Here is a 120,297-nt window from a genome sequence, read left to right on the forward strand (position 1 = left end):
TTGATTGTAAGTTATAAATAACACTATACCAGGAAAAGTATAATTTACTACCTTATTATGTTTATATAAAATTTACAATATTATACAAATAATGATAGCTAACCATTAATTTGTATTATGCTTTGATTTGCTATAGATTTTTGAAACATTTTTTTCTTGTTTTGTATTGAGTGAGTTATTTAAATAGAAAGTTAATAATCATTGGTTACAGAGGTTTTATAAATTACTTATTGAAAAAAATGCTTTAGAAATACATTTTTTATTTTTAAAAAAAATCGAGAATCACTTTTTCTATTGTATAGCAATTGTTACACAAAATTATAGGTATATCTTAATAATACAACTGATATTTTTTATTATAAGCAACAAACATGTGTCTTAATATTTACCTCCTGTTATGTTAACCTATTTCTTCGATTAAGCTCTCTCTCTCTCTCTCTCTCTCTCTCTCTCTCTCTCTCTCTCTCTCTCTCTCTCTCTCTCTCTCTCTCTCTCTCTCTCTCTCATACACTCTCTTTCTCAGCCAAAAAATTTTGCATTAGAAAAGTTTTTAACTATTACTATTAATATAACTTATCTGTACTTTTTAAAATAATTATGAAAAATGAAACTTTTTACTAAAATACTACAATTTATAGTATTATACTATAAATGTATTAATTTCTTTCAAACTTTTTGTTTATTTTTGTTCTCTTTTTTAAAGTTTTTCAAGTAGTCATAATATTAATTGACAGTTTAAAAAATGTTTTAAAAATTAATTTACAAAATAAATTAATACCTGTAATCAGTAAACAATTTAAATAAAATCAGTATATAAAGTGTGTTCGTAGAAATTATAATAATTTAAATACCTTTTTGGCAAATTTAATTAAGTTTAGTCATAATAGCATCACATATAAAGTATTACGATATCATAAAGAGGTCACACATATAGTATCATAATATAAATGATATACCTGTGTATAAATTGTAAGCAACTGTTTTTTTGGTTATCAAAAAAAGTTACTATGATTTTTCATAGCTATAATTTAATATATAATTTAATTTATGAAATTATTAATAACAATATAAATGTCTTGATATATGTAAGAAACATATTATCATATATTACTGTTTTTTAAATAAAAAAAATGTTTTTAAACTTAATTTTTCAATGTTTTCACATATTTAATATCATACAAAGTGACACATTGTATTTGAAAGCATTAATTTATAAAACAATTCATGTTTAACGATGATTATAGTTTTGAATGAAATTTTTTGAGACAAACACATGATATCAATGACAACATGTTTTGCAATTTGTTTTACACAACACTTCTGTGTAATTACTATTGACTGCAAAAGTGAACTCCAATTAAGTAAAAGTCACTGAAAAAGACCTCCAGTTTTCGTGACTTTTCAAACACTTGATTATTCATAGAGTATTGTTCACCACTTTTTATATCTTTCTCATATATACAATATATATATATATATATATATATATAATTGTAACTATAAAGTGATATTACATGATAAGTGACTTATAATTTATTTTTACTTATATATAAAAAAAATTCAAATAAATTATTGGTTACAGAAAATGGATAATAATAGTAAGATACGTCTACTAATAATATCATATAATATTATACCAAAATTACTTAAAAATAAATGTGATTTTCACAATCATTTTTATATATATCAAAGAAAGACAAATAATCCATGTTTTTCTTAAAATAAAAGGTTTCTTGAAAACTTTCTTTGGGGTCATAACCCAGATATCATTCATAGCTGCAATTATTTTAGAGAGAGAGAGAGAGAGAGAGAGAGAGTCTTAAATATACTAATATTTTTTGGTGAGATTTTAAGTGATTTTATCTATATTTTCAATAAGTTCCTCCAAAAGTTGGTTATAATATAAAAGCCTTCAATTGTTTATTGTTTGAAATCCTAACACAATATTATAAATCGTATGCATTTCTTATCTGTAAAAAATATAAGTTATGATAAAATGAAATAAAAAATTGTTTGATGTTTTGGTAAAAGTGTTGAAATTTTTTTTTTGTAATACGAGAGAAATTTGTTATTTATCTTTTTATTGTTTAAAATATAATACTGTTTATGAGCTAAAATGAATAATTTTAAACGAAAATTTTACAAAATAAAATTTAATTTGATTTAAAGTCACTATAAGCATACACACATTTACTAGTAATTTATAAAATATTATATAAGTATAATTTACATCAAATCACTATATGTATGATAAGTTATGATAAATTATATCCACCCATTTTCAGCAATATGTCTATCATTTAAAAAATATATAATACATATAATTTACATTTTAGTTAAATTGAATGAAAACCTGTATTTAAATTGAAAATTATTAATTTTTTGGATTAATTAATAATGTCATCAATCACTAAACATTGAGATCTAATCGATGATATTAATGATATCAATGGTTTATTTGATTTACTAAATCATAAGCTATTGTTATCAAATTATTAGTAAAATCAAGATTTTTTATGTAATTGTATTATATATTTTTAAAACAATAATCTCGACTCAATAGCTATGAATATTTAAATTATTATATTAATAAAATAAATACTGTAATATAATGGATTGTATAATTTTATAATTAAAAAATGATTCATAACCTCATTGCAATGTTATTTATTGTAACTGAGATAAACAATTATATTAATATAATAATAAATTTTGGAGACATAATCTATCAATATTTTTCATTATATTATATATTATATTATATGCTTCAAGAGTTGTATAATTTTCTAAATGAAAATTTGTAATTAATAATACATTTGTCATCAAAATGTTTTTGTGGACGTTATATAACATTTGTTAACAACACATAAATGTAATATTAAACAATTTCAATAGTTTTATGCATAATCAGTCAAATGTCCACAACATATATTAATATGTTAAGTGCCATTCAATAAATCTTATATACAGTACTGTACTAACTCATTAGCTCATAACTTGTAAGTTAAATATATAATTTAATATGACTAATACCGGTATATCATTTGCATATAAATTTTGATGTATAGATTTTATTTATAAGACAAATATTTGTTGTTTTGGTCTATGTTTGGCCTAATTGTCTGATTTATACAATCAAAAGCAATAATAGGAGTAATAATAGAAATAAATGTTGATAAAATTTTGATTAATTTGCATAAATCTTTTGCAAAAAAATTTAAAAAAATATATAATGTATTTACAAATATGGAAAGTGCCAAAAGGGATATCATTTATAACTTAGATTAACTGATAGATAAAACCCATTATTTTGAAAATCATTATAAATTCATAACAATTATAGTGCACACAATGTGTATTATTGAATATAAAAATATCTGAATCAGTGATATGATAAAAAATAATAAATTTAATAGTTATAAAAAATTTTAGAATCAATAAACTATGTATTATTATTTAAATTAAAATAATTTAGATAATTAAAATAAATAAAATTTGCAAACAATGCAAAATAATTTTTTTTTGATATAAAACAATAAATAAAAATACTTAATAAAAAAATATTTTATTTATAATATGATAATTGTCTCTATTAATAGTTCGTAATGATATAAACAATACTTTATATATCACATATAATTAGCTTAAAATAAAGCATTTATATAACTTTTTAAATACTTATAGACCATTGAAATTGCAACAATTGAATTAAATTATATTTTTAACGCATTAGTTTTTTTTATTATAACTTAAAATAATATTTAACTTATATAAAATAAACAAAAGCAAAATAAATATGTATTTTATTAAACAATAATTTTTATAACATCAATAAAAAATATTAGTCATAAGTATTAGTATATACAGTACTTCATCCCTACAGACAATTAATTAAGCATTTTATATAACAAAATGAAATATCATTGAATGTCTTATAGAAAGTAATTCAAATCAGTTGTATATACATTATAATACATAATAATCACTTCCGTATTATTAATAATATTATTACTATTACAAGAGTGGCTGATAACAAAAAAAAAAGTTAAACTAACTGTCCTTTCAATTGGGTGTTAGCAATACAATTGAGAAAAATTGTCTGCTATTCAAAGTTAGCCGTCAAATGGCAATAATGTCGACCAATTGATTTAAATCTCATGAGAAAATCCTTAAGAAAACTGAGTAAAAAGTCAGCAAAAAAAAATCAGTCAAATAAAATCGGTTAAGAAATAGGTTTGACATAACTGTCTCTCCCTTTTTTAAACTCTATTATTTGTGTTGGCATACAATACAAGAGGAAAATTGTTGACTCCTATTGATTGTAATATAATTTATGAGAATTTTAATGTTAGATAAAAAAATTTCAAATTAAAAACACTTGAACTACAATAACCTTTTCTATGTCGAGATTGTTGTGTGAAAAGAAAAAAAAACTTGACTTAATTTTTTATTTTATAGTATAATTATGTTACTAAATATTATTATATGTTTATCAATAATAGTCGAAAATTATTTCAACTATATAAATAAATAAATAAATAATTTGTTATTTACAATTTTGCATTCCAATGTATATATAAATATATTATTTGATATAATGTAAAGCAAATAAATATTTGTTAGCAAATTAAATCAGTAAATAAAAATAAAGTTTATGTTTTGATTTATTTGAAAAACATCATCACTAATACTATAGCCATTGAATTTTTGAGGGCACACACAAAACAAACACAAAACAGACATAATAATAATAGTAATAATAATAATAATAAATTTATATCAATAAAAATAATAATTTTATAACATCTTATAATTATATATCTTTTTATTTTTAAAATTTACATTTATAATAATAATAATTTTGTAGTGTATTTATTTTTAGCATAATAAACACGACGTGCAGTAATCATAAAAATTACAAAATTAATTATAGTTCTAAGATTATAAATTAAAGTTATGTCTTAATTAAAGTATATTAATAATTTTATAAAAATAAATAGAAAAATAAATAAATTTTTAAAATTTTGTGTTAACGGAAGTTTCAATTGATATTCAATTGACATTTATTTGCGATATGTACCGTATATTCAAAATTACAAAAATTTTATAATATATTAAATATTTATTGAATAACTTTTTGGTTAATTAAGTTCTGAATTTCTGTGTCTTTATAATTAAGTATTGATTTAAGCACTTCCCGAGTGTGCTCTCCAAGTAGTGGCGGTGCTATGAATTGTTGTCTCAATATATCACTATTTTCACTGTCATATTGAACAGCTGGTGATAATGATTTAATTTCGGTGCCATCGGTGGTCACTAAATCAATGACACATTTGTTATGAACTACTTGTTCATTACGAAAGACGTCGTCGATGTCATTGATTGGTCCGTAAGAGAAGCCGCTGTTATCAAACACTTTGAGCCATTCCGTCAACTCTTTGGTTTGGATCCTCTCTTGAATCAAACCTATGAGAAGCACTCTATTCTCAACTCTTTTAGCATTAGATGCAAATTTAGGATCAGTTGACACTTCAGGTAAATCAATCAATTGACACAATTTTTGAAACATCGGTTCATTAATAGCACCAATGGTTACATATTTTGAATCTTTACATTTGAATGCCTGATAAGGAACTATGCTTTCATGGGCTGTACCTCTACGTCGAGGTATAAGACCAGCATTCAGATAGTTTGAAGCAACAGTTGACAAAATGCTTACTTGACTGGACAGTAGGTTTGTGTCAATTTTACACCCTTTTCCTGTTTTTTCTCTGTGTATTAGTGCCGATAATATGGCACCTTTAGTGTAGAGACCTGTAGTTAAGTCAGCGATAGCTATTCCCGGACGACATGGATCACCATCTTCAGGACCGGTGATTGCATTTAAACCGCCGATAGAGTTAGCTATAAAATCAATGCCTGCTCTTTGAGCGTATGGACCACTGGAACCAAATCCAGTGATTGAGGCATAAATTATTTTGGGGTTAACTTGTTTGACATTATCATAATCAATGCCCAACTCTGTTAGTTTGCCGGGTATATAGTTTTCAATGAGGATATCACTGTTTTTGGCCAAATCAAGCAATAATTGTCTGCCCCGTGGCTTCTTTAAGTCAATAGCAACGCTCTATATGTTTGATATGTTAACAACAAAATGTTTATATGATATCAACTAATTTTTTAAAATTGTTAAATAATAATTCATTAATAAAACATTTATCTAAATAAAAAATAATTTAGACCACAAAATAGTTAGATAAATAAAGAAATAGAGAAATAAAGTGAGAGAGAGAGAGAGAGAGAGAGAGAGAGAGAGAGAGAGAGAGAGAGAGAACCAATCTATTTCACAAAACTAATAATTTATTTTTCAATTTCTCAAGTAATTTATACTTTCAAACTGTTTTAATAATATGTGTTTCATTTCACACACAATTATATATTAAATACTATCTTTTGATTAAATATATAGAATTATTTTTTAGTCTTTTTTTTGTTGAACCACTTTATTGTGACACTAATTATATGTTTACTAATAATAATATAAAAATGGTATAAAATAGAGTACTTGTAAGTAATACTGTATATATTAATTTTTTAAATCTAATATTTACAAAAAAATATATAAAAACTAAATTTCATGTTTTTCAGCAAAAATTTTAGTGTAAAAGGATATCAAAATTACTTAATAAATGCCATTTAATTATAACTTAAAAGTGCCAAATATTAGTTTAATAATTAATTGACTTGATTCAATTTAAAAAAAATAAAATAATTACATATTAAAATATTTTTGTTGTTGTAATAAAATGTACTAAAATAATAAAAAATATTTATGTATTTATTAAAACCTTTTTATTACGATTTGTTGACACATAATAACACGATAAGTCTTTTGTGATGAAAGGTGGGCCCCACCGACGTGTGTCGTCCCCAACGCCCGGTTTCTCTATTTTGATGACCTCTGCACCCAAATCACCAAGCAACATTGTACAAAATGGCCCTGCTAATATACGGGTTAAATCTAACACTTTAATACCCGATAGGACACCATTTATTTGAGTTGATAAATGTCTTACAAAATTATGTGTAGAAAACATTTTTACTAAAAAAAATAACTAATTATAAACAAATAAAAACACGTATTTATTTATAATAAATATTATTTGAATTGTTGTATATAAATATATGTAAACAAATATTTTTTTTAAAACATGGCATTTAAACAATTTATTAATAGACTAAACATTACAATATGTTGCTATGTTGATTTTAATTATTTTTAACAATACCTAACAAATATTGTTATCAAATAAAAACTTATTAAAACAAAGTGTCTGTTTAAACATTGTATATCAAAAATTACTGTTTGTGTGATAACAATATTATAGTAAAATAATTGTGATTAACACTAGAATTATTTGATTAATGTTACAAATATTATGCTGATTTCAATATATATTGCATTTATAAAGTTCAGTAGTATTAATAATAAATAACAAAAAATATTTGTTAGTAAAATAAAAATTACTACAATATTTCCTTATGTTGTATTTAAATTTAATATTTATTTTACTTATACTTTTTTAAAACACCATTATGAATTAATAATTAATTAAAATTAATAATATAGCGAAATAACTAAATATTGATAATATCTAAGCATAACTATAAAAAAGATATTTCTTATTTATAATAATTTTGTCTAAATATATACAGTATATACGGTAATATATACTGTACTATTGTACAACAAAATATAACATTACTGTACTGTATATACAATTTTTTACATTAATATTTTTTAAAAATGTAGATATTAGTATTAAAAATTCACAAATAGATAAATATTATTATTTAAATTATGACAAAAACTGGGACATAAATTACAGTTATTATTTTGTGTATAATTGTCGTCCAACTCATCGGCAATAATGTCTACAACTTCCCAATATTTACCTCTGATATAAATCAAAACTTTAGTTGAAACATATCTAACAAATATAAAAAATTGTTGATTGAAATGTTAGCAAATTGACATTTGTCATAAAAAAATATTTTGTGTAATATATTAATATAAATATTTAATATTTATTGCTAATCTAAAAAAAGACATCCAATAATAAAATTATAAATATTAGAAAAATTTTAATTTTATATTTACACACAAAACTCTGTTTTCCTTATGCTTTATAATCTATATTGTTATTTAAATAAATAAATAAGAAATAAAAAAAATTTTACATAAAATATATTTAATAATCAAAAATAATGTGAACTTTAATAATGCAAATATTTTGAACATATTGTACAATACTGTACTGTATATCCCAAATACCAATATTCAAGCAATGCATTCACTGTTTATTACATTATCTATGAAAAGACATATTTGGAGAATAGTTTGCGACAAAAAAATTTAATTTGATGTCAACAGTGAATAAAATTCAAAATCAGTTTTATGTGGAAACAGATGTCTTGATTTAAAATTGACTTCAGTTTCTGTCATAAGTCACACAAAAGATTATTTTTGAAAACATATTTTAAGTAACCATTATATTGACAGAACATTATTTTATATTATATTAAATATCGCTTTTGTAAATTAAATATTGTATTATTAAAATTTATTTTTTAGTTATTATGGCAAACAAAAGTTTGTAAAACTATAATAATTGAATTAAAGCTATTTATAGAAAACATACTTTAGATAACTTTTTAGAAGATTTCTAAATTTAAAATATTCACACATGTTCAATTAATTAAATACTTGATTTTTAGAGTAGATTTTATCAAAATAAATATTAATCAATTTATTTATTAAAAAAAACAAATAACACTAAATCTATTAATATTCATGACATCTCAAGATTGAAMAATTGATTGCATTATATAAATATAAAAAGTATACTAAACTCACGCTAATATAATGTTATTATTGCTACAAAATTTAAAACAACTGTTGTTTTTGACGTGATTTAAATTTTTAGTGATTGAGTTTTTTTTTGTTATATTAAATCAAATTATTTTTTAAAAATCCAATCACTTAAATAAGGATAACATGACTTTAGCGATGCTTTACTCGTTTGTAATATCACTGGCGATGATCTCTGCCTTAAGCCTATCGACTCATTTAAATAATATAGACTTTGATCACATCATTAATAGTCAAACAAATGAGTCAAACCATTCATTGTTTGGATCACAGATGAAGAATCAGAACATTGAATCAAACCATACTTCAGACATTCCGCTCCAACAAAATTTGGACAAACTTGAGATCAATGATAACTCTGAGACACATCAAGACATTGATCAAAGCAAATCCGGTCATAAGTTAAAGATATCGATGTTTTGGATTATTATGGCTGTAATCTGTTTGTTGGCACTGATAGCTATAATTGCTGTTCTGGTGATTATTGCCACCAAAAAGAGTGGTAAACCATTGAAAGTCAACAACAAATTGGAAGATCCGACGGATTCACTGATAGCATCCAGAACTACGAGCAGTCAGGAGAGCACTGAAAGTATGCCGACTGATGACGAGTGCTTGAAGTTTGACTATATCTACAATATTAAAGACAATGATTTTATCAGTTATCCTAAAGATCAGTGGATGAGTATCCGAACCAATTGGGAGGACAGAAAACCCAGAGAAGCTTAAATCAATAGATATCATATTATTTTGTTTAAAATGATTTTTTTCAATGTATGCCATAAAAATTGTTTCATTTCTATTGTAAAAAATTAACTATATTTAGATTTTTATTTAATTACTATAAATAATTCGTTATATATATATATATACTCAGTATTTATCTAGATTTTGTAATATATAGACCACAAAAACAATTTATTAAATTTATTTTTTACAATAAATTAACAATTCTCTAAAAACTAATATTTTTATTATTTAATAATTTATTATACTGTACTTAACCGACTAATAAAATTTTTTATTTATTTTTTGTTTAATATAAAATATAATTTTAAGATAAGCTTAAAATATTTGGTAAACTTTTTTTTGAAAAAATAATACAATTATATCATATATGAGATAAAAAAATTGAATAACATATTTATTTTAAAGTCTTTATATATTAAAAAGTATTAAATTTATTGACTGAACAAAACAAGAGTCGTAAGAATTCAATTGRCTGTAAAAATTACAAAATCGATAATATTTGAAATACTATATAAAAAGATTAAACTAATGATAAAATAATCAATATTTCTTTTTGATGTTTATTAGTTTCAAAATTCAAACTAATATATAATTTTTAAATTATTTTTAGAGGATATAAAACTAAAAAATTGAATTTTTATTAATTATAAATTAAATTAATTTGTTTAACACGTTTTGTATCGAAACAACAAGACTTTAAATTAATTATTTTGATTTTATTTAGAAATTGTTAATAAATTAATTAAAATATTTAGCAAATATAATGTTGTTGTGATTTGATTGACTCAAACGTTGATTTTTTATACAAATTAAAATCAAATTAATGTCTCATTTAATGATACGCTCAGACAATATGATTCATTAGTATTGAACTAAACATCGTTTCACACATTTATACAATAAATTGGATTTGTTTTGCATTACAATATGAGTGGTAAAGCTTAAGATGACTTTGTGCTGACTCTTCATCAACTAATCTCATTGATTAAGAAAAGCAAAGTGTTATACAATTAATGACAAAATTGCTAACAAAAAAACTTTCACCAAATACTTTAGTACTACAAAAATGTTACAGAGTTTTACTAGTTTTCACTAAAGTAATAAAATAAATCTAAACAACTATAATAACAATAAAAATTTTAAAATTAATAATAAATTATAATTAATATTATGAATACAATTTTTTAATATTGATTTTTAACAATAATTACTATTATCTTATAATAATAAATTATTACTAATTATCTAACAATATTTATTTAGTAAAATAAAAAAAGTATTATATTTATTTGAATTATTATTTATTTGAATTATTATTTATTTGAATTATTGACACTAAAATTTAAAAAGTATTTCAAAATAATATTTCAAAATTTAATTACTAGTAAAATACAGATTAAAAATGCTTTTATAGACGGTATTCAATGGCAACTAAATTATGAATTTTTTATACACTATATTGAGAACAATAGATTTAATTCAACACCAAAAAAATGATTGACATTTCATTAATGCATTCAAATTGAATATCATTTTTTTTATTGTAATTATTTATTTACTTTATATATATATATATAAATACTAAATAATTGACATAAAATATTTTTCTCATTTCACTAATAAATATTAAAATGTGAAAAAACTTTTACTATTAACTTTAATTGACTTGTATTTACATAACATAAATTTACTTTATAAGGAAATAATGCAATTATTTTTTAATATTTTAATATATCTTATATATTATTAATATTACAATTGTTATTAATTTATATTAAAATTAGTTTTATTATGTAAAACATAATTATTAGTTTTTTTTTGAAGATAATATTTAATTTATGAATCATTTAATAATTACAATTCATTTATATGTTAATTATATGAAATAAAAAACAATAATTAATACATAGATTGTGCATAAATTAGTGTTTGTATCGTATAATTAAAGTCCAAACAAAAAATTACAAATACATCATAATAATAGTAATTATAAGATATAAAAAAATAATTAAATTTAATTTTAGTGTTTATTCAAAATAAATTAAACCATTTTTTCATATGTAAAACAAACAAAAAATTACTAATCATTTAAAAACATTCAATACATTAATCATTGATTGCAGAGATTATGTAAATTTTTATAATGTATTTTATATAATTATTTGTTAATTATATTTAATTTGTTTAATTAAATCAATGGCTAAAAAATATTGATTTAATTAATTAATAATTACTAATTAGTAGTTAATTACAGTTAAAAATCTATAATCAATGCAATAATTATTTAAATCAAATGCTATTCACAAATAACGTGACGCTTAACGTAATCTACGAATTAATCAATGATTATGTCGTTCATTGTCTTCAATCGAACGTTGAATTAGTGAATGAATTGAATTGAAAACAGTTTTCTGATCGCAAAACAAGATATTATCGGACAATAAGTGACCAAAAAATGTCAGATACGGCACATCTCGGCTATGATTTTCCCGATTCTGACGATGAAATCTATGTGGACGACGATGACTATGACGTTGACCATCAATACGACCAACAATTAGACAACAAATGGTCGATGAAAGACGTGGACGAAGACGAGGCTATGATTCGGATGCCGTCCTCTTCACCGATATTTGGCGGACAAAAGCCGAAAATGGGGGACAAATCAACAGACAATCAATGGAATTCATTTATAACTAAATCGACGCAATGTTTGGACACACATGACATCAAAGATTTTGTATCTGAAAAGCATGAATCAGATGAAGAAATCTTTGTGGACGACGACGAAGACATTGATTTCACCAAAAATGAAGTTAAGAGATCACATATTATTAAAATTGATCCCAAAGTGAGTATACGTTTGCCGGTAATGTCTTCAAATCTACCGGTATTTCCCGTTCAACTCAGACGACCGAAGACCAATGATTTGATGGACAAATCACCGAAACCTAAGTCACAAATGGCCACTGTTTTGTCACCACTTGTTTCTCCAAAACAATCGGAAAGTGAATTATTAACAGAATCTGCAGTTAAGACAAAACAAAACGTCACGAAAGACATGGTTTCATCAATTTCTGACCCAAAAGTTAGTCAACACGAGTGTTGTATTATTCAACAAAAGACACGCAAAATGTTTGTCGAGAAGCCATTGCCGGAAGTTTTGGCCAAATTGAATGATTATCTCACGAAAGCTATGGATCGGATGTCCGATGTTTGGACCAATAAGTCGGCCACAAATGATGAATGGTTTACGATTCTTGACTCTAACTTTCAGTCACTAATTTTCGATGACATCAAAAATAACTTCCAATTCAGTAATGTTTTGTCACAATATTCCGGTCTCTTCTCACTCGTCAACTCATTAGATCCATCGGCCGGTTGTTGCGTCAAATCTATTACCGAAGAGTCTATACTTAAGGCGACAAACAATTTTCGTACAACTAGTGAGATGAGCACTCAGACTGACATCTCTGGAAGTGTTCTCATTGAAGATCTTTATCTCACAAATAACTAAAATAGATTTGATTTGTTTGCAAATATACATTATATATATTATAATTTTTTTTACTAAATTTTGGTCTAAATTTGTTTTTTAACAAAAATTTAATTGAAATTTAATTATATTAAAAATTATAAATTTATTGAATTATATAATAATTATATTGCATGTGATAAATAAGACTATTAGACAAACAATAAGATTTTGTACTATATATGCAAAAATAAAACTAATGTGAATTAATTAATTAATATATTGATAGTTTTAATTAATTGTCGATAATTATTAATTGTGCGGTAATTGAAAACTACAGTTATTGTACCAAAATGTCAATGCTTTTTAAAAACCTACACTTTAATTAACGTATCATTTTTTTGCACATTATTGGTTTAGTGACAACATTTCAATAATGTAAGTGAAATGAATTAATTAATAAAAAATTTCTATAATATAATTATGTTGTGATTAGTTGTCCAGATTGTGTCCAATGAAAAGTGACCACATTTTTGAAATTGTTATGAATTGCTGTTAAAGTAAATCAAATATTTGTCTCAATTAAAGCTAATTCTGATTTATATTACATATCATAAGTTTTCAGCTCATTATTGTTACAAATCTTATATCACTTATAGCTTGAAATTATTTTTTAGTTTACTTTAGTCAACTTATTAATACATTTTTTTTATTGTTATTACAAAAATATAAAAAATGTAAATATTACTGACTCTAAGTATTTCTATAGAAGTAATATCATATTTAATATCAATTTAAAAATTAAATACAATATAAAGATTACACAATTACGGTAAAGTTTGTAATTTAATAAATAAATTAATCAAATAAATTATTGAATTAACTAAATTTTTAAATTGTACATTATAATTATTAATTAACTTTTACAAAATATTATAAATTATTAAAGTAGAAGAAATAAACTAAATTATTTATAAATTAAAAATTTATTAGTAGATATATTCATAAAATTTATTTTGAAAAAAAATCATAAATGATTTAAAAATAAATTTCATTTATATTAATTTAATTCAACACAGTATGAGATTTCCTTAAATATTTATCATTTCTCAGTATAATTATTGTACTTATTATTATTATTACTATTATTATCATAAATAAATAAATAAATAATTTAGCAAAATATCATTTTAAAACAATTTATTTATTTTATTCTTACAAATGATATAAATTGTGATTTTATTTTAAACTTTGTGAAAATTTATTTAATAATTATACAGTATTAATGAAATATTAAAAATGAAACAAATAAAAATATGATAATGTTATTTTGTTATTATAAATTACACTGTACAATTTTAATGAAAAATACAACTTGATCATTTAGCTCTAAAACTAACTATTGCAATAGTTTTATATACTTTAAATATTTTAATTACAGTATTGATATTTTGTAGTAAATTAGTAAAATTAACAACTTTTATAATCTAATATCAATRTATATAAAGTAATAAAAATATTTAATGTGTTTAAACACACAAACATTTTATATTTCCCGAAAATAACGGGTTTACTGCAGGTTTTGTATCAAATTTGAGACTTAATAAAACTTAATAAAAATATAAATAACAAAAATCAGTAAAATTATGACTAAAACTAACAAAAATCGAGAAATCCTAAGTTTTAAATTGTATGTTTGAGTCGATAATAAACTATTTTATCAATAATTGCATAAAATATAAGTAACAGTAACAATAATGACATATTAAAATTGAATAACAAAAAAATCACGATTTATTTCCTAATTTTGATCATTTATCTCTTAATTTCCGATAAATTTTAACAGTTTTAGTTCCCGAAATTTGTTAGTTATAGTTATCACTTATTTAATTATCTAATGTCTTATTTGTTGTATTTATAATTTAAAATTTAGAGACATTACAATATTTAATCGGATGATTAAAACAAATTTAAATATATTTTTCTTTTTCCTCTTTTTCATCAGCACTTTCCTCAGCACTGGGTGACGTCCACTCGCCGTTTGTTGTCGACGTAGTCTTCATATCACCCGATGATGGTTCTGGTATCACAATCATTGGTGCGCAATGGTGTGCACTGACCATTGCTGTGGCGCCAATAATGGCCGAACACGTGGGTCGTGCAAACCGTAGGACACCGGACGTGGAGTTACTCTGTTGGGTATTGATTCCCGGCACGTGTCGCACGTTCTTATAGCTTTGAAATAAGCATATATACAGTTTAGGCACAAACAGACAGCCCAGGGCTACTGTTGCGCTGATGGATAGACACATACAGAGACTCGCTATTTGGATCTTAAGTGCAAATGTGATAGAAATGGGAAACAAAAAAAGTGAAAGTTATTGTCAATATTTATTGTTGAGATTGAATTGTTTGTTTTATAGCCATATATTAATCAATAAATCAATTGTTTAATATAGTTTTATGCATTAATGATAATATCATTTCGTTTAAATATTGGCAAATGGGTCAACCTTTGTATTTAATGATAACAATAAATAAAAAATAATAATAACATTTGAAAATAAATTGATGACAATTTATATTTACTTTATTTCCTAAGTTATTAAGAGTTATGTTTACTAATCATACAGTTATTTATTTGCTATTATATTCAACGAAAAGAGAAATCTATTTGAAAATAAAGCAAAGAAAAGTTTTTCCTATAATTTCAATATAAATTTATTGATGTATTATATAAGTAAATGAAAGTAATAGTTATGGAAACTAATGCTATAATTTATTACATAACAGTTAATGTCTTGTGCTATAATATGAATGAAATTAGGATATGATATGATATCATAAATATAGTGTACAACAAATAACAATAATCATTATCATTGATAATAAGGAATTGCATCAAAATATCAAAAACACGTCACGTTTTACATTCAAAAAAGACTTTTCCATTACATCTATTCATTTGTGATCACAATTGACATATAAAATGCAAATTTTTATGATTTCGTATGTTATTTATTATTAAAAATATACTTTTGTTTTGCAAAACTAAAGTTTTCAATATAATTAATGCAAACATAAATTGTAAGTATATTATTGAATTAAGATAATCACTTTAAATTTTTATAGTTAGTTACCATCAAATTCAGTCATCGTAATAATTAATTAATAATTTTCTAGTTTTATATTATTTCATAAACCATTGGTAAACTTAATGATTAAATTAATGTTTTAAACTTTTATAGAAAATAATAATAAAAATTTATTTAAATAAATACCATTTATTATAAAAAACATTATGCAATTGTAAAAATTATTAATTTGTTTAGTAAATGTACAGTGCATTTATGTAATCAAAATTTTCTCATAATTTTATAGTATTATTTTATTATGTTTTGTTCAGTTTATATTTTAAAATAAAATGAACTCAAAAAATAACCTCTAATTTTATTACTACTTTTACTGTAAATCAAATTTATTAAGATAATTAAATTAGTAGAATAAATTATAAATCTAAAATTTTAATTAATTATAGTTAATAATAAACATTAAAATAATGACTACTAATTTCTATAAAAAAATCTTTCAATAATATTTGACATTTAATACAATATACCCTTAAGACATAACATAAAATTTATGATAAATCAATTTTCAAATATATTAAACTTATTTTTTTATAAAATAAAATTTCTTATAAAAAATATTAGCTATTTTATAAATGTGCACAATAAAGTTTAAACAACTTTTCATAAATAAAATGATGTTATAAATTGAAAGTATTAATAGTGTATAAAATTGTAAAGATTTAATATTACTATAATTCAAATAAAATATCATATAATTTTTTTTAGTTTTTAGGGCGTTTTGCATAAATATAGTTATAGTTTTTTAAATAAACAATTTATTTTTTTTCAATAAAAAATGATAAGCTTCTACACCTTTCCCAATAAAAATTATTTTATTCATAAATTACTTTTAAATTATATGTATATTATTATAATTATTTGTAATAAATACCCTGATAAATTATTTGTATAACATTACTACAGTACTATTAAAGTACTATATTTGTATGTAAACTTTAATATGCATTACATTGCTTATGATAATAGATATAGGAATATCAATATTTATAATGCATTATTCAATGGATAATTTATGAAATGTCATATAATTTTACTCATAGTATTACGATCTTAACCATGTTTCTCCCTCTCTCTCTCTCTCTCTCTCTCTCTCTCTCTCTCTCTCTCTCTCTCTCTCTCTCTCTCTCTCATCCAATACAACATTAAATCATCTCATAATATCTGTTTTTGATAGATATGTGTTTTTATTTATTTTTTCTAAAATGTATTTTTGTCAAAAAATATAATATTGGTTGTGTGTTGTCGTTGTTATTGTTATAAAATATTAATTCACAACCTTTTTATATCACTAGTAGTAGAGTACAAACACTTATCAATGAGAGCACCGGTATATTAATACAACATGAGATGAAATGTCTTTATAGATATAATAAATATTATATATATTTATGCCTTATATAACTTAAAGTATTAAATATAATATAACTTATACTTACTTTAAAGTCATTATTAGTGCCAAAATAGATGGGAATGAAAGCGAGCCAAACAATACACGTCGAATACATAGTAAATCCTATATATTTTGCTTCATTAAAATTTTCCGGTATTTTTCGTGTCTTGAATGCATAGGTCGTACACATTATAATTAGTAGTTTATTGTAGACCAGAGATACACCCATCGATGCACTCGATATACCGCACTGGAGGACAGCAAACGGCTTGAATGTCTGATTATATATGACTTCCTTAATGCTGGGCGGGTCGCGGATTATCCACGCAATGATAAACACTAACTGGACAGTCACTAAACACATGCAAATGACAATCTGCGAGCGCGGACTCGTATACGATGGCCTTTTCATACCATTTTTGATGCCACGGTTGAAGATACGCGATATACGATTGGTTTTGGTTAGTATTGCCGAATAGCATATACATAGGCCAAGGCTGAGACCGATTCGGGTGATCGTACAGGTAATGAGTGTCGGTTTCGATAGGATAACAAAACTCATGGCATAACACAACATAATACCAGACAGTAATATATAGCAAAGTTCACGACCCGAGGCCATGATTATTGGCGTATCATTGAAACGCAAAAAGACGGCAATTGTGAAAAGTGTGGCAAATATGCCGAGGGATGCAAACGATGCGGGAACTATAGTCCACGGACTGTCCCATTTCATGTAATCTATTGGCAATTTAACACAACCGGACTTATCTTCATTCGGTACAAAACCTTTGGCACATTTCATACAATAGGTTTCATTATAAACGTATTCATCGATAAAACACGTCGTACAGTGCCAGCAGCACGTGTTGGACTCGTGGTATTGTCTGTACTGTCCCGCAGCACACGCAAGACTACAAGCAGATATGGGAACCGTCACAGTGTCCGACAGATCAGTGACCCACGTGTTGGTTAAGTTTCGGTAGTACCGCATTCGGGTATACCATTTGAAGTGCGATAAATCAAACGTCAATCTATATATATAATATATATAAGTAATAGAAATTTTTTTATCAAATATTACTTTTAACAATAAAAATAGTAATATTAAAAATAAATAAAATATCATTATCTATAGTAAGTCTTTTCTCTAATCTTTAATAATAACACATTTAAACAATTTTGTATTACATTTGATGTCACGCAATGATTTCATTTTGAATTGGATTTTAAGTGCAATTCATTGCAAACATAAATCATTTATTCGGTAAATCATTGAAAAATGTAGTGTTTTTGTGACAAATAAATGAATAAAAAACTTTTGAGTCGAGATCGATATCATTGCTATGATTGACCAGTCAAGAGATGGTAGATATAAAACATGAGATACTGAATGACCATTAAAACAATCTTATCAATGATTTAACAAATATTTATTATTTTTTGATTAAGAGTTTTAAATATATAGTACATATGTTTGTTGCAAATTATATATTATAGTATCATTAAACTATTTTTGATTTGTTTCAATATTATTAGAAAATATTATTTCTAAATTAAAAATATCTGTTATTTTAGATTAAATAATATAATATTGAAATTTCCTTAATTTTTATGTTTAAATCTATTTATTTGTTAAAGTAAATATTAAATAATAATAATATTAAATAATGATAAGTAAAATATTTGTTACAATCAGTCATTAAATGTTATTTATAATACTAATAACAGGATATTAATGAATATTTCGTGACATTAATTATAGTTTCAAATTCAATTGATTAATTACAAGTTGTTTTTAAAAACAATTGAGAAAATTCATTCAATGGATAATGTGAAGTATAATCAAAAACAATTATAAAATGTATTATAATTTATTAAACAATTAAATGTTTTATACAGTAAACTAGTATTTATTTATATTTAAAAAATACTTTATTTAGTAAGGATATTATTAACTAAAATATAATTCACAGTAAACGTTAAATAATAATCAAAAGCATTAATCAAAATACGTGTAAATATATGTAAAGTATGCTATAATTATTAATTAATATTAAACAACTACTATATAAGTCATGCATCAAATTATATCCTATTTTATTAAATTTACTAATTTTAGGGTTCTGTAGGATCTCTCCCAAAAAATATATTCCTTTTTTCCGTAAAACTTACAGATAATTTATTTTAATCAATAGATATTTATTAAGCATTATTATACACATATGACAGTAGTAAGTATTAAAATCATTTGACAATTAAATTTGATTTTATTAGATTTATGAATCATAAATTAATAATTAACAAAAGGTTTATTAAAAGATTTAAAAATTACTCAATTAAACTTTGATTAAAAAAGCAAATATAATTACAAGTATTTCTTTCAAAAATTCAAAGATAAATGAATTCCTTGTTTTCAGTAAAATTGGTGGGAATTTACATAAAAAATATTCTTTGGTTTTAATGCTTGATCTCTAACTACTGTATTACACATATAATATAAAAAATAAAATTATTTACATTTTTGATACTATCGATACATTTATAATATGATAAGTTATCCTTAATTGTTTGATAATTTTATTTCTAATGAATTTCACAAATGGCTTAATACTGAATATACCAGTATTTGAGATATAATGTGATCCACAGATTAGATACATTTGATACACAAAAATTAACTCACGTTTTGACTTAATTTAAACGACTACTGTATTTGCATCACTCATTTATGGTCTGTTTCGTTGCATACCTTTACACATATTAACATATACTGTAAAGGAAGTCAATACTACTGTACTATCAGTTTACTACAAATTATAACTAAAACTAAAATTTTATGATTAAATATATAGAAATTATAGTATTTTTTAAAATACCAACAATAATATACAGTACAGTAGTATTAATATTATTTTAGGTTAATTCACACATTTAATCATCAAATGTTAAACTAAAATTTAAGTGTACACTACTGTAGTAAAACAAATGCATTACATGTACTGTAAAATCGATATATTGTTATATGAATCTAATCAATAGCCATAAATATTACATTAATATTGCTGTTAGTATATAAACTTAATTTAAATATAGCCTAAAGTTTTTTAAAAAATTTAAATCTGTATTAAAATAATTATATAAAATTCATTATACAGTATATTATACACATAATGTTTATTTGATATATTTGGCTAATATTAGTGCCCTTTTAATAAATATTTTGAATATTATATTTCAATCAATTGAATGCTTACGTTGTTTGTGAATAAAAAGTGATGAATACATGCATTGAATGATTAAATAGAAATTGATTTCACTATTGATTGGAAAATACAAAGCATTTGATTGAAAGCAAACACAAAATTATCGCTAATTTGTAACCATTTTTGTTGACTTACTATCGCGTGGACACTGACTCTGAAAGAAAGTCCCGAAGTGACCAATGGATTCACCCAACGATAGCGACCATTATGTCTACAAATGCAGTTCACTGGCCATACCGTCTGCCGACACGTGTTATTCAAGCAATTGGCAATTAAACCAATCTTTAATCAACAAACCTTTGACACACGAGCCGTGGCCTCGCATGTGGTCGCCGAGAGATACTTACTTTAGGTCACAATTTCAACGTAGTTTTAATGGCCATTCGTATTACTGTTGTTTATCGGTGGACAATAAGACCGGTTGCCGCAACTGTGACACGTCGTCGCTGACAGAAAAACAATTGAAACTCTTTAATAAATTGAAGACCAAATACCCGAAACTTTCGGACGATATTTTGATTGAATCGATGCGCAAAACAAGGGAACAGTTAGTCAATTCCGGTCAATCAAAAGGTTTCAATGGACTTAAAATCGTTGAAATAATTAACAAAATTAGCGAATATATTGACGAAGAAGTACTTAATGAAGAAGAAATTGACAACAAAAACGACGGACAATCACATCCATCTAAATGTGGTATTTGTAACAATGGTTTCCAAACAATGAGTGAAAGATTAACATTAAGTTGTAATCATTTGTTTCATTTCAATTGTTTGGAGGTCTGGGCTCAGGACAAGACTCACAACTCGTGTCCCAATTGTAAAGATAGACGACTAACTGTAAGACAATAAATATTTATTAAAAAATTTAAATATTTTTTTTAAATTACTGATTAATTATTATATACTTAATATTTATTTTATTGTTTTCGATACCTAATTATTAAATTGTTCGCAAATTGTTATGAGTTCGTTGAAAAAAAAAACTATTTTAGCCTTTTATTATTGTTTATAGTTATTATGATAATTATTATTATTACCGCACTTTTTAACCTAAAATATATAATTGTATTCATTAATAGATTAAACACATTTGTCTTTTGTTTAAAAATACTTTTTTTTATAACTAAAGTATTTGCATATATTTGTAATATTAAATGTATTTTTTTTGTTGAGTACAGAAAATTTAAATAAAAATAATTTCCGAATAAATTTAGCATTTATTCATGAATTTAATCACAAGTTTTGTTTAAAAAAATATTTTACGAGTCCGTGAAAACCATTAAAATCATTGTAATAATGATTTCTCATAAGAATTCACATCAAGAAATTTGCATAAACTCACAAAAATGTGTGTAAAAAGCATTGTTTAAAACAAACTGTTAGCTCATACCTATCATTAGCCCACTCCCCGATAGCCACATAGTCATAGCCAGAGCTGTCGTGATTTGAGTCGTGAGAGCGTCTACTATGCGACCGGCGGTTAACTCTCTGGTACTGAAATATATCATAATTTCCCGGCGCATCCCCGTCGGCATTGAATTTAACAACCATACCGTTCCCTTGAAGGCCTGTATTATATGAGAGAAACAAATACATTATAGGATAAATTTATTGGTGACAATCAAATAAAATTCAAACTCAATTTGATTTTTCATTTTTTCTAATAATTTTTTTATATACACAATTCGTTTCTTATTTTCTTTTACACAATATATTGATATATAAAATATAAATTCAGTTTTTATTTTTTAAATATTTGTTATAACTTTTATTTTTATTTTGCTTTTAATATAACATTTTGTGTCGATTTTATATTAAATCAAGAATCGTATCGAAGGATAAGCTTTTTGGGATAAAATTAATTGCTTTGAGAATACAATTATAGGAGAATAAGACAGAGTTTTAGCAAAACTTTTATTATTATTTTAGAGCTAAACTTTTTTTTATAATACTTTAATATTATATATAAATTTATTTGTTGTTTGAATTAAAATTCAATTTTCTATTATTTTTTACTTTCTTTTTTACTCTATTACTATTTTTTCTTTCTTTATGACCACAAATGAGTTATATTTTATTCAATAGATATTATTTATCAAAATGCCATTTGTTGTCATTTTGAGTGATCAAAACTGACATATTTTAGTCTATTTTATGTATCGATAGTCTGTTGTTAGGTTTTCCTTAACACAAAAATGCATTATTTGTTTTCATAAAAGACACTCAAATGATGTCTTTAGTAAATCATTAGCTCATCGACAGTGAGTGAGTGTGTGTTTGAGAGAGAGAGAGAGGAGAGAGAGAGAGAGAGATGAGGAAAGGAGTGGGGTTTATAATAACTAATGATATCTTTATTTTCTAATTTGTTTAAATCATTTGGATTTCGAAACATTTATTGTTTACTAATTAGAAGAATAAAAGTAGTGTTTTTTGTTTAAAAAAATTATCTATAAAAACAATATACAGTACATAAATAAATATTTATAGTGTACATTATACTCTGTATACTATACATTATTATACTATTGTATAATGTGTTAAAAATCTATTAAAGTATTTATTAGTATGTATTTACATTAGAAATTATAATAAATGTGTAATTTTAAATCAAATAATGTTTTATAAACATCAAGTTATTAATTGAAAGATTAAGTATACATGTTATTATATATATAATGTATATTATATGTCATTTTAATTGAATAATATCCATATATCAATTATTTTGTTACAATTTATATATATAATTTTTCTTATGTTATTAAGTAAAGTCTAGAAATAAAACAAATCTAAATCTTAAATAAGGTTAAGAAAGTATTAAAATGTGAATATATGTTGAGTTCAGTAAATGACAAATATTTTAAGTAAATAATAACGGATCAGTTGCTAACAAAACAATATGTGCTGACTATTACAGTATATATAGTATTAATAATACGGTATTCAATATTATGTACTCAATATTTTGTTACAATACTTTGAGTGCGGATCTCATTATTTCTTAAGATTTACTGATTATTTTAACAATAAAATATTTTAAAAATAATTAAAACTTACTCTCTATAGTTATAATTCAATTAGACATAAGTATTTTGCATTATAAGTGAGTATTAATATCATTAATATCTTATTAGATTAAAAAAATACTTTACTTGCTATACGTTATATGAATACATTTTTATATACATTTGACAGATGTGTTACTATTTAACCGGAATATACTAATGTTGTATTGTCTCTCCCGGACAATCGCAACATTAATTTTTTATATTAATTAATCTGTGCACCTGGCAACCCTATTTATAATAAAAACAATTTTTATATCAATTCTTTAGAATATATTATAATTATAAAAACCTTTACGAAGTATCACATGATTGCTAATCTTGAAGTTAATTTTATTTGTGAATATATTTAATGTTATCGAATATTTATTTGTTTTTATTTGATAATTTAGTTTTGAAAATTTCAATAATGTAAAACAAATAATATGATTAATTTTATTATTTATTATATGATGAATCATGTGATTGATACAACACTTATAAATAGTTTAAATGTTAAAAATTTTCAAAACATAATAAATTGGCAGTGGTTTCAATGAGTCGTTATATGATATATGGAGTCTTAAGGCCAATATTTTACATGTTTATAGAATATTCTGTAGTATAAATCATTGTATAAAATTAATAGGAATTTGCTGTTGGATTCAAAATATATGATAAATAACATGAAATTTGCTCATATTTTAATGCCCGGGAAATGTTAGGAGAAGTTAAACAAATAGTCATTTTTAATATTAAAAATATTTTCTACTGTATTATAATGAATTAGTTTTGTGCAGCTATTTGATGGTTATAACAAATAAGAATAACATTAAAACGTTTTATATGATAGTTAAGTGAGAGTTAGTGCAAGTGTGTGTGTGAGTGAGTGTGAGTGAGTGAGTGTGTGTATATGTGTGTGTGTGTTTGATGTTGTCCATTAAAATGTGATGTCATTGTTTCAGATAATTATTTGGTACAATAAGAGGCAATGTTTGAGTTGAATGTGAAATTAGGTATTTGAGGGCTAAATGAATGCCTAAACTAAATAAATTGAATTTTGGAGTCAATAAGAATCAGTAAATTGTGTTATCACTGAATTCATTGTCTGTGATAATGAAAGTGTAGATAACATTACAAAACAACGTTAACCGGAATATTCCTTAAGTATTAGGGCTTACGGTTATGTTGTAGTTGTTATATGTTGTTATGAATTCCTATCTACTGTACATACTTTTTGTATTATTTTATTACTTAATTGCAAAACTCAAATCAAATATTATTGTCTTTCCCATACTTTTTTGAAAATGTTATTAACATTTATACCAAATTAGTTTACTTTATAGACAATATAAATTTAAACTATAAATATATAAGACGCTGGAGTAAAATAAGAGAATAATTTTTTAATCTAAAAAATCAATACTTATTTATCATTGAATATTATTTTTTATTGTTTGGCTTATTTCTAATATTTAATATCTCTATTTAAAGTTAAAATTACATTTTATTTTTGTTGTTAAACTCAGAATATTAATTTAATATTTTGAATATACATAATATTCTCATTTTTATTATTATTATTACGAAGTTGTTATATACTGTATATATTTTTGCTTAAAAATTATTGACACAAAAAATAATTATCAAACTTATATAGACTACTATTACTTCTATAATTTAAATCTCAATTTGAGGCTTACTTTTAAACGAAACGTTACGAATATAAGCCAATAAATCGGGACCTTTGATGACATCTTTGAGACAGACTTTGTGAGGTATGTGTCGTCCGCACCGGTCGTTTAATAAGTTGTGTATTGCGTTTGCCACGGCATAGACTGCATCAACAACAAAAGGTACCAACCCTTCCTGTTCATATTTAGACAATTTTTCATCACCTAAAACATAATATAAAATAAAATATGACATTTTTGTTATTATATTATTTCCATTTTACTTAATACAAGAGAATCTTGAATTAAAATTTAAAATGTTTTTATATTACAATTAAAAAAAAAATACTGAAATAAATAATACTATAAATTTTTTAATAGTTTATTGCATCTTAATAAGTTTTGGTTTAAAAAAAATCAATATTGTTTCTAAGATAGTGTATAGACTATGGGCTCATTGATGTAGTTATGCTAATATGACCTACCAGTGCATCTTTTAAGTCGTTTTGTTTCAAACTCATTGTGTCGGGAGTGCAACGCAAACGTGCAATTGAAGTGTTGTTCCCAGAAAGGCATAAACCACGGGTTGCGGGTATTGGTTGAGGGACGCAATCGCTTGAAATACTCGTCAAAACCTATAAAACCATCAAATGATTAATTATATTACATATATTTAATGTGTGATTTGGTTAACAAATAAAACATTGACATAACTTAAATCAATAATTTTAAAAATTTACTGTACTATATTTGAATTATTTTTACTGCATATATAATATTATAAATTTTCAATTTATTATTATTATAAACAATAAAACGCTTGAATTGTTTTGTTGAATAAAATATTTTAACTAGTAGAAATATATTTTTAAATAAATTTACTTTACAATTTTGATAATATAATACATAAATTTATTTTTATAGTAGACAAAAAAACTTTTTATTTTGCAGCAAATTATATGCACTTATTTTGTATTACATGTATGTTTCATCTTTTTTCTCAATCAGAGATTCAATAAACAAAATCAACAAATATTGGGAAATATTTGCTTAGAAAATGATAAATTTTATTTACATTTATGGCAATACAATACAATATATGATGGATACGATTGCTTACTATTGTATTTTACGATACAATTTGTATCACAAATGATTTGCCGCACACAATAAGGTTAGGTCTGTTCACTACAACATGTTTTGGATGTTTTCATAATTTATCGATATTATATTCATAAAATCAAATTTTAATCTAAATGTAATGAAAAATATAGTGAAAATCACTAAATTTCTAATAAATCTAATGTTAATATAATAAAATATTAATAGTTTATCTGGAAATACGTTTGAGTAAATTAATCGTAAAATTTATAAACCAATTACTACTACTTGACAACCACTGGGTTTATCTTTAATAGACATCACAGCAGTTGGTTTTGTCAATAGTTATATAATATATACTTTAGTATTATAGGGCCTTAGCTTATAGTTTATGATATACATTATATCTATATAATATATACAGTATATAATATTATATATTTGATACAAAAGTATAGCTCATATGATACATGAGATTAACAATCAATAAGTAATGCATCAGTGAATGGATTTTCTATGAAAGTAGTGTTTGAGTTGTTTGAAGCAAATAAGCATTTGTCGTGATATCAAATGAGTGACCAGTTTTGAGAAATTCATTGTACACTCAAACATACAAAAACACATACCTTTTAATGGTTTACGTTTCGGTAGTATAGTTATAGCTCCGCCCGCAGACTCCTCTTGACCTTTAAATGTTAGGATCAAACAAAAGAAAGCAATCTCTAATAGATTGAATTAAATAATAGAAATATATTGATACTGACCTTTGACCGGATGTATCTTTTTGCCCCACGAATCACTTCCTAACCACAGAAAGTATCCCTCTCTTCCCATTTCTTGAGAAGCGCTCAAAAGTCGCCGACAATTATCTTCGTCGACAAATAGCACAACAACTCTGGCGTTGCCTTTACTCGACAATTGTTCAATGATTCTCAAGAAGTCCGAGTGTTTGGCATTACGTGATATTTTTGCCGACTCGGCCACACATATGCCCTCCCGATTGGCCAATATTTTGAAGTGTTCGATACCTTTCTCGCCGTAATCACCTTCTGTAGCAATTGTCGACACGTATGACCAGTTGAACAGCTTTACAATGTCGACCATAGCCTGTGCCTGGAAGTTGTCCGGTGGGACAGTTCGGCTAAAATAACCGAACCGACTCTTATCACTCAAGTCAGCACTGGTCGATGCATATGATATTTGCGGGATCTGTTGGCATATATATTAGAAAATATTAAATATATATTCATTCAATATATGTCTGATTGAATTGCAAATTGTTTTCTAGTTTAATATTAAATAAAAATATTGGTGTATAACAAAAATGTATTATTAATATATTTTTTTGAATTTGTTGAATGTTTCACAAATTTTTTGGTTACATTTTATGTATTATTTATAAAAAATTTAAAGATTTTAAAAATCCAATTGAATACAAAATGAATTCACGTTTTGATACAAATAAGTACTAACCAACACATCTAAATATAAGTTTATTAATAATAAAAATATATTTTTTGAAATATTATAAATTTAAATATAAAAGGTATATATATAATATAGTATAAAATAATTTATTTGTGATTATTGTAAACTTAAAGTTGTATTTATATAAAAATATTTTTTGTTTGCTTATTTCGTTTCTTCAGCTCTAAAGATCTAGATATTGACAAACGTTTGAATATAATTTTATTATCTATATATTAAATACTTAAATTATGATTTATATATATATATATATTTATATTATTAAATATATTAATTTAAAACAAGTTTATTATTTAGCATTCACAACATTATATTAATTTTAGACTATTTAAAAATACTAAATGACTGGTTATTGACATTATATCTACATAATAATGTCTGACTTGTATTTTATTTATTTATTTTTACGATCAATGTTGTAAAATACTGGATTTCAAAGTATTTCTATAATTACATTATGTGTGAGTAGTTCACATAAATAAAATATTGTTTAATATTAAAAATAAAATTTTAAAAATAAAATTAATGATAACATATCAAATAATTTATATATGTATTAAAAAATAAATAATTTTCACAACTTATCGTTGAATATATTGCTGAATATATGAATGAAAAAAGAGATAAATAGTAATACTGTAATTGAAATAGCATTGAAATGTATGGCACGGAATGGTATGAAAGTCTGAGATATTATGGAAATATACTGTACTATAGCATTGAAAACCATACAAAAAAACAGAAAAAGTTGTCTTAAGACACAGATTGTAAAAACAAGCAAAAAAATCAATGGATTATCAGATTTAACCATTTCTGGTGAACAATCGATGAAATTAAATAAAAACAATTGTATGACTACTAGATTGTATGATCTTATATGTGACCATTGTTTTCTTTGTGGACAACCTTTACACTACAGACTGTATGCCTTTCCTCTATTTTGGACAACCATTCCGGTGCACAAACCAAACAAATAAGTCTTTAATTTCTAACTTTTTCCGAAGTTCTTGTAATTACTGAAAATCTATTCTTTTTAGTTATTGTTTTAGTTATTGCCAGAAGTGTAGCCAAAAGACAAATCAAAATTAGTTTTAAAAATTGAAAAAATGTGTTTTTAGTGGTTTGTCTAAGATTTGTATGAAAATAATAACTTTTTTATTTGAAATATACACTCAATGATTGCTTAAAGGTTTTTTATTTATAATATTAAAAGAAAAATTTTCATTTTATAACAATTTTTAAAAATGATTTTTATTATACTGTAATATAATAATAATAATAAATTTAATATAAGTTATCGATTATTTTTATTGATTTTACTACATATCGACCAATTTTTTTACATTTATTTAGAGAAATAATTAAAATTATTTTAACGAAGTTATTGTTATAAATCACTCTTTTAGATAACATTTGTTGAATAACATAATGTATTACAATTGTGAGTCAAATAACTAACGCATCACTTATTTGTAGCTCAATATGAAAGGAATTTAATGAATTTCTATTGAAAATGAATTCAATTGAAAACAAATATTTCAATTGTTATCACCAAAAAATAATCCCCAAAATATAGTACATTCAATGTTAATGTTATTAAGAAAATTATCATTAAATATTTTTATTAAGTGAAATTAATTCTAAAAAGGTTAAATAATAAATGTTGCATAAAATTAATTTTTTATATAAAAGAAATATCATTTGTATTACTTAAAATACTGTACAACATATCATATGATTTTTAAATAAATCGATTGTAATTTTATTATTAATTTCTAAATAATATTTTTTTATGTAAATTCTAAAAATTATAATTTTTATAAAGTTTAATTGATAAAATATTAAATATATTTGTAAAACTTTGAATATATATATATATATATATATATTTGTACAGTATTATATTGTAGTTATTTTATTTTACTAATAAAAATTTGTCAAAACACCTGAAAAATGTAATTTCAATTTTTTAAGTCTAAACATTTAGAATATAAGTAATATTTTTTATTTATTATGTACAGTATTTCTATCATTTATTTTGTATTCATATGACAACAAAACAAAGACACTTTTTTGACGAAATAAATTGCTTTCTTTAACATTTTATGCTGAATTTCAATACAATATAATGGCCACAAACTATGCCTTAAAACTTTTTAATCTCTTTCTTTCTTCTCTCTCTCTCTCTCTCTCTTTCTTTCTTTTTTTGCTTACTCACTATACAAACACACATACAGTATATACTGTACATACAGTACTACATACATACAGTACTATACATTTTATATACATTATATTCAAAGTAAGATATTAAGGATTAAAAATAACTTTTGTTTATATATATATTATACAAATGAATATATATTTATTTATATTAAATAATAATATTAAGTAACTCAATGAGAGACAAATAAGTGTAAAAATGTTTTGTTTAATATTAGATATAAGAGCACGACATAAAAGATAAAAGGTTACAAATGGCATAAAATATTTTATTTCAAATTATTTGCTATTACTTATTCAATAGAAGTAATATACATTTATATTAAGATAAAATTGTTATATTTTATATAATAATAAATAATATTAATGTTATTCTAATGTTTATAAATCACGAAATTGCATATATATTGTACATAATGTACAGTATATACAAATGTATACAAGTATTGGTATAATATTGTATAAAAATACAATATATTAATAATACTGTACTTTCATATAATATACTCTGCTTTGTCTTATTTTTATAAATACTTTTTAAATAATAATAATTAATATAAATTTAATTTATTTTAAATTTCATTTATAATTTAGTATTTTTATTATGAATACCTAAAAATGTTTAACATAATGATATACTGTATCTTGTTTATAAAATTTTTATTCAATTATTTTATTTTTTATTATACATGCATCCGATAAACACGTTTTATAACAGTTTATTATGTTATTATAAAGTTTTGTTAATAATAGTTTTATATATATMAGGGTTAAGCAAGATTTTGAATTTTAGGGGTTATAGAGTGGGTGTACTTTTTTATTGCAAATTCCAGAAAATTCTCATGTAAATGGAGGAAATTCCTAAGAAAATAAGAATATATTCCCAATAAATTCCTTAAATTTTATGAATATTTTTTTAAATCTATAAAAATTATAAATAGTAAAAATAAATCTGACTAAAATGCAGGTAAAAATAATTAAATTTAAGAGTAATTTATTATTATTATATTAATTATCTTAAAATATTATTCGCCTTCGAAAACGCCTTCGGCGTAGAAATTTTAGGGATAGGGGTTGTTTGGGGTCATTTCACGTCCATTTAATGGCTATTTTTCCCATTTGGTCAAAAAATTTGGGGTAAAATCCACATCTTAGGGGGTGTAATACCTCCCTTGACTTAACCCTAATGAATATATATTTATTATTTTTAAAATGATTAATTTTATTTTATAAACATTGTCTTAAAACAACACTTGAAATCAATAAACCTTTTATGTATTAATTAATTAGTTATTATTTTTATATGATATAACATTAAAGATAATTTTAATTGTTTCAAAGATAAAAATATTTTTAAAAATATACTATATGATTTGTCTAAAATACACTGTTATTCAAAAACAATTAATAATTAACATAATTAAATTAAACTTAATGTTATAGTTCACTAGAAAAAATCTGTATAAATCTATGGTGTTTGTAAGATGTAACTATGGCAATGTAACATAATATAAGGACTATGTTTGTGAATAGTGTAGCTTTAGCCAATCAGCATCGAGTATAGTTGGCGCTCAAGCCTGGGCTCAGGGAATAAGTACAAAAAAATCTCGAAAACTTTAGTAGATTTTGGAAATAAAGAAATTTAGTGTCTTGATACAGTAGCGACACCTGGAAATTGGCTATAAACTACTGATGCAGTGTAAGAGACGCCAGAGGGACATAGATTCGGACAGGGGATCAGAGAACTATTAGTACTGATAGTAAAAATAAAATTTACAAAAAGTTTGTCAAAAACAGTTTTGTTGAAATAAAGTTTCTAACGATTGGAGTGACATCTATTATAGTGTATAAAACTAAAATTGCACTGTTTATGATGATAGATGCCAGTGATGATGGCGTACAAGCTCAATGGTTGACAAGTATTTTATTATCTAACTGTTAGGTCGAATGAGTGTACGTCAATCTCCTAGATGGCTCTGAGTTGAGAGTAGCAATAAATATAGTATATATACTATGGTTAGCCAATTGGAATGCAGAAAACAAACAATAGTTATAATTTACTGCGCAGTTATAGTTGACTTATAATGTTTTTTTTAAATGTAAGACAATTTACTGTTATTATTGTAATTATAGTTCGATTTAAATTTTAATTAAGTGAATGTTTTTTTTAGTAAAAACATTATCGGAATAGATGGAGTCAACACTGTCTGACAGTGTGACGGACAAGAATTATCCAGAAGTGGATCCAATAGCGTTGATAGTGAACCGAAAATATGATGTTTTGATACCAAAAGGAGCCGCTAAATCTAGTTTGGTAGGACTAAATATGGTCAAAAGGTCGCGCATACTGCGAATCTGGACTGAACAAAAAATCATTGATGAGCCAATGACTAGTTATGAAGAGATGAACGATAGCCAACCGACACCAACAGCAACTAAAAGTTTGACAACGGTCTGAGTTCCTGTCATCGAAAGAAAATCTATCAGCGAAAGAGATCAACAACTCATCAATGTTGGTCACAATGAATACATCGCAAAACTTGATTGACAAGTCAGGTGTTAAAACTACAAAAGTAACAGCCATACAAGGGTCACCACCATCGGCAGGAAAGAGATTGAAGAAACATTTGATCCTTTCGAATGCTTTGCCATTGATAGTCAGCGATCACCAGTCTGAAAACGTTGACAACAAAGTGGTTTCAAGCAATGCCGCGGGTAACTCAGAAGAATTATTGCTATTGGAAAGAATGGACGAGTTAATTAAACATAATAAAAGATCTATCGGTTTCTGCGATTATTTAGATATATATATAGATTTAAATATAAAGCATGGTAAGCAAATTTATCTTCCGTTGGAAACGTTTGACCACAATAACACTTAATTAAATCCATTGAAATATTTTTTTTTGTTGAATTAAGAAAAAAACTTTCTTTTGTTTATTAGTGTTGTTTTTTATGTAAGCACCGTTAAATAACAGTGTTTACTAAAACAAGTTAATTACATCTATTTATAATTATTAGATAACATAGAAATTTGTACTTAACAAAAATGCATTCAATAATTAATAATAGCAAATATTGATGCATAGAAACTGTGTAAAAATTGTTTTTTTGAACTTTAATAAGTATTATTAATGTGATTAAAACTCATAGTTTATGTTTTTTGTCATATAACTCGATTAAATATGACTAATGTCCATAAAAATAACAGTTTTAGTGCTATTGTGTTCAAAGTGTGAGTAATTTTTTTTTGCTTTTGTTATATTGTTAGTCATTAAGCACATTGTGGTACAAACTTGTAGTTACCGAAACGCAAAAAAATGTTCGGCGAGTCGTCCAAAACTCAGAGAAAAACTAAAGAAGAGTTTGTTACCGCATTGACAAACACATCAAAGTATGAAAATACAAGCGAATCAAGTGATTCGTCATCTGAAGTCGTTATCAATGATTCCGATACCTCCGCAAAACATTCAACAGTTAGATCGTAGCTCCGAACACAGTAAATATCATAAAAGTAAAACCAATTGTCGATTTTAATGGATGTGTTGCCAAGAGTTGTAATATCTGATAATCCTCAACTTGTGGACATTACACCAGTTGAGTCGAGGTTGTCTTTGAATCATAAGACAACCTCAAAAGCAATTATTAGCCAAATGTTGGGCGAAAATCAATTATTACCGCAAATTGATGTCACAAACAGTTCGGAATGTAATGTATATGAAAATCTAATGACTACTAGATCTGATGGAGAAACAAAAGTACTAACACCTGAAGAACAAACAGTATTGGTAAAGGTTTTCAACAGACAAATGGATAAGTTGACATTGTTATTAATTAGATCTAATTAATTAATACTAACATATTTAACAAAACTTATGTTTTTTAGAGTAATGGAGAAAATATTTGATCAAAAAACAAACATCCGACTGTTTTCCGAGCGATTTTGGCGTACGTCATCTCAAACAGGTTCCCAAACGCTTGCGGTACAATCGGCGAAACATTTGTAATTTTTTTGTAATAACTAAAATCTCTTTGTATTTTAACTGCTTAGTTTATACAGGCTTTGACACGCTTTGCAAACAACAGACAAAATAGTTTAAAATTGCAAAATGACAAAAATGAGTAAAAAATTAGAATTACTGTGGAACCGATTTCTATCGATGAAAGACGAATTGATTGCCGAAAGACCTGACACTGAAAAACTATTCGATAGCTTAACGAAAGGTATAGGTTTACAGCACTATGATTTTGCGTACTCATCAAACGGTAATGTTTTTTAGTTATAGTTAAATTATATATATTTTATAATAAGTATTTATTATTTACGTGTTTTTTTTTATTTAACTAATTAACTATAGTCAAGTATCCTCAAGTATTCAGTGCTCTGCTTATATTGGAACAGTTAACTATTCCCGACAGCCGTGTATTGTTTGGCAAAAACGAGTCGCAAACTTCGAGACAACTATTGGAAGGACAAAACATCAGAAAGCCTTCGGCCGCAGGTTTTCTGTCATCCGATATTTACCTGATTTGCGATATTCAGTATTTAGCACAACTAACCACTTCAATGATGACCAATATTTTTTCAGCCGAGTTTACCTATCACTATACGAACCAAAGCTTAATATTGCTTCGTGTAGTTGTTTAACAGATGCATTGGCACTGGCTATTAAGTATCATTACTTCAGTGGAACCGACTACAATCCGGCCACTCGACGATTTTGGAGAGCAATCGAAGTTCTTGCGATTGATTGGATTGCGGACGACTTAGAGGCGGATGACTATGCGTTTATCAAACGCTTTATTTACGCCAAAATTTGCTATTTTTTTAAATATTTCATTTAAATATATTGTTTAAATATTCATTTAATATTTTTTATTAACCTATATTTTAGGTTTATTTCAACTATTATTTATAATCATAATTTGAATATGTTTTTTTTAAATATTTAATCTATTAATTAGTTTTTTATATAATATATCATAATATCTAAATAATTTAGTGTTTATCATTGTCAATATCTAATAATTTATAATAAGAAATTAAATTTCTTTTGTTTTTTTTTGCAATCGGTTATAATACCAACAATAAATTACGTGTGTATTTTTGAATACAGATAAAACTCGAGAAACTTTATTTCTAGATTTTTTATTACTATCAATCAATAACGTCTCGAAAAGAGGTTAGACATAATTTATGGAATGTACCGTCGGCTCAGTCACCCGTCGGGTGATTTCTGGTCACAAGTAACAATAGTTCTAGCCAAATTCGACTTTCGAGTTTCCGGTACTTAGAAGTATTTAATCTAGTCGTACTGACGCCTGACAGATTTTTTTCGGTGTCAGCAAATCAAAGTACATATAGTTCTTGATAAATTGACAGATTTGCTGTCTGACAACGACCAATCAGCGACGAGCAAAAAGGGTCACGAATTATGGCTGAGAGCTCTATTTTTTGAATGCGCCCTCAATGAAGTTGTAAATAGGCTCCTCCCATCCAGCAAATTTTATTTCTAGTGTTGACCTTTTAAAAATTATCATTTTGAATAAATAATAAAAATTATTATAAGCAAAGTAAAATAATTTATTAAAGAATATTCTTGTAAAACATGTAATACTGGTGCGAAAGTAGACAACTGGTGGTGAATGGGTCCACAAGTGTAGTATTAAATGATTTTTGATTCAAACACAACTATCAATTCAATGTTTGTGTGTTTACAGTTAGAAATATTTTCGACTTCAATCATATTATAAATCATATGTATTGAGAAAAAATACTTAAACTTATGTATTGACACACACACACACACACACACACACACACACACACACACACACACACACACACACACACACATGAAAGTAAAAATGTGTTTTATATTTAGAAACTAATATTACTACAAATGTATTTGATGTATGAACTCATTTTCGATAACTTTAAAGCCCTATAACTGTTTGTGTGTATGTATTTCCTCTATACGTTATATAGGAATTAATTTTTGTTGGTTTATTTGAAATATATATTTTAACGACAAACACCAAACACAAGCATACGGTGTAATTGCAATTTACTATAATATAAATACAATATACCTATCAATATCTCAATTTATAGACATTAATATTTTCAATTTTGATCCATAATTTCATTTGCTATGTGACTCATAAACCAACAGATCATTTACTTTTACAGATCTTTACTCTCATTCCTTTCCTTTATAAATGTTAAACCCGTTTATATAACTATATATATCTTAAAATGTTATTTCAGTGAAATTCATTTGACGAGTGATAAAGAAATAGATGGTTGTTATTGCCGTCTCTTTATTTAATGTCCGAAACTAAAGAGTTTTATTCATTTGATGCCATGATTTTAGTTGACAATCGATAATAAAAGTTAATAATAAAACAAAAACAAATAAGAGTTATAGATCTTATCTTTTCTATTCATCAAACATTATGTGATTGTCTTCAATATAATCACAACAACAATGTATAAACATTACTGTATATACAATACATATACTATATATATAATATGTCAAAATTTATATTCTTTACTCAATATATATATATATATATATAATAAATCTTTATATGCAATAAAATAATAAGTAAAAAGTTATATTAATACTATTCAACATTCAATACAGCATTAAATAATCGAAATAAAGTATAAATGAGTTTAATTTAGTGTAAATTCCGGAGACATTGTACTCAATGTTCACATTATGTCTAAAGAAGAGAAACATACATAAAAAGAGGGAAAGGAAGAGAGAGAGAGAGAGAGAGAGAGAGAGAGAGAAAGAGAGAGAGAGAGAGAGAGAGAGAGAGAGAGATAGCRCTGTATTTTAATGTGATATAAGAGATAAATCGATTTGATTTCTAAATAACCTTTCATTTTATTTTATATGAATTACTATTACTATTATAATACTATCATATTATTCCGTTTTTGAGAATAACAAAACAAAAATATGTTTACTAAAGCAAAACATTGTTTATAAAAGTAACAAAATTGATGCTTTGCTGGACTCTCTCTCTCTCTCTCTCTCTCTCTCTCTCTCTCTCTCTCTCTCTCTCTCTAATATATGTCTGTATGTGTGTGTAATGACTTTTATTTTATTTTAAAGACACTCAAATATACAACTAATATATTTAATATATAGTTGAAAACTCTATTTTTCAAAGTTTACACTAAATATAAGTGCACTGTATATACAATATATATATATATATGTATAAGTAATTCAAAAGGTTTGAAAATTATACTCCAAACGAAATTTTTCTTAGAGATCCGCAAACTTGTCATATATTTATCATTTATACACTGTTTATTATATATATATATAATTGAGTATATTTTCAAAAACAATCGATTTGTTTATATAATTTGAATATATTTTTTGAGTATTATACTGTAAGTACTGTCTATTGTTATAATAATAATTTGTATTATTGAAAGCATAAATATATTATTTATATAAATCAAATATATAATATATAATATATTTATATGACAGGCCTTTATTTATAAGATTCATAAAGATTTTCTCGCTTATAATAATGTAATCCATATATAAAACAAGTATACTATATATATATAAACTGTATATATTGGAAATATTCGTAAATGTAATGATATTAAATAAATGAGATTCAATGTTATGGCTTTGGATCACATTTTGAGTTCTTTTGGATCCATTAATCGTAACCATTAAAAGACAAAATGAGTGGACAATTATTTGTTATTAAGTGATGGTATAAATATAGAAACAAATATTTTATATAAATAGTTAAGATATGCTTTCCTTTTTTGTTTAATTATATCAAAGTTTCATTCAATTAATATAAGTTATAGAAAGCTTTCTTTATGTTTAACTAAAGTATAAAAGATAAAATAATTTTGCTATTAATTTAAGCATAGGATTACTTTATTTACAATATCAACAATTTTTATTTTCAAATATCATAATTATTCTTTAGATAAATAAAAAATTAATTAATTATAAAAACATGTTACAATATAATGTTATATTACATTTGAATCGATCAATCAATTAAATTGTAAACCATTGTATATCCATTTTTCTTAAGTAAAATTACATACAATATATTGCTGACATTTGTAGATATTAATCATAGAAACTATTGTATACTATATTATACAGTAATTATTACGTATAATAATACAGAATATATTTATATAATAATTACATAAATAKTTCACATTTTCTAAGGTTTCAATTCATATCTTTCGCTCTCTCTCTCTCTCTCTCTCTCTCTCTCTCTCTCTCTTATGTGGTCTCGGTAGCCGAGAGGCTAAGTTGTCAAGAGGTTTCGRGTACGACGACCCGGGATTGACCCCCGTTTGGGCTGATAATAAGGAAACAGATAATATATGTACTTTAACTGTCCACATATATTCCTCCAACCCGTTGCACTTTCGACGGTTATGAGTGCTGTACACAGTATAACCAATATATTGCTAAAGAGATACATAGTTCTCAAAACCCCGTGAATGCATACTATATAAAAAGAGTCATACAAATCATAGATTGGTTCTCTCTCTCTCTCTCTCTCTCTCTCTCTCTCTCTCTCTCTCTCTCTCTATWTATATATATATATATATATTTCTCTCAACTCATTCACTCAGTTAATCATTCACTTTCAAAGTATATCTCAATGTTAAAGTCATTTATAGACTACATTCAAATTGCCATTAATTAAATCATTCATTATATAAAATAATTAGCGGAACTACTAATACTGGGAATTAACAAAAAATGGATATTTTATATCTTTTTGTTTTAATCATTTGTTTGTTTTGTTGTCGTTATCTTATTTATTATTAGTTATTTTTATAGAATTAACGACTAATKTATCAYWAATATAGTGTTTTTAATTTATTTAAAACAATAACAAAWTTTTTTAATAAAAATGTATTATAAATAAATAAATATTCAATTTAATGAAAACATATACTGTTTCTAACATAACTTACATAACTTTCTATCAAAATGTTTTATAGAATTAAAACTATTCTATAAAGTTTGATAATTGATAATTTAAAAAATAGTAAATATTTAATATTAAATTAATAAGTTATGTCATATTATATAAAATATACATGAGATATAACAATAAAATTTATAATTTACTATAAAATATCATTAAAACTTTGTATTTTTATAAAATATAATATAGTTTTTACTATAATTAATTTTGTAAATTAAATTCACATTTTTATTACTTTTATTTAAAATTYAAACTAAAATAATTATTTTTTAGTTTTATACTTAAATATTTTGAGAGATAATGTAAATATAAATAAAATTAGATTTTTAAAAATATAAGTTATATAATACATTATGTTTTAAATAAATTCATTAATAAATTTTTAAAATTATTTTTYTACAAATTCTTGGTTTACAATAAAACACAATTTTTTAGCAAAAGTTCATGAGTTAAACCAATTGTTAAATAAAAATATCATTTTTATTGCATTGTTCTCTACATTAACTTATAATATCATATATTCTCTCAGCATATTATTTGACGAGTACTGCAGTTATAACTTATAACTATATATAAAATTATTGTAAATACTATATGATTGAAATATACTATATTTTAGTCTTAGTAGTAGTAGTAGTGGTAGTATGGCTTCAATTACTTTAATGATGTCTCTAAAGTATGAGTTACTGTCATTTATATTATTATTATATTATTTCATATGATATGACATTTATTTTTAATATTAAAAACTGAATAATAAATCCAATTTATTAGCAAATCATGCATTTAATAACATTTATATTTTAATATAAATGTTTTCTAAACTTACATCGTTATCATTTAGATTATATTAATTACAAATAAAAATGGTTTTGATAAATAATAAGTTTATAAATTATTAATAACCAATATTGATAAAAATAAATAAATGATTTTGCTGTATTGATAAAAATATATTTTTTTAAAATTACATTTTTATAAATCCATTTTAAAAGATTGACTGAATGACCACAGATTTCGCAAAATTTTCTGAATTTAAAACATAAAATAAATATTATATATATAACAATAATTTTGTATTGTACTGTATTTAAAATTGTATTTTTTCAAAGAAAATAAAATCACTTTTATTGTTAAAAATATAAAGAATTTATGATAAGACATATTTTTAGGTCTTTGTTATTGTGATAAAAATTTTTAAACTAAAACTTTAAGACAATAAATCTAAAAATAGACAAATAATAAGGAGTAGTGTAAAAAATGCTTATTTATTATATTATATATTTATTTATAAAAATAACGACATTATTTTCAATAAAATTACATGATATTTTATTTATGATTATAAAAAAACGAAAAATATTTAAAGTATTTTTTTTWAATTTAAAAATTACTGCAATGTCTAATACCAGTTTAATTAATGATTAGTATTAGTCGAAAAAGTGAGTATCACTACAATTTAATGGCATCACTAATGACAATCTTAATTAGGGTTTATCTCTATTTTTGTTAATCAATAAATTGCTAAACTTTTAATTTCCCTATTTTATACTATTTTACAATTATCATGATTACACATATATTATACACTGGATTATAAGTTAGCTATATTTAGAGTTATACCATAACATTAACTTAGAATACATAATGAAAAATTTATAATTAAATAATTAGTTTAATTTATAAAACTATTTTAATACTTTATATTAAACTTTTATATTTTATGCTCTTAATAAAAAATATATATTAAAATAATATATATTTAATATTGAATTAAAATAAAAGTATTTTTTATACATCTTATATCTCATCTGATACTCTTAACTTTTGACTAAAATAGTTTAAAATTATTTTTTTCAGATATCAAAAAAGTTTTATATCTTTTTTTGAAAAAACTAGAGTATTATTATCAATAAACAAAAAATAATTTTATACTAAAGTTGTTAAAARTTGTTGTTTTATTTTATAATTCTAATATATATATAAAGTATAAATACTTTATATCTGAAAGTAACTTAATAATAGTAATAATTTTACTAGAATTTAGCAATAATTTGATTAAAAATTTTACTAAAATTTAATATTTCTGTCATTTATAGAAAATATTAACTTTCTATGTGTTTATTACTTTTAAATAACTGCCGATTATTTTATGTGTCAATCTATTGTCTCAAATCYCTATAGGGATAGCACTGACCATTAGTTTTATGCTCCGATATACCAGTGCTTCACGACTGCAACATTTCATATATAACAAGTATATAACAAATTCATAATAAAATAAAATGATAATTTCAAAAATACAATGAATTTTTTAATCTATTGATGCGCCTAATAAACAATTGCCGTAAAACTAGTGTTTGCAAAAAAGTGAAATTTATAAAATAATAGAGAAATTTCTATCTATTTAGTTAGATAACCCCATGGTTAATTTTGTTCTCTTAATATTTATTATCTTGAACATTTTTTTACAAGTAATAATTAAATAATATTAGTTTTTTACTATAATTTTACTATAATACTATAATTAATGAATTTAATTATTAATTAATAAAAAGGTGAATAAAATTTTACAAAACTGATTATAATTATTTATATAGGTATCCCATTTATATAATAGTTTATTACATTATAATATTATATGTACAGTATTTGTCTCTTTAATATATTTATAGTATTACAGTATCTATAGATATGGGGATCCCATAGTATAACATAAAAGTTAAATTTCTATAGAAATTTATTCCTAAGAAATTTTCTAGAAACTTTCTATTTGCTCATCTCTACGTAAAACTCAACTAATGTTTTACATATATATTGGACAGTTGTTATACATATATATATATATATAATATGGACTCCATATAATTGATTATTGTAATTATAATTAAACAAGTAGTTTAGTTTACAATTTATTACATTTACTCTATTGATTTCACTATAAAATCACATATAATATACATAAAATTATTGACATTAAGTTACGATTCTCAGTATATTTGTTGATAAAATTAATCAATATCATAGTATTTATTATACACTTCCTATTTGAATAATATTACATTAGATTTTTAGTATAACACTCACCTAACCTTAACTTAATTAGACTGTTCACATCAATATACAGTATACAAACCTAATTTACCCTGATCAAATTTTACAGAATATAACAAATTTATAGACAATTTTAATTTTTTTTATAGAAATCAGTATTTTTGAGAAAATACTAAATTCCATGAAATAACTTAATTGTTTTATACTCAATATATACAGGAATATAATAGATCTGTATTTATATTATTTGAAATATCAAAGTTCAGTTCAATTCAATCAATTAATCTTTTATAGATTTTGTTGTATTATTTGTTCTTTATTTTTTCAAAAAATTAATTTATAATAAAAAATTATTACAATTTAACTAACTATACTAAAGACTGTATTAGACAACAATGAAAATTGCATTTTTAAACTCCAATATTATGTAAAAATATATCATTGTCTAATAATCTTATTTAATGTTATTAAAAATTATTTTTACATCTAAAAGTCATTGTTATAAAAGTTGTTATATATATATATATAATTTACTGTACTGTATATATAGAATAATAACACTGTAATAATTTGTAAATTTGTTTTGGGACAATGTGTATAACATATTATATTATTATAACTTTATGTTATTATGTTATACAGTATTATGTTATAATAATATTAAAATTCTAAATAATATTAAAAGTAAAATCAAATGCATTAGTTTTAATGCATTTTATAAGTTTTATTAAAAAGTATATGCACTTCAATGCATTAAAAAAAGAAATAGTAAATAATAATATATTTTTAAAAATTATATTTTTTAAAGCAAACATTCTCTAATGTTATCGTATGAACAAAATGTACTTCAATAACATCTCTTAATATAGTAAATGAATATTATTTTACTAAACTATAGCATAAGATTTTTATTAATATTCATTTAGTTATATAATTTATGTAAAGTTTTAAAAATATTTTCYAACAACAATATTTTTCTAATTTTAAACCTTGAATTTTTATTGCTAAATGATGACCAATGCCGTCATTCAATAAATYAAAAGTTTTAATATTCAGGAAAATTAGTTGTCAATAATGAACTATTTATAGTCACAAAAAAATAATTATCTTAAAATACGATAAAAATTATTTATAAATCAAAATTTAAATCAAACCAATTTACTAAACCCACTATTTTTTTGAACGTTTTATATCCCAAAAGGGAACCATTGGTGGTGAACCTGCATTTTATTTGATTGTTTTGCTATAATAATAAAACATTTACTATATATTGTGTGGCAAAAACCAAACAACAAAACTGTGTTTATATATAAAATTCTATTCACGTATTTATAGTTAATTTAAAGAATTTTGTTTTCTATGATATTAATAGTGTAGTGCTTTCACATAAATAGTAAGCATTTAAATGGTATGTTTGCTTACATTCATATAAAATTAAAATAAGGGTATAATTTACTAGACGTTATTATATACAGTATTCTGCACTAATACAGTATATACAGTACTAGTACTGTATATTATAGTATTATTTATTTTATTTTAGATAGGCTTAAAAAATATTGAATTAATTTTTATTTTACTTATTTTTATTTAAAACTATATTTATTGTATATTTTTAAACACAAAAATGCMTTGCACAAAGATGCACTTAATCCTAACACTTGATACAAATATTAGTATTAAAACAATGTCCAAAAAATCAAATATTTAAAAATAATATATATTATAGTTTAATATATACTGTATAAATTATAAAGTGTATTTTGTAATTTATATATATATATATATGAAGTATAATTGATAATATGAATGATTGTCACACAATATTTTTAGTTAAAAAATACTGTCCATTAATTTAATGATTAGATACCATGTAGATAACTGTAATTTTATTATCAAACTGTTCAAAAATTTTTAAAAAATCTATTCATTGTTTTGCTAAATATATTTATTGATCTAAAAACTTGCAAATTATGTCAATTAAATAGATATAAGAGTTCAACAGTTTTTCAGCATCTGTTTTGTCACTTCTTTAATCAATTAAGGGTTTGCTATCTTTATATGACATATAAGATATACACTATTAATATGATATTAATGTATTGATTGATAAAAATGAAGTTACATTACTTATCTATAATTGTTGCTTAAAGTTAAAAATCTAATATCAAGAAAGTACTACATCGTTGACAAATACAATATAAATTTATAATAATATTCAATGTTTACCTAAAATTAAAAAACCAACCCTTGATTTAATTTGAAAAAATGACAAAATAAATAACAGAWACTAAATTATCTCATTTTCTTTCTAATTATTGACAATTTACTTAACTAATCAATAATTAGGATCAATAACTACAATATAATTAACTATTTCGCATATCTATAGCACTGGTAAATAGCAAATGAGTCTACTTCTCATAACTTTTCATATTGTTTTTATAATAACAGTTAACTCATATMGGAAATAAATATCCAATAGAAATGACGAATCGGATCATACAATCATTTAATAATATGATTTCTCATTACAAGTCAAGAGAGAGAGAGAGAGAGTGAGAGAGAGAGAGAGAGAGAGAGAGAGAGAGAGAGAGAGAGAGAGAGAGAGAGAGAGAGAGAGAGAGAGATGACTGTTAAATCATCATAACATGTATTTGTTGTGTTAAAAGTCAACTAATTGTGTGCCAACCGTTACATTCGTTAGTATGTAATATAATGTAATACTAAAAGTTAAAGAATACGAATGAGTAGTCAATACAACAGTTCATACGATAGCACAACACTATACTCTATATCCGAGACATACAGTACTGCATAACACTTAATGATAAGACATTTTCAAACTCTTGGGCACAAACATACTGTACGGACAATCAGATCGATGCCAAAGACAAGTCTTTTTATCGCAAGACATACTGTTCAGTCATCCGCCGGTTAATTACATGAATTATTCACCATTTTTACTACTATTCCCTCAATACTATGACAACCATTTTTCCTAACATTTTCAATATGACATTTTCATTGACTTAAGAATATAGCAACTTTGCGATGGATTTTACTTAAATATGAATTACAAATATATTACTTATACAGTACACACACACACACACACACACACACACACACACACACACACACACACACACACACACACACACACACACACACACACACACACACACACACACACACTCACACACTTAACTAACAACTAACAAAGTATTATCATTATATTGGATAGAAAAACAAAGTTATAACATATAACAAATGTGAGGAAAATTTGTCCAAAACTAAAGGGAATTTCATAATAAGCCTAATTATGGCTGTTATTAATGGTATAGTATTTTAACGCTAAATTGATTGTCTCCGACACCAATTGGCGACATTTATGGCAAAAAGTTAATCCTTTTCTCTCTATTGTTATCTAAAAAAGTCTTAAAAAGTGCTATTTCTGTGACTGATTTGACGTCTTTTTGGATTAAATATAATTCAATTAAAAATTAATTGACTTTGAAAGAAGGGTTAACCCAAACATACAAAACAAAAAAAACAGTTCAAATAATGTATCGAAATGTAAGTTATTGTTGTTTTGTAACATTATAAGGATTGCAAAACATAATAACATAGTAAAACATTATAAAGTGATAAACATTTTCAAAGTGTTGTCCAAACACTCACATTGAATACTATAAGACATGTTTTATGTATATATATCACAATATAAAGATCGGTGTCCATTAGTGGATATGGTTTAATACAGAAACACATACATCACAGTTAATGTATGAAAAACCATACCATAAAGTCGGAACAATCAATCAATTAATAGAGTTTAACGCTAAATAAAAACTTTTCTCAAGAGATATATCGCACCAAAAATCAAGTGTTTGAACTCAATTGGTTATACTTGTACTATACGTTTCACTCTACAGTAAATTATTTTATTTTATTTTATTATTATATTTTATAAGAATGAGAAACTAAGTAAATACAGTACATATAATATACAGTATATTCTAAAGAGTGATTAAACATTATTAATCCAAACAAATAAAAAAAATAAAAAAATTACAATAAAAAACGTTATTTAATAATATTAGCAAAATGCCCCCCATTTCGAGCAATACATATATGTAAGCGATAAATAAAATTTTCAATAATTTTTACAAAAGTGTTTTGATTAAAAAATTTAAAAGAGTTAATTATCCTTATTTTTAATTCATTTAAATCAATTGGAGGATTTTCAAATGGAAAAACATCCATTTTAGTCTTTCCCCAGAAACAAAAATCCAATGGATTTAAATCTGGGGAATGGCTTGGCCATTCGATTACATCAGTTTTAAGGCTAATTAATCGATTTTGAAAATGTTGTTGTAATAAAGTTAAAGTTGTATGTGCTAATAAATAAAAAATAATAATATTTTTATTAATTTATTTTAATATTAGCATAAAATTATAAAATATTTTAAAATTTCACTTACAATTGATATCACGAGTCACCCGAAACTCAGTTTTTAAGAGAACAGATCTCTTTCAACTCTCTTTTTTATAGTGCAATAAATGCTTTATATCATTGGTTTAGTTTAGGTGATGGTGGGGTGGGGTGGTTGTGAGATTAGGAAGTGATCTGGGTTTTGTTTGTGAGGGATAAGGCAAGGGATGGATGGAATAGTAGATAAACTAAAAAATGATAGACTTGAGTTTCGGTGACAATTCATATCAATTGTAAGTTAAAATTAAAATATTTTATAATTGTTTATAAATTTAAATTGAATTCTAGTCATAATCTATTAAAAAATCAAATAAATACCTGTGTGTGGACTGGCTCCGTCTTGCATGAATATTTGATTTTTGTAATTATCACCAGTTTTTTCTTTAAGATTTGGTATAAAATAATTTTCAATCATTGATTGATATTTTAATGCATTAATGGTATATTTTTGGCCTTTTTCTCGTTTAAAAAAATAAGGGCCAATAAAACCATATTTATAATTCCAAGCAACCCATACTGATAAATATTCAGGGTTGGCTTGAATTTCAATTGATTTATCTGGTTTTTCTGTGCCCCAAATTCGCATATTTTGTTTATTAACAAAACCATTTTTATGATAATTGCATTCATCAGAAAACCTGGAAAATAAATTTTTTAAAACAGTGTGAAAATAAATGTGAAGTTATATACGAAACGAGCAATTAAATTAAAATATTTATTATAAACTTACCAAACATTATCCAAATAATTGGCATTATCGTCCAATTTAATTAAAATCAAATTGCAAAAATCAACACGCATTTCCTTTGATTTTTCAGGTAATTTATGTACAAATTGTACTTTATAAGGAAATAAATTCAATTCCTTAACCAATATATTACGAATTGATCCATAACTTAAAATAACATTTATCGATTTTAAATATTCGCTAACTTTTCTTATAGATTTATAATTATTTATAGCATTTTTTACTAATTCAATATTTTGAGGTGTTAGTTTAGGCTTTTTATGGGGAACTTTGTGCTTTTTTTGGACAGTCTTATCCTGGTCAAATGTCCTATTTATTCTTAAAATTGTGTGTCGTGTTGGCGGCTTTTTGTCAAACATTTCCGCAAACTTATCTTGAACATATTTATGTTGTGATTTATAGCCATTTATATTTTTAAATTCTTTAAACCTATTATAAATACAAAATATTATTGTGTGAATTAAGATATTGTCAGCAATTGATTGAAATGTTTGATAAATACAGACATTTAGTTAAGAGTTTGCAAACAAATTGTGTTTGTATTTAAAACAATTGATTAAATACCAAATTATTAATAAGAAAACTGTGGACACAGTGAATGATAGTTTGATAAATAAACCGATTAAAAGAAGTAGAAGAAGACCGAAGAAATTAACGGAGAAAATGGTTTATAAATGACATTACATGGGTTGTGACAAACAGTTTGGTTACAAGAGTTTACTTCAGACACACATTAGGATCAAACATATGGATGTACAGACAATGATGTCAATACATGTTATGAGGGTAACAGTGTTAATGATAGCGATGGTACGGAAATCATTTCAGAGACCAACTGTAGTGATAGTTGAAGTGAAACAGAAAAGAAGGCTAAGAAAAAACAACAGAAGATGAAGACAACGACAAAATTATAGTTTAAGATAAATAAAACTTTTACTTACCAATGAACTATATAAATACATTCGTGTTCAGTATAATTACCACTTTTAACATTTAGATTGTTACCATTGTTTTCATTCATTTTACTAATTTAATTATTAATTAATAAAATTTAAATATAATAATTTGTAATAAAAGTTTAATATAAAACTGCAACTAATAAGCACATGTCTTTAGCACCCCTTTAAAATAATATAACGTATACTTTATTATAAAACCTGTTTCTTATCATTTGTTTGGATAGATAAAGTTTACTCACTCTTTATATATTTGATAAAAAATGTGAGTGTATTTGTGTATGCCTTTTATGTTTCTTTAGTTAAATTATAAACTATTTGTAAAAATTCAATTATGTTTTTTGTCTACTTATGATTGTCGTTGATTTTTATTATTAGGTATTTATTAAAGTGTAAATAACAAATATTTCATAAAAATAACAATTTTATAAATAAATATTTTTTTGCAATTATTTAAAATCACTATATTCTTTAAAGAGCTAGATATTATAATAAACAATTTTTACATTTCCACATTTCTATACAAAACCAATAATATAATTCATATTAACGTATATTACATTTATTTTTATTACATGATTATTATTGATGTTATCGATATAGACATCAAATGTTATAACAATAATAAAAATCATAACAAAAATGATAAGAAAAATAAAGAAATATTCTGATATAAGTAAATAACTTTGGGAATATTCTGTGAGCAAAATATGATTAATTATGACAAATATGGAGAGAGAGAGAGAGAGAGAGAGAGAGAGAGAAATGCGGTATTTTTGTATTTTAATAAATTATTTTAAGATTGCATATACATAGTTTTATATAAAAATCTGTATAGAAAACATATTATTGTCTAATTATTTCAGTGCTAACATCATAATATATGTGTTGTGATATCACATGATAGCATCATTAGAAGTATAGTATAGTGTACTAGAAAGGAGACGTGAGGCTAAAAAAATAACAATTTTTTATTATACTTAAGATATGGCGTGAGAGCCTAAATCTGGTAGTAGATTGGGAACGGTAGCTTAAATTGGCTGTTCGGTCAACCATTTAAATAAAAATAGTTTTTTTTCTTTTTTCCTATTTATTGCTATTTATTTTATGTGTGCATTCATTTGATGCAAACGTTTTTTATTTGTTATAAGGGTTTCAAATTCAGTGACACATATTGTGAATGTATTTTCGATAAAAGACTGCAATATATGACCACTACTTAAGTATCTCTCAAGAGATTGAGTTATACTTTTTTGTAAAATTATTAACCATTTTTGATATCAAAATCAATATTTTTTTACTAATATCCTTAAGGAAAYATTATACATGATTTACGATTATTATAGAAATTTTTGTTTATAAATGATTTTTGTAAATCAATTTATAAAATTGTATTTTTCTAATTATTTAAATTGAATTAAAAATTAAATATTCATGCAACAAAATAGAGACAAACACTTAAATTTATGAAATATATTATAGTGTATTACGTATTTTTTAATTAATATTTATCGCTTAAATGAAAAAATTTGCATTTATTATGTTCAATCATAAAGCTATTTATAAGTGTATATTCATGCAGTAAACTATATTATATTATAGTATATTATACTTGAATATACAATTTATACCTAATAGCAATTTATAACAAATGTACTAATAATTTTGTTGTATTAATTATATTATATTTAAACTATTTATCTAAATATTTTGTATTAAAAACTTATTATAATAAATTATCAAAAAAGACTAATAAAAATAATTTGCGAAAACTCTTTGAATGATAAATTAAATACAAGTATTAATATACACAACTATTATTTTTATTAAATAATAAATATTTTTTTTATAAAATACTAAAAAATATATAAGACCTGAAATAATCTGAGAATATTTGCGACCATAACAGACACTGAACTGGAAGAGGCACCGATCACACCAACCACTGGTTTACGCGGTATATATCGGGGACTGCTGTGATCGGCGCACTGGTAGTCATTTATTTGACTGTCGACTGTTGTTAGACTAGATTTAACAAACTCCATGGTCTGCTCCAATGCAAACGTGTCACGCGAACACGTGTCCAGTATATGACCACCTATTCAATCAATAATTCATATATTAGTTTATTTATATTTATTTATATTAATATGAAGTAATATAAAATAATAAAAAGTAATTTTTTTAAATTATAGGTCAAAGTAATATTAAATAATATGCGATAAATTGTATATTAAATTATATTTATTTGTACAGATATTTATATTTCTTTAATAATAATAAATGACTTAATATATATGTATATAATTCGATTATTTAATTATGTATTATATATAATTATATATCATTTAAATCAATTTAAACAATTGAATTAATCTCATGTATAAACTTAAAGGTCTTACAAATTTATTAACTCACTAAAAAATTTAATAAACATATTAGTAATACTAAAATTATAGTATTTGATTTTATACAATTGTATTAAAAATTTATATATATATATATATATATATATATATATATATATATATACAGTAATAATTATAATGATGTTAATTATTTAATTCATTTAATGAATTAAAAAATTTATTAAATTAATTTTGCCATTATATATATATATATATATAATAGTACTGTAGTAATTTAGTGATATTATGATACAGTATGTACAGTATATTAAATTTATTTATGCTATAATTATAAAAAAATTTTAATAGATATTTTATATTAAGTTATTTGTTGATAAATTGCATTTACTAACCAGTTGACAATGCTACAAAGCAACCTAAATTGATTTATTAAATCATGTAATATTAATATAATTATTAGTTGAATATTCTTTGATTTTACTAATTTCTTAACACTATTAGATTAAAAATAAAGCAATTCACTTTCTATAAATAAATAAACGCAATTTTAGTCATTTAGGGTATCAAATGATTCAGTATAACAAAATAAACTTAACTTTTGTTATGTAACGTATCAAATGTCTCAAAATGACATAAAATACTAAACCATGAACTTATGAAATAACATGATTTAGTATAACAAAAATATTAATTTTAACGTTTTTAAATTTCAAAATCAAATATAGTAAAGTATGAAACATAATTTAAAATAACAAAATATAAATAATTATTATTTTCTATTTTAACTTTTCAACATTCTTATTTATAATAGTTATTTGCAACTAAAATCAAAATGTTAATTTTTTATTWKGACCGCTATTTTGTTTTTAAGATATAGTACAAAACTTATAAAACAAAATTGCATACATTTTGATGTTTTATCCAAATCTAAGTTAAAAATTTTTTTAATTTAATTTTTCTTATTTTGACCGCCATTTTCTTTATGTTCCTGAAAAAGTAGGACAATATTGATGCCGATTTCCTATACATTATTATTGATGGGTTATCCAAATCTTAAATCAAAATTATAAAATTTTTGGACAAATGTCTGGACATAAAGAATTCAGATAAGTACTCCTTTCAGRAGTTCGTGAAAATAGTAATTTATAGTATTTTTTGATAAATATATTTTTAAATATAAACAAAATATATTATTATATAGTTTTGTAGAATATTTTTTATTCAATTAAAAAACAACATTAGATTTATTTTATTACTATTTTCATTATATATTTTTATATTATTGTTAGTAATATTTACTACTATTATTACATTATATTGTATTATTAGTTAAAATAAATCACTTAAACTCAAAACCATGTGTTCTAATCTTTAAAATTATTAAATTTTAGATATAAAATAAAATAAATTTTAGCAAATGTTTGAGACATTTTCAAAAACATTTATTGTTTAAGAAATATTTATATAATAAAAAACTAAATATTTTTGTGTGATTTTGTCATAATTTAATTAATGTGGTTTTATCAAGTATATCAAATGCATTAGCATATAATTACTATTATTATTAGCATATCATTAGTATAATATTATATTAAAGTCTTAATAGTATATATTTTATTATGTTTTATTATTTTGTATATAATATTAACTGTTATTTACATTGCTGTAATAATTAAATAATTTTTTTATAATAAATTTATTTTAATCTTTTTAACAATTTCTCTTTTATATAAATATTATGTCTATATATATATAATATAAATATATATTATTCTAAAAAAGATCTTTAATTTCTCTTATTTATAACAATAAAACAAATATTTATGAATTATTGTAATTTTGAAAAAGTTACGTAAACTTTAGATATAAATTTTGTTAAGTGTTCTAAAAACCAACATTTTATTTCAAAGCATTTTTTAAAATTTTTATCAATTGTACTACAAATACCACTTAATCCTATTAAAAATAATATACTCTATGATAATATTTATTAATATTAATACAGTATAAAGTATTTACTTTACATTATTTCATCAAATATTTAAAGTAAAATCCTTTTCTTTATTAAATTTAATATAATATAGTAATTGATTTAGATTATATGCAAATAAATTTAAATATTAATAAACAAACATTTACCAATTATTTTGTATTAATTAAATATTTGTCAATACACTAAATTTATAAAAGCATAAATATTTTTCAATGTATAAAATTATGCCTATATTGCCTATTTATATTATATTAAGCTATTACCATTTTTTAGATAAGATATTATGATAATTATAAAATATTAAGGCTTAAAATAATGATATATTATAAATTATTAAATTTGTACTCTTTTAATATTACCAGAATATTAATTTTAAATAAAAATTAAATTTTTTAAAAAGTACTTTATATGTAATATTTTTTTATTCAATTTTTTATATATCAATGTTTTACAAAAATACTCTACTGAACAAAAATTTTAGCTAATAGTTTTCATAACTAACAATATAAACCAATGAATTTTATTAATATTTATGTATTAAACGAATTTTTCATAACAAAACTAATTGTATTTAGCAAATCAAATAATTATTAAAATGGAAAATATATAAAAAGTAATTGTATATAATAATAAATTAATAATAATAAGTATATCAATAAAAAAATATTAATGATATTTCATATATTTTTTTATAAACTTTATCTATCTATTTATTTATTTATCTCTCTCTCTCTCTCTCTCTCTCTCTCTCTCTCTCTCTCTATCTATCTCTCTCTCTCTCTCTCTCTCTCTCCTATCACACACACATTCATCCATTTTTATACAATTTTTTGGTTTATATGTAAAGAAAGTTTTTATATGAGTTGTGGAGTTTTTAGTGTAAGTTTCAAATCTTATAAACGAATTGAGCTGTCATTCAGTGAACTGAGAATTTGATGTAAAATATACGATAGTAAGTGATAGGAATTTTGATAAAAATGAGGAATATTTCAAAAAAGATTTCTAAAAATAAGTAGAGTTGACTACAATAATAATCTATATTATTTGATTCTATATTTATATTTTTATATTTTAATTATTACTATTATTATTAAAAATATTGAAATGCAAGTCAAATCAAAAACAAATATATAGAGTTGTAGAGTTTTTAATATTTATTTAAAAACATATTTTAGTAAATTAGATTTATATTATTTTATGATATATCAAGTTATATATTTTTTAACAAATTTTAAGATATTAATTTAAATATTAATTTTTAAACATAAAAAAGTATATATTATTTAATTTATTTAAATAAGCATTGTATTTATTATTTTATAAGTAACTTTAGTTTTTTTAAGTATTAGATTATAATATAAAGTAAATAAATATTAACAAATTAGAGGAAAATACTGTCCAAAAAAAATTCTTTTGGAAAATTTATAAAAAAAAATATTTTCTCAACACTAATAGTATAGCAAACTTAAGATTATTTATTAGTGAATGAGTGAAGTGTCTGTCAGTCAAACATTTTCACACAATTGTCATAATGTGTTTAAAAAAGACTCTATTATTTGATATTTATATGCATTACAGTATAAAATAGATATTTTAAATATTAATCTCATTTTTAAAAAATTGAACGAAAAGTTTTTATTCTAAATATTTTTAATATATATTTTATCGATCCTTAACAACATAAATATAATGACATTTAAATTATTTTTTGCTGTTTTTATTGATATAAATACAGTGTATACTGTATATTGTATTGTATTACTGTATACAGTATAACACATTTGTTTAAAAAATCAAACGCTCGGTTAGTTTCTCAGTGTATATTTACGTGAATTGATTTAATGGTATTTTAATTGATTTTTATTTTTAATCATATTTACTGTAAAGTTTGCTTAATATATAAAAAATAAAAATAATTTCAAATAGTTTTGATAGACAATAGAGAAAGTTTATTTGAGTGATGTAATTAAATGAGACAACTTTAAATATTCACTAATTAGATGTCAACACATAATTATATTGCATTTTTCAATATAATCTAATTGTTAAACATTAACAAAGCTCTCCAAACTTTTACATTCAATTAAAGCCAAACATTGCACTTATTGTTTGATAAAATAATAATAATAATAGTAAACTCTTAATTAATTTGTATTTTATTTTTATAATACATAACAATTTTAATATACAATACTCACTCTATTGTCATTTTGCTATAAATTTTTACCGTACAGTGTATAAAAATTATTTTAATCAATAGATAATTTTAATTAGTTAGTTGTTATTAATTGAACATAAAAATTATTTTATTCAATAAATTAATTCAAATAAATTTTAATATAAGTATTTCTCACAGAATATTCTGTCTATTTAATTGATATTAAGCCTATGTGTGAACTAACTAAATATCTTATAAGTGACTGCCAAATACAATATGACATTTATAAATATAGCCTATATTTAAATCATAGTTTTAATAAACTAAAACTAATACAAATAATATAAATAAAAGAAAGTCTTACACAACGGTAAAGTATATACAATACATTAAAATATCGCTATTTTAAAACAATATAAATTGTTAATTGTAGATAAACAAATTAAATTACAATTTAATTATAAATAGTGATTTTATTATGAAAAAAAATAATTTGATAAAATAATTAATTGTTATTAATAAATAATAATGATTTGCATTAATTATAAAAAATATTTTTAGTTTGCTTTTTTTATATAAAATTTGTTATTTATATAGTGAGTCTTAAACAGCGGTTGCTATTAATTACAATTATCTGGCAAATAATACGTTTGATTTAAAAGTGACCAAGGGAAGTTATAGATGATTTTTAATTAATTGTATGATTGGCCAGATAAATGTAGTTGATTATTATTTATAATTTTTTAACAGTCGACTGTAAATTATCTGGTCAATAATATAATTAATTAAAAATGACCAATTTAAATTTTATTCAATTTAGAATTATCTATAATTTGCCCTTGGTCATTTTTAATTCAAAATATTGTTTAGCAGATAATTGTTATTAATAAAATTGCCGCCATTGTTGTTTAAGACTCGAACTAATATATAAATAACAAACTTTGTTTAAAAAAAAGCAAACTAAAAATATTTTTTATAATCAATGCAAATCATTATTATTTGTTAATAACAATTAATTATTTTATCAAATTATTATTTTATAATAAATTTAATATTTATCAATATTTATAATTAAATTTATATAAAAATTGCACATATTTTTCTAAATAACTTGAAGCATATTTTAATATTGTTTTATTAAATTAATTAGTACTAGAGATCGGAACCTAAACGGTTTCGGTTTGGGGAACCATTAAAAACCGGAACCGTAATGGTTTTGGTTCGGTTCCTAAATTTCGGTTCCGGTTTTCAAAACGGTTCAATTTTCGATCTCTTTCTAAATGTTTTTGTTATTAAAATTATTTTATACTGTATTATAATTATCGTAAAACATAATATAAATTATTATTATTAAAGCTGTTAATATTACTACATTAATTTATAGTTATTCTAATTATTCGACTCTATATTTTATATAAAAATAAAATTGAGATTTTATTAAAACTACGGTTCGGTTTCTGGAATTTTGTTCCAAACGGTTCCTAAAATATCCTTCGGTTACGATCTCTAATTAGTACTCAAATTATATTTATGCATAATTTAATTATATAATTTTGTGCAAAAAGTATATTTAAAATTAATTGTAATTTTTTTTAAATACTAACAGTACTCTTAAATTGGTAATCAAACCGTCACCGATAGCAGTGGTTCACAATCAGTCAAGCAATAGATAAACTGTTTTAATCTATCATTTTGTATTCATTCACGTATAAGTTTATCAAATATTTTATCAATATATTTATCTATGTATTTATCAAAATTATTATTATTATTTTATGGCTTCACAGTCAATAGCACAACATTTTAGTTACTATATTATCTTTAATAATTWATGTTTTAATACTGTATTATCRTTATCTATACAATTAGCCATTTGATAAAAATAGAAAAATATATAATTTTAATAAACTTTAAATTGATAATTATTTTATATTCTTTAACATATTTTGTAATAATAATATATAGTATAATCTAAATTTTATATTTCATGCATTTTTATTGTTTTTATTGTTCAAATTTGGTATTTTTCTATATAAACTATTATTAGAATTAAAATTAATTTAGTAAATGTTTACAAATAATTCCAATTTAACTATAAACTAATCTATTATCCAAACAATAAATCACTTAATTTTATATTTGCTTAATTTTAAATATTTATTTCACTTAATGTAATATTATTATAATGTAGTACAGTGTGTGTTGTTGAATATCTATTATTATCATTACATCAATTTAATATAATTAACTTGCTTTTTATTTTATTGCTTTTTATTAAAATCAATCTTTATAAATATAACTTAAATTTTATATTTAGATTAAGCCATTCAATCAGTGTTAAGTAAAGCATTGAATTTTAGGAGAGTATAGGATGGGGTGTATTTTTATTGCATTTTAAACGGAAATTTTTCAAAAATGAAAAAATTCCTTAAAATTCCCTAAAATTACCAATAAATTTCCTTATTTACGTAACAATATGTTTGTATGTTTGAATTTAAAAAATTATTTACAATATACTTTAATAATAACCATAATAACTTAATATAAAATAATATTTTTCTTAAATTATAATATTTTTTACCAAATAGTTAATTTTAAACTATTTAATTACATATTTTTATTTAAATAATGCTTTATTTAGATTAAAATTTATGTAGTTTAAATTATTTTACATATTTCTATTAAAATATATTAAAATATTTTAAATTTTGTCAAAAAGTCTGGGGAGATAAAATCCCAAAATCTTGGTCTAAAGGGGGCAAAATGGCCAAACCCTACCCCTCTTGCTAAACCCTGCATTTAATGGTATAGTTTTATAGACAATATTTATTTTTACAATTTTAAAATAAAGTATATTAATTTAAACTATTTGAAAAACTATTTATTTAAGCATAAACTTTATGAAATTCATTTGTTAGATAGTATTTATTGATATATTATACTACAATATACAGTACTTTCATTGGTATATAATTTATATTTGAACAATACCATTTGGCAAATAAAAATACTATATTATTTAGTTGTCTAAAATGATAAACAAATTATTTATTATACATATTTTTATATAACTAATATTTAATATCAATATATTTTATTATAAAATAATTTTCAAATAAAAGATAATATTTTTTATTTAAGTTTTATTGTTATTTTTATTTCTATAAACTTTATAAATGCAATGTGTTTTACTATTACACTTTAGACAACCATAAATACATAATTTTTTAAAATATAAAATGTTTTTGAAATCATTTGCAATTTTAATAACTAAATTGATAATTCATAATATTTTCATATTTTATTTAATAATTTATGCTATATTTATACAAAACAAATTAGGCATTAGATTGTACTAAATTTTGTTATTAATTTTTTCTGAAACTGTATAAATAATAGCTTAATTTATTCATAAGATTATATTTAATATATATGGAAAAAATGTGTGTAATTTCTTTTTATAGTAAGTGGTTATTTTGATTAATGTATTTTTATAATAACAAGAAAATTAATTACATGTAAGAGAAAAAACTCACAAATAAATTGTGAATCAAATTATAGTTTTGAAGGGAAAGAAAGAAAAAAAGAAAGAAAGAAAGAGAGAGAGAGAGAGAGAGAGACCATAACTTTTAAATATAACTGAATTCTGTGTCAAAAAAGTCATTTTGCAGCAAATCTTATGCTTTGAATCCAAACCATTAGCCAATAATCTCAAACTATGTGCTCTCACTTATATATATATTATCATTTCATCACATTTTCTGTACAACTTTTTTCTTCTTTAAGGCAAATATTTAAAAAAAATTGTATATAGTTTTGATTGTCTATAACTCATATACACTTTTATGCTTTATGTGGTCACACATACACTAACATACTCTCTCTCTCTCTCTCTCTCTCTCTCTCTCTCTCTCTCTCTCTCTCTCACACACACACACACACACACACACACACACACACACACACACACACACACACACACTCATTCACTCACTCATATACACACCTTTTGGTAGTGTTTGTCTAAATTAATAATAAATCTAATCTCAAAATGAATAGCTTTAAGGAATGGCAAAAGTTGGCAATTTATTTGCCAAAATTAATACATTCAAAGAGATTGTCTATTATTATTATTATTATTATTATTGAGTGATAAAACCACACACTCAATGAATAGGAGACAAAATAATAATCATTTCTAATATAAATCCCTCTCTGATTCATACTTATCGATGTCTTATATCCAATATTTTTGTTCATTCAGTAGTTTTTCTCATAATATACAGTATATGGTCTTCACTTGTGTTTCACACCAATTCATAGGTGTTATGAAGTGGACTACACTTCATATAAGGTCAACAAATAGATGATTACATTCATTACATTTGCAGTTTCATTGGCTTTATATCATATTATTAGACAAAAATAATAAACTTTTCCTATTTATAACACTTAATACTTAAAATGTTTATAATATATACATTTATTTATTTATTTATATTGAGTAAGATTTAAATGGATTTAAGTGTTATGAATGCATTGGATATTATACTTCACTCAATCTGTTAGAAAATATAATAAGTATTTAGGACTCAAATATATATTGAAAATATGAAACAAATAAATGCAATATTTGTATCATTAGAGATCATACTTTATTATTCAAATCATTATTTATTAATTAAACTTATTATAATAAGTCTATCATTATTAATTTAGTTATATAGACTATAAATATGATGTATTATATTATGAAGCTATCATATTTAAATATTTGTCACAATTTTTAACTTTATAATCTAATGTTCAAAAATAGAAACTAATTCGTGACATAATAAATCTTAGTTTATAAAAAATTATAATAACTTAATATTACTGTACATCTACTTAAAAATAGCTAAAATACGTAAAATACTGTTCATTGTATATAACATTGTTTTATTGCGCTATTCTTGATTGCACTTAGATTTAGTTAGTTATTGTTTTTATTGTATTTTTATCATTATTTCAAATTTATATATTATTATTAAAATAATATAAATACATTTGACTATTAACTTTCTTACTAATAACTAACTTTAATCAATTTAAATCAAACCATTAGATCTAATAATTGCATAAATATTATAATATATATACAGTACTATTACGATAAGTTTATGCCACTTGTTTAATAAAATTTAAAGGATGTTTAATTTTTATACATTTTTAATTATTAGAATTATAAATAAACAAATATAAATCCTATTAAAAATGATTATTTTAACACAAAATATTATACAAATAAGAAATTGGTTTATAAATAATCATTTTTTAATTAAAAATCTAAATGTTATATCATTTTTATCAGATTTAATATAAATATATATTAGTTTTACTCAATTGTTAGATTGATATAAGTTTAGTTGAAAGTGCTGTTAGATATAATGAATGATAGCATACAATAATACTCTCACCTATRGTAAGGTTGGGCAGTAGTGTGTGGTCGGCATTAATCATATCAATGGCATAAAGCATAGCCTCTAAGCGTTGTATGCCTTTCTCCTCTTTAATAGCACCGCATAGAGACATCTCATCTCCCGAGTCGTGCATCGGAAACAGTCCGCCAAATATGAGATCGCCGTCCAGTTTGATGACGGCGTGTGAATGTGTGGCCACCATTTGGTGCCTCAATCTTGTATCCAACAATTGATCACATTTGACACCACAGATGACAACTACAAACACGACAATAAGTTTGCAAACAAGTTGTAAAACAATGGGTGAAAAGCTTGTCGGCCAACACAAGTGACTCGTCATTGTCCTCTCAGTGCAAGCAAACGATTTGGTCATCCGATAAATCATTCAAGTATTTAGTTTTTGGTTATCTTTCGTATATATATACTTCATATATATCTATATATTTTTAGAGTCAAAACTATTTTATTCATATATCTGTTCACATTTAATATAACATACAACTGACTGAATGTCACACTCAGTGCCCAAAAGCTGTGAGCATTTGTTGGCTAAGTATCGATCAAATGCTACTCTTATATAACAGAGAGAGAGAGAGAGTCGGCAATCACTGGATCTAATAGTGCTGTTGGTCTGCATTGAGAAACTATGAGTGAAGTATTGCTTATAAGCATATGATTGCAGAGTTTGTGTGAACATTGCCTTCACATTGGATACAGCTTTGAGTCGACACTTAAAACATATGGACCGTTAGGAAAGCATTACTTCTCATCACTTTATAAAACAGGATTAACGATTGAATACTTAATCCATTACTTTGTGATTATTTTATCAAATATTAATGATTATATAAAAATATAAGTTTGTCATAATTATATAAAAATTAATAATTTAAATTTTAAATATTTACAAAATTATAAATAAAATAAAATATATTCATAAATATGTATTCGCTTAGCATAAATGCTTAGACATTATAAATATATTAGTTATTTATTAGACTAACACTTATATATGTTTATTTTATTAATGGATTTAAGTAAAAATTATACTAAAATTTTACATAAAAATATTATTTATTTTTATTTAAAACATTTAATTTTTGTTATGTATTCATCATTTTTCTAAATTTCTTAACATATTTTACATTACTATAATAATTTATTTGAAAATTTAAAATTGACATAAACTTGAAATATGAGTTGTGTTTGTTAAAAATGTTTGTTAAATAACTTATTAAAAATAATGTGTATTATTAAATGTTAACATAATTTTATTATATAATTTAGTGAAATAATAGTTGTAATATATTTTTTATAATTTAAAAATGTAAAATTTATTACTGAATTCAATATTAAAAACAAATATAAAAATATACAGAATTATAATAAATTAATTAATTAACCTTGAAAGTATTATTTAAAGCTAAATTAAAGTGTTAAAATAATTATTCAAAATATTTTATAATAATTTTACTTAAATTTTTATTTTTATTCTTTACATAAAAATAGTGTCAATTTTCAAATTAATTTTTAACTTTTATTATTATTATGTTTTGATTTCTTTTAATAATCTGTAATATGCATATACTGTACACAATAATATACCAATGAAATTGTGAAAAACTACGGTTAGTTTATATATTAATATTATTTTTAATATTAATTATAATTGTATTATATTGTTATATATTAATTATAATAATTTAGTGATACTTAAGATATATGCAGCAGTTATTTAAGTTTGTAATAACAGTTATTATGTATTGAATGTTTGATATTTAATAAATGAAATTTCAAATAATATTTTAGTTTAGTTTAGTTTTGCAATAAAAGATGTCTATATAAGTACCGATAATAATATGAATGATAACGATATGTATGTGGAGTAGTGTTTCCTATTGGAAGTGACGTTAGACAGAGTGTTTGGAGAACAAGAATCTATATGTGCTGTGAAACAGAATATTCTTTGTGGTACAGAATCGTGTGTCGCTTTAACACACATATAAAATATATGAACCGAGAAAAGGCTGTGTTTCCTATCTATATATTCCTATGTTTTTTGTTGGTCTATAAGCCATAAACTGAACAACACTTGGACTGTAAAAAAAACGTTGAAAATATTGTGAGAGTCAAATGTGTGTCTCAAAAATTAGTGCTCATGTTTGGACATTTATAATTGTTTTGAAATTTTTTTTAATCAAAACTATTTGAAAAAATTTCTAAAATTGTTTTATTTAAATATATACTGTTTCCAACTGTTTTTATTTGCTTATTTAAAAAGTAACTTAAGTGTTATGTATATACATTATAGTTAGATAATAATAAATCTTACTAATTATTGGTATAATTGCAGTTTATTTTGCAACAAATCGAAAATACAAGTTATTAATTTAAATGCTTGCTTTCATTATTTAATTTTTTTTAAATATAATTAATCAATAAAATAGTTGTAGTCAGCAAACAAATTATATTTTGCAACATATTATACCTAATATTAAAAATACTACACAAGACTATAGCAAAGGTAAGCAACGTTTTGTCATAAGTTTTGTCATTTAAATTAGTTTGTTATTTAATAATTTATAATTTGTAAATCAATACATGAAAATTCAATGACATTATATATATAAATGTATAAAATGATGTATTAATTTTAAAAAATAAGATTAATTATATTTATAGTTTAAATTTAATTTTATGTAAAAAAATATTTTAAAAATCTTTAAACGTAACATTTGTGATCTAATATTTTTAATGATATTTTTTACTTTATTTTTTATATTAAACATATGAATTATTGTATAGCAATACTCTCACTAATTTATTTTAACAATATATACTTTTAATATTATGATATTATTAATATTTTTAGTATTGATTGCTAAATACATTAGAATTGAATTTATGTTATGTTTATATGTTTATATAAAAACAGTTATACAGAAATTAGATATAATATTATTATAAAACAAAATACTCAAAATAATAAAAGAATAAATTATTTTTATTTATTATAACTCAAATACACTAAATTATATTAAAAATCATTATATAAGAAATGTAGACATTTTTATTACTATATACAGATATATATATATATATATATATATATATATATATATATATATATATATATAGTATATCATGTTTAATATATAAAATAATTTACATACCTTTTTAATGATATTAAATTTGAATAAAAAACCGGAATTTTTTCATTAAGAAAAATATAACATAAATATAATTAATAATAATCATAATAAATATTTTTTATATATTAATATTGTTTACTGTTATTGTTGATATTGCATTTATATATTATATTATTAAATAATTAAAGTAATATAGAAAATAATTATACATAGTTTTTCGTAAATTTGTAATATTAAAAAAATGTTTCAATATAAATATAAATAAAATATACCGAATAATAATATATAATGCAAATACTTTATGTTTGAATTGTCGGTCAATAAAATATTTTGATTAAATATTTTAGTAAAATACGACTGCTTTTGTTATCATAGTTATACAAATGATTTTTTATCAATTTTTTATAATATTGTTTTTTATAATTTAAGAAATATAATATTTTATGAAAACTTAATAATAACATATAAAGATAATAGAGTATAATGTTGTTTATTATTTGATCAAATCACCAATTTATTTATGAACAACAAAAACAACTAAATATATATTTTTGTTATTTTGTCAATTACTTTATATACGTTATTAAGCTTTGATATACTTTCTATATTTCTATATTCTATACTGTATTTATAACACATAGTTGATACTCATTAATGTTTTGTACGTTTTAAATGTCTAAGATATCTCAATTTATATAAGTATTGCAAATATGTTCACTTATTTTTTAAAAACAAAAAAACGAATATTTTCCATAAAATTTAAAATATTTTAATTTCTTTACAGTTAATCACTAAATTTACGCAAATACAAGAAAATATATACATTATATAATTAAACATAAATAACAAGTTTTCCACAAATTTAGTTATTTTCAAAACAATTTTTACTCTTAAAACTTTTTACTGTATAATATACAGTGTATTTTGTTTGATATTAATTAAATTTTTATAAGTTATAAGAAAACTCTAGATTTATAAAACATATTAAAAATTAATTATATTTATCATTTTTTTAATTAGATTTTTATAAATGTTGTATAATATTCTTAATAATTTTATTTAAATTTTAATTGAATTTTTAAAAAAAAATATTAGCACAATATTTAAATTATGTTGTCTTAGCCAATTTATCAATTTATATTATATATTATTTATATAAAATTTAATTAAAATTTGTAAATTGTTAATATTATATTTTAAGCATTTAAACATTTGTGTAGTTTTAAGGGTTTAATAATTTACTAAATCTTCACATATTTATATAAAACTTTCTCTTTTTCTTTCAATTATTTACTCATTTATTCAATTTATTCATTCACTTATTTTCTAAACTTATTTTTGTTGTAAAAATTTGATATTTAGTAATAAAATAAATCTCTCTTAAATAGTTGTAGAGTATGTGTCAATTTCATTAAAAACGATAACTGTTTAATGTAACGGTAAAATCTTAAAAATTATTTGTCAAACAATTTTATTTAGATTATGTTTGTGTAGTTTCAAAATACATAAAACGTCTACTGATATAAGATTTTCAAATAAATGGGTTTTTATTGGTATTGAGGTCTAAATTGTGTCATCAGATCTTTAAAAGCATAGAAAATAGAGACTAACACTATTCCTTTGAGAGCAATAAATAATAAAACAAAAATTTATAAAAAATACATGAATTTAAAATTTGTGATATTTTTGTACGTATTGTTGAACAACCAAAATATTTGCACTCATTTTACAATAACAGATAAAAAATATTTCGATGCGCTCTTAAATCATGTTTATTATTTTTATATACCATTTATATTATAGTTTATAGATATTGTGGTATAGTATAAAGCATTTGTTAAACACTCAGAAAAATATTTGTTAAACACATTACTGACTATTGTATACTACTTTAAGTGTAAAGTCTTGTAATACAACTGTGATTTTACTACTCTTTATATTCTCACTTAATGTGTGCTCCTATTGATTGAATGTGTTTCAGTGTCGACATTGAATGCATATATATAAGCATTACATTTATATAGTAGACTACAAATATAAATGAGTCAAATAATAATAATTTGAATTTCCGTTTAATGTCTTAACATATTTATGAAACTAAATTTATTGCATATCATAGTATATAAAAGATATGATATTTATAATAGAGTATAATACTGTATATAAAGCTATATATCAATAAAAAAAATATTATATCCTATATAATTGTGGTATTAATATAAGAATATTTTATTATATAAGAATAATCTATATCTTTATCCAATTCTCTATTTTTTGTAATATTTACATTATTATCAAAGTGTATTCATTAGATGTATAGAAAAATAAAACATTCACACATAGCAATAGATTCAACTAATCATTTGCATGTTATTAAATGTGGTTAACATTAAACTAAAAGTAGAGAATAACTTTATATTATAGTAAAAATGTCAATAAAATATCATAAGTATATATGTGTGTATCAATGTTTATAACTTACAAAAATTTTTTACATGTCTTTTATGTCAAAAAGTTTTGCTACCCATCAAAACAATATTGAGAAAGAAATAGACAATAAGCATAACGATTGACCTAAAAAACAAATAAATAGTAAAACGTATTGCGTGTGCTTTGAAAATAGGAATTGTGAACACTTTTACTTTAAATATCAAACAAATAATATTATATAAAACCACAATTTTTCTACTAACACACTAATCGGTAGTGTGTGTGTATGTGTTGTGTGTGTATGTGTTGTGTATGTATGTGTGTGTGTGTGAGTTTGTAAAGCAGTTTATTTACTTTTCCACAAAATAAGTGAGAATTAGTAAGAATTTATCCTAAGTATGCATAAAATTGTTGTTATATTTAGGTATTTATAACTGTTTATGATATAAAAGTATGTACTGTATAAAGAMATATATATATACAGTATATATAAATATATATATATATCTATATACATATATCTATATACATATATCTATATATATATATATAATATGAAAGGCTAAAACTTAAGATTTCCTTAAATTCAAAAACTTAATATTGGATTCAATTTAAAAAAAAATAAAATTTATGAATCGGTTGACGGATCAGTCAACTGAAGCACAGACTAACATATATTTGTTGTCTATTTTATTGTATATATTATTTTTATATAGAAATACTGTATTTATAAAAAAACATAATTCTTACATAAATCTGTTTAGAAAAAGATTTGTAGGGTTTATATACTGTGTATATATATATCAGGGTTGTGATAGGTTTTGGATCTAAGGGGATATAGGGTTGGGTAAAATCGAAAAAACTTGAGGGTATAGGGGGTGTGGTTTACATTTTTATTGCATTTTTTAAGCGACAATTTGTTCAAAATCTAAGAGGTGATCATGAGAAAATACACAAAAAATTTGGAAATTATTTCTAATAAATTCCTTAAAATTTATGAATATTTTTTTAAATTAATAAAAACTTTAATTCTAATTAAAATTTTATACTTAAAATGTAAAACTTAAAATAATACAATTATTATTAATTATTATCTTAATTATCTTAAAATAATATTCAAATTGTAATATAATTACTTTTTTTTGTAAAAATGAACATTTTTAAGTGTTAAATATTTTTATAAAAATAATATTATATATAATAAAATATTAATGTAATAGTTATTATTATTATTTTTTATTAAAATTTATACTAATTTTTAAATTGATATTTATTTTATATTTGATTAAAATTTAAAAAATAAATAATAATTTAACATTTAAAATATAAAATATAAAAATTATTTATAAAAACATTATTAAATAGAATAGATATAATAATTATTATTTTAATTATTTAAAAATAATATTTTACTTGTGACATAATTACTTTATTGGATAAATAATTTAATTTAAGTATGTTATAAAACATAAAATTGTTAATTAACAATTATTACCTAAAAACCCAAGTGGCCTATGGGGGCCCCTACCACCTATTTGCTTAACCCTGCTATATATATACTAGAAAAAGCCTATAAAACTATTATATAAATGTAACTGACTGTCCATCTCTATAAGACATCTGCTACCTAATGCAAAATTGATGTTTAGTCTAACAGTGCGCTACAGTCGACAGCAAAGACATGAATATATTAGTACTGTAGTGTCGAAACAATTTTTATATTTTTGGTCTTCAAATCTAAATTTTGATCACTTTCTTAGCAAAATCAATGAATGAATTGGGATCTACTTTAGTGTTAAAATTGTAAACTTAAATGATGGCAGCTGCAGTGCACATACAGTACAGACAATACCCGTGTCATTCAATATAAGGTATTTTTACAGTTCACACATTAATATACCTATATATTCAATCCAGTATTAATATAAAACTATTTAATCAAAACATATATAAATATATACTTTAAATCTTTTCTTTTTTTCTAATAGTTTGTCTTTTATTTTTTAATAGATATCTTATTAATATTTTTTAAAATGTTAAAAGAAATAAAAATTGTAACTCATTTAAATTTAACATGAATATTTTTTTAATTTCCTAGTTTTATAATTTAATGACAAAATTTATTTTTGTTGAAAATAATTAATGTAAACATTAAACTGTTTTTCTTTTCTATCATAAATTAATTGTTGTCTAAAAATGAGTTTTGTTGTATTATATGCTTTTTTTAGTAAATCTATTTTTGTTCATTTATTTTGGAAACCATTTTTTACATATTATTATTGTTGTGTTAAAAGATTTCCCAACAAATAAATGATTGAATATACATATAACTGAGTGTCCAACGAAATAATCATTAGTTGTATTGTAAATGAAATTGTTTTCAATGATAAATAATATACTGAATAGAAAATTGCTGCAAAAGTATTCATTCAATGATTGATTAATCACTTTCTTATAAAACATGAGAATAGGAGAGAAAAAATAGTTATAATATATGATATGTAATATAATAAATGTATAACTGGTGTCTCTCTTATTTTCAAATATATAATATTAATTTGAAATCAATATTTTTGATTTATTTGTTTGTATGCCTTATTTTTGGTACGGTGTGTGTGTGTGTGTGTGTGTGTTTGTAATTCAAATTTATTTAATGCAATGACTTTATTTTATGTTAAATTATATACTATTTTACTTATAGTTATTATTATTAAAAATTAATACAATGTATCATATCATACAAATAAATAATAAAATCAATATTTATATATTTAATACATTAATCTCTATTTCTGTCTATTTATTGATTCAATCAATAAGTTTTACTCTTATTTTTTCTAATCATAATATTTGTTGCTTTAAATAAAACAAAAATTGTTATTTTTTAGATTTAATTTCATATTAAAAGAAAACACTTGAGAAAATATCAAAATATTTAATATATTTATAATATCATATAATCTATTTTTGTTTACATTTTAGTGTATTTGAATTATACAGTATTTTATAATATTGACTGCAAATATTAAAATAAATTCCAGAAAATGACAAAAATATATTTCCACTTAAAATAAGTTATTAATTATAATAACTTTATTAAATAATTTTTTTAAATACTCTAAAAAATGTTTAAAAATAATAGATTAGATAAGTTATATTAAGTATTGGAATTGTTGGCTATCGGTAATTGACGGGTATTGTTGATTAACCAATCAATATATAAATCAAATTTTCATTGTTGTTAGTATTGTATACAGTGTGTAACAAAAATAATGTAAACTTAATAAATATTAAACTGAACATGGTCACAATTATATCTAATTATCATAAAATGGTAAAAATAGCTAAATATACACAAATACAGTAAATACTAATTATGTTATTCTTTTGCTATTTTTAAATTAGATTAAACTAAAATCTAAATATATTAATTACAATAAAATATAGAAATGGTATAATATTTATTATAATATATAATATATAAATAGATAGATATGTCAATTGAACACAATTATTAAGCTATTAATTAAATTGTTTAGTCTTAATATTGTTTGTTTTAGATATTTTTAAAATGTTTAAATCTCTATTTAAGCCCTAATTTTTGTATATTAATATAACTTAAATATAAATATTGTGTACATTACTATTAATACGTTTAATTATAATTTCTCATTAATTATATTTTATGTGCGATCCATACCTTTAATGCTTTTAATTTGAATAATTCATACAAATTAAGTCAATTGTCAATTGTTTATGAATAATAAAAATATCGATGAAAACTTTAGATAAATTATTTTGTTTTTCTAAGTTTGAATTTATAGAATATTATAGATAACAGGGTTTGAAAAATACAAGGTTTTGAATTTTGACTTTGTTTAATACAGTAAAATACTGTACAATGTATTATACAAATTTTTAAACTAATATACTGTATATTATGTTTAAAATTATTTTAAAATTATAGAAAAAATATAATTTCTAGAAAATGCACTATAATTATAATCGTTATTTCTAAGTTATAATAATCAAATAAGTTAAAATAAAAAATGAAATTCAATAAAAAAATAATATTAAATGTATATTTATTATAAAACATGATTTACTTTGCTTATATCAATGCTTTTAGCATTAGGTGGCGCTAAATTTTTTTTGTAAACTAAATTGGTCATGTATTTTACATTTTATTATACTGTATATTACGCTTTGTATTATACAAACATTTTGTCTCTGCCAACACTGATAGATAATAATTAAAATAATGTTTTAATTATATTACTTATAAACTTAAAGTAACTTTGGATATGAAAGCTTAATAAGCTTATAAATAAAATTATTTTACTGTATAATATAGTATATATACTTTCATATATACTGTAAAAATTTAGTAAAATAAACATCATTTGAAATTTTAATTTTTATTGCATAATTAGTATAATCGCATTCAATTAATTACTTAATTTAAAAAATATATTATTATATGAATTTATTTTGCATCTCATTTAGACTCTATTTTTTATTTGACACACATTTTAATAATTAATTTTTAATGTAAACACTGAACGACTTATCTTTTTTATACACTTTACTATGAAAAGCATTAAATGCTTTTAATGTTAATTATTAAGGATTTGCGATGTAATTAATGTAAAGCAAATTTATCTTATTTGTGAAAGTTTCCCATAAGGAGTGATTCACATATTATTTTTAAAAAATTAAGAAATCTAATGTTTTCCCCCTTATGTTTAACTGTCCCTAACCTCTAACCCCCACACATAAGAAATAAAATAAAATATTATTTAAATGCGAACCTTCCTAAAGGTCTCTACCCCTAATCCTCTTTTGCTAAAGTTTGTTTGACCGACACCCTCCCCCCCAATTCGAATGTAATATGTGAATCATCCCATTAAATAGAACATAAATAAATAATTTTATTAAGATTTTTAGAAATAATATTAAATATAATAATCATGTGTTTAGATAACTATTGATAACGTTTATGACTATAACAAAGATTAGTATTTTTCTTCTCAATAATTAATAATTACAATCAATGAATGCTTTAATACTAAAAAATAGAGTTAGATATGTGATTATGTTAGAGAATAATTTATGTGAATTAGACAAAAAGGGAAATTTCTAGAAAATTTCTAAAAAATTCTGTCAATTTATCCACACATTAATTTAGTTTTTTAGATTTGTTATCTTGTAATATAATAAAATAATCAATAATTTTAATTTAATTAATTATTAAATTTTAAATTAATTTTTTGAATTATTAATAATGATATACAAAATAATATTACTTTTATTATAAAAATATTACCGTAATTTAATTTAATGGGTAAATTAAACTGAAAATTTTTGTTTGAATTAAAATAAAATTACAATTATTAAATAAAATAAATAATTATTATAGTCTGACGGTTCGGGTCTTTGGTTTAACCGTCAAATGTCCGTAAAGTGAACTTTACGAAGCAATATGTAAAAGCGGGATATGTTTGATAGGTAACTGTGACGTAATTTATTAAAGGATTGCTATTAGAAGACTATTTGGAAGACCATGGATGGTTTATCTATTACGTCACAGTGTATTTGAATGACCTATTCGGGGCTCTAGTCATTGGTAACTGCGCTATATATCGGAATCAGTATCTGAAGCCTATACCCGATTGCATTAAGGGTCAGTCCGCTAAATACGGCCTAATGACCCAAAAGTAATACACTTTAGGCTTACACTTACTGTTTAAACATTGCGCTTAATAAATGGTTAAACTGTTTATGTGAGCCCTGGAAGCCCCTCCTAGACTAGCTATTGCTAGCCTGTATTTCCCACAACTAATTTATTGATAATTATATTGAGATAGTCGATGAATTACATGTATTTAATAGCTACAGTATATTTAACAATTAATAATTAATTAGGTTATTTTAGAACTATCAAAATGTGTCAATATACAATTTATATGATTAAATATAATATTTAGTTAAAGTAACTATAAATAATTAGTTGAAAATAATTAAACATAATTAATATTAATAAATTTAGCATAAACAATATTTAAACTTATAATAGTGTGAATACTTAAAGATACAGTATAGTACAGTTATAATGCTAAAGTTAACTTTATATTTTAATTGATTACACTGGAAGCGCTTAATGTAATGTTTAAACCATCACAATAGTAAAGTTACAAAAAAAATTACTAGTAATTTTCAAAAACTTCAAAAAGTGTTTAACATTAGATTTTAGTAAAAAATTAGAGCTTATTTGAAATATCATTGAAAGCTTTGATTAATTTTGAAACTTAATACAAAAATATAATTTTTGAAAATTATTATAATATAAATATATTTTCAAATAATCAATTTGATAAAATATTTGATTATTTAAAAAAAAATTGAAAAGTTTTGTTTACTGAAATCTATAATAGCTTTTTGAGTCTGTCTGTGTGTGTGTGTCTGTAGCATATTTTTTACGAATTTTGAAATTCTGCCTTCAGATTCGGTTAGAGGACTACTAATAATGTATTGAAAAGTACCATCAAAATTTTGATATCTCTTCGGTAACATAGAGAAAATGGCGGCCAAAGTAAAAAAAATTTTTTTTAAGTATAGATTTGAATAAAGCATTAGATGAAAATTAATAAGCAAATTAGCAGAAAGTAGCAAATTATAGATGATTATTTTGTTAAACTAAATCATTTTATAACACATGAGTAGTTTTTTATTTTGTTTTACCGAGTAATTTGATACCCACATGATTATAGTTGAGATTATTTTGTCATACCGAGTCATTTGATACCCCACATGACTATAGTTGAGTTTATTTTGTCATACCGAGTCATTTGATACCTCTCATGACTATAGTTGAGTTTATTTTGTCATGCCGAGTCAATTAATACTCTACATGACTAAAATTGTGTTCATTTTGTCATATTGAGTCATTTGATAACTTACATGACTAAAATTGAGAATATTTTGTCATACTGAATCATTTGATACCATAAATGACAATATTTATATTATGTATATTTGACCAGTTTTTAAATTTTTATATGTTACTATATAACCGCTATAATTATACAAACTAATGGTTTTCAATGCTATTCAAGTTTTTTTTCTGAAAATGCTTTCTAGCATACTTAACTGGTTTAATATGATTAATAATATTATATTATATTTAGTCAATGATTAATTAAGTAATTTTTTATATGTTTATATAGACATTTTATTACTAAATATTATACATCATATTAATTTTTTAATAAGACTATAAGATAATTATAGACTTTAAACAATTAATAATTGTATTTTATTTATAAACATTGGATTTAATAATTCATTAAAAGCTTGAATTTTAAATCTATTTTAAGAAAATATAAGTAAAATTCGTTGCAATATTGTTAAACATATTAATTTTTATTTATATATTGTTATATAAAATTTCTACAAATTCTATTTTTTATATTTTATAAATATTACTAAAAGATATTATGTATAGTTTTTTGAAAATGTTTTCAAATAAACTATTTTTTATTTATACTTAAATAACATGGTTTTCTTAAAGTTAATTAAAAAATAAATTGAGTTTCTAATATTTGTTTATATATTTAAGTCAAATGATTAATTACTATTATATTAAATACAAAATATTTATTTTATTTGTTTTGTCAATATTTTATTAAACTAAACTAAAATTATTAAAAATTTTATTATTTATTTGATTTGAATAAAAACTAACAAAAATCATAATACAATAGAAACATAACATTAACTTATAGTCAATGCTTTTATCGAGATTCCGGTTTCAGGACTGAAGACTAATTGGTTTTAAGTTATACACAATCATTGAATTCGTAATTTATTTAAGCCTTTAAATGTCGGAAATGTCTTTAAAACTTTTATTTAACTGTTTAAGAGATTTAATGCTTTATTTTCATTTGGATTTAACATGTATTCAATTTTAGTTCAAATAAAGAGATTCACAATATATTAGACTCAATGAATTTTACTAAATGTCTTATTCATTATTTATCATAGTTTATATAAAATATTTTATATATACAGTATATCAGACAATAGATATTTTAATGTTATATTATAAAATAAATAATTTTTTATATATTACACAAATATAATTTAAATTCAAGATTAATTTTTTTATCAAATTAACATAAAACACATATTATACTAGAATTAAAAGTTATTTTATCAATTATAATGTAAATTGAGATACGAATTCAATAGATATAGGAAAGAACTAAAAAGGAACGGTATGTTTAATGATGATATGCTATGATATAGTATATCTACTGTATATATATTTGTGTATATCTACAGTATGTATATTATATAATATATATAATATTATATTAGAAAGTCTTAATTAAAGTCATTGCTTTATATTTATTGGAAATTGAAACCAAAGCAAAACCCGAACCAAAACCGATAGGAAATCAAATAAGTTTAGAAATTCTTAGGATATCTCTTGACATCATTAAGAAAAAGTTTGACTTATTTTGCTTTTGCGTGCATTGAATGACAATCCAATAGTTATGAAAATATTGTGCCACGAATTTTAACATAGAGTAAACATTTTTACTATTTATTTGTGTTGAATATAATAATAATATAATATACAGTAAAATATGTATTATATATTAGATGATGTCATAACATATATCATAAAATTTATGGCACTGTTATGTATGCAATGTTTGACTCATATGAATATATGAAAAAACAAAATATAAGTCAAATTACAAACAATACATTAATATATAATTATATAAAAATTCTTTAGACAATATTCTTATATAAGTAAATATAAGTTTATTGCATAATAATAGTTGCAATAACTGTATACGTATTCAATAATATTACTATATCTCTAATCATTATATTTTATTTAAATTTTCTTTAGTATTATAATTAGACAGATTTTAATTTAAGGAAACTACTATATTAACTAATTTATTGATATGAAATCTATAAAAAATATATATTTTATAATATTTGACATTAATTACATAGTTAAATATGTTTTAATTATAAAAATATAAAAATACTTTTCATTCAAACTTTATGTTCACAATAATTAGCTATTGATTGCATTAATAAATATATTTAAATATAATAAATTTAAGAAATATTATGATTGATTAATAATACTATTAGTAGAATTGCTCATTAATTAGAAAATTAATTAATAATCAAAAATTAATAATTAAATAACATATTTTAAACCTCAGATATTATAACAATATATCGATTTGCAAATTATATATACCGTATATACTATATAAGGTTAAGTTATGAACCACAATAAAATGATTGTGATTGTGATTGTGTACTAATGAGAACATATTGTATGTCAGGAGACTAGTAGTGGTGTTAGTAGTAGTCATCAAAATTAATAAGGAGTTTCATATACACTAATAACGGTGTCAAACCTTTTGGATCTCAAAAACAATCTCACCTTTACTTACACACATACACACACATACACACACATACACAAACACACACATACACAAACACACACATATACACACACATATACACACACATATACACACACATATACACACACATATACACACACATATACACACACAACACATTTCTATCTCATTATTGGATATTTAATATTAGATAATAATAATTGATTTCAGTCTTCAATACAATAAATGAGAAGAGAGATGAACTAACAGATAATAATAATGATTACAATTTTTAGATGTGAAACCTATACTGATATTTACGAATGATGTTATTATAAGCAATATTAAGCATATTTTTACATATTTAAGTCCATTAAACTTATAATTACAGTATATTCTATTTATTTTATACAGTATATATTAGTGTATTATATAATAGTATTTGAATTATATATAATATATTATTAAATTTGTATTACTTTATATCCAAAGTTATAAATTTGTAAAAATGTAAAGTTGTATTTATAATTATTTATACAAATAAGTATATACTACTATATTAATAGCTTTGAAACTGTAGACACTGTGTACTTTTATCAAACAGATATTTTGTAATCATAAAAAACTAGTATTGAATACACAATATATAAGATTTTTATTATAAAATTTTCAATAAATAATAATAAAAATTTGCAAATATGTATTTTATAATAAAATTGGTATATTTCGCAAATAAAGTTACACAAAATAAGTATTTATCAAAATAGCATATTTACTAATAAAAAATTGAACACAAATTGCATGCATTTTGAACACTTGTCACTAAAGGTAAGGCAAAATACATATAAAATATATTTAGTATTCTATATTAATATATAATATTTCAATATTTCAGATAATATTTACAATCTTTAGATAAAGTAGTTTAATAGCCTTTGGCTTACAACTGTAAATATTGAGTGTATTATTGTTCATAAATACATACATAAGATTTTAAGTATTTTATTATAACATTTGTAAAAAATTGCTTAAAACTTTTTTATTGCTATGATTTTATTTTTAGGCATCACTTTGTTAGGCATTTTTATGACCAAAAAATTATTGTCAACTCAAATAAACTTAAAAAGATTTTTTTCTAATATAACATTGATTTAATTCACATATCTAATAAAAATTATATTGTATAATAATACAAAATAATAAAATTATATATTATATGTCAAAATTGATAATTTATCAAACATCTATTGAAAAGATTAAGAAAATCAATTTATCAATTTATCTAACCATTAGATACGCTATGTTCAATAGATGTTTTTATAATATGATTAATAATATGAACATGCTAAGATAGGTTATTTGCATTTACAACCTATTATAGTGTTGTATAACTAAAGCAAATATAAATCTTTCACTTTTTATTATAATAAAAACTTATTTTATATTTAAATTTTAACAGAAAAATATGTTTTTGTTTTGGAAATCCAGTCATTCATGTTTTATTGAAAATATTTCATTTTAATAATTTGTACAAAACAAAATTTGCATTTACTTTATATATAAAGGAATTGTGCAAAAAATTTATATTTAAAATTTTTATCCATATAAATTTTGAGATAAAAATTTTTTTAGCAAAATTTATTTTTCGATTTAATGGAATGGGTGTTAACTGCATGAGACAAACACTTATTTATAGCAATTTTTACATATAAAATAACTTTATTATCTCTCTCTCTCTCTCTCTCTCTCTCTCTCTCTCTCTCTCTCTCTCTCTCTCTCAATATATAAATTTATATATCTCTCTCTCTCTCTCTCGTGATATTATAAAATATTAAATTTTTAATTTTGATCACGTGATCATAATTCTTGGATCTTTGCAAACCACTATGTATATATATATATATATATATAATGCCTAAACTGGAAATTTATAGGAAGAAAAAATTTTTAAAATTGGTCGAAGAATAAATTTTTTATGGCTTTTCAAACTTGTGGAAAAACACATTATATAAAATTGTGGAAAATAAAATGACGTTATTTATGGACAGTAGACACTTATTAGATAGAGATATTAATACTATTGCTTATTCTGAAAACAAAATTTTTTTATGTTAAATATTTTTTTAGATAATTAAATTACAATAAAAAACACAACATTATATTTCGATAATGCAATTTTTAATTAAATTTGATTATCTAAAAAAATATTTGACATAAAAAAATTTTGTTTTCAGAATAAGCAATAGTATTAATATCTCTATCTAATCTCTCTCGTCATTTTATTTTCGACTATTTTATATAATGTGTTTTTCTCTCTCTCTAAAAATTTTTTCTTCCTCTCTCTCTCTAGCATATCTCTCTCCAAGAATCTCTCACGTGATCAAAATTAAAAATTTAATATTTTATAATATCATGCGTAAATACTTTTTATACTCTTTTTACAAAATTAATATATCTCACTCCGTTTAAGAATTATAGGAAAAACCGCGTGTGCGAGATTAATGTAAGGCCCTTTTATATATATATATATATATATATATATATATATATATATATATATATATATAATCAACAAAATTTACATTATATTGCGCATATTTTATACTTAACAAAAATATAAAAATATACAGTATACTATTCACATAATTTATGCGATATAGTTGAATAAATTTAAATATAAATTATATTAAAACCACAACTAAAATATTATGTAAACAGTATTTAATTCATTAAAATACTTAATTAATTAAAGAGTTACAAATATAAATATTGTGAATTAGCAAATATATTAATTATCTTTTTATCAGAAAATAAATATAAGTTTTTAAACTAGTTTTTTGTTTTCAGAAAAATTTATAAAAAAAATAATTGATATAACATTATATAATATTAATATTGTAAAAGATTGTATAAATTCTAACAAAACATGATTATTAACATCAATATATAAACAATTTTATTTTAAAATAGCATTCAATATGTTTAATAATAAAATTAATATAAATTAGACATAAATAATCTGTGATATATAAATATTATAAAAAATAATATGATGTAAATATATAATTTAACTTTTAAATCTAATGTAAAAAATCATAAAGTATCTTTTGATCAAATAAATTAATATTTATATTATGTTTTAGTTTTAAATCACATAAATTTATAATTTTTATATAAAATGTTATAAAGGATCAGTAAAAAAATAATATAAATTATTTTATTTGATCTATACGTCATTTTATTTTATATACTGTATATTCAGTACATTAATTTATATTTTGAGACATGTCAATTTAAAATAGAAATTTAAATTGGTAATTTATAAATATGAATTTTATGTAAATGAAGTCATATAGTTATGAAGATATTTTCAATTTAAACTTTAATAATAAAAAAATAATAATCTAATTTATAACATATGATAACCTATAATAAATATATGCATTTTTTATAATATATTAAATCAGTAAAAATTTATAACTTAAAAATTATTTAAAATAAAACTTTATATTAATATACAATATACAGTACTAATATATACTGTATTATATTAATTAAAGAGTATATTTAAAAAAATAAAACAAATAAAATTTTTGTTGATTATGGTTTCATAATATTGTCTTAAACAGTAAATAACTAATTTTCTGCTCTAAAAACAACAAAACGGTTTTTTATATAAAAACTCAATTGAGTTCATTAGTTTGAACACTATATAAAAGTTGATATAATAAATGGCAAATAGTGTTGAAACAGTTCAAAGTTGTTCATCATATCTGTCATTTGTGTTAACAAAATGTCACCAAATTGTAAGATAAAAGACTCAATTTTGGACAACATTTTGGACATCGCGTGATGTGTTTGAACACAAAACAGGCAAACAATCTAATGATTGGATTTTAATATTTCAAATTTTATTTATAGCTAAAACATTTTAAGCAAAATTACTTTAAAAATAAACAAAATTATATTTTTTATATACAATAATTTAAATATATATTAAATTATATAAATCAAAATATCATAAGTTAGTACATAAAACTATTTGATAGATTAAAATTATTTTTATATTTAAAAATTAAAAAATATACTATTGATGTCATAACATATATAAATTTTCAATTTTAAGACAGAAATTAGTGAAACATATTTTTATCATATGATAATTTAAATCTCTAAAGTATATAATAAAAATAATACTAAAATACATAAAATTTGTTTATTTTTTTATAGTATTCAGCCAAACAAAATTCATATTTTAACAGACAATTGAAAATAATATTATTTTAAAAACATTTGAAATTTATTTTATACAATTTGATACATTGTTTTATTACATTTACAACCATTTTATATAAAAATCAAAAACAGTTATTCACAACAACAACATTTGATGTCTTCATGGATTTGATGTCAAAATTTGCAATAAATTATTATATTAAAAATATTTTTAAAAATAAAACTTCTGACAAAACAAATACATAGATTTAGAAAAATTTTATAGTTAAACAAAATTTAAACTTAAATTGTTTTAAAATAGTTAAATATATATTACATCTATTTATAAAAAATAATTGATTTTTTAAACCCAATACAAACAGTATATATCTAAAAGATTTTTTCTAAACAGTTTAATGGGTTTATTGATTTTTTTAACTAAAGTTATTTATTTTTAATAAATATAGTGAATGTTTTTAAAAACACATACTTTAATGACTCGGACTTAAAGCTTTGACTTATAACCAAAACAAACAAATAAATAATTGATATTTTTATTTTTTAAAATTATATTTTATATACTGTTATTTATTTATACTGTACAATAAACAACATTTTGACACAAAATAATTTAAAATAATAATAAAATATTTTAATAATTATTTATGTAATTAAAGTGTTTATAATTAAATTTAATTCGATATAATTAATTTTTTAATAATACATTATATTTGAAAATAAAATTATTTATTTTTTTATTGTTTTCTAATATAATGATTACTAAAAACAGTTCGATTTTTTTTATTGAATGAATATAAATCAATAATTATTACTAATATATTTTTATTGATTTTGTAATTCAAAAAAATATTAGACATATTACACAAAATTTAGGCATCTGTATAAATAAAAATTTATAAAAATTTTGTATAATTTCAATGTTATGATGTTTTAAAAGTGTAAAAACATTTCTACACTATATTATTACAAAATTAATGTTTTTAAATATTAATTAAAAAAATATTAGATTGTAATATTAAGTTTTTATTATTATTGTAATAACACTGTGTTTGAAAATTTTTTATTAAATATTATCAATAGTGCTGCATTTTACTATATATATATATATAAGGTAAACAATAATTTTAATATTATTACTAAATTATTAACTAAATGTACAATTTCTTACTAAAACAAATTTACTTAAACATTATTTAACATGAAATTATTTTATTTAATAATAAAAAATTTTTAGTCATTTGTTTTAATTAATGTTGGCAAAAAATAGAAATTTTTAAAATAATAGAGAAATTTCTATTTATGGGATCCCCATGGTTAATTTTGCTATCTCGATATTTGCTATCATATAACAATACATTTTTATTATTAATTAAAGTAAAAAATTAATTAATTAAAGTATATTAAACTATGATATATATAATAAAATGAATAAAATTTTACAAAACTGATTATTATTAAGTAATAATTATTATTTTATATATAGGTATCCCATTTGTATAGTACTGTACTATACTGTATGATATTATATGTATAATATTATATCTTATTAAAATATTGATATTACAATAACTATAGACTTGGGGATCCCATAGTATAACATTAAAGTTAAATTTCTATAGAAATTTATCATGAGAAACTTTCTAGAAACTTTCTTACGGAAATTTATTAGAAATTTTCTATTTTAATTAATACCCATCTCTAGTTTTAATTAATATTTTATAAAAATTATAGTATATTTATTAAAAAATTAACATTTATTATTAATTTTATTAGTATATACATGCTCTATTATTTATAATTATAAATATATCAGTAATTTGTTTGAATTAATAATTAATAGAAAATATTAGATTAAAACTATAGTATAATATTGCTATAATAATATTACTTAATGAATACAACTCTAATGGTGTGACTATTATAATAACTAATCATTAAATATTCATGTTATATAAAATAGTGTATATTTAACAAATTACTTAATGAAATTTATAAAACATATATAGTTTTGATTTTATATAAATTATTAAATTTTTACAATAGTAATGATATTAATTAATTTTAACTATTTTATCAAGTTTTATACACAGAATATATTGTTATATATTTTATTTACAATAATATTATATAACTGTGAATTTCATGTTTGAATAATTGATTAAATTTTTTTATAAATGTCTACATTTTTATAAAATTAAACAAATATAAACATATACTGTATATAATTGTGTTAAAATAGAACTGAGAAATTGTATAGAAATTTAAAAACAAAATTCTAATACATTTGCATACATTATATATTTTTATAGAATTAAATATGTTTACATATTTTTGTGAATATCATTATTACTGTTTTATTAAGTTTATTCTGTATTACTAGTGATAGCAGTTGTCTTTAAAAATGTCAATAAATTTTCTGGTATTAAAACATTGGTTTATTTATATTTAACAAATTTTTTAAAACTTACTCAAACAATATAAAATTTAGTAATTTTAAATTATAAATGTTTTTAGTCATGTATGTCTAAAATTTTATTTTTTTATTTAGATATAAGAGATATTTAATAAAATTTAAGTTTAATGTGGCTTAATTCAAATACTTAATAAATTAAGTTTTTATAAAGATTTATATAAATCTAAACACTACTATAAATATTTTCTTTACTATAATAAAATTGTTATTTGTTTAATACAAATTTATATGTCAAAAAAATATTGACATTATATTACATAAAATTTTTAATGCAATTACAGCATTTTGATTAAACAAGAATAATAATATTTGTGTAATGCAGTATAAATATATATATATATATATATATATATATATATATATTGATACATTAGTATATTGTATAGAAAATATATAGAATATTCTTATAAAATTAAATCATTGATACGAAATATTGATTTTTGCTGTTTATTGATTTAATTTTAATAAATTGTATTGAAAATATTTGCCATAACAACAACAAACGTTTTGATTTTATTATTTACTAAAAGCAATAATAATAATAAGCAAACACAAGTTAACAATACTATAATTTAATACAGTACAACAACAATCATAATAATAAAACAATAAGAAATATAGATAACATATTAAGCACACACACACACACACACACACACACACACACACACACACACACACACACACACACACACACACTATAGCTTTATATACTGTATATCCTGTATGTAAATGACATTATTTGAAATAATTCATTAGTTATGAAACAATGGGAGGAGTTTACAATTTACATATAATATAAATTTTTATTTATGACATTAGTAGTATGTAATGTAGTATACAATATATAAATATAATTTATATACAATATTGTAAGCAATTTTAATAAAACGTTACGATTATTATTTTTGTAATTATATATAATAATAATATATAAACAAATCAAATGATTTCATATAACTCTTCAATAAATTATCTATTATTAAGGACATTGTTTTTTAATGCAGACAATCATGTATTTTAATACATTGATTCTCTCTCTCTCTCTCTCTCTCTCTCTCTCTCTCTCTCTGTGTGTATTTTTTGTACAATAGATTATTATTAACATAACAAAAGGGCAAATGTTATATAAACATTAATATTACTGACTAAGTAAGTAAGTAAAGCATCATATTTTGGTAGAAAATATTTTATATATCCAGTATATACAGTAAAACATATTATAATAATATATTGATATATCATATCATACATTTCAGCTATATTTATTTAGACGTACATTAATAGTGATATACAGTACATATGACTACGAAAAATAAATCTACTGTTAAACAAGTGTCAATGAAAATACAATCTATATATTTATAGATATTGTATTAAATCAATAATAATATTGTCGATCACAACTGTATTACTAAAACTAGTTTATTGCTTATAAACAGTTATATATAATATTATGTTGTCTTCTCTGCAATACAGTTGACAATACAGTCATTTACAGTTAAGATGAGATCAAAATATGTTGTGTTTGACTGATTGCCACACAATGTAAAAGTCATTAACTAATCGTTAATTGTATTAATGATTTTGTTTGAGAGTCTAATATTGAGATATTGTATATTTGACCTCAAGTTTTAGATTTTGATAATGTAATTCAGTGTAATTTATTATAAAATTTTATCTATTATTAAATATTTATTTATTATGTCTAAAATGTCATTTAAAAAATTTACCTGATGAAATATTTTTTATTTATTTACTGAAATTCATTGCTTATTTAGATAGAATTAATAAGTTAGATATAAATATGATTTGCTAAATAATCATTTAATTAAAAAAAGTATATGTTTTGATTTACAATTTTCAAATATAATATTATATAATAATAAACAAAAATACAAACGTTTATTTACTGTATGAATAAATTAGTTTCCACTATTTAATAATTAATTTTATTTTTTATAATACTAATAATTAATAAAAGAAATATTTAACAAGTTTTATTTGTTTTTATTTTAATATAATATAATGTTTGTATATGTGTATGTATCTGTGTGTGTGTGTGACTTGATTTAATTAAAATTACACACAAACTTAATAACTATAAATACATTTAATGATCTCTAGTTATTAAATCATATATTGATCTTAAAGTTCATATTCAATTAGCACACAAAGCAAAACATACACTTATATTAATATATGATATTAAAATTATTGAAGACTAATGTAATTCAAATATTATACTTAATTTATAGTGACATAACCCGAGGCTTATTAATAATAATTTTATACCAGTTTTTTGCAATTGTATTAATCTTACAAATTGCTCTTTGCCATTAAAACAAGTGATATAAAAAATTATTTTTAAATAAATCATTTTTTGCTAATTATATTTTATTTGTTGATTAATTAAATTAGACTCAACTCAAGGACATTATATTAATATAAATAATTTGATTAATAAATATTAATATATTTTATATTAAATGTTTCCATATTATTGCTATTTGAATTAATTAAATTACAATAATATAATAAATAATAATAATTTTTTCTTTCTTATACTTATTGATAACTTGTGGAGCAATCATTTTAATGGTATATCTATTATATTAAGTTTTGGTTTTTATCATTAAATAGTATCGTTGTTAGGATAGAAAATAATTGTTAAAGTTTTTTCAATCACAATTTTGTCGCCCAAAGTATTACAACAATTTTTTTGATGAAAACTTCAATTATAGCACCCATTGGACCGTATTATATAAGAGATGCCATTTTATTTGCTACTAATTCTTATGCAGTCATGAACTCATCAAATGAACAAAAAATACAATAATTTATAAATACAATAATGATTTTACAATAATTTTAACAAAACATTATATTTATTTTATATTAATCTATAGCATTTTATTTATTCTATAAAATGCTATGAATATCAAATAAAGTACAATAATTTAATAAAAATATAAATTTTACATCAATAATTGTTTTAACTAATAGAAAATAGATTATAATAAATTAATTATAATTATAAATCTAAAATATAATTTATTTCAATGTTTGTCATCAAAATAAACCTCTCATCATATTTAAGCTGGACTTCCCTTTTGAATATAATAATACTAATAACAATAATATAGTTTGTATTTAGAGAATTATGAGTACTTATGAGTCACTCTTTTCTCACAAAACTATTCATACAATAATAAATATAAACTATTTAACAGAATATTCTCTATTATATTATCTAAATTTTTAAGTGCAAAACACAAAATACTGTACACATTGATAGTTATATTATAAGCCAATCGATGGTATAATTTTATACACGCTTTGCTAAACACTTAATGCAATTAGAATTTTTGGTTCAATTATTTTAGTCTATCTTTTGCATAGAATATTCTTATTCAGTGACAAATACAGACAATATTTTTTCTTTTATATCACGTTTTATGTATATATTTATAAATATATATATATTTGTTCACAATATATTCATTTGCCTATTATATAATAATAATATTAGTTTTATGCATGTTTTAATAGCATTTAAATTATCAGAAAAATTATCTCATTTAATACTATTATTAATGCGAGTGAGTGAGTGAGTGAGTGAGTGAGTGAGTGAGTGAGTGAGAAAAAGACAGTGGGGGAAGACAGCTATTTATTTGAGTTTGTAACTCAATTGACCAATATTTTGCTAAAAACTTATTATAAAGTATTATGCAATACACATAACAATATTGTATTGCATTAGATATCAACTTAATATTTAGGTCTTAACTTTTAAGCACCGGATTTAAACTGGAAAAGCAATTTTTAACATTACTTTTTTGCACTTACAGTACATCAGATATTTTATCCTTAATTTCTTTAAAAAGACTTTATACTTAGTTTTTTGTGTACTTTTTATCAGAAAACGTGATCTTAATTTTTTTTAAGTCAAGAATATAGTTGCAGTCAATCCAAACCATTACATTGTGGTTAAAAATTAAATGACATTTTATTCTTATTATTTTTATTTAACTTTAGTATAAAAAAATCAATAAAATACTTTTAATTAAATAGCCAACAAAAGAAATTAATTGAAAAAACTTTATTAATTATATTTTTTATATAATTGTTACAGTTATCCATTTTTATTCATATGACGTTATTGTATAATTAACAGTTATCAATATTTTAATAATATAGTATTAATCATTTTATTTGATTATATTACTAATTCTAATAAATATAAAAAATTAATTTAAAAATATTATGTGTATAGAATATACATAATTTATTTTAGTCAATAGATTTAACGATATCATTGATTTTACACCTATTTATATAATTAATTTTTTTAACAAATTATTTAATGTTAAGAGTCACAACTTATGACATTTTGCAAACTCAAGTATGCAATTAATTGCATATTTTAATTAACTTAGTTTTTATAGTAATTATCTCCATTTTATAAATGAAATGAATTCATTTATATTATTAAATTATTTTTATTTGAAATATCTATATTTTTATTAATATGTTAAATAATTAGTGAAATTTCAGTAAATGTAATTTTGTTTATATATATATTTATAACTTAATATTGATTAATTCATAATTAATAAAAACAAATAACCTTTTAGTCAATAAACATTGAGAAGAATATTTTTATATAAAATTGTGATTTAATTTAATATTAAATTTTATAAAAAAATACATATTACATATAATGAACAAAAAACAGCAAACTAAAAATTATATTTTTATTAATTTACTAAAATTTAAAAATGATATATTTAAGTGTAATTAATTTTTTAGTGAAACACTGATTTAATAATTTTTATGATTATATAATTTTTATAATTTACATATATTACTTATTTAACTTATTTTATTAAACAAAATAAGAATAGCATTTCCAAAACTAAATTATAATAATACTTAAATTATATTTATAATATTAATATATAAGTTAGATTAATATTATAATTAAGAGTTATCTGTAAGCATGACATAATATTGGCTTAATATTTAATATAATAAATTAACACTATTTAAACTAACTAACTGTTATATAACATGATAACATGTTTAACATAATAATTGTGTGGATTTACTATAAATCTTATAATACTCAAATTAAAATTGTAAAATTTTTATTGCATTATTATAATTTAATTATCAAAAAATAGACAATTACTATAACTATTTAAAGTTAATAAATAATATTTTTACTATAATACAAAAATATGTTATAAAGTATATACCATATACTTTACTTTAATTTTATATTACATTTATTTAAAAATATATTTAATCAGAACATGGATTTTGAAAAAATTAAACTTAAATTATGATTATTTCAATGACAACTGAAGCGAATAAAAACTCATTTCAATGAATAAATGGCTTATTTTTATATTGATTTTAATGTTCGACTTTATTATAAAAATATATATTCAACTTTGTATATCACTTTCACTGTACTTATTCATTCAAAACTACATTTTTAGAGTTTTTTGTCATTAAAAAAGTTTATATATAATATATTTAGATAAGAAAAATTGAGAAATTTTATTGACTGATAAGAAATTTTCATTTAATTTTTTCATATATTGAATATAATATGTTTACTAAAAAAATTAAAAAAGTTTAAGTAGATTATTTAATATTATAAAGTTTAATTAATTATTTGAAATTGACTAGCTAATATACGGTATTACAATTTTAGCTATACAATATTACTGAATTTTAATATAAAATATACAGCTTATATCTGAAATTTATTGATAAGATATTAGGTAATAAACCAATTGAAAGCATAATATACAATGTTATATCAAATTATCTTTCAATATAGTTTATATACAGTACTTGATTTTATGTTGTTTGACATATAAACAAAATAAATAAATCAAGAGCTAAGCTAACGTAAAGTTTGATTAAAAAATTATTTACAATAATATTGACTACTTTTATACTAGTGTTAACAACAAGTTTTTATATTATAATAAAATTTAGTATATTTAAAATAAATTAAAAATAACATTAAATTAAATAAGAAAATTTAATTTTTTATATGTTGTTATTTCATAAGCAATTAATATACTGTATATTACGTTCATTATATACACGATATATCAAAATTGAATTTTGAAAAAGTAAACATACCATACATTTATTTAAAAAATTGTTGAAAATATATTTGTTATTCATTAGATGGAAATGTATTGTGTAATACATTGAATCGGAGATTCATTGCATGATTTGAATGATGATCTGATATATAATTTTTGCACTCAATTTTATCATTTTTAGAGTTTACTCTATTTTTAACTAAAATATGTTATAGCTTTGAATATATTATTAGAAGAGAGTTTGCTTTTATGAGATACTAACAAAGTTTGACAAAAATATTGAGAGAAAGGGGATGAAAGAGAGAGAGARAGAGAGAGAGAGAGAGAGAGAGAGAGAGAGAGAGAGAGAGAGAGAATAATTCAAAAGCAATTGAATTGTAAAGTTTAAAGAAAGTCAATATTTGAACATAATTTAAGCCATTCTTATTCAAAATATTGTTCACCAAAAATCCCAAAAAAGTTTATTTCTCAGTAATATTATATATAAAATAAATATTTATAAAATATTTATTTTTGTATTACAGTATAGAATTTAGTAATTTCTATGTCGAGCTCTATAAATACATTGAAAAAGATAATAAAAACCGTTGTACAGTACATGTATTAAATAAATTTTAACATCAAATAAAATTTTTCTGTATATATATATCATTATAAGCATAAATCTTAAAATTAATATGCAGTAGTTTCATATTATTATTATTATATTTACAAACTTAAAGTATAAATATATTTCTGTATAAATCTGTAATATTAAAGTATTATAACCACAGTATTTTTACATTCAGTATAATATGTATTATTGTATATATTATATATGATGTATATACTGCATACTCTGTATGCTTTATAAATACAAATCACAATATGCCCTAAAATATATATTAAACAATAAATGACAAAATATTGAGCGTAAAAGCATTTTTAATCGACTATATACTGAATATACTATTATAGAGATAGTGATGGTTTGGTTGCAATATATTCCCAAATGAATATTATTATAATGTACTCTCATTTGCAAATATTTTCTATAAAAATATTTAACATATATAACGTAAATTCATTGAATCTTTATAATCAACACAAATAATATTATACAATATTTTTAATTTAATTACCATGATTTAAATTATATAATATTATATATATTATTCAAATATTATTGTTAGATTTTGATTGTTTTATTTAATTAAATTATTTAAAGAATTTGTTATTAATAAAACAATCAATTAATTCAACAACAAAAAAAACTAATTTTATATTGTTATTATTATTAAAACCATAAAATATTATGTTTTATATAATAAAATATAATTGAACATTAACTAGTATTTTTAGAAAAATTTATTGCACAAAAATTTAATAATTTATTTAATAAGATTAGCAAATATATAAGTTAAGTAATGTAATGTAATTTTATGTAAGTTGTAAGACATACTAATAAATGCAATTGAAATTCATTTTATTACCTCATTTATTGTTTTCTTTATTTTTAGGGCTTTATTATGTTTTGTCTAATAATAAGATATCAGTTTTTTTGTAATCATTTTGTTATACACTTCTATGTTTTATATATTACAGTATATAATCAAAAAATTCTTTAAATATTTTTATCTTTATTTTTCAATTAATTTACTGTAATGAGAGTTAATTAATAAACATAATTAAATATTTTGATGTTGTTTTTAAATCAAAAAACAAACATTTAATGTCATTATCATGTCTATAAAATAGCATGAATTTAATTAATATCCACATTAAAAATTTAACCAAAATTCATGTAATGTTCTTCATTTTATATACTAATAAAAAATAACAATAAATTTTATTTTGTTTATAAGATGTATACGAAAATAATGCTTTGTTTAAATTAATATTATAGATGAATAGAAAAGTATGTAAATTAACGATTGAATGAATGAGTAGAGGAAGAGAGAGAGAGAGAGAGAGAGAGAGAGTATAATATTTTAAATTATAAACAATAAGACTACACTATTAAAATCAAAGCACTTATATATAATTCATTTATATTGTTATAGATATAATTAACATTTACTTAAATTAGATTTGTTATATGCATTATGTTAACAAAATTGGTATATATTTGTGAATTATATATTTTTTTGTTTATAAAATAACTAATATATAATACTTATATAACTTATATAATTTTATATAACTTTATATAACTTAAAAGTGTGTCTTAACTTTGCAATTATAGATTAGACACTTAGTTTGATGACCGGCGCTTACATTCATTTAGTTGATTAATTAAAATAATAGTGCGGACAGTCTTATCATTGATTGAATGGGAAATACGTTTGATTATATATAGTATGATATATTGAATGGTATGGATAGCATAGCATTGAGTACTGTGGCGATGATAAACATCGATTACCAGATTATCATCGTTGATATGATACTGCATTTAACATCAATATCTGTGGGAACGGTATGTATGACGTTATACAGTCTATAAATTCAAACACTTAATATATACAATAATTGAATGAATTGTTATTTTTAACTCAAGTATTGACAGGTAAAGAGTGAAAGAAGAGAGAAGTGTTAACATAAAAAGAGTTAACAAATAAAACATCATTTTTCAAAACCACTTGAAAGCCTTTATAACATCTTTAAAAGCAAATGAAAACCAGAATCAGTTTTGTTTTGTTTGATCTCTGTTTACATAACAGCTTTATTGGCAGCACCGGTAGCCCATTGTATGGTACCAGTGGTGGTACTACTGTTGGCGCAAACAACAGCTCTCATAATAAATTTAAAGGATTTAATTTGTTTAATATGCAAATCATCGTCAGATTCACATGTTTTCTATTCATAACATTTACATCATTTACAGTGATATTCACGCATAAAGTCACTGAATCGGGAGATATATTATTAGGCGGTCTCTTCCCAATTCACCAAAAAGGTATAACAAAATTTTTGTTTTCAATTTTTCAAAAGTTTTCAATAATTTAATATCACGTTTAGTTGATGAACCGGAAAATTAAAAATATACCAATTTATACTTTATATATAAATTTATATTTATTAAAATTATTTATTTTGCATATTTAATATATTGTTCTGTATAAACAATATATATATAATTATATTATGTAAATACAGTATTTACTGAAATTTATAATAAGTAATAAACACGTCTATAAAAATAAATATATTCAGCGGTTTATTATTGCATAGCAAATACTGTATATGATTTATGTAGACTTTACAAAACATATAAAAATGTAAAGCATTATAAATTATTTATCTGCTTTAGGATATTATCAAATTTAGATAAATATAGATATTTTGACATTTTATGAGATTCTATAAAATAATTACAATAAAAATTTAAATATTGATCTCTTTCTTTTAATATACTAATGTCTCAATAATATTATAACATTAGTATAGAGTTAAAGGATTAAATTTATTCAAATGTTTTTTATCTGAGTATATTTAAAGTTAACATAAATAACTCAAAGAAATTAAATGTATTTTAATTTAAGTAAAGAAATGGATATATTATGTTTGAGTATTGAAATGCAAAAAATATTGATTTTTTAAATAAAAAGTAAATATATTTAATATAAAAATAATTCAAAAGATTTTTCAATTAAAAATTCAGAGATAAACAGACTATTTAAATGAATTATATTACTATTGCTTTTACTGAATATAAATTAATAGATATTTTTTAGGAATGGCTTATTTGTTAAATAGCTTTTTATATAATGTATATTAATTGCTCATAAAATATATATTTACTTTTTAATTAATTAATTTATATCTAATATTTTTGGATCTAATAGGCAGCAATAGTAGCCGATGTGGTCCTATAAATAAAGACAGGGGTATCCAGCGTTTGGAGGCCATGCTGTTTGCCATCGATAAGATCAATGCAGATCCAAATTTGTTGGGCAAAATCAAATTGGGTGCCATTATACTGGACACGTGCTCGAGTGACTCGTATGCACTCAATCAGTCACTAGAGTTCATACGCGCGTCCATTAATACGGTTGAGTCGTCGGCTTTTGAATGTCGCGACGGATCCACTCCTCGACCCAAATACGGGTCCAAACATATTAGCGGTGTTGTCGGCGGATCTTATAGTGAGGTATCAAACATCTTATGACTCATAATAAGAGTTTCATTTATTTTGTTTTATTTGTTATTACATATTAATTAAATAATTTAGATACTTATTAATTAGTACTTACTTATCCAGTTAATCCAAACAAATAAACAATTTAATTGTATGATATATTTGTAATTTGTTAGTAAACAACATAGAAAATGGTTATTATTATTTTTTATAAATAAGAAACTATATTTTAGAGTTTATTCAAATTGTTTTATAAAAAGATTTCAAAATATAATAATAATAATAAACTTTTAATTGAATTTTATTTCTCAACATTTTTTTAGAATTTCCTATTTTCAAACACTAATTATAATATATAATATTACTATCAATTTATAGAAATACTGTAGAACTTTATATAGTTAAATTAATTGTCAACTAAAACAAATTTTTAAAATAATAATATTTTGTTTAATTTTAAAAATTATTATTGAGACAATATACAGTTTTATTGGTAATGTATTAATATTTTTTATTACATATTTAAGTAGACTAATAAAGTGAATGATTATAAAATTATTTACATTAAATTAGATTATGTCAATTTTAGTTTGTTAATACTGTATATGATTTTCTTATAACACAATCTCACTATATTTTAATTAAACAATTTGCATTTAAAATACTCTATTCGGTAGTTTATAAAATTATATGTAATAAAATTTAAATATTACAATTTTATATAATGTCAATAATATGATAAAATATTTGCTATTATATGTATTATATTAAAGTTATGTCTAATATTAAAATTTTTATTTTATTTTATTAGGTATCACTCCAAGTGGCTAATTTGTTACGACTCTTTAAAATGCCTCAGGTTTGACTTTAGTATATATTATAACAATTTTTTAAAATAAAATAAATAATACATCAATATATATCATAAATGATTGCGTTTATTTTTATAAATTTAGATAACTGTAAAATATTTTTATATTTTCTCTATTTATAAAAATAGAATAAGTAAACATTTAAAAATTAAATATTTTTCACTTTAAATTTTAGATCCCTGATTTTTATTTTATTTATGTATTTTTATTATTTATCATCTGCAAAACTATTTAAATAATAATATTATAGACTCAAAAATTCTTGATTTAAATTTCAAATTAAATACAAAGATAACTTATTTGGAAATAAATATTAATATATTTATTATAATAGATTTTTATAATAAATGACATTTAACATAACAAAAATATTAAAAACATAGTTTTTATTTGCTATATTAAATGATTATTTATATATTTTATTTTTTTTAATATACCAACTTAATATTCTGATATATATTTAATAAAAAATTATATTCCTGAAAATAATTTTTAAATGCTATTAAAGTTTTTATTATAAATTTATTTTTATGCCAGTAATATACAATACTACTTTATAGTCATATAAAGTTAACAATAATAATATTTTTATATGTTTTTATATAATTTACCCAAACTCTCTCTCTCTCTCTCTCTCTCTCTCTCTCTCTTTCCCATTTAATTTATTGAAAGCATAATCTATTGMATTGAAGTATATTGTATTTTGCCTTTCATTGAGTTTATATAAACTTATTTTCAAAACTCAATTTCTGGCCACAAATGATAAAAACTAATCTTATATTTGGTGTTCAGTCTTGTTGTCGATCGGGACCAACATTAGTGCATATAATGTGATATAAAAGCAAAAACTTCTTTAAGAAAAAAGAGAGAAAAATAAAGATCAATGTTTTATTATATAACTATAATATAACTATTATTATTATTATTGAAAACTTAGCCAAATGTAAGTCAAGAATTATTTTGTAGTCTCATTGTTAGCGACTTAACAAATAGCAAATAACATTCAATTAAGTTTAATGACGTTAATACCAACAGTCCTATTGTTAAGTGTCTTAATTTATTTGACATCTATTATACTAACAAAATAATTTGAATTATCCCTATTTCTAAATAAAGCTTTTAATTAATTTAATTAAAACTTTATTATAGTTTATACATATGGAAATGAAAATTGTTTTTAAAAAACATTTGATATCTAAAATAATATCTATTTTTAAATAATGTGTACAAAAATATACTATTAACTGACTTTAACTGACTGAATGTTATTTTTATAAACGGAAACATTAATGTTAATAAAATGGAAATTTTTGCTCTTTTTAAAAAAATCAATTGCTTTGATATTTTTAATACTCAATAGCTTAAAACAATTGAGGCATCACTAGAGAGACAATACAATTGATGACATTAATAAAGTTTATATTGGCTTTTGTATGTCAATCACTTGTATTGAAAGTTAGACAATGTGTGTCCGTTTCAATGATTCAAATGAATTACTTGTTAGGTTGGGATCAGACTCTCTAATCATTGCTTTTTTGTTATTACTAATAAAAATACCATTCAATTAAAAAAATATCTATTAATCTAAAATATTTTCAATATTTCTGAAATTACTGAATATACAGATTTCAATTAAACATAAAGTAATCAATTAAATACATTGATTTAATGGATATAATAGAAAACAGTTTTTGTTTTCATAGTAACATAGTATTGAATATTATTTTTTCATGAATTATAGACATTCATTGTGAAGATTCAATAACCTATACTAATAACTGATAAGCAGATTATAATATATAATTTAAAATCAATTCAAACTTAAATATTATACTTTTGTAAAAATGGATTTGTTTTCTTATTTCTATATTACAATCATATTTATTATATGTTTTAAAAACTTTATAATTTTTAATTAATATGTATTAATTATTTTATATCATTGCTAACATCTACTAATACTATATATTGTACTGTAAATACATTGGTTAATACTGTACATAATGGTATTAATAGTACTGTATATGTAGATAATGTCCATATTTTTCACAAAACACATATAATGTTGTATAAAAATACAAGTTTATCTGTAATAAGAATCTTATTTAAGACATAAGACTATTATTTACAGTATTTTCTAAACGTTTTTTGTTAATTTGAAAAATTAAGTTTAATATTAAAGTTTTATATATTTTTATCTAATATCATAGTGCATGAAATACAAATTGATGTTCACATTACTTAATGAGTTATTAATTAATTAAAACCACTTTTGGCACATATCTATTATAAATATTTAATCACTTAGTTTTATACAATACAGTATACATATATATACTGTATTAGTGAACTGTTATGTAAGGCATAGAATATTGATGTAAAGAGTATACCATTAAGTGAATGGCCAGTAATACAAACAAATGTTAATGCATTTGGTGTCCAAACAATATTGTATTTATTGATGTTTTACTTAAAAAGTAGTTATATTCTGTATATTCTGTATATTCTGTATACCAAACAAACAAAGATTATTCTGTTATCTATTTCTCACATTTTTCTTAATGTTAAAGAATAAGAACATATAGTAGTAATAGTATAACAATATTTTTGTAGATTTATGAACTACAGTACAATAATACAAAAATCACTAATTTATTGATGTGTTTATATCGCTTATATATTATTAGGATTTAACAAATGACAGTTAGATAAACATAGTAATTAAGCAATTTATTGGTACCCAATAGACACAAAGCATTATATATTGATGATTAACATACGGGTGCTATTTTGCACAGGTTTGGTTGGAAATGAAATAAATTAATTATTAAACAGTAAAATAGTTTTTGGCAATTATTAGTAAAAGCAATCCATTTATCTGGATATACGTGAACTATAATACAGTACAGTATACCTACATATTGTGAAATACATGATAATGCATATGTGATATATCTGTTTAATAAAACCATTGGACAGAAAATTGAATACAATAATAGTATTAAATTGTTTTGCTATCGATTTGATGATAATATCGAAATAGTTAGTGTAAATGTCACTGAATGAGTGACCCCATACAACATATAAGCTTATGTACTGCAATACAACCCTTCATGTAAGTCAACACATCATTATATACAACAGTGTAAAATATATATATAGTAATATACTGTATATTGAACTCAATAAGAGTTAGTCATCCAAATTTATGGTCTAATTCGTTGATTATTTGAAGTTATTTTTTAATTGACAAATATTTATAATTCATTTAATACAAAGATTTGTTTAATACACTATATTTCTAGAATCAAAATAGTTTCCAATTGATTTACTTTGAAATTAATACAACTTTAGTTTGAGTTACTTTTTAATTTAAAATTATTTATAGAAATTAGTAGTTTATTGATTAATGGATTTGACATTAATTTTAGCTGACTTAAAATAGGATAATAAATAAAACGTGATTTTTTAGATTTATAAATCAGTTTTATATCTCTAATATATATATTTGGAAAATGATTTTTGACATATTAGTGGTGCAATTCATGAGAAATGGTTAATATCTTGTGTTATAATATTGATTATTTAGACACAATTATTTGTGAAATGTCACTATGAATTGATTTATTGTTTGTTAGTATAAGACAGACCACTAAAAAATATTAATGATTTCCTTTAGTTTGTTTTACTCTTCATATATATGCTATGAGTTGGCGGACACAACACAACATCGATGTCATTCATTAACTTATTGTTAATATTAGTGAAAGACTAGTCAACAGGACATCTAATTTATGAATCCTTTTCCATATATGACAATCATTTTGTCGCTTATTTCCTTAAATCAATTGATTTCTAACATTAATCAATCAATTTTATGTAAATTAATGTAATTTGATGTTTTCAGTTTTTAATTACTTTTAATAATAATCAAATTATTTAGGGTATAACAAATATTGTAAAATAAATAATAGAATTGATATTTGATTGGCATATATATATATATAATTTAATGGATACAAATTGTTCATTCAATTTATTAAGTGTTGTATAGTACAGGTATATACAGTACATGTAATCGACACTCCATACAGGTATACATTGAATATTGTAACATATATTGACCACACTTTGCATTGCAACATAACTTTGTTATATTGCATTTGCATATAAATTGATTTGTTGTGATATTGGTGTCATTTTTGTTTGTGTGTACTATATCTATAATATGCCAAATACTATATATAGTTGTGTATTGGCTTAAATTAAATCAAAACATTAATCAAATCAACTCTCAATGTTATGCCAATTGATTTTGGGGTATGAGCTGAACAGTATTGATACTATAATACCAGTTCTCGACATAAGTCAGAGAACTGTAAAAGATTACTGTTTTCTCTCATTTCACTTGACATAAGGCATGAGCCATCATAAGGCATGAGCCATCATAAGGCACTACGGGTGCAAAAATCAATGCATTCAATCATAAATCATTATATCTGTAATTTCTTGATTATAAATTGTGTTACTTAATGTGATTATAATTAATGTAATATTGATTTCACCCATTTTACAGTGTATAACAACTATTGTATAATGAAAATATGAACAATATTTTTAATGTTAAACAATTCAATTAAAACTAAATCATTTACATATCATATATTAATACAGTATATTGTCAGCTATAAAACTGTTAAATAGTATTTATTGAAATGTTAAGAATTTTTGTTAATAATTAAGTCTTAATATACTGTAGTGTCATAAAGCTTATACAATATAATATTATTACAAAATCTTAACAAATTAAAACAATTTAAAATAGATTTATTTTGTAAATTACTGGCGTTTTCATAATATAAAAATTAATATAACAATAGTATTATAGCATTATATTATCGATATTTTAGTAATTAAATGCTTGTCCGTAACAATAGGTCAGTTATGCCTCGACTGGTACATCGCTCAGTGATAAGACACGATATGACTTCTTTGCCCGAACTGTTCCGCCCGATACTTACCAGGCATTAGCACTCGTAGATTTGGTTCAATCATTCAACTGGTCGTATGTAAGTTTGGTCACTTCCGAAGGTCAATACGGAGACTCAGGTATGAATGCGTTCGCACGGGAGGCCAAAAAGCGCAACATTTGTATTGCAATGAATGAAAAGGTGCCGATGAATGCCGATCAACACTATTTCAACCAAATATTAACTAATCTTAAGATGAAATCCAACGCCAAGGGTGTTGTGCTGTTTCTCAGAGCCGAAGACAATCGGGGTTTGTTAGAGGCGGCAAAGGCGGCCAATCAGACCAACTCATTCTCATTCATTGCGTCTGACGGATGGGGAACACAGGCAAAGCTGGTAGAGGGTGTAGAAGAGGAGGCGGAGGGCACTATCACTGTTGAGCTACAGTCCCGAGAAATTGAGGAGTTTGACTATTATATGGGAAACATGAGTGCCTATCATAACCGGAATCCCTGGTTTCAAGAGTACTGGGAGGACACCTTCTCATGTCGACTGCCACCCTATACACACAATGTGGACACCGATAATAACAACTCATTACCCATATGTTCACCAAACCTTCGCATTGATAGATCAATGGGTTATCGCCAGGAGTCCAAAGTCCAGTTTGTTGTGGACGCTGTCTATGCATTTGCACACGCATTACATAACGCATGGCTTGACCTTTGCTCCGGTACTGAAAATTATTGTCCGGCGCTCAAGGAGTTGGACGGAGAGAGCTTTTATAAAAATTATTTGCTTAACGTCTCATTTATCGGTATGTCATAACATTTATCTTAAATAAATATATATTTGTCATTGTTTTACGATAATAGTCTTTTAACATTATATCTATCACTCATTTATGATTATTATTGCCTATTATTATATGTATAGTATTCGTGCCAAAGACTATTAGATAGAATATTATGTTTTATATATAAATAAAAATATAAAATTGTCTTATTTTAAGTAAATCACTGTTTGAATGCCAGACAAAACTTTTCTTTTTCTTAAAATATACCAAAAATATGATTATATTATATAAATGACATGACATTCATTATATGAATCTAATAAATTTGAGAAACATATAAATGATTTATGTTATTATTAAAATATACTATTAAGTTATTTAACCTACTTTTGACATAATTATATGATATAGTATAAAATTAGTTTAATTTTAATAAATGATTGTAAAATATTGTTTTTGTTTAATTGGAAAGATTTGATTGTTGCATATTTAGTTGTAAAGTTAGGAATAATATATCATTTTTATATCTAAAAAGTTTTATTCTTTTAAAATATGTTATTCAACATCAATAACAACAAAAATAAAAGCATAATAAAAAGTTTATAATTTTTAATCAAAATTTAGCTATAGTTAGCTTAGTTTATTGATATTTAGTTTAGTGTATTCATCATTATAAACATTTGTATGAAAGACCTCTTTAATGAGTTTGAAAACAAATCTCTTGACAACTGAGGTATGGATAACATCATTATCTGAAACAACTACTGCATAAAGTTGTTATTTTTAAGTAGATTTTAACTATATTTGAAAATTTTTAATTAATAGGTCAATTAAACAATATCTAAGTAATCTACAATATCTTTAATAAATGAAAACTATGATTAATAATAATTATTTTATAAACATCTGATAAAACATTTATAATGTTTGTATAGAATATTATACAAATTATAAGAGCCATTGATTAGTTAGTTCGTTAAGAGTAAAAACAAACAATTGTTTTGTTGTTTAACTATAAGTAAATATGAGACAAATGTTGCGCTAATAATAGATTTTGCATTTGATTCATAGCCCTTACTATAAGTCCATAAAATTCATTAGTCATTCACTAAAATAGACTTACATTTCATATAATATATATTTATCTTTTTCTGTCATTGTTTGTTAACTACTATGATATAAGTAAGAAAAAGATCTTTATTTCTATATCTATATAATAAGTAATGTTTGTATTACTGGTATATTAGTGAACCCATAAATTATTGCCATAAATTTACTAAATAAGTACTACCTATACCTCTAAACCATTGGGCATTGATATGTCATATTATTTTCAATAACTTTGTTTGGATATCTAAGAGAAAATAAAAAATATTATATCAAAACAATTTTGTTTCTAAATTATACTTTTATTCAATATAAACATATTTAATGATTTTGTCTATAATATACTTCAAGAGTAATAAATATTGTTTTGGTCCATAAGTGCCAAATTCAGTTTAGGATTATAAAATTATGAACTATTTTACTATATATAAAATATTAATTTATTTCTTAAAATTTTTACTTTACAAAAAAAGATTTGAAACTTTTGATAAAAATGCATTACTATTATATTATTTTTGTTTATACCGTATGACTAAAATATTTTTTTCTTTTATAATATCATGAGTTAAATATATATTTATATAACATTAAAATAGATCAAAACATTGAGTAAATGTCTTCATATAACTATCAGTTCATTGCTATTATACATATGATTGATATTATGCTATTGATATAAAAACATATAAACATATATTATACTGTATAAACACTTAACAAAAAATAAGCGACTGTTATGTTTTGAGTGCTTTTAAAAGCAATACTAAACAAAACTAATATTTAGGTTTTGATATTATTTATAGTATTTATCATCAAAAATTATTTTATTATACAATATATATATATATATATCTTGTTTTATATTTTATGATTAGTAGAACTAATTGAAAGTTTAAAAAATAAAACAAATATATAAGTAAACATAATATGAATAATAACAAAGTTATCAAAAGTGTTATATATTATATATTTTAGGCCATATATTCAATAATTTATTTTTAAATTTTCTACTTTTCATTAAACTCTTTACAAACATTATTATGTTTATTGTGTAATATTATATTATATAAAATATGACTTTGATATGAAATAAGTAATAAACATTAAGAGCTAATATCAATGTTATTTTCAGTGTAATAGAGAGGAAATGGTAGTCATATAATGGCATTAAATTTAATTTAAACTGTTTTCACAGTTATTTTGTTTATGACTTATGTCTCGATTATTAAGAATAATTGCTTATAACTAATGTTATGCATGTTATGACTTACAATATATTATAAGAGTATATAATTGAACTCAATTTGAATATTATAGTGAATACTGAATGACTGCTTATTTATTTATTTATGAATTCAATGAAGAGTCGACTGAATATTAATTTCAATTTATAGCACAACATGTCTTATGGTTCACACGCCAACTGTTTAACAAAATTATTAATCTAATGTAGAAAAAAACAGTAAAACATAGTTTATTGAATTTTACTAATAATTTTCTACAAAAAAGAGTGTTATTTTTTATATAAAATATATTATTCACAGCACTCATACATTTATATCACACAATTATTAACTACAATTTGTTACAAATCGAAAAAAGAGATTATTTTGTTTATTGATTTCTATTGTAATATACAGTACAACAGTATATTTATCATATAAAAAATATTGAACACTTAAGCTTAATAAATGAGTGGTAAGCTATGAGTGGATAAGTAATTGAATACATTTACTTATATTACTTAATATAATATTTATCAATAATAATTTGGATAGTATTATGTTTACTATATTCTATATTTATTTATCTTTCAAATGCAAAACTATATAATATTATCATATAATATATATATTTGTATATTATTATTGTATATATGCATTAAGCATTACAAAGCAATGTAACAATTATACAGTATTTTACTGTAAATACAGTACTATTGAATGAATAGTCAATCGATGAACAGGATAGGGATGAGTTGTTTTTCCCCAATTGTTTGGCAACTGTTTGTTATCTTTTGAGTCAACTTACAAATACATAGACATAGACTGACAAAGTTTGTTAATTCAGTTTCATAACTCATGACAAACTTATAAGTATTAGTAAAGACGTTATAATGAAAGTCTTTTTCAACTAATTTTTCTTTCCTTATATTTTACTTTTATATTTGTTTTTTATTGTTTTCACAATACATGTCTTTACTACTATTCATACGTTTGTTATTTTTGTGTCTACTCTGCATTCAATTATATATATATTTATATCTAAATACAATAATTTATTATACAATTGTTATTCTCATGTAAGACATGCTTACCATTACTTTACTTCACAAAAGCCTATGAATTACTTTTTAATCACAAATTGCAACTAAATGTCTCATCTGATCGCTATATCTCTTCAATCATTAATGAGTGTTAAATATTATTCATGTTTTATATAAATAATTTATCAATATATTGCATTTACTATATATATATATTTACTAATTTTCATATATCAAGTAAAGTGTATGTAATGTTATTTTTAATAAAAATTTCTTTTGAAATTAAAAAAAATAACAAATACTAGAAAATAAATTATATTTTATTCAAATTATTTTTATTTACTTTTGACATTAAATATAGTTTATATATAAATTATAAATGATCTAGTGTAATTGAGATAGAGGTAGCATTTTTTATTATACTATTAGATCCGGTCGCATTCAAAATATCTAAACTTATAATATCTAAATCAAAATATCCAAATAATAATATCTAATTTAAAATATCCAAAATAAAAATCTCTAAAATAATAATATCCAAACTCATAATATCAAAATACATTTGATCCAACTAAATTAATTTAAATAAAAATATCCAAAATTAGTGTAATTACAATTTACAGTAATAATTTTAGCTATTATTAAAAATATTTATTAAAAATAAATAAATTTTGATATTTTGATTTATATAAGATAATTTTGGATATTTTTATTAGAATTATTTAAATTGGATCAAACGCTTTTTGATATTATAAGTTTAGATATTATTATTTTGGAGAATTTAAATTATTTATTATGAGTTTGAATATTTAGATTTTGGAGATTTTAAATTTGGATATTTTGATTTTGGATATTTTGAACCCTATGAGATCACTATATTTATAGCTACTGTAATACATAATTTACACAAAACTACTATACAAATTGAATCTCTATAATATATAAATTTAATATAATTATTATAGATTTTATAAATTTATTTATAATTCAAGTATATTTTTAGTATAATGTAATTAAATGATTAATTTTTTATTTTGAATATTAATTAAAATACTAATAATATTTAGTTAATATTTATAATTATTAATATAATGTATTTTTACAAGATAATAAATATTGAGGGAATAAAAAATTAACATGGGGATCTTTTAGAAACTTTCTAGAAATTTCTCTATTATTTTTTCTAGCATGACTTAAGACTGCCATGATCATTTTTATAAAAACAAACAAATTATTTTATAAATATAGTTATTTTCAAGTATTGTTAATAATAGACAAATAAACACAAAATCTATAATGAATTTTCAAATTGAGTTAATAAATATCAGTAGTAGAGTACATATTGATTGTTTAATTCAATAATCATCAAATTTATATCAATATATTAAAAGTGATTAATTTTACTATAATTTTTGATGACTTTATTTTAATTTTTTTTCAGTAGTTATACGCATATTCTGTAACCCATATTATAAAAGTTATCTTATAAAATACTGTTAAATTATCTTTAAGATTTATATAGTTTAACTAAATTAGTGATTTTTCAAAAATATTTAAAAAAATTATATTGAAACAATACTAGTAAAAATAATTAATATTAAATTATAATATATTTCAATAACAATATGCTTTCTACAATTGATTAATATAAACTATAATAAACATAATATTAATAGTTTATATAAGTTTGATTAGTGAACATTGAATTATGAAATGTCACAAAAACAACATATATTTATATGAAAGACGAATATTCCTTATTTGCATAATTTGTTTGATAAGCAAATGTGTTAAAAATTTTCTAATTATGATAATTTAAATTAACTTTATGTGCGTTTTGTTTGAAACAATATTAATATTGAGTTTTTGCCTAATATATACAGTATAATATTTAACATAATGCCAACTCATTTAAACTAAATCATTCATTTGCATAGTTTATGAGTTTTTTTTGGTTAATATCAAAACTGAAATATTAGCCGATTCTATATAGGAAAGGGTGGAAATGGTTGGTCTTAATGTTGAAATCCTATATATAAAACTGTATTTTGTGTGAAGCATTGTATTGAATGCCAAACTCTTTTCAAATTACTTTATTATATTTTATTAATACTATTTCAGAAAAATARATGATAAAAATGTATATAAAATGTTGTGATTACATACAAAATAGACAAAATTATTGCCGAAAGTAATTAAATTTTTAATAAATTAACTGTAATATAAATTACTTTATATGCTATCCCTTAATTTTAATAATAATAATAATAATTTGTTTTTACTTATAAACAGATATATTTTGAAAAATAACTTAATAGCCTAAGCAAAAATTTGTTTAAATGCCAATAACAGTAAATATTACTGTATTTATTAATAAAATATTTTATTTGGAAAATATAATAAAATAGTAAATAATGTATATATATATATATAAAGATGGTTTGACTCTATATTTGATGAGACATTTTAAATGATTATTTGTCTCAACGGTTCACTTATTTGTCTGAATGGACGCGCGATTCTTGTTATGACTTACAGTATATTTATATAAATATAGTGCAGAATATTCTGTGTTATGTTGTGTTATAGATATGTGTTATATGTTATCGGATAAGAAAATTGTTGAGTATTTATGTTATGTGTGTTTGAAATCACATCCGATAAATAAGTTGTAATTCTTTCAGTTGTCACACATATTCTCGCCATTTATAGCCATTGAGTTGAAACAGAGCTGACATACCATACAATACACATACATACACTACATATATAAATTAAGTTCGTATCACAAAAATATTGATATCATTAACTTTTAACTTTAATAACTTTTTTATTACATAAGAAAAAACAACAAATTTAGTATCAAATTAAATATCAGACTAACTAATTTCTAAGACAATTGATAAAATTTAATAAATTATTAAGATATCTATAAAAATAGCTATATGGTAAAAATATTAATTACAAAAAGTATTTTCGTGAAAACAAAACTTAAAAAATTATTAACAAAATAAGTGCATTAAATTGGTATAAACGATGTTAATAGCGAGTATTTCCTCCGCTGGCATCGATGACAGCTTGTAATCTTCTAGGAACACTTTGGATCAGTTTTTCGGTGACTTCTTGTGGTATATTTTTCCAAACATTAAATAGTGATTCTTTAAACACAGAAAAACTTTTTCTTTCGATTTTTTGAACACGTCTGTCCAATTCATCCCATAAATGCTCAATAATATTGAGGTCCGGGCTCTGTGGTGGCCACTCAAGTGTCTCAATATGGTTGTCAGACAACCATTTCTTAGCCAATTTCGATGTGTGTTTCGGATCGTTGTCGGCTTGAAATACAAAATCGTTGTTAATTTGGAGATCTCTTGCGCTCTGAATCAAATGTGGGGTCAAAATATCATTAACATAAACATAGCGATCCATAGTTGATGGTATTTCCACCAAATGGCCGACTCCCTGGCCTGTCATACATCCCCACACCATCACTGATTTTGAGTGCTTTACTGTTGGGCATATATTTTCGGCAATTAAACTTTCGCCTCTCTTTTTCCACACTCTTTGGCGACGTTTTGTGTTAATTCTCTCAAATTTAGACTCATCTGACCACAAAACCTTCTTCCAGAATGACATCGGCATCCGGATGTACTTTCGTGCAAAGTCTAACCTTTTTCTCTGATTTGTTAGGCTTATCATTGGACGTCTTCTAGCAATACCACTGTAATAACCTATTTCACGGATCCGGTGTCTTATGGTGTTGTTTTTACACAACATATTTCGGTCGGCCAACTCTTCCCTTATCTCATCGGTGGTTAACTTCTTATTTTTTGCTACTATTCTACTTAAAATCCGATCTTGTTTTGCATTTGTACACCTTTTTCGACCACTTCTTGTGAGATTTTTAACTGTCCCGTACTTTTGGACTTTTAGTACAATCGATCGGACAGTATTATCTGTTGTTGCAAACACATCTGCTATCTTTGCGTATGACTTTCCGGTGCTGACTCTCATATCATACATTTGTTGACGAATTTTATCTGAAAACTCTTGGATTTTAACCATTTTAATGATAATCACTGCATTTACTACTCATTTACGTGTATTCAAATTAATAACAATGCATTGGAATCAATTGGTCCCAACAATGTGTCTGAAATCACGCGCGTTTCAAAAACACGAAAATAATTTTTGTACGCAAATTATTGACACATATAACTTTACCTTGATATATTTGGTTATTTAAATATTAGTTTTTACCATCTAGTATATCAATTTAATTGTGAGTTATTACTCTCTAATTTGATACTAAATTTGTTGATTTTTCTTATGTAATAAAAAAGTTATTGAAGTTTAAAGTTAATGATATCAATATTTTTGCTATACGAAATTAGATAATGTTTGTACTGTATATATATAGTAATAACATTTCATTCATTCATAACAATAATAATAACAGCAAAATATAGTAAATTTATAAAACTCGAGGTCTGACTGTGTTTTAGTGGCATTTGTGACACTTTATGATCGATGAATGCATTGAATACTTATAAAGCGCAGGCATTTGTCGACATAACTGTTATACAGTAAGCCGTGAAATATGAATACACTTAACAATTGATAGGCATTTGAGTGAATAAATGTCTAAAATAGTAATTGAGTCCAACATTTGTTGTAAGCATTTAATGATTTGTAAATAAAGTCTTAATTTTGATGTTATTATTTGTTTTTATTTTATAGACTTAGCGGGAAGTGAGATGAAGTTTGATAGAAACGGTGACGGTTTGGGTCGATATAATATTTTCAATTATCAACAAATACCGGATACCAATCAATATCAGTACGTATTGGTAGGCCGTTGGGCTGATGAGGGCCTCGAATTAAACAAAGATGAGCTCAAATTCAATGAGGGGGTGCCGGAGGTGCCCACCAGCATATGCTCGAACCCATGCAGTTTGGGTGAGATCAAGATTGTGCAACAGGGAGACACGTGCTGCTGGATATGTGCCAAATGTGATCCCTGGGCCTACGTGTACAATGAATCACACTGTGAGGACTGTGGTGCCGGTCGATGGCCTAACAAAGACAAACAAAGTTGCTATGATTTGCCGATTCAGTACATGAAATGGGATTCATTGTTCGCTATAATACCCGTTGTGATCGCATGTCTGGGAATTTCGCTCACATTGTTTGTTATCTTCACATTCATTAAATACAGTGACACTCCTATTGTTAAGGCCTCGGGAAGGGAACTGTCGTTTATACTATTGGGTGGTATTATGTTTTGCTATCTCAACACTTTCATACTCTTATGGAAACCAATGACCATTATATGTGCACTTCAGAGATTCGGGGTTTGTATTGCTTATGTATGCCATTGCACGGCCTGACTATGCCCTTCCCAACTAAATATCAAACATAACATCAATTACTTTATACATTACAGTTGTATGTTATCTAATAATTGTTGTTTTATTAAGACTTTACCACTTTATTTAATACATATTATCAATATATAAATTTATAAAAGTGTTATTTTTATTGATTTTAGATTTTTGGTGTTAGTTGAAAATATAATATTATGAGAAATTTTAATTAAAATAAAAATAATTAATTACATTAGATAAAACTGATATTTTTAGTACCAGTATATCTTGTATTAATATTTTAGTCTATAATATTAAATTATTGGTTTAAACTCATTATTAATTAATTAAGTTTTTCTCATTAATAGTTATTTTTAATGTTTGTGGTTTTTTCATATAATTGAGGTACAAATATATTGATTACATCTCTAATGAATAATAGTATACTATAAACGTTAATTAACTATATTAATGTATATTAACTATTAGATAACAATAAATTTTTGATTAGACTAATAATGTTAATCAGATTCATGATGTTTGTGATTAAAACATAAATAATTTATCACTAATATTTTAAATGAATTTTTAATTTATTGTAATATAGCAAATATATATTATATTTTTGTAAATGACATTTTCACTTAATAAAATTGAGTTATTCAATTATTTAAGATAAAATTAATTATTTATTAAAAAAAATATTTATTGTAAATACAGGAAAATTTTAATTAATTAATTTTTAACAATTATAAAAATAATTATTTAAATAATCAATTAAGATAAATAATTATATTAAATTCAAAATTAAATAACATTATAATATACTATATATTGTTGTCTTATCTAAATAATACAATTGTTTGTTTATCATTAATAGGTTGGTTTTGGTTTTTGTATAATATATGGGGCGTTATTAACCAAAACAAATCGCATCTCCAGAATCTTTGACAGCGCCCGTAAATCTGCCCGAAGACCCAGTTTTATAAGTCCAAAATCACAAGTCCTCATAACTATGATATTGGTGTCCATTCAAGTATGTTTAATATATATGCTGTGTATTATCCATAATAGTCTATTAATATAATAAAATATTTTTGTTATCTTTAAGACATAAATTATTATAATTAGTTTATAATTAATTTATTGCAATATTTTCCATTAATATATTTTATTCATATAAATATATTATATAAATCAATTTATATTGATTTTTAATATATACTGTATATATAAAGGCAACTATTTTTCGCTCTCAAATTATAACTTATATCAATAAAAAATAAATAAAGTTTGACTATTTTTCAGTAAAGCCTGTAATACCTGTGATGTTATTTTTAGTGTAAACTATGCGTTCAGTCAGTTAATCTTAATTTGATTTGTGGCTCGTGTTTGATGTCAAAAAACATTTCATTCAATGTATAATACAATTGCCGCTTCTGGCGCTCTTTGAGCTCCCTTTCCAATCACTGAATTTCTATGTTTAGGAATTTGCATACATTTTATATTCAATATAAATTATATTTAACAAAATTTAAAAGCCGAGTGTTATATTGACTTTTCTATCTTTAAATATATAGTATTAATAGTATAAAACCATAATTTGTCATAAATTTTTTAAAAATCATTTTAAAAATGTTGTTTAATATAATCATAAAAATGAACTTTTTAATAAAATTTTATTAATTTATAATATTAGATAATTATAATATTTTTATAATATATTAAAATATTACAGTATTTTATAGTTAATTTATTATTTATTTTCTAAGTTAGTGTACAATTACAGTATATTTTTATTTTTTAAAAGTTATTGACTATCTTTAAAAATTTGTTTTTAATAAAAGTTTATTTTGTTGTTATAATCTAATAAATAAATCAAACATTAAATCTTTAACTTTCAAAGTTAGAAATCATTAAAAGTATTGTATTATATATTAAGTATTTGTCGTAGAAGTTGATGTGTATGAGCACCGGGAGATTTGTGGTTTACTTTTTACGCTATATTTTATTATTTGAACAAAAATAAGTTGTGTATCACCGCTTGATGTTTGACTTTTAAATCAATTTTTGTTAGGTTTATAGCGTCAATGTATTAAAATTTTTTAACGAAATTAAAAAGTGAAAACACAGACAAAAGTTAAAAACAGGAAAATAAGTGAAGAAAATGCCAAATGAAATGAATACAGAATTACACTCAGAATTCTATAGTGAATACAAAATTTCAATCAATTGTTTAAATTGTATAAAAAAGTTTTCCGAGAATTTTTATATTGTTATTATACCAGTATTTTCAATATATTTATTGTTAAAATTGTTTTTGTAACTCATTATTTAAATATAAAAATACATTAATAATTTAATTTAATTTATTATTATTATTATTATTTTGCCTAGGTCATAGGCAATTTAGTATGGTTTGTGTTGGAGCCTCCCGGCACCCGACAGTTTCATCCGGACGGTAAACGGTCTGAAGTCATACTCAAGTGTCGCGTTAGAGACTCGAGTTTTTTACTCAGTTTAGTGTATAATATGTTTCTCATCACAACCTGTACTCTATATGCTGTGAAAACGAGAAAAATACCCGAAAATTTCAATGAATCTAAATTTATTGGATTTACAATGTATACAACGTGTATCATTTGGCTGGCATTTGTGCCCATCTATTTTGGTACCGGCAATAGCTTTGAGGTATGGGGTTTTTTTTTAAAATTATATTGATAAAATTAATTTTATTAAATAGCAATACAATTTTTTAATCTAATAATATATTGTAAAATATTATATTTTTAATAGATACTTAGATTTTTAAATCAAAGTAGAATAAATTACATGATTGTATGTTTATGATCAAAAATTTATTTCAACTATAACTATAATATATAAATTAGAAATAACTTTACATTAAATTAGACTATATTTTTAGTATATTATAGTGAGTCACTATTTGTGACCCTATGGTAAATATTTTCAGTATAATATTTATTTAATAAATTTATTTTTGTCCATTTTAGTTGACTAAATATACTATATTATACTTATTATAAAAATAACTTTTGATAAAATGTGATGTATCATCAATTTATTTTTAAAACATTGAAAATTCTTTACAATAAAGTAAATAAAAATTTTATATATTAATGCAAACATAAATTTAGAGATTGAAGTAAAATAAAAATTTATATCAAAATTTTAAAATATATAGAATTTGATTAAAATTGTTGTGTAAATAGAATTCAATCTATTATATAATAAATATTTTTTATATTTTGATGATTTATATTTTGATCCTAATATCAAATTTAATTTTTATAAAGTAGAGATTTATCAGAATTTTATATATTAATATTTTATTAATTTAGTAATAATAACTATTATTATGGAAATTATATATTATGTTAAAATTATATCAATTACATTAATAAAAAATAATTTAGTATTTGTTTTCTAGTATTTTTTGTACACAATTAATCTAAATGAAAAATTCTTATTAAATGTACAGTATATTAGGTTTTTGCAGATACATTAAAAATTAATATATATTTTGAATATTTATGATAATAAATAAGTTATTTTATTTATTTATATGCTTTTAATCAATTGTATATTAAAATAATTGATTTTAAAAATGAAATAATGAAAAATTTTTAGTATTAATATTTTATATTATTTTCAATTATAGTAAAATTTATTATTTAATGAAATATTTTGAGAAATCCTTTAACTTTTACTATGAATATTATATATAAAATAATTTTCTTAATAGAGTATATCTGTATAAACAGTGAAAAGTAAGATAAAAACATTTAGACAGACAGACAGACAGACAGACAGACAGACAGACAGACAGACAGACAGATAGATAGATAGAGAGAGAGAGAGAGAGAGAGAGAGAGAGAGAGAGAGAGAGAGAGAGAGAGAGATAACTGTGAAACAAAAGGATTATTAAGTTTGTCATGATTTGCGATAAAGTGATTCATTGGGATCTAATTGACAGCACGAGTGAGGCTTTTTTGAGTGCAAAAAGATTGAACCGATTTTGTGATAAATTAGTTGATTTGCTTTATAAAAAAAGTTATCTTTCAATGAAAAATTACAGACAAACTCTTTAACATTTTTTATATTTTTTAATAGTATTATGTAATTAAATAAAGCTTTCCTAAAAAATACAGAAATACTTTTGCTATTACTTAAGGACTGACACTCAAATACAACTAATGACATCAATTTATTGCAATTGAAAGCTAATTACCGGATTAAATGTGAATTTAAAACTTTTTATTTTATTGTTTTTTCTTTAATCAGAGACAACCAGTTATCAATTTAATGATTAATTTTAGCAAAAAATAAAAAATAGAGAACATCACAACGTTTTACATATAAATGCAATTCTAATATTGATTATTATCATTATATTTATTTGTTATTAAAATTGTCATTATATTTAGTTGCTATTAAAATTGCCATTAATCATTTTTATGAATTTTTTGATAAATATAAAAATTATAGATTTTAATATACATTTATTTTGATTAATCAATTTTTTAATTAGTTTTGTTTTACAATTTAAAAAAGCATTGATTATATTGATTACAGATACAAATAACAACATTATCGGTATCGATATCATTATCAGCATATGTGGCCCTATTTTGTTTGTTTTCTCCAAAAATCTATATAATAATCTTTCATCCGGACAAAAATGTACGAAAGCTAACCATGAATTCAGCCACTTATAAGAAAGCGCCGACAACTAGTACTACGTGTCCGACCACTTCAGCAAATCATGGTTTGTATGCATATTAGTAACATATTATAGTTAATACAGTAATCAATCATTAAATGTTATATTTGTAATATTATTCATTTAATAAATGTTTTGTTATTTAATATAATATTGTTTGATATGACAGGTGGTACTACCACTGCTATAGAGCACGTCAAGCTGACAGTGGCCACACAGGACAGGGATACGGGAGACAAAGTTATCCATCATCACCAGCATCTCATACAACAACACCATCACATACAACAACAGACTGTTCTCGAAGAAGATGCCAAAGAAGATAGTTTGGCATCACTTTAATGATTATTGTATTTGTTTTGTTATATGAACTAATGGGAAGCAAAAAAAACAAATTTGTTTTTTATAAATAAATATAGATGTAAAATGAAATTTTTCATCTAAATTATTGAATATTCTACTGTTTAGTGTAAATGATGTTTTGATATGAATTTTGAAGTTAGACTTCAATTAATGGATTATTTTTGATCTGAAAGTTGTTGTCTGAAAAGTCAAGCCCATAATATCTATAATATATTATATTATTATAGAAATCATAAACGAGCTTAACTCACATATACATATAGATAATTGTATTATTGTTATAAATTTAGTTACTGATTAAATATTATGTATTTAAATGTGCCGTTAATTAACAAAAATAATAATTTAAAGTCCACTGAAATAATAATATAAAGTAATTGACAGCTACTGTAAAAAATAAGAAAACAATCTAAATTTGTTTTCTAAATAAAACTCTAATGTTATTCATATTAGTTTTAAAATTTTAAATTCATATTACAAATAATTTAATAACGAATTATTAAATAAACTGTATATCAATTGTTTTTTTAAATGATATATGTATATAATTTATGATATATATTGAATATTAAGATATATTAATTATATATCTCCAATACAAACTCAAAATAATCATAATATTGTAAATAATTAATAGATTTGTAAGAAAATTATCTAATTTTATTGGTTTCAGAGAGCAAAGTGAAGTTTCGACAAAATAAATGATTATAAATATTGTAAATATTATACTTAATTAAACATATAAATTGATACAATATTGTAGTTTAGCTAACAATTTATAATTTCATAAAAACTATTTATAAATAGCTCATAACAATTGTTTAGTCTTTAAAAATGCCTAAAAGTGCCCATTAATTCATTTTACACACAAACTAACGTCATTAGTATTATAATTAATATTTAACTAAATTTTATTTTAATTTTATATACAAAACTATATAACATTTTATTCAATTTTTATGTTTTTGGGGTCTATTCTCCAACATTACTAATCATTTTTATATTATATAACCGTTTCTTTATTTCTCTCTTTCTCTCTCTCTCTCTCTCTCTCTCTCTCTCTCTCTCTCTCTCTCTCTCTCTCTCTCTCTCTCTCTCTCTCTCTATTCTCTATTTTCTAAAATTTCAATGAAACTGTAACCCAATTTATTATAACAAACGTCTTGTAAGATATCAAAAGATAAAAAAGATATTTTATATAATTTTTTCCTCATTTTTGTAAATCTCTGAATAGCCGATGGAAATAGAAGTATAAAAAAAATTTTAACCAATAGAAAGATCTATTGATTGCATCAAAACATTATTACTTTTAGTATGAAATCACTGATTTTTTTTTGTATATAATTTTAAATATTTTTTTTCAAAAAAATGTGAATAATTTTGTACATATTGTGTATGAAAATCATTGACAAAAACAATAACAAAATATTTTTCAAACACCTAAAGAACAAACAACTGATTGTTTTGAAGTCTTTTCAATCAAAAATATAATATAAATTTGTATAATAAATTGTTAAATAATTTTTAATGTACAGTATATCATAGTATTAAATTTCATTGTTGTGTTTAGATAATAATAATAATAATAATAAATGTAAGTATAATAGAAATAGTAATTAGAATATATTATAAACTTAATAATGACAGCGCATTATAGGACCAAATAGTATATATAATATATACATAATTGTTAAAATAATAGTAAAACAAATTATTTATGAAAAATAATACACTAAGCAAAACACAATATAAAACACACATACAGTATATAAGAAAACCTATTACCAGAGATTGAGAAAAATGTGAAAAACACATAAATAACTATTGATTTGTGTGCACACAATCACACAATTGACAGCTTTTTCTAACATTTTTTTTCGTTGAGTGTCTCATAGATCCAACAAAAAATGCTTTTGTAAACAAAGGTATGGAAAGGGAAAGGGATGATGAATTCAGAGGCAATGGTAAAGTGTAGCAGTGCTGTAGTATATGTAGTATTATTGGTAGTCGTATATGAAGGAGAGTAGTAGTAGTAGTTGTTGTTGTTGTTGTTGTCTATTGATTTAAAAGAATAGATATAAGAGTTTTGAAAGAAATGAAAACAACTTATTTGGCAAAATTTGATCCAAACTTTATGTCTGTGCAAAACCCCTCCATCCATCCATTCCTTTCTCTCTCTCTCTCTCTCTCTCTCTCTCTCTCTCTCTCTCTCAATGTTTGTTCACTCAAACAGTTTGCTAATTGTATGGCATTTTTATTTAGAGTATCTTTTTTTGCATTTACTCTTTACTTTTCCCAGTTTTTTCTACTGAATATACCTTATATTGTGTTCATTATTATGTAGTGAAGAGTAAGTATAGTACAGTACTTGACGAGCGAAATGTATTTTTATTATAAATGACATATAAATACAATGAGAGACACTGAGAATAGATAAAGCTCTGGTGTTATTCCCTGCCATCCCTTTCCCCCAAATTTCTAATTCTGTATATAAATATATAAGTTTTCCTTATTATTTTATCTTATAGTCGATGGCAGCAAAAAGTGCTCATTTTATTGATCTTTTTCCTCTCCTTCCCTCTCCAGTTCTTACTAAATCTTTTAATATATATATATACTGTATATATATTACATGCCTATATGATGAACGTATTGGCAGTCAATTTGGGGCTCAAATGTGCCAATACTTTCATTTGAAGGAAGAGATCAAATGAAATATAAAAGTTGCCGGAGATTAATGATAGACTCGTTTCAGTTGTTTTGATAGATATATGTTATTATAACTTATATGAATAAATATAGATATATACAGTATATATATGTATATATATAGTTATTGTTCACATAGTATTATTTCACTAAAAATATGTCTCATTTTTATTTAGTTATCATAATATTTATCATAATTTTAGTATAATATTTTTTATAGTTTAACTTAACAAAACAAAAACAAACCTTTATAATCATTAACCACTATAGCTTTATTGCGACTATTATTTATAAAATAATCTAATTTAAGGCACTTTTATAATTAAATTAGTATTATTTCTATTGTAAAATGGGTTATATGTGAGTTAAAATTATTGGAGTTACTAAATATTTTATATATAATTATCTAATAAAACATAATTGTAATGATACATATTTATATGTTTCAAATTAGATATGAAAATACTATTTTGGTTGTACTTATTGAAAGAATTAATTTAATTTCTGTGATAATATAATGACATTTTTGAACAATTATTAAATTATATTGTTTAATGTATGTATAATAATATATATATATATATATTAACAAATTTTGCCAAACTATTAAGTTTATTAGCACTGATTAAATAAATAAACAATTTGTTTTAAAATGTAAATAAATATTTGTATATAATTAGTGTTTTATTGTAAATCATAAATTTTATGGTTTAGGGATAATAAAAAACAAAATGTTTTTTTTTTAAATAAAAATATATTTACAAACTAATTAAATCAATGACAAATACGTTAAAATCAATTGATAGTTATTTTTTTTAAAAAGTACATTAAATATAAAGTAAAAAAAACAGTAGACATCAATTGAGAAAATTTTATTACTATTATTATTTGGAAAAATATATTGAAAATTATTTGGGTTTTCTATTTTTTGACGATATAGTAGTAGTCCATCAATTTAAGAGACATATAGAGATGGATGACAACAATAAGATATATAAAAACAAATAACAATCCAAAGGAGAAAAATATATAATGAGAGGTTTGTCTAAAGTGTAACCTCAAGGGTAAGTATGGCTTCAATATAGATATATGGCATATGTTATGGTATTGATGGTATGGCTGTTAACCAAAATTGTTGTATAGCTATAAGTCATATAACAAATGTATTTCTCTTAAAGTTAATGCAGTTTTTTACTCTCAATATTTTGTTAGACTGTCTATCATTGGAGTTAGCATTTTGTTTGACTCTTCAATTTGTAAGCATTTTGTGTGTGTGTGTGATGTGATGTGCTTTGTATTGAAAACACTTAGGGAATTGAATTGAATTCACAATTTATATATAAGTTATTATTGTCGCTATAGTCAAGAGACTATATTTCAATCAGTATACTACTGTATATGCAATACAGTACTGTATATGCAGTATTGTATACATTTTATTATTATATTTTATATAAAACTTGATATAACAATCATAATATAGTATAAATCTAACTCTTTGGTACAACAGAGATATAATCGGGTATATCATACACAGACATACATAAAGACATGTATATATAAAGAGGAAATTATGTTATTTAATGGTGAAAATAAAGTGCCAACAGTTGTCATCGATGGCAATAGCAAAAGGAGTGGTCCAACCCATGAGTGATAGCATTAATATAAGTGATTACGAGTGTTAACATCATAAGAGAAAAATCTTTATTATACTCCGGAGGGTTCATATTGATTGACAATAAGTTGATTGAACACAAATCACAATATTTTTCTATCATTTTGTTTGGCATTTATTTCATTTTTTATATCATTTCAATTGCTATGCAAACCACTGAAGCGATGCAAATAAGTGATTATTGCATTTGTTATTCATTTGATTTTCAAGCACTGAGAGGTTGCTTACTATTACTATATAATCACTACACAATCAATCAATAAATTGATTTGTATATCGATTGATACCAAATATGATATTTTTGTTTTAGTCTACTTTTCATGAAACTACAATTTTTTTTATAAATAGCATATTTATTACCAATCAGAGTGTTATATACAGGTATACTATATTTACTGTTTTTCTACTGTAGAATTACATTATAAAATTAAAAGTCTTTTTAAATTATGCAAAAAAAGTCTACAAAAATAGCTTAATTAAACTCTCAAATGTAATAAAAAACATAAAAGTTTTATTAATTAATACCTTTGATAAGTATACTAATATATGCTAATATCTCACGAAAATTACTATATCTAATTAAACACAGAATATTCTATATTTAAACTTCATTTTAAAATTCATATTTATAATATATTTAAATAGTATATATAGTAAAATAATACATGTATTGATAACAACTTTAAACATTAGAGCAATCATATTAAGCCTTTAATACCATTGGTTTTAGTACTAATACTTTTACTAAAATAAAAATATATTTCCTACAAAAATACAGTTTATTTTTGTAAAATGATACTAAAAACCATAAGTAATAAAAAATCGTTATTCCTTTAATTTTTAACATTTCAAAACATAATCTTTGTTAAGTTATAATAATTGTTTAGTATTTAAATATATTTCTATTTTTTCTATATATCCTTTATTATTTATTTACACATAATAAAAATACAAAATAATCATTAATCAATAAAAAATATTTAAAAATATTAATTATATAAAATAACTTATAATATAATATACAGTTTTTTCAAATTTAAAAAAATAGTAATAATAAGTATATAGTAAAAAACTTTTATAGCTATTTTATGCTAACAATTGTTATAAACTTCTACAGTATAATAAAAAGTAAAACATTGAATAATTTTTTAAAGAATTGAATAAAATAATATTAATCGATAAGTATTTTATAAAGTTTGCAAATTTATAATATTTATTATAAAACTTATTGATTATTAGAAAATATATTTATTTAAATGTTGATGAGTTCTAATAATTTTTTTTACTTATAAAGTTATTATTGAAATAATTATTTATGTCAAATGTATTATCCGATAACTACAATATTAATATTGTATATTTTAATTATTAATTAACTTTAATTGTGTTCAAAATATCATTTATAACTTAACTGTATTGCACAAATATCTATTACTATATTATTATTATTACACTAATTATCAATATTATTGTATTTTTAAAATATTAATTAATGAAAAAGTATAATTAATGTGTTACATACTGTGTACAGTATATTACAATTTTATCAATAAATGAATGATAAAGTTTTAAATATCGACTGAGGCTATGCTTTAATTTAGATTATCAGATAATAATTGTATTAAAAATAACTATTGTAAAATTTGTGGGTAACAATAAGGTGAATTAATTTTTAATTTTTTTATACAGTAAAGTTAATTAGATAATTATCGTCGACTAATTTTTTAAAAATTTATAACTGTCGGCCACATTTATCTGGTCTACCATATGCTACCAATTTGTAAATTAATTAATTACATTATTATATAATTTTGATATTATTTATAACATTGCCCATCATTTCAAGTCATGTCAATGTAATATATAATATAACCGAACAGATAATCGCAACAAAAACATAACCTCTAAAAGCTGTGTCGCTGTTTAAGACTCTGCCAGAAATATGCATTACTTCATTATAATATGAACTTTAAATATAAGATATATGTATTTAAATTTATTGATAATATGAAAACTATGGTCTATAACAGTCATTAAAATTAAGTGTTATCAATGATAACAATGATATCATGATCATTTTTTTTATTTAAAAGTTAAAAGTTATTATTTGTAATTTTTATAATTATATAAATATAACAATAAAATATAAGTTTGTCAAATTTCTTTACATAAATTATAATTAAAATATATATTGTATTTATTTTATTTGTAATTTTAACCACTGATCTATAACTATAGCTAACTATTATTTTAATAATATAATATATAATACTGTAAATATTGTATAGTATAAACATAAAGTTAAAAATAACAAACAAATGATAATTTGAAACAAGTTTTATACTATTAATTGTACCATAAATTGTTTGCTATTAATCAACAAAACCTTTCCTCTGAGTATTATATTTTAGGTCCCAAATAGTATTGCAGTTATTATAAACACTTTTTTGTTGTCTACAATAGTAGCAAAAGATAACAATTGTTTATAGTTTTACAATACATTTTGGAATACAGAAAACAGTAGTGTTTTATTATTTTTTACATACACTGAATATCATAGCAATTGCCAATTTGAAGGCTTTTTAGACATAAATCACACAAAACTACAGTTTTATTATAAAATACTTTCCTTTGAGAATATCAGTAGTACTAACAATAAGATTTTAAAATAATGTTGATTTTCAATATACAG

General features: G+C 22.1%; 4 protein-coding genes across 6 annotated transcripts; 2 read left to right on the forward strand and 2 right to left on the reverse strand.

Moving 5' to 3' along the window:
* Positions 1-5,122: 5,122 nt before the first annotated feature.
* LOC128961976 (succinate--hydroxymethylglutarate CoA-transferase-like) lies at positions 5,123-7,136 on the reverse strand. Its single transcript, XM_054308319.1, has 2 exons — positions 6,849-7,136; positions 5,123-6,127 (listed from the first exon to the last, which is right to left on the reverse strand). The coding sequence occupies exons 1-2, from the start codon at positions 7,095-7,097 to the stop codon at positions 5,123-5,125; spliced, it is 1,254 nt and encodes a 417-aa protein (XP_054164294.1). The 5' UTR covers positions 7,098-7,136.
* A 7,991-nt stretch (positions 7,137-15,127) lies between these two features.
* On the reverse strand, positions 15,128-61,491 carry LOC128961642 (metabotropic glutamate receptor 8-like). Its single transcript, XM_054307897.1, has 9 exons — positions 60,747-61,491; positions 50,645-50,868; positions 27,550-27,994; positions 27,412-27,471; positions 26,170-26,319; positions 25,715-25,909; positions 22,358-22,535; positions 17,746-18,733; positions 15,128-15,490 (listed from the first exon to the last, which is right to left on the reverse strand). The coding sequence occupies exons 1-9, from the start codon at positions 61,132-61,134 to the stop codon at positions 15,128-15,130; spliced, it is 2,991 nt and encodes a 996-aa protein (XP_054163872.1). The 5' UTR covers positions 61,135-61,491.
* LOC128961841 (uncharacterized) lies at positions 20,943-21,866 on the forward strand. Its single transcript, XM_054308134.1, has 2 exons — positions 20,943-21,661; positions 21,745-21,866. The coding sequence occupies exons 1-2, from the start codon at positions 21,145-21,147 to the stop codon at positions 21,786-21,788; spliced, it is 561 nt and encodes a 186-aa protein (XP_054164109.1). The 5' UTR covers positions 20,943-21,144; the 3' UTR covers positions 21,789-21,866.
* A 1,743-nt stretch (positions 61,492-63,234) lies between the features above and the next one.
* On the forward strand, positions 63,235-113,233 carry LOC128961840 (metabotropic glutamate receptor-like). Of its 3 annotated transcripts, none has more exons than XM_054308133.1 (11): positions 63,235-63,273; positions 90,842-91,075; positions 91,157-91,555; positions 92,445-92,749; positions 93,549-93,596; positions 98,547-99,396; positions 107,489-108,102; positions 108,995-109,150; positions 110,512-110,805; positions 112,711-112,907; positions 113,028-113,233. In XM_054308133.1, exons 3-11 carry the CDS (start codon positions 91,270-91,272, stop codon positions 113,182-113,184), a joined length of 2,907 nt encoding a protein of 968 aa, XP_054164108.1. In that variant the 5' UTR covers positions 63,235-63,273; positions 90,842-91,075; positions 91,157-91,269; the 3' UTR covers positions 113,185-113,233. The 3 variants fall into 3 exon arrangements, with proteins under 3 accessions (XP_054164108.1, XP_054164106.1, XP_054164107.1); XM_054308131.1 differs by having other exon boundaries at positions 112,711-112,903; XM_054308132.1 differs by having other exon boundaries at positions 91,166-91,555; positions 112,711-112,903.
* Positions 113,234-120,297: the final 7,064 nt, after the last annotated feature.

This window comes from Oppia nitens, unplaced genomic scaffold (assembly GCF_028296485.1).
Source record: "Oppia nitens isolate AA-2021 unplaced genomic scaffold, nextdenovo-longstitch-racon4-pilon3 scaffold5_pilon_pilon_pilon, whole genome shotgun sequence".
NCBI lineage: Eukaryota > Metazoa > Arthropoda > Arachnida > Sarcoptiformes > Oppiidae > Oppia > Oppia nitens.

Coding starts and splice junctions, on each gene's coding strand:
- LOC128961976 (XM_054308319.1), bottom strand. CDS start 7,097: ATGTTTTCTACACATAATTTTGTAAGACATTTATCAACTCAAATAAAT. Junction 6,128..6,848: donor CAACAAATCGTAATAAAAAG/GTTTTAATAAAT, acceptor TCAAACATATAG/AGCGTTGCTATTGACTTAAA.
- LOC128961840 (XM_054308131.1), top strand. CDS start 91,270: ATGAAAACCAGAATCAGTTTTGTTTTGTTTGATCTCTGTTTACATAAC. Junction 108,103..108,994: donor GTGCACTTCAGAGATTCGGG/GTTTGTATTGCT, acceptor TATCATTAATAG/GTTGGTTTTGGTTTTTGTAT. Junction 112,904..113,027: donor GACCACTTCAGCAAATCATG/GTTTGTATGCAT, acceptor TTGATATGACAG/GTGGTACTACCACTGCTATA.
- LOC128961841 (XM_054308134.1), top strand. CDS start 21,145: ATGGATTCACCCAACGATAGCGACCATTATGTCTACAAATGCAGTTCA. Junction 21,662..21,744: donor ATCACATCCATCTAAATGTG/GTATTTGTAACA, acceptor AATTGTTTGGAG/GTCTGGGCTCAGGACAAGAC.